The following is a 144,179-nucleotide window of genomic DNA, read 5'->3' as shown; positions in this document are numbered from 1 at the left end:
GGCTGCTTTGAGGTGTATAGGAGGGGATGGCTCTTGGACTCGAGGAGAGGGGTGTGTGTTGGTAGTCCTATGATAATGGATTGTTGTTTGGTTGTGGTGATCCTTTTGGGTGGTTTAGATTGGGTCTCTAGTGGAGGTATGCTTCCTATAATGGCAGAGGTGGTAGGGACACTTGTGCTAGGATAGTTTATGAGTCGGGATCTGAGTCTTTGGGTTCTTATGAATCCTAGTAAAGGTGTTTGTTTTGTTTGCTTGACTTTGGGGGGTCCCTACTTGGAGAACAGATAGTGGTGAAGGTCCGTGATCTAAGTCTGGTGTGTCTAAGTGAGCTAAGGACCGGAGTAGTCATTTTAGGTAATTTATTAGTGGTAGATAAGTAATGTGTAGTGGCTCTTTGTGGCTTTTGGATCCCTAAGTGGTCTGTTTGACCGTTAATCAGATGGTGCTGTTGGGAAAACGGTTTGGTGGGAAGCAAGAAGGGTGTGGGACAGGGAATGGGGTGGTGCAGGGGGCATGCTACTCTAGAGAGGCCATTATCATGGATAATAAAGTGGGAGCCTGTGCAGGGTGTATCATGTGGTACAGCACAAAAGGGCACCATCATGAGTAATAACCAACCTGGCATAGTTTAGTTAGGTGAGGAGGGCTGGGTGCTGGCTAACCGTAGGGTAACTGGAAGGTTATAACTGTGGAGAGGGTCTAGGCGAGTAGTAGCGCAGAGGGCTGCTACTGCGTAATTGGGAGAGCTAGAGGTACAGATCTAGGCAGTGACAGGAACGTTTTCTTAAGAAGTTTCCAATGAGCTAAGTGAACTAAGCAGTTATGTACTAGGCTGCAATAACAATGGCAGGGCTTACTCGACGCATTCCTAACATTCTGAATGCAACTATGCACCTGTGTGCTAGAGAAGGTGGCAGTAGCAGGGCTTACTAAACACTTTACAGCAATCTAAATGCAACTATGCACCTATGTGTTAGAAAAGGTGGCAGTAGCAGGGCTTACTAAAGTTTTTACAGCGATCTAAATGCAACTATGCACCTATGTGCTAGAAAAGGTGGCAGTAGCAGGGCTTACTTAACACTTTACAGCAATCTAAATGCAACTGAGCACCTGTGTGCTGGAATAGGTGGCAGTAGCAGGGCTTAGTAAACACTTTACAACGATCTAAATGCAACTATGCACCTATGTGCTAGAAAAGGTGGCCATAGCAGGGCTTACTAAACACTTTACAGCAATCTAAATGCAACTGAGCACCTGTGTGCTAGAAAAGGTGGCAGCAGCAGGGCTTACTAATGCAGTGGCTAATACCAGAATGCAAGTATAAAATGCAGTGGCTAGCAATAGTTCATACTAGGCAGCATGTTATGTTATGTTATGTTATGTTATGTTATTTTGCATTTATAAAGCGCCTTACATATCATTGGTATGATCTGAAGGTGCTGGTAGGTTGAACGCCCTTGGGAACCGAAGTTAGGATCAATAGAGAGAGTAGAGAGAGTCAAATGTGCATTTGAGCAAGGGTATGTGTGCAGCACGTGCGATATCCGTGTAGTAGCTGCTTCTTAGCGGTAGGTGTGGTGGTTGAGAGATCAGGAGAATGTGTTAGGGAACGGATGTGGCTGCGTTAGGCCTGAGGAGAACGCCTGGCTGGGGGGTGTGAGACCAGCAGGGTCAACATGGAATGATGTGGAGTGAGCGGCGGATGTTGGTATGAGAACAGTTATACCGAATGGTGTCATAGTATCTCTGTGTTCTAGTTGAGTGGTGATGTAAAGGAGAGAGTAAGTGTGGTGGTGTGATATGGTGAGTTATATGCTCTTTCAAACATTCTCTGCATTCTAAACCATACTATGAACGTCACGCAATTCTATGCGTTCCAGTCCATACCGTGCACACCTATCCATTCTATGCACCCCAGTCTGGTCCAATACACTCTGGTCCGCCCTGCGCTCTCTAGTCAGCTCCGCACATGCGCTCTTGTCCGCCTCACGACTGTCCATTTGTCCGCCCCACGTATGCCCTCTTGTCTGCCTCGTGCATGCACTCTTGACTGCCCCAGGCATGCACTCTTGATTGCCCCATGCATGTACTCCTGACTGCTTCGTGCTCTACGCATTCAGCAGCTCGTTCATTCTATGTAGTACTCGTCGGCTCTACGTGACGCATGAGTTCACTCTGGGCACTCGATCGCTCCAGGCACTCATTCGCTCCAGGTACTCATCCGCTTTATGATCTCACGCGTGCTATGTGTTCACATGTTTTACGCACTCACCCCCTCTACGCACTCACCCCCTCTATGCACTCACCCCGTATACGCACTCACGCCCTCTACGCACTCACCCCTCTACGCACTCATCCTCTCTATCCATTCATCCTCTCTATGCATTCAACGGCTCCACGCACTCATCCTCTATGCACTCATCCGTTTTAATCACTAGTGATTTCACACATCCAACAGTAATATCTTCTTCTATATATTCATCTCTACTCTTACCTGTCCTATACCTTCATTTACTCTGAATATTCATCCATTTCATATATTCATTCGTTCCATACACCTATCCGCTCCACACACCCATCGGCTTCATACACTCAACCGCTCCATACACCCAACCTCTCCATACACTCAACCTCTCCATACGCCCATCTGCTGCATACACCTAACCACTCCATACACCCATCTGCTCCATACACCCATCCGTTCCATACACCCATCCGCTCCATACATCCATCCGCTGCATACACATAACCGTTCCATACAGCCATCCGCTCCATACAGCCAACCGCTTCATACATTAATCTGCTCCATACACTCATCCGCTCCATACACTCATCCACTCCATGCACTTATCTGCTCCATGCACTCATCCGCTCCATACACTCATCCGCTCCATACACTCATCCGCTCTATATACCCATGCATTCTATACACCCATGTGTTCTATTCCAGCATCCGTTCCAGACACTCGTCTCCTCCACACACTCGTCCGCTCCATACACTTGTCTGCTCCATACACTCGTCCGCTCCCTACTCTTCCACTCTATACACTGATCCATTCCCTACACTCATCTACTCCCTACACTCGTCCACTCCCTACACTCATTCACTCCATACATTCGCCAGGTCTGTACAATCATCCACTCCGGCGATAAACACACTCTCCGCATTTCTGCATTCATCAGCTATCCAGACTTGATGGCTCTACATACTCATCCGCTCCACATACTCATCTGTTCTACACACTCATCCTGTTTTCGCTCATCCGTTCTGCACATTCATCCAGTTTGCGCATTCTTGTGTTCCACTCGCTTCTCTGAAGTTTACGCACTCATCCCCTCTGCGCACTCACCCCCTCTGTTCAATAGATTAGATCACTGAGAAGCCAGTGACATCCAAGCAGGAATTCACTGCTGTTTTAGTGTGTAATGCGCGGTTGGCCGAGCAAAGACGACGTTCTAGTGTCATGGTGTGGAGGGTGCAGTGAGTTTTCATCTGGCTAAATGCTTGTCTGAATACTGCCCTCCTTAGTCAGGAAGACACTTGCGTGGCAGCGAGAACTGTGATGTACTCACTTGTATGGGTCTAAGCCAGTCCATGGCTGGTGGCATTCAGTGGTGAACAGGGACTGAACAGTGCCTTTCTATGGCCTTCGTGTGGCCGCCAGCACTTCCGCCTGCCAGTGAATGTGGGCAGTAAATGTTTCGGCTAGTTGCCGAGCAACGAGGTAGCAGCCTTGCTTTGGCGCCGTGCTGTGCCCGGCCTCATAGGGTCAGGCACTGAAAGTCAGGCAATGCAAGTGTGCATCGCTTGCTGGGGTATGGCCCTAGAAATGCACAACCAGCAGGTTGGGCAGCGTGTAGACCAGGTAGTGGAGTCTTACCGCGCGGAAGACACATCAAGGATAATCTGTTCCACGTGGAGGGCGATACTCGTAGCACGAGTTGCTGATGGATCGCCATGGATCAGTTATGAAGTGTGTGAGGAGGGGCTCCTGCCCTCTCCTCGAGACGGCTGTTGGAGGCGGCTGCTGGCTTGGGTGAATGGGGCTCCAGGGGCTAAACAGGGCCTTTGTATGGCCTTCGTGTGGCGACCGGCGCTTCCGCCTGCTGGCGGATGTGGGCAGTAGATGTTTTGACTAGTTGCTGAGCAACGAGGTAGCATCCACGCTTTGGCACCGCGCTGCGCCCCGCATCATAGGGTCAGGCACTGAAAGTCAGTCAATGCGAGCGTGCATCGCTTGCTGGGGTATGGCCCTAGAAATGCACAATCAGCAGGTTGGGCAGCGTGTGGACCAGGTAGTGGAGCCTTACCGCGTGGAAGGCAGATCAAGGATCATCTGTTCCACGTGGAGGGCGATACTCATAGCACAAGTTGCTGCTGGATCACCACGGATCAGGTATGAAGTGTGTGAGGAAGGGCTCCTGCCCTCTCCTCGAGGCGGCTGCTGGCGTAATATGTAATATGTAATCAGTCATCAGCTTCTATACTCCCTCACACTCAAAATAATATACATGGCACCATTTATGTAACCTCCCAGTTATAGATAACACTTGTACATATTAATATACACAGTGGTTTACACAATAAACCAAAACTAGAAGATAGCAGAATGCTATTTTCTCTTCTAAGTTATATAATCTCCACAATATTACCTCTACATTTATTTAGAACTGTTTTAAAACATCCCAGTAACAATCCATATCCTACTTTACATAAAACACTTATTAGCTTATTTTTCTATTTCAAAATGTTATTTTGAATGTTTATATTCACAAAGAATATTATACATATATTTCAAAACTTTGCTTCTAACAACATTAAGTAAGCATGATGTCCAGATTCAATGGATGCCCCCTCAAGATAAATAATTATTGCACACATTCTAAAAGTGTTCTTACTAACAGAAACTTCACTATTTACAAAATTAATTATTGATGAGTTCATTTTCCTACAATCTACATTGTATCTTTGAACCATGATCAATACATACCTATTAAAAACTAGATTTTGCAGTGTTGATTGTAAATTACAACCAAAGTCACTGCATTGCATGCCATGTAATGCTTTAGTTATAAGATCAGAACATTTTACACTTTTCTAATCGGGCACATGCAGATACACACATCTTTCATAAAGATCTGGAGTAGAATAACCTTTCTTACATATTGGAAACATATGATTCCACTCATAACTAATTCTACATACCTATCTACATTAACAGTTTTTTCATCTCAAAGACATTCATCGATATTTTTTTACTTTCTTCCTGTGTAATTTGAGAATTGTTGATTTCCACTTGCAACAGCTACTACATTTCAGATATTGACATTGCTGAATGTAAACTGTGTGGCATTTCATCTAGAGATATTTTAAGAAATTAAAGCTGAACACATAACTGCTTTTCCGCTGTAGAAGCTATTTCCTGCATCAATGGAGTAATTTGAAACAATATATACAAAACTTCATTACAATAGCATTCTACTCCTGTTTAATTACTAAAGCTGCAATGAGAATATGTTATAGTTGAACGACTCGCCAATTCTGTTAAATTCCGTTGTTTTTTAGTCTTACATGGACTGATTTAATTTGAATGTGCTTTCACTACTCCTTACATTTCCTGGATTAGTCCATCACAGGTACAGGTATAAGGTTCAGGTGAGGAGAATACAGTACAGAGAACCTATTATATTCTTCAATGCAGGAAGTGTCAGCTGTCCTTTTCCTTTCTTCAAAGTTTATTAAAAATAAACCTTCTATATTGTTCTCACGTTACAAAGCTACATATGTATGACCAGTGTCAATATGTGCTGCTTCTAAAGTCAACCCTTGTAATTTATGTATAGTTATTGCATAAGCAGAGCACAATCGAAACTGTGCTATTTCACAAAGGTATCCATAGAAAGCATGAAACGTGCAGATCTCAGAAAAATCAAGTGCATTTCTTCTACACGATCAAACTTAACTTCAACATGTTCCATACCTGTACTGTCAGGAAAAGTGTGAAATGCAATCACTCTTCCCATCGCTCCATTTACTAGGTCAACTTTTATATTCAAGTTCCTCTTTAACATTACTTGTGCATTGATGCACAGTTTTAAAAACTCCATCCAGACTGCTGTTTTAGAAATTGAATTCTCTAGTTGACCTAATCAAGGTTTTGCTCTCTTTCCCAAATCTAAAGGCATAACATGACCATCTAAAAGATCACGTGATTTAATCTGTACAATATTTTGCTTCTCTGACAGTAGCATTGTAGAGTTAAACTTGTTACACTATGCAAGTGTGCACATCAAAGCAACAGCAAAAAATGTTCATTCCTTAAGAGTCAACATAACATCAGACGGACATTTAAGACTGCTTTCACATTTTCCTCAAGAACATCTATACAAATCCTATTAATCATTTCTGCATACTTTAAGCCTCCAGATTGCCTCATATTACTGGTATGTTCCTGGAATTCAAAACAATTCCGAAGGTTGAAATGACCAATAGTTCCTATAATGTTTTAAGCATCCTTAGATTGCAGCATTCTAAAAACTTGTTGACCTCTCATAGGAGTTAATTGTGACAAGTCTCCAAAAACAAGTACATGTTTACCTCCAAAGAAAATGTTGTAGTCAGTCTTCAAAACCTCTTGCATTCACAAGTCAATGAATGCTAGCAACATGTTATACACCATACTTACTTTATCTACAATCAAGGTATTTAATTTTCTAAGAAATGTTCTACTTCTTGTGCTGCACTTGATACAAGTTCCCAATATTCTAGTTTGTTGTCATGCTCCACTGGTAACATCAGGCACTGTAAAGTAACACCTCCTACATTAAATGCTGCTAAACCTGTTGGAGTAGTTACAATACATGACAAAGAGGAATTTGTTACATTTTGGATCATAGCTCTTATTGCATTAATTAAAAACGATGGACCTGTTCCTGCTTGTACACTAACATACAACAATACAGGTTTGTTTTGCACACAAGAGCACTCACACTTCTCATGCAGTAAACCATGTAAGAATGTATCTTTAATTTTATAATAAACTTATTTTGCTCTATATTAAGTTTACAAAAAAATTCATCACAATTCACATCTGCAACTTTCCTTTGTTGCATTGCAATTTCTACTTCCTCAATAGCAAGCTCAACATCAGTTTGAATAATTGGCTAACCAAGAATATTTTGACTTCCTGCTGCAGAATCTTCACTGCCCTCAGAAGTCTCTTTTGCCAATTCAGCTGCCAAACATTCTTCTTGATGTAGTTCTTTCTGCAGTAACTCCAAGCACTGCCCATATTTTCGATAAGTAATTAAGCATTTTTTAGAAAAAATGATTGTTCATATGTTTCAAACCTTCCAAGTAAATCACTCTCTGCATGCCATGGGAAGAACAACAGCAACATACAAAAACTAAATAATTCATTTTTCTCTGCACAGTTTCATGTGCCTAATGAGAATTGCCTTTCAATGTCTCACCAGACAACCACTACATTCATGTACTTTAAACCATCCTCTGTCACTGTTTGCTTCATATAACCAAAGGCCATCCAACCTTTCAGATCATTTTGGATAATATATATCAATCAAGTTGGTCTTCAAAATCTCTGTACTGTCGGGTGTTGCTTCAGCTAACTGCTCAATTTCTGTCAAAGGCTTCAATACCCGATTTCTAGTACTAGCTGGTCCGACACTGAACCAAACTACATTAACGCTACGTTCATACGGAGGCAAACTAGTTAGCCAATCTGCAGCTTTGTACATACCACACTTTCTATGTAAAAGCACCTTCAAGCCAAAGCTTACACTTTTCTGAATGAAACATTTATCTGATGATAAATCTGCCCATACTTCAGCTGAATTGCTCTTTTCTGCTTTTGTCATGATTGCTGTAACATAACAAGCAACAGGTGATGCATTATCAGCAATAAACTGTACATCAGTATTTGCATTTCTTAACTGAGCAATGCCATGATTGTAATCATTAATAAATTGGCATTACTTATTTCTTTTTAAATGATAGGTATTTCTCAGTGACGTACCAGTAACATGGTGCAAAACAGATGACATTGAACTATTCACTCAAGCAACTTGTGTCACAAGCCTTGGAAAGCCAAATCTGCACTGAGTGAAATACTTCTCTTTATGTTTGCATATTGTTTGACAGTCCCTTTCACAATGCTTTTGAAACCTTTCCACCTTGGTTTGTAGACCAACATTCACGTGCTGAGCTGGAATAGAACAAGCAACATATTTTTCAATGAACTCCATCACACAGCCATAACTTTCCTTACCAAACTGAGGAACATCTTTCATCCACAACAGCATATGTATACGTTGAGCCCCATGTGCCTGGAACTCTTTCTTCCAAAATAAATGTTCTACAGGGCCTAGTGGACCATTTTCTTTCTTACATATAAAGTGCAACATGGCCAAAAAAACGGATAAAAAAACACAATACACTTAGAGGGTCTAAAGAATACAATTCTCTTGGTTTCATGTGTTCCATGTCGTCTTTCTCTGCATTATTTTCCCAAATGAACTCTGCAAGATCATCCCAACCATACTTAAAGTCACAAACCAAATTTCTGATCATGCATCTAACCTTGGAATGTCTCCTATACCAATATTCTTTAGTTCCTCTCATTGCAGCAAGAATATTCGTAAATTTGCCTTCTAAAACTTAATTATTTTCTTTCACCTGATGCAGCATCTCACATGCAGAAAGATTTTGAAATCTAGTTCCGGCCTGAAGTGTATGAGCAACAGCATAAAATAATGTTGAAAATTCACTTTCATACAATAAGTGAAAAATATATTCAACATTGGTGCTGAATCGTGAATCTTCTGAATACATTCAAGTACAACGATATTCTGAAGCATAGATTCACACCTTCCGATCATCCAACCTCCCTGCCAACAACAGGCTTCTAATGTCTTTTCCCAGATACTAATTGGTGCTCCTTTCGTTGCTTCCATTTGATACAATTCTTAACTGTGACCCATGACTTCATGTGACTGTAGAGGATGAATTGGGTAATGTTCATACAAACTATTCCCTTCTGCAACAGATAGATTCTGAAACTGACCTTCACTGATTTTGTTTGTTGACTCAAAATCAAGCATAGACACATCTGGTACAGTGAGACCGCCTTTGTACGAAGCATTTTGCTTCAATAGAAACGCCAATGCGTTTTTCACTTTTCCAATGTCGATAAGCTGTTGCCAAATTCTCTTATCTTTAGTGGCAACACCATTTACTAAAACAAACAAAGAATGTACAATGTAACGCTTCACTCCTTGATTATTACATTTTCTTCCGAATTCAAGGGTAAATGCACAAATTTGCCTCTCAGACCTTGCACTAATGACTTCTTAGGCAGATTTGACATCTTTCTTTGCAGTATAACAATAACTTGAAAAGGATGAAGAGATTGCAATACATTCACTTAAAACATGTTCAATATTTGAAGCACAAGAGGGATACCAGGCACTACCATATAATTTAAGACATTTCTTGACAGAATACGTGTTTGATTATAAAATCCAACACAGTAGGGGTCATTACGAGTTTGGAGGTAGCCATGGCGTTATTAGCGCCATGGCTGTCTTCAATCCCGGGTGCGGGTCTGGTCTCACTGAATGGGGACTTTCTGGGACATTCCGACCTATGTGGACCTGGTAAGTCCCCATTCAGTAAACCATTCCCCATTCCCATTTGAGCCCCCATAGGGCTCAATAGGAATGGGGAAGGTGCTAATAACAGGCCCACAATTTGCGGGGCCCGTTATTAGCTCCAAGCTTCCTGCTGGGACCCGCTAAGGTACCTCGGAATAGGGCGGTAAGGGTTTACCGGCACTGGGATCCTTATCGGTGCCGGTAAACCCTTAATGCCCAACTCGTAATGACCCCCAGTGTCTGCAAACATAAAGTGCTTCACTTGCGTTAAATCGTTCTTCTGCAAACAAATACAGATAATGTTCTTTGCAAATCTCTTCTACATTGTGTTTAATTTTGTTCTCAACATACACTAGTTGCACTTGAGAAATATAAAAAGTACATTGACAAGATGCACAAACAATGTCAGGTCTTTCAGTAGAAGACAGTCCAAACATTCCAATAATGAATTTACAATGTTGAAAAATCTGATCCTTTGAAAATATAGGACATCATTTCCATTTCATGTAAGTGTTTCATCTACTTGCACATACTTTTTTAAATGCATCACATTTTTCATTTGCATTGTAGAAACTAAACTTTCTACAGTTCCAGTGAAACGTATTTCAATTAAAACTTCAAGAGACAGTTTAACTAGAAGGTATCTCGTTTTAGTATGATGTGCAGCCTGCATCCATATATGATGAAACTGATTCTTACATCTACTTTTATACAGACAAGCTGGAGAGTGACCCACAAGTCCTGTTTTCTCACGAACTTCACAGTCATCTATTCTTTGTAGCATCTTGATCTGTCTTTGAACATTATCATTTTTGTGCAATACTTGCAAAAATCTATTTAAAACTTGACAAGAAAACTTATCAATATTGCAAAAAAATTGCAAGTCAAAACCTCACAATCCTTCTTTTGTTTCATTTTTGACTGACCTACAGTTTCCATTTCTGTATTATTACACTGTATGATTTCTTCTTTTTTAGAAATCACACCATTTCTGACTTCATAGCTATGTCCACTCTCAACGACTCTCATCAATATCTAGTGGAACATTCTTTCCTTGAATGACACTCCCCTCATTAAAAAATCGTTCAGTATGAGAAGTGGGTTTCCACTCTCCACTAAATATGTCACAAGTTGTCACGTGTAAGCACATGAACTGTTTGTATATTTGTACAGCAAGGTGTAGTCACCTTAAGCAATGTCTTAAGTTTATTTAACATGAAAATGAACAGTTTTCTTTTCATATCAAAAGCTTTCTTAATGATTACTTCTACTTTTTTCTGTTGCATTTTCCCACATATCTAGATTTTGGTTTCACACTTCTCCAAGATTGGTAAAAACTCGGGAGTGGTACATTTTCCTACATATATCCTTATTCCACTATTGCAAATTGATAGGACATTCGTTAACTTTTTTCTAAAAATATTTCTTTTTTTACTAGCTAGTAACACATTTGAAACATCTTTTCTTTTTTTACTTTCAATAAAAACATTATAGGTTCCAGCAAAACTTTGTGTTAGCATGTCTATCCTCAACACTAGAAATGATTGCATTATATAGAGGATTTGTATCTACAGATTTAAAAACACTATACTGTTAAAATGATACTGTTTAAGTTTACTTCCCCGCAAAAAAAGCTGTACCAAAAAGAAATTGAAATGGTTAAGTTCACACATTATGTTTCTTTATATTTTCAATATAAAATATAAATTTCAAGCCCAGGCTAACAGATGGAGATGGAGTTTAACGGCCCGCCAACCGAGGATTTGTAAGGCCAAACGAAATAAGACACTCACTCCAAACTGCAGAACAGAGAAGGCTGTGTCTGCCTGTTAGTGTAGTAGTTATCCCCACTCTGGGAATTTTCCTGGGTGCAGATAATCTTCTTTTTTTTATTCCTGACTAGATATATACTAAAGTATGTACACCTCCCAAGAGAAAAAAATATATACCACCAAGATTTAAATAAAAAAGACACATGTTCCCTTTTCAGATGACAGCAAACAAAATAAACTGTTCCAAATTGGCTACCATAATTTAAAAAGGAACCTTTAAAATAGAATGATTACTACTACTCAACAAAACATATCAGCATGTCCACCCTCCCTCCATTAATCATCCCCACTATCACTACATTTTGAATGGCTAAGACTCCTAGCAGCGCCATAACATGCCTCACAAACCTCTACTAAACAGCTAAACGACAACTCCAAGTACAAAGCATTAAGTATGGTAGTTTTCACATAACTATGCCCTACCACACCCTTGTTTTCTCCCAGCACCCATTTAAATACTAATCCTTAGCCATCCTCAACAAAAAGCATGCACAATTAACTACCTCACCTGTTTCCACCCATTTCAGCATGATAACACAATAGCCTAATGCACTATCCTGCCTTTCCCCTACAAACTAATAACTACTACTGCTAATCAACAAAAAGATATCAGCATGTATGTCCTCCCTTCACTGTCCATCCCCATTCTACTAACGTTTCAATGGCCATATGCCCTAACCAGCCCCAGAAAACATTCTAACAAAGCTCATCAATAATACTGTTTTCCCCAACCCACTATGCACCCCCATTAATTTGACATCTTAAACCACATTACCCATTTCTTACATACCATAATAATTCGACATCCAGAAAAAAATGGTGTGATATGTCGAAACCCAATACATGACATAACAGAGAAAATAGGTTTTTGGAAAAAACAGTATGTAGATAACCTGACACAACAGATGCTGGAAAATCAGTCATTTGGTCCACTTTTTTCCCCGCTGTGGACATAACAAGCCTAACTGCTCCTCAGAGAAGACTCAGAGTACCATACAACCTGGTGGAACCCTCCTGCTGTATCTTGTGAAGCTGTCCCTAATGATTAAAGGCATAATACCATTCATGCAACAGATGGCCCTGCAAGTAAGGAGGAGAACATCATGGCCATACATACCCAGGGTCAGACTGTACCCATAGGGACAGAGTAAAGAATCAGGAGACTCTTATAGCTGCACCAGCCCACCATCATCTACATACTCCAACAAATTGAGAGCAACCTTGAATGCAAAGGAAATATACACACTGCCATGTCACACCATTTGAAGTTGGTAGCTACACACCATTGTTTTAATCAGACTCCTCCCAATACACTGTTGCCATGGTTCATGACCTGATACAGCCAGCATTTCCACACATACTGACAAAGGTGATAATAGCTCTCCTACACCATGCACCATCGCACATGGCTATCCAAAATCCCAGGGTCAACAGATGATATAAAAAGATGATTTTACATCATTGACCAGTTCCCAAACACCAATGGTTCCCTGAACTGCACACATGTGTGATATGCCATGTCTGTTAGCATGGCATATGGAGGAAGCATGTGTTCCACAACTGTAAACAATAGCACACCCTAAATGTACAGATTACATGTGATGCAGACATGACCTGCACACCCTGTTTAACCAGGATCCCTACGTCCACACAGGACGTCATGGTACTGTGAAACAGTACCCTGGATGCATTCATGGCCACACACATGGAAAGCATGGCATGTCTCCTTGGTAACTGAAACATAGAGAGGGAAAAGGGAGTGACCGAAAGGTTCAAGAGTGAGTGCCTGCTTAAGGTAGAAGGCTCAAGTGGGACTGCCTGTAATAGTGGGGGTTATGGGACAAGTCTGATTGGAGGTGGACAGTTATCATATGACCTACTATTATCAAATATATCCCCAAGAACATCCCAAACAATATGATATCTTAAGTCATTTATAACACACCTGTACACAAGTGTTTGTAGGTGTGACAAGACAAGGGAGGGAAGACAAGCCAAACAATGTTACTATACCTTGTGTCATTCAGATCATGCAAGTGCAAGAACAAAAAGTGCAAAGGTAGGAGGAAATGCAAGGGAGAGAGGAGGGTATAACAGGGCACAAATGCTCTGAGTAAGGGCAGCCAACGCAGCGTGGCGGCTCTGGGTAGTGCAAGGAGACTTCTGACTGCTTATCCTCTTTCAACTACAGTGATATTATTCTCAGGAATTATGTCACCTGTTCATGAAGAGAGGTGAAAATAATGTACTCAGTGCTTTATTGAAAGATGTTGGTAATAAAATATCTGCAGAAAATCAATCCGGTAAATACTGATACCATACGTGGCAAAGAGAGTTGTACTGCTGATTAGACCTTTGCTGTCACACACGCAGTAACAGTAATTACTAGATGTAAAAACACAACAAAATTGCATTTGAGAAGACCAGTAATGTATCATTGCTTCCAGTAGTGCATCAGAAGCGGAAACACCACATATGCTGAAGTGAACACCTCAGAGGGCAGCCAGCATAGGAGTTCAATCCATCAACAATAACAGCCAGGGAAAGTTATCAATTTTTCAGGCTGGTCTGCTTAGAGGCCTGTGATTAGCAAGTGTACATTAAACAACAATTCTTTAGGAACACATTTATGGTTAAAGCCTCTATGCCCATCGTACGCACCCATGTTCCACATTAACAAATACAGTATAAAGAGGTTTTTGTTTGTACAACATATTAGTAAAAACTATATGTAGTACAACTTGCTTTAAAATACTCTATTGCATGAAAAACCAAATGCTCTCAGGGTATTGCTTTTGTGAAACTATGCTGCAGATTGCACACATTATACCCCATTTTTCAACACTGTTCTCCTGTGGAGAACCTTCTGACCCCATTGTGGAGGATATACATGATCACGTACTCCATTTACACCCATGCCTTTACAAAGTCATCAGCCATCAATCTTATCAACAATCCTGCAGTACGAAGAAATGTCCTTTCGACACCACACCTTTAACTGCTTAACTAATGTGGAATACAACTGAACAGCTCATATACCATACATAACTTACAAAAAGTAGAATGTCATTAACTGGCCATAACTTTGCCAACTTCTAATATATCTGTGCTTGGCACCATACATTTTTCAACGATAAAACTAAATGAGCATGGCCTAATCTTATACACCACAATACCCATTTCTTACACAACATAACAATTTTTAATAACGCATACACATAATACAAGTAATATATACATAAACCATTCATGACAAAGGTATCAAGAGAAAAAAAGCTGCACAATAATGCACTGGCACTAAGTTAATCAACCCAGCTGAAGTTTTCACACCTCACAACCCTCAGTTTAAGGACTGTATGTCAACTCCAGATAGACAACATTCAGTCTACTGCTACTCACATAACTGTGCTCTGTCACAACCTTCATCCGCATAACACCCATTTAATCAGTCCTTCTTACTCATCTTCATCCAATAACATTTAGAGGCCAATTCATGGAATAACTGTGCGCTGAAATTTGTTGCGCAAGCTGGCGAAAGCATGAAAAAGCTAGCACACACGCACACGTGCGATTCATGAAAGGCCATGAGCGTGTTTTCCCCGGGATATGCGCCAAATCCGCGCACAGCGAAAGCGCACAATGTGTAGCGCACACCCCAAAAAGGGGGCGGAACACACGGAATGGGGAACAATGCGTGAAAATGAGGGTGTAACTGGGGAAGTACTGCTGAGAAATACACGGAACACCCACACGCGCTCGAGCAACACATATTCATGGAATTGAATTGGGGAAACCTGCGCACGCCAAAAGACACGCACAGGCGTAAACACGTCCGCCACACGAAGGCAGGCAGAAGCGTCCCCGCGCAGTATAAAATTGCACGCAAATAACAAACACGTATATACAGCTACGATGAATGTCCCATTTCTCACAGCACTGATCATGGGACACCTCAGGAGGAGAAGAATAGCCAGGCCCCACATTCTTTTGCCCAGGACCAGCCTTTTTGGGATGCCTGATGACCAGGTCTATGGCAGGTATAGGTTTCCACCTCATATCATCCTAGACCTGGTCACTGAGTGGGAGGATGACCTCACATCACCCACCTTGTGCTCCCAAGCACTGAGCCCCTTGGAAAATGTGCTAAATGTCCTGCATTTTTTGCCACAGGGTCATTTCAGCGGACAACTGCCATAGTCAGGGACGTCTCATAGCCCACGCAGTCATGCTGCCTACACCAGGTGTTGGCAATCATGACTGCATGCCCCTCAGTCTGCAGGCACATATACATGCCCAGAACACCCGCAGAAAGCTAGGCCGTGGTCCAGGACTTTTACAGGGTGGCACACTTCCCCAGAGTGCTTGGTGCCATAGATTGCACCCATGTGGCCCTACATCCACCTAGGGCCACTGAGAACATCTACCGCAACCGCAAGCACTGGCATTCCATCAACGAACAGGTTGTATGCGATGCCCATGGAATCATCACCTCTGTCTATGCAAACTATCCTGGGTCTACCCATGTCAGTTTCATATACAGAAGCCAGGACCTGGAAGCTGGGAAGCATGGTGACACATGGCTCATTGGTGAGTACATATGTCTGTGCACATGTATGCATGTCAGACACAGACAAATACACAACCCAACTAATGACAACCATCCTCACCCCCCCAGGGGACAGTGCCTACCCTCTGAGCAACCACATGATGACGCCAATACGGAACTCCACCACACCACCCCAGGTAAGATACAACACAGCCCATACTGCAACCAGGGGCATAGTGGAGCGCTCATTCGGAGTGCTCAAGTCACGTTTCCGCTCCCTTGTCCACTCTGGCGGGCAGCTACTATATGCACCCACAGTAGTGTGCAGGATCATTGTCGCAGCATGTGTCCTGCACAATGTTGCAACATGGAGGTGCGTACCGGTGGACATGGTGGTGCCCCCACATCCCCAGGCACAGGCACTGCTCATGGGAGGGGAAAGGGCACGTGGCGAGGGAGCCCAAACCCAGCTTGTGGCCATATTTTTCACCTAAACTCCCACCCTTGCGGAATGCACACAGGCCTGGCACATAACAGGTGAGAATCGATGATGACAAAGAGACAGCCAACTGTCACAACCTTACCACCCTGAGAATGTTGCCATGGAAGTGCTACATTGTTTGCTTCCCTAGCTACTTAAACATAACCAATCCTGTGTGACCAAAAGGAACACATGCAAGGTGCATATCACACCACCCCCCTGCAAAACAGCCCATGAAAGTCACTGGTATGTCACCCAAACCCTCCCAACCCCCATCACCCTCGTCGTCCACACCATGACATGGCATGCAACAGCAAAAGAGCAAACCAAAAGCACAACACATTACCAATCAGATACAAAGTGACACGTGATAAATGGAAAGAGGCCTGAGGCAATCACACCTGACATGGAATCAGATGAAATGACTGACCAACAACCTCCCACACATACAAAGTCATACACAAATGCATACACATACACACATACAAAGTCATACACAAATGCATGCCACAAGCGGTACCATCAACAAAAGACAGAATGACTGTTGGCATGCACATTGCCCAATCCAAATGCGCAAATACCAAAACCATGTTCTGTGTGAGCAGCCATTGTGTTGGGGATGCACCTTGAGCATCATATAAAAAGGACAAACAACAAAAATAACCCAGTGACACATGTACACAATCACCAAATGGTACGTGATCATGCACTGCAGGGACACAGCATGCCAGAGAAGGCAATCTGTGTTCACGTGTAGGCATGGAAGTGTGGTTGTATGTGTGGTGGTGCATTGTGTAAGTGTGTGTGTCAGTAGGGACATGCACTCAATACATGCATGTGAAATGAAGTGACCCTCAGTGTCCTGTATACATCACATGTGAACATTGTCCATGTGGACATCCCAGTATGTCAAACCACACCAATCCCCTGACACCTGAAAAGTAAACCCAACACAGGAACAGCCATTGACCAGCAGAACACATCATGTACATAGTACCCCACAATGACAATGTCAGAGAGTGCCCAACCACTGTAGCCCAAGCATGCTGTCTGACAACAAACCCCCTCCCTCATTTCCTCATCACCATGACATTCATAATAACTGTATCTGGGGTCCATCGGCTTCTTCCTTCTAGTCTACCTGGCTTCAGGATCCTCCTTCCCCTTAGTTTCCTTGTTCTTCCTTACATGTAAATAGGGTCTAGCCCTCTCAGAAGCCACCTTGACTGGTACAAATAACAAATTGCAGAGAACTTCAAGGAGTAAAAAAAAAGAAACCCGGGAAAAGGCCTCCAGGCACCAAAAAACCCTGGAAGAGTCTCCAGTAGATTACTTGAAGTCACAGAATATGGTCAAGCACATGTCCAAGCAGAATTATAGAATAACTACCAAGGTAGCACAGTTGAACAATGGTTCAATGGGATGGGTAGCAATTTGAGTACATAATAATCAATAAGGATGCCACAACTGATGGGTAGTGTCACAGCTCCGGTCTCCAAGTGCAGGAGTGGCACAAATCAACCACCCCCTCTGCGGTCTGGGAGCCTGCAAGGTAAAACGTACACAGGACTCCGAGACCCCGGCGGGGAAAGAGGGTTAAGGATCCGTTGGTTGGATAGGTATCGGTATTCAGGGTAACCGGAAAGAGGGTCAAGAGAGGGGAGGTGGATAGGCAAGGGAAAGTACAGAAAATACAAACTACAACAATTAACAATTACACATACTCAATTAGAGAAACCATGATCCTCATGCACACTGTACAAACGTGCTCAAAGGCAAGCCAAAGAGACACTTCTCTGGGTTGAGTGCTGCCCTCCTGCCTGCGCACTCTCAGGTCTGGTAACAGGAGCAGTTCAATGCTGCAAAGAGAGCATGAGTTACTATTCTGCGGGTGTCGCCTCACACAGACATAACACCATTCATGCCTCGAACGTAGTGACTGCTCCCCAAACAAGCACTATTGTATGCTGCTTTGTTCATATTGTTTTGCTTGCCCCCGTGATGGTTCATACACAGTTCATGCGGTTAGGTAGCTGCGTGTGGCTCCACGGTAAATGGAAGACCATGTGTTAAGAATCACACATGATAGTGTGGGCCTTGGATGTGCTGCTACCCACATGTGGCGAGGTGTGACTTCACCATGGGCAGGGTTTTGTAGTTCTTGGCCCGGTGTCTGTTGAGAAAGGTAGTCTGGAGGCTCCTTTTCCTGCAGAAAGGGCATAAAAGACTTTTATAAGGCTGGAATATTTTCTGTGCGTGCAGGAAGAGCTGGAACTTGAGTAGAAAATAACCTAGGAGGCTGGCACAACTGGATGGTTGAGCTGGAACACAATCAATCGTTGGTAGCATGAACGAAGAAAGGCAGAGACAGCACAAGTCTGGAAAGGCACAGTGAATGGGAGATAGCCAGAAACAGGGGACAGCAAGTTAAGGACCACAACAGTTGAACAGCATTAGAAAAAGCAAATGTCACCATAAAGGCATGGATGTAATAGGTGAAAGACAGGAAGAGTGACAGAGAGATGCTGTGGAACAGAAGTGTACTGAGGCAAACAGAGGCAGTGTAAGAGTACTTGGAAATAACTGCCTGAGAGACGGGCGGACAGATCTGCAACAAGACAGTAGCAGGAAGAAAAACAGGGACTAAAGGCACGAGAGTGTGAGAAAAAGTAAAAGAGTTGTAGTCCAGTAGGAAAACTGCGCTGTCAGGCAGCAGCAAAGTCTAAGAGGGAAGACAGATACAACGTGCCGTCCAAATGGAATGGAGCAAAATAGTACTATAGGCGGACATCTCAGGTGAGGACTGGACCGTGAGTTGTGCCTCTTGGGTCACATACCTAATGCATCCTCCTTTGCCATAGTCCCCAGGGGCTGAACACAACAACTTGACATTGTCACCACCCGGCCCCCTCCCACCATCACTTTGACTTTCACAGCTAAAGGGTGCAGGCTACCGTCTACAGCATGAAGTGCATCAAGCACGTATACAGGCAAGAAATGAAAATACATCACAGTGAATATCAATAAATGGACAGTTCAAAAATGTACTCACCAAAATTGATTGCAGACATGCCGTGATGAAAACATCCATAATCCCCACCAGGGGTGAAAAAACAAGTAGTACAGCAGCAGACAGGCCACAGATATGATGAAAGTCCAATGCCCTTGTGTAAATTGTTGTTACACTGAACCATCCTTGCAAGCCCATGGAAAGGGGAAGCAGGAGTGGCATATGACTCAGGACCCCAAGCCCGAAGCCACAAACACATACACGAGACAAGCTTGAATTGGCCCAGCTGGAACAGACAGTGGATGCTTTCAAAAGCCACAAAGCACCACACTGTCACATGAATGCACAATAGACAAACAATATTAAACTAATTTAACTAAATACACTAAGAAAATAAGAAATGGCCACATACGACCCAGGGGGGAAGGCACCCAGGAGGGGGGAGGTACAGGGTGCACCTCAACACCCACATGCGATGATGTTGAGATTTAAAAAAACTCCATGGGCTCAACGCCTGCATGGCCCGACCTGTGTGGGAGATAAGTCATCGTCCTGCTCACCCTCTGGATGGAAAGCAGAAGGTGGACGTGGCACAGTACCCTGACCACGCCTATGCACAGCCTTCCCCTCGACGGCAGCAAGCCTGCTGGACTGGTAAGCCTGGTCCTCTGCAGTGATGACACATAGGTCAACATGCAGCACCTCACGTGATACACGTGCTTCCTCTTGCAAGTTAGCATGTGCAACACAGAGTTCTGCCTGCATGGCCTGCATGGCCTCTCATGACATCTGGAGCACCTCCCGGCATTCACGTAGCTCAGCCGAGATGGTATTCTGAAGCTGCTCCAACCTCTCCTCTGACCGCTTCCTCTGGGATATGTTGAGCACACTCAGAGTAGATCTGAGGGATTGATGGTCATCCCTCATGGCCTACATGTGTGCCTCTGCATGAGCAGCAAGTTATTGATGCAGAGACAACATTTCAACCCGGCGTGCACTGTCTGAGGCTGCCATGCCCTGTGAGCGGGCCATGGACTGTGCTGCCCGCTGCTGGAGATCCACCTGCCTAGCAGGGGGAGCACGGATTGGGCCACACATTCCATGCTCTTAGTGATCTTATCAATAGCTACCCCCTGTTGTTCTGAATTGGCATACATGGATTGCTCCCACTCAGTATAACCCGGTGGCGCACGGCCACCGCGTTGCCGGACTTGACACCCGTGGACCCATGGAGGCGTGGTCCTCGCTGGATTGGCACCGCCCGCAGCTGCAGGACTACATCCCTCCATTGACGTGATGCCCCAGGCACATCAGCAACTGTTGTGGAGTGTGACGGTTCATCCCGATCCACCACAGGTGGAGGTTCCAACACCGTCTGGCCCCTCAGTGCAGGTGTCACGGACAGAAGATCATCCACATCAGAATCACTCACCGTCGACGAATGGACATGACACGCATCCAACTCAACATTGTTGTCAGAGTGATCATCCGAGCTATACTGATTGCCAGCCCTGGACACAATGGTCTGGAGCACAAGTGGGTTCTCGTGGCCTACCACCCCATGACCCCGACTTGTGCCAGGTTGCTGATGTAATAACAACCCCGTTTTCAGGAATGACATCATCATCCTCTGGCTCCATCTGTAATGTGGAAAAAACAACCATGAGTACACATGTCAGAAGCACATAACCCACACACACATAGACATCACATCGACAGCCAACACATGAAGCAGACATGTCACACACAAATAAAATTCCCAAAAGCAGAAATGGATGTGTGTAAATAACAAAGCCTACACATGTACTGAATGTAGTATATCACCTCCATCACACACCACCTCTATCAGGCACATGTCACAGGCAGAAATGACAGATGACAACAAAGAGATGGCATCTACCATAAGCATGTCTGAACTGCCAAATGGCCACAGCTGCAAGTGAATACAAACACACCATGACACATAATATGCATGTACACATGCATCACTAAATCATCATCACCAATATAGGTACATCCATCTGCAGCTCGGCCCGTACCGGGCGTCATGGGCCATGTAGACATAGTGAATGTCCTGAGCAAAGCGAGGGTCTGCAACCAGGAATGATGGACCATAACGCCCAGTACGGTCTGAGCTGCTGGCCAAGAAGCCTCCAGAACACCCCTCAGGGCCTGATTGAGCACATTGTGCATTGATTGTGCCCTAAACCATTATTCAGTGTGTCAAATCATCACAGCCAGGCCCCACCAGATTAGCTAAGTGGGCCTTGGCGTACACATACTGCACGAGAGTGCACCTTCAGGATTGTGCCATTTGAACATAAGTGGCACAATGCTGGAAACTCAGCAGCATTTACATTAATCAACTACATAGTAGTCATTCAACAAAAAAGCTACAGAGGACAACTGTGTAAATGAACACTATCACACACACATAAGTGAGTAGCCGCAATGTTGCACTGCACAACGTTGAAGCTGCTTTCATATGTACATGGAAAGTGTTCAAAAACACCCATGTCCATATACACCCGTATGGTGATTATGAACAGCATCCTATACAGCAAAGCAAACAGCTACAATGCTGCTTGCTTTGATGTATGTGAAAGTGTACACTTACACAAGTGCAGTTAGCTCCACAGTCATTACAACCCGATTGGCCCACTATACTCAATCTGCGGCCTATACCATTACCGACTATCTACATCAACAAGTACATTATGATGTCAATCAAGAAACATGAAGGCAGTGTAAAGGCAAGGTCAGGCATCATGTGCTATGTGCATGCAATGGGTTGCACGGCTACAGGCAACCCACAACCCACCTTAGTGAAAATGCAGGGAGGCATTGCATGGCAGTGAAAGGTTGACCAGTGAACTGTGTATTGGCAGACAATGTTGAGTAGTGTCAATTGCATCATCTGAGTCAACTGACAAAACAGCAGATGAGAATGGGACAGTTAGCAGGACACATGATGAACCCCTTGTAGTACTCCCATTTGTGCAGAAGTCACTACACCAGTGGGACAGAGTCAGGGGGCATGAAACCGGGGGAGGCCTGTGCCCCACACAGACCATGACACCCTAAACATGTGCGTGATACAGGACAGAGTGGGCATGGATAGGATGATTAAAAGCCATTAAATGTATGTCATCCTGGACATGTGCTACTATGATCATCCTGCCAAGGACACATAGGGGCATGCATGGAATGCACATGGAGCATGAATGGGCACTCATGACCCTGCGGAGCATCTGCCATCTGCCATCTGCACAGTACGAGTGAGACACCCTGCATCAAGGACAAAGGATGTACCCCACAGTAGGTGTCTGGCAGGTTGGCAGGGGGAAGTGTGCATGTAGACAGGAGCGTTGAACAGGCCATTGCAGTAGCCCAACATGTTAGCCACCAGTGCCATGGTGAAATTGTGGTGCAGGGGGGTGGAGGGGCAAGGGAGCATGCCTACGTGGAGTACCCGCATGCATGCAGAACACACATGCACGTCAGTCATGCAGTGACATAGTCCGAGTGCTGAATGGAAGGACACCCCAGGCTACATGCAGAAGGGCCAGTGAGCTGGAACATGGACCAGAGGGGCAGCCGGGTGTCTAGAATGTGAGTAGGGTGCAAGTGTGGTGATGGGGACAGTCCCTGTCTGCACTACATGTCCAGCATGCTGCACAGCAGGCACGCATTAGTGAAGCATTGCATGACTCGAGCATGAGAACCATGTGCACATAGCATTTATTAGCAGTCAAGCAAAACACATCGCACAAGCAAACCACACATGGCCTGGACAAACACGCAACAACTCTCACTGGACGGGGCATCAAAATCCAGCATCTCTCCCACTCCTTCGACCAATTTTGCTGGGATGAACTCCGCAGCGATCACCTCGTCCAGAGTGAGTTTTTCCTCCTCAGGTGGTGGCCCACTGCCAGTCACCCGAGTCATGGCATAATTGGAGGCACGCTTTAGCTTAGCACAGTGTTGGAGGTCATCCCAACTCTTTTTGCACTCCTGAGCTGTGCGCACCTCATGTCCGAATGCACTAACACCCTCCGCAACATGCTTCCAGTGGTCCCAATGCTGGGCAGGCGTAGTGTGACAATTTGGGCAAACTAGCATACCACGGTCGTGTCCCGACACGTAGCCCACAAGGAAGTCCAGTTCCTGCTTGCCGAAAGGCTTCTTCCTCGACGTACCGGAGGCTGGAGCTGTGTCTGGGGTCCCAGCCTCTTGTGCAGGAGCAATCTTCCTCCTCTTCGGCAGTGATCCGGACCCTGACTGGCAAATGCCGCCCTGATCAGTAGGGGCAGTGGTGCTGGTGGATTGGACCAAGGGAGTGGCAGGTGGAACTAGGACGGAAGCCCTGACTTGCGTCAGTGGCAACTGGTTGCTCTTGGCTGGACCCAGCGCAGCAACAGCCACTGTGCCAAGGTCATTGACCGAGACTGTCCTGGCTGGCAGAATCACAGCCGGGGTGGTGTCGGCTGCATCTGCCCATGCAGTTGCCAACACCCGGCTACCTCGATCAGAGCAGCCCTGCGTGCATTTACCACGTGCCTCCTGACCACCTGGAAATCATCCTGGGACTCTTCAGGTGCCAACACAATATGCCCTGGCTGACCCGGAGCATGGGTGGTGGTAGCCACAGCTGCAGCTACCACTACCCTTGGGCCCGTGGCAGTCGATGAAACGTACTGCCGGTCACATGGGCGCCAGTGTCAGATGCAAGAGCTGCATCTCCCGGAACCACAGGGAGTGGTGGCATGACTGCACCAACACGTGGCAGAACATCCTGCCGAAGTGGCGCACCCCTGCCTCTTCTCCCTCTGCAGCCACCCTGGACACCCTGGAGTCCCCATACTCTGTGGTCACCCCGGCCACGTCCCTGACAACGCCCTCCACGTTGAGGACACGCAGCTGAGGTGCCCATCACCTTTCATGGCCTCCCAACCATGGCACAGATGTAATAGTGCCAATGGCAGGTGTAAATGACAACTGTCCTGGGCAATTGAGGTGAAGGGGGTGGAGTACTAGATGTAAACAGCACCCCTGTGCACCTGCAAGGATGTATGCTACCCCGGTGAGTAAATGATGGGTCACGCAATGCTAAGGCACCCCAAAACTGCAGTAAAACCATGTATGCAACCCCCAGTAGCACACGTGTGTGGAATTAACCTCCCGCAGTATGCAGTGGCACCCAGGGACACGAAAAACATGTACGCGTGGGAAATGCAGGCTACTGTGACCTCAAAAATGGGTAAGCGATACACAGGGGGACCCGCAGTGGGAAAAATAGCATGTGCGACTCACCGTCTGACTAGCGTGCTAATGAAAAACACATGTAGCCAATACCCCCACCAAAAGAAGAGATCCGCTGTGAAGTAGTTATGGCACGTGAAACAACAAGAACTAGCAACACACGCGTCGGTCTCCAAGAAAAGGACGTACAGCAAACTGCTGGCCCCATTCACTTTTGACCTGTCCCGAGGGAAAGGCCTGCACGCTTCACGTCACTTATGCGCTAAGGCCCTTTCCTCGAATTACACGCATTAACACGCAGATGTGCTGTTTTTGCACATGCGGTTTCACTATGCACCAGTGCCGAGGGAAACGACCGCGCGTGTCACGTCACTTACGCGCTCACAAGTTAACGGCCTTTCCTTGAATTACACGCTGACGTGCTGTTTTTTCACATGCCAAATCACTCCGTATCAAGCTGGCCATGCGACAACACACGGAAGACCACGCTCCTGCCCAGTAGGCCATTTTCCTGCCCCCCAGATCCCTGAGTCGCCTCCCACGAGCCATCTGCTGCTGCCTGCCTGCTGGCCACGTGCCCTGCTATTTGGTGCCTGCACGTCAGCCATCTGCAGGGGTCCAGTTGCTGTGACCACCCCTTCTGGAACAGAATACTTCCAACTGCAGTTCCATCGCTCCACAGCCCAGCACCAGGACCCAGTTGCTCATCCACACCTGCGTCGTGGGTTGCTATGTTGGGGAAAAAACCATCTGAGACCACTGGCAACCCCTACCCAGAGTGGCAGAGGGCTGTCAGCTTCACAGCAGGAGAAGTTGGAATCCTGGTGGATTAAGTCCTGGTGCATTATGATGCCCTCTTCGGAAGAACACGCGCCGACAAGGATGGACGGAGGAGGATCTGGATGGACATCGTGGTTGCCATCAATGCGAAGGGGATGGCAACCTGCAATCTACCACACGTCCATAAACGCTGGGAGGACCTCTGGTCCAGGACCCTTAGGAAGGTCTGGCGCCTCTTGGATGCAGCGGATGCAGTGGGGTGCTGGGTCCACCTTACCAACAACCAGATGAGGGTCCTGAAACGCATTTGCCCAGCGCTTCACCTCCAGGTCCTCGTGAGGCAGAGCTGTCCGGAGTCGAGCAGTAAGTGTCCATGCATACTGATTGGACGCAGTGCATGTAGAGGTGTGCAGCTTGGACATATGTCCGGAAAGGCCCATGTATGGATGTGTATGTGCAGGGACATGACCCTGCTGCATGTGAGTCCAGTTATGTGTGATGCATATCAATGGTGTATGTGTTCCAAAGCATGATTCACAACTGCATGTGGAGACGCACACATGTTAGCATTTCTGTGTATGTAATATATCATGGTTGGGGTGTGACACATGGATGCTGGTTCCACCTTCATGTACGTGCCCGGTGAACATGTGCGTGTGTGTGTGTTTGACATGTGTGCGACAGTGATAAGCCATGGATGCATGTGACACAGACATATAGGAACCTGATTGGCAGATGTGACATAGTTGCCGATGGTTGCACTGTGACAGGTGGTAGGGATGTAAATATGCATGTCTGTCTGGTGGCGTGTGTGCATGTGTTCGGCACTCCCCATGTTGCTTGTGACATCATGCCAACCTTTAGATGTTCATGCAGTTGTGTGTGTGTATGGATGCTGCTGCCTGCTGCACCATTCCTCTGTTAATTTGTGCATGTGTGTGGGTTCAAATGATATGAGTGTTGTGGAGTGTGATGCTGTACAGAGGAGCGGGGTTTCACTGACAGGCCCATAGATCAGTGTGCACCCTCTAGTACTTATAACCAAGATAGCTGCACCATGTGAGGACTGGGGGTGCAGGATTCACTTACTCCAACACAACTCAGTAAGTTGGCAAAGGACAGTCCGTTTAATGACAAGTACATCAAACAGGGAAGCAGTTAGGAATCAGCATTGTTGCGAACACCCGTCTCGCTCTGACTTCCTTGAACTTCAGTTGAACAGCAATAGTTATAGGCAAAACTCGTCATCATTGACGTCTAATTCTAAAAAACTTGACATGCAATACAATTGGTTAGGAAAGGTAACTTAAGTATAGGTGCTATATCTGTATATGATAATAGAGCATGCGGATTGGATAATTCTTATCGGGTGGGCGTCTATGCCCATCCCACTACATCACACGTGATTGACATCACCACAAGTACGACGTATTATTGGTTCTACTATCTATAGGACTCCAGATAACTTGGTCCATTGTGATTGGCCAGGTTACACCCCTAGACATATAAAGCCCCATTTCAATTAGCGCCATGCAGAATGGACACCCATGTGCCTGGTGTCCCAAGTTTCACCCTGCCTCCCTTCCATCAATCAGTATCTTAGGGCTGTGTGTCAATGAGTTGGCTGGGTATGGCCTCAAAACTGTAGCTTCTTATCAGGAAAAGTTATGGCATCCTCGGGTCCTGGATGACATCAGGCGGTGGTACTTCTTTGCGCCTGGCTGGTCACGTGTTAGTTCACCATGAATCTGCTTCATTTTCCAGCTTTTACTGCATTTATTTCTGTTTCAGCCTCGCCACCTGCATGGGCCCCCCTTATCTTGACCTTCATGGGGCAGACTGGTATGCTCTGAAGTTTGAGTCTTGTTAGCTGACTCTCTCCTCCCTTTCTCTGGTTGACCTTGAATTTCCTAGGCATGAGCCGCTCTTTGTTGAGTTTCGATTCCGCTCCTTCTCTTGCCTTTGGTTGGGTTACGAAACTTGGTCTGTCAGGCCTCTGGCAGCCTGGGTACATTTCTGCTTTTACAAAATGGAGTCGCATTTGTATAATGTGCCTTATTGAGGTAGATATGCGGTTGGCGCTTGCCGCTCTAATTTTCTACTAAGCATTGCAAGCAGTATTGATATCTTTAGCTTCTTGCGTTCCAAGCCTATTTACACACGTTTAACTGGTTGGTTGCTTCCATCTTGTCTCGTAGCAACATTTCCTCTCGTTTTAACATTGTCTCTTCTCTGTGTTCATTACATTTATTTTCGTAGTTACTCGCACTGGCGTGCTATCTTTGATAGCCACTTTTGTTCATTTGAGAGTCTGTTCAGGCTCTTATGTCATTTCCACTGGCCTTCCATTAAGGCTCTTTGGGTCTCTTCATGGACCGTCTGTAGGTACTCTTTATTCGTCTCAGCGGCTGGTACGGCTGTCTGATAGGGTACCGTGCTGCCCATGGTTGTCTGGTTATGGGCACTTCAACAGGTATGGATCTTCTGATGTATACTGGACAGAGTCCCTGTGCAGCTCTTTCTTGGTTCATTTGCTCCTCATACGTCACATATCTTGGCGAGTATGCTCCTGGTACCTCGAAATGAGGGGATGCGGCGCAGGCCATGTCTGGGACCTCCTCTACACTCCCCCCTCTGATCGGTTCATCAACCACTTCTGCAACCTCTTTTGCATTCATTTCTTTTGATTCTTCGATGTCATGTTCATCGTCTTCAGGGTTTGTACATGATGGTGTGAATGTGTGAGCCTTTTGAGTCCATATTTTTATCACTCCTTTCAAACTCCCTGCTGTTTTCACATGTTCGTCTTTGTTCCATGTCATTAGCTGGCATTGTCCATTTGGTCTGTAGTAGATCCATTTTCCTTCATACCTTCTTCGTTTATTAGGATACGTGAACTTTGTTTCTTCTGACGCAAACTTGCTGGCCTTCACACAGTCTCTTATTTCTTCATCAGTCAGGTCTCTGGGTTTCCACCCTGGCTCGACATCAACCATTATTTTCATCCCTATGGCTTTCTTCGCAGTTTTCTGGCACTGTGTAATGATTATCTTGATAACACAGAATCCTAGTAGTACCATTGCTAGTAAAGCTCCCAGAAACTTGAATATATCTGCCATCCATTGTGGGACCCATGAGAACAAGGCTCCAAACCAGCTGTCATTGTCCACTTCATCACTTTCATCGATCATCTGGTTTTTCAAGTTTGTCAACATATTTGAGGCCTCTGTTAATGTTCTGTTTTCTTCATCATGTGATGGTACAAATGTGCAACATGATTCTCCGATTTTTGCACAAACACCTCCATCCATTGCTCTGATCATGTAAAGCACACATTTGTTTTGGAGGGTCATCAGTCTCATTGCTCTCAGCTCTTTCTTGATCACGTTAAATCCTTTTATAGTGGTATTGATGGTCTGCAATAACTCCCATCTGGTTATCTGCAACCATTTAGCATTCACTCCAATTTGGATGTGCGGCAAGAGCATTGTGGTGAATACTGTTGAGGTGAGGCTGAACAGCATGTGTTCATATGGGATTGCACGGAATGCCTCTTCTGATTTGGTAGAAAAGTAATTTTCTCTCTTCATTCTGGATACCAATTCTACAGATCTCCTTCTTCTTAGATGAGCATCTGCTTTCGGGAAACTGTCCAACTTCAGGTCATTCTTAGGAATCACTAGCACGCAAATGTGGACGTTCACTAGTGTTCATATGCCTCCACAGTTTTTCGGCAGCCTTATGTGTGCCTTGTATCTACATTCCCAATAATGGTCCATAATAACTGTGGTTCCATGTGTCATTCCTGGGGCCTCAAAGATTCGTCCGCAGTTTACATTCTCTCCCATCTTCCTCGTGCCATTACTTGTGAAGCATAGCTTTGGGCTTTCCAATGGTACTATCTGCAGGGGTCCTCCTCTGTCTTCGACCCATGTTAGCAGCTTTAGCAGTTTTGGCCATAGAGGTTTGTATAATCTCTGCAAATTCTCTACTGCTTCTTTGTAGGCTCCAATGACCATCCAGGCCCAGCAGATTACTACTCCTTCTTCCCATCCATTTGGGGAAACCACTGTTCCCCAGATCTGCATTTGGCCTCTCTTCTTCCAGATTTGTGCCTCTTCTGCAGTTTTTCCTTGAATGTTCAGTCTCGGGTTTGTCACCCATCGTGTTCCTGATCCTTTGACGTCAGGATTCTCGTATCGGATGACCTGATTCCTTGTGTGAGCCCTGTTACTTGTCTTAATGTCCTGGACGTAGCCGTCTTTGTCTGGGTAGTTCTTTTCGTTGGCCCATATCAACGAGGCGTCTCTCCCCATAAATTGTCCTCTGGTGTTGCACATTGCTACATGTGACATACAGTGTGCTGTCTGGACATCAATTTTTACAGCCACAAAGATCTTTGATTTTCCCATACTGTACGGTAGGAGTGCACAGACAAAGCATTCTCCTTCTGATAGTCTTCGTCCTACTTCCATCATGTGCTGGTACCATATGTTGTTTCCGAGATGGGCTGTGCTGTCCAGGTAATCATTGAGTTCATTGTTGTCTTCATGTGGGTTTCTCTTAATCTTCAATGTCCTTTTGTAGTTAGCTATATCCACATCTCTAAATGCGTCTTTCTTCTTGGAGGATTCTCGGGCATGCTTGTTAGCGGAGCGGGTTTCATTAGCTGTATCACTGTGGTGGGAGAAGTTTTTCGTTTCCTTTCCATTCCTTTTGTAATGTTTCATCGAGGTTCTCCGTCTGCCATTGGCTCACCAACTCCCCAACGTCTGGCTGTGTCGTAGATCTGGTGCTTGTTAGCAGTGTTCGAGCTGGCATGCTCGTTGTTACAGTCTCTGTAGTCCTATTTTTCAGCTCCTCGTGCAGTTTCTTTGCTCTGACTATGAATGGGGACAAATAATCTATCAGAGCTTGTGTTTTCTCTGTGAGTTCCTTTGTGGCTATTTCTGTTTGTTCGAGGGATTTTGCTATGCCCTCTCTCTTGAGGTTCTCACTTGACTTCTCTTGGTTACTTTCTCTATTTTCTGGAACTGATTGTTCAGCAGGCTGTCTCTCCTTCTCTGCAACCTTCGTTGGAGGCCCTGTAACCATTGACACTTGCCCTTGTCTGTGTGCATCTTGTGTGTGGGTGCGTGCAGTGGTCAGTGCAGCGTTTTCACTCATTCCGTGCTGACCCTGTCTCCAGCTTTTCTCTTCATTTGTTACCCCAAATGTGTCTAACTCACTGCTAATTACATTTAATTTCAGTTCGGTAATTTTACCATCAGGTTTTCTTGGGACTGGAATGACTATATAGGGTCCGGGTGCTTTCGTAGGCCCCACACGTTCATCATCTGGTTGGTGCACTGAGATTGGGACACTTCGTGCACCAATAAAGAAAGCAGTTCTTATTGTTAATGACAGAAAAACAATAATAGTAACTATACATATACACATAATCTTACGGAACGATAATTGGCAACATTTTCTTCCAGGGAAGTGGGGGCGCCCTTCTGTTGGGGGTAAAACCAAGTTATTGTTCTGGACCCCCATTTCAAATTAGTTTATAGTCAGTTATTTATTCCTTCTCTTGCTCTGGTCTTGTAGTTTGAGAGTTCTTTACTATTAAGGTGATGAGTACTTCTCCAAATGTCCCCCCTCATGTGAGTGACAACTGTAGTCTCTGGGTACTCAGTACAGTTCCTGTGCTAAACTATGGAAAAGGGTTAGGCTAGCAACTTTGGTACACCACATTCATTATCTATAGTAGGTAAGGTCCCAGTGTACTCCTCGAATTTGCTTTGGTCCTGAGGACATGCTGGAACCTGCTCAATGCGAAGGAATGAAAAAGATGGAACTGCTAAAAAATCACACACAAAAAAATGTTGTCAAAATAAAAATAAAACAAAACAAAAGTGAACATGAAAAAAATAAAAATAAAAATAAGAATAAGGAAAAGTTGGGGAAAAAGTACAAAGAAAAATAGGATGGTTTAGTTCTTGTCTTTGCTTTCCTCGTTCTGTCCTGTGGCTGAAAATAGAAGAACTGTGTCTCTGTCCTCGGTTTGTCCCACAGTGAAAGTCTTACTGGGATCTCCTGAGGTACTCTCGCTGGAAATTAGGTAGCTTCCCGTGGAGCATTATGCCGTGGAGGAGTGTGCCCATGTGTGGGGCGTTGGCCGGATCCCTAAGGAAGGTAATGACTTAAACATCTGCAGGCCTCCCCACCATTTCCAGATAGTCTGTGACTAGTCCAAGCAGGACGTTGTGCGCCAGCCGGGTGTCTTCGGGTGATAGGGACATTTTTCCTGTGTTTCTTGTTTCTAGATCATAGGCCTGTCTTGTGACGTGAACAGTCTTTACACTTTCCTGCTGCGTGGATTGCGACCACGTAATTTAGCTTCATCCACACTTGGTTCAGGTATTCATTGTTTCTTGGATCTCTGATAAATGTTAGGGTATCCGTCCCTACGAGTCCTGGGCATTTCTCTATGATGCGAAAGAAAAGCGTGTATGTCAGCTCATCAATGATCACTTGTGGTGAAAGCATCTGTGTCCTTATCACCGTACTCGGGCAGTACAATGAAGGCTTCCGCGATAACAGTCAGTAGTTGCCAGATTATTTTCTTGTGGGCAGGATCTTGGACAAAGTCTGTGATACTGGTAACTCTCCCTACAAGCGATTGATATGTCTCTAGCACTAACTGAAAACAGGACAGCACATCTCTTGTAATATTCCTGTTGGGGGATGTCATAAGTTCTGCAAAACAAAGTCTGGGTGTTAGTTGATTCAGGTGACTTTGCGAAGTTCTTAACTTTTGCTCTTAGTTCATCAAAGCCTTGTTTACTACTAATGCTTGGATATGGCTTGATTCAAAAGTTTGTATCATCAGTGTGTTGCGGTTTAGATGTGCGATTCTCTTCTTCACCCTGCAACTAAAATGCACAGAGTGTTCGTTATGTCCGTATCCCCCTGTGCTTGGAGAAACTGTCCAGTTTTATGCCACAACTTACATCCGGGTTCTTTGTCTTGATTTTCCTGCTCATGCGTCCTTCTTCCTCCTCATAGCTCTAGTCTGCACGTGCTGAGGCACTTCTCCCTTGTCTGTGGTTTCTTCGTGGTTAGATGCAGCAAGAGGGCTCTCCCCTATACACGGTTTAGTGCAGTCCTCTACAATGAAAGGGCCATTGAATCGTGGCTCATCCCACCTCTTCCTGGTAAAGTTCTTCACAAGCACGTTGTCACCAGGGAAGACGAGGGGTGCATGTAGACCTTGTGTGGGGTCAGCTTCAGCACTTCCTGATGTGTTTTGCACTGCACTGTCCCCTTTTCGCCATTGCTGCAGCTGGCCTGAAATGATAGAGGCGCTGGATGTCATACAGTTAAGGTACTCCTGCATCTCTGTTCCCAGAACTTCTCTAGTTGGCTGGGCATCACATCTAGCTCTATCCCGGGGGGGGTGAGAGGGGTTTTCATCCTTCTGCCTGTTACTATCTCGTGCGGCGTAAAATGATGGTCAGAGCCTGGTTGGTTCCGAAGTGCATACAATGCCAATGGTAGACAGTGCAGCCATCCCTTTCTTAATGTGAGCTTCAACTTGGCTATCCTCTCCTTTAACAGGCTGTTGAGCCACTCACATATTCCATTTCCTTCCGGGTGATACGCCGCCAAGAATGTGGGCTTTATACCAAGTAATAAACGGATCTGTTTGAAAACTGTGTTTACAAAGTGAGCCCTGTTGTCTGATCTCATTACCTCGCACACCCACCATGTAGGGAACACTTCCCTCACTAGAAATTTGGCAGCACTGGTAGTGTCTGGGTGTGTACAGGGACCTGATTCTATCCATCTAGAGAATTAACACACCACCACAATTAAATACCTGTACCCGTTGCATACTTGAATCATGTCGACATAGTCGATATGCAAGTGTTGGAATGGGCCATTTGGCCGGGGGATAACTCCTCTCATTGCTTTTAATGTGTGTCTAGTGGTGAATTGCTGGCAGATTATGCAGTTCACCATAAAAAATGCAAAATGCTCCACTAAATTCGGCGTGAACCAGTCTTCTGCGAGCGTTGCAGCTAGATTTTCTTTTGACATGTGGATGGGGTAGTGTAGTTGTTCTAATGCTACCTTTAGCAGGGTGACAGGCATCAATGATTTACCAGTGCTGTCTTGCCTCCACAACCCGTCAGTTGTTAAAGAACACCCTTGACGCTTCCACAAATGTTTCTCCTCCTGAGGTGCCTCCCCTTGGAGTTCCATTAGCTGAGTATGCCCCATGTTACTATAGGCATCAGGTGTGGCTCGTGCTACCATCATCCTCTCATGGGTACATGCCACCTCCACGTCCATGATTGTTTCAGTTTTGGATGCCATGCACTTGGATTCCGTGTCCGCTTCATGGTTTCGACGTGACACTAGCACGCTAGACCTGCATGTACTCTGGACGTCACATAGGCGGAGTCAATGTACACAGTTACTTCCTGGTCTGCATGATTCTCAATGGCGAGTATCAGCGCCAATCGTTCTGCAGCTTGCGCAGAATAGTGAGAGGGTATTCGCGCACTGACGAGTACTTGGAATTCTCCATTCGCTAGGTGTTTTACCACGGCCACGCCTGTATATCTTTGTCCGTCTTCTTGATCGATTCTTGAAGAACCGTCAATGCACACAATTTCACCACCCGGCAGGGCGTTTTCGTTTACCCTGGGGATTTCATCATAGAATTCCTCATAATTTGCACAGTCGTGTATAGGTTCTCCTTCTGTGACTGGCTCAGCTATGAATGTAGCAAGGTTTACAGTTTTACATCAAACTATTTTGATCGATGAGTTGGAGATAATCACCTCATAGGCAGATGCTCTCTGTGATGTCAACGTGCGCTTTGGCTTCTCTAGTATGGCGAATAACGAGTGCTCGACATACAATGTCATGGAGCACCCCATCACAATAGATGACGCCTTTTCAATGGTGAACGCGGCAGCAGCTAGATTTTGTTTGTATGGGAAGTGGCCCTTCATGACCGGGTCCAGACTCTTGCTGTAATATGCTAGGGGCCAGTACCCCAGCGATGTTCGCTGCGCGAGCACTGCCGTCATAAAATTGCCATCAGAGTGTGAGAACAGGTAGAATTCCTCTGCATAATTTGGAATCCCGAGAACTGGGGCCTTACAAATCACCCCCTTGAGTTCTGCAAACCCCTTTTCCATTGCCTCAGTCCATTCGATGTTTTCCCCTGTCGCCTGGGCCTTCCATAGGGCCTGAAGCAAGGGCTTGGTATACAAGCTGTAGTCGAAGTTCCATGCTCTGACATAGGGCCTCATTACACGGATGGCGGTAGGGATTTACCGGTACCGGTAAAATACCGGTACCGGTAAATCCCTACCGCCTTACTACAAGGTCCCTTTGCGGGTTGGGGGATTTAACGCCTGCTTTTTGCAGGCGTTAAAATCCAACCCGCTAAGGGACCTCGGAGCTAATTACGGCACCGCAAAATTAGCGCCTTCCCCATTCCCATAGAGCCCTATGGGGCAGAAATGGGAATGGGAAAGGGCAATGGCGGAAGGGGGATTTACCGCCCCTCCAACCTTGGAATGGGGCGGTAAATCCCCTTTCCGCCAAGGCGGTGCTGGTATTTTACCGGCATGAGCCATGGCGCTAATAGCGCCATGGCTCACCGCCTACCGGGTAATGAGGCCCATAGTTGCACAGGCCTAAGAAGCTTTGCATTTGTTTTATCGTGAGCGGTTTAGCCATGTTCATGATAGCTTCAGCCCTTTCTGGGGTTACCTTTTTCCCTTCGTGAGAGATTAGCTGGCCTATGTACAGCACCTCTCGCTGACAGTATTGTAACTTTTCCTTATCAACTTTATATCCTTTCTCAGCCAGGATCGTCAATAGCTGGACAGCGGTGTGCCTGCATTGTTCCTCAGTGATGCTGCAGATCAGAATGTCATCCACATACTGCAAAACAACACTGTCTACTGCAATATTGTTTAGGTCCATCTGCAGGACTCTGTTGGAAATGGATGGAGACTCATAGTACCCCTGTGGCAACCTTGTGCTTTTCAGGTGCATTTTTCTGAAAGTAAATGATGTCAGATCTTGAGAGTCATGGTGCAACCGGATTGAGAAAAACACTTTTTTCAGGTCAATCACCGTGAAATATTTTGCCTTTTTTGGTATGTTGCACAGAATTGTGGATGGATTAGGGACTGAATGAAATGCGGCTTCAACTATATTGTTTAATGCTCGTAAATCTTGGATTAAACGCCAAAACCCTCCCTTTGATTTCTGGACAGGGTAAATCACTGTGTTGCAAGGTGATTCTGACGTCACTAGAATGCCCTGCTCCATCATGGCGGAAACTGTCTTTGCAATTCCTTCATCTGCCTCTCTGGACATAGCATATTGTTGTGCTCTTGGTAAAATTGCTCATTGTTTCAGTTTAATTTTCACTTCACCTGCCCCCTTCAGAAGGCCTATGTCATAGGGCCCTGTAGTCCATACCGCGGCAGGCACTTGGGCCATGCCTTCATCAAAGTATTCTGGACATATCAGCGACAACATCATTCTCTGTGGCACCGCCCGTTTGATCATTTTTACCCAAAATGTGAGACTTACTTCCACTCTCGTCTCTTCCAGGTCAGGTGTTCTTCGAACAGATCGTCATCGGTGATGTCAGTCACTCGATACCCTTCTTCGATGGCGATAATTGCACACCATTGTCTACCTTTGTCATCATATCCTTCGACCAATACCACTTTCCCTCGCACTGCGGCAGATTGTATCATTAAGGGAAATACTTGTCCCCCCTCTTTGTGCATAGGTATTCTGGGCCTGAATAGAAACTCATCAGGTGTCCTCATAGTTCTATCTGCGAGGCCTGTCAATCCCGCCATGAGCACCCGCACCCCATATGCGGAGACTTCTGGCTCTAACGGTATAGCTCTCATGGCTATGCGTCCTGTAAGCGGATTCAATTCAACACTACAGCTAAGTCAATGCCTAGTCTGGGATGCTGAGGGAAACCCTTATTGATATATTTTTATGTCCAGTTTGTTTACTCTGGATGACAACCCTTATATAACACCCCTCTCTTAGAATCCCCCTGACCCCACTGAGCCAAGAAGTAGGTTTGTTTTGCAAATTAAAAGGTTTATTTGAGAATGAAACAATGGCCCTCATTACAACTCAGGCGGTAAGGTGTTTACGGCGCCGTAAACAGCGCCGACCCTTACCGCCTGAGTACGAGGTCCCTTAGCTCCATGGCGGATTTAACACCTGCTTTTAGCAGGTGTTAAAATCCATGGCGCTAAGGGACCATGGAGTTAATTACGCCACCGTAGTTTACGGTGGCGTAATTAACGCCTTCCCCACTCCCATTATGCCCTATGGGGCAAAAATGGGAATGGGGAAGGGTAAATGGGGATTGGGGACTTACCGCCCCGCCAAGGTCGGAATGGGGCGGTAAGTCCGCCAACCACCATGGCGTAAACGTAGTTTACGCCATGGTGGTAAAGTCACGGCCCAGGCGGTAACTTACCGCCTGGGTCGTAATGAGGCCCAATATATATATATATATATATTCAGTGAAAAAACTTTGTTAAAGGGACGTTATGGTAAAGTTGCGCTACTAAAAACCTATGAAATTCAGTCAAAAAACGATGTCAAAGGAATGTTATGGTTCCTTGTAAAACCGAAAAACCCTTGAAATTCGCCAGTTATGGTAAGCTAAGCAACCATAACTCGCGCCACCACCGTGCACTGCTAAGACTAACACCCAGGACATCAAAGATGACATCACAAATGTCAATGATGACATCACTGATGACATCACATGTGTATGTACTTTTCATGAAATATGTGTACAAGGGATTCTTATTATAATGTTGCGAAACAAGTGTCAAGGATCATTGCAATAAATATCATACCCTAATTAGTGCATTGAACGATGAATTGATATAAATAGCATTCTATTATGGGGTTCTATCTAATATACTAAGCTACTGATACAGAAACATAACATGGTGTGCAGTGTACAAGATGAAGGTATAATATTCGTAATGTTAATATGTTGAATAATGAAATGATAATTGTTTTCTTAATAGATTTTTGTGTACTGTGAAATATGTAATACGTAGCTAATAAAACATTACTACAGACAAAACACAAAGACACAAGAACACATACCAATATGGGTATATACAGGGAAAGTGAAGTTAGCAAAAAAGCACAAGTAGTAGCAGAAACAATTCATAACTTAACTGATTATTTTCATGCAAATAAATGATTGCTCTGTTTCAAAGCTGCTATTCACCCTATGTATATGTATCACTTGATGTGATAGGACCCACAGGGAAAGTACAGCCATAAAAAAAAACAACAGAACTATCAGAAAGTGCTCATAAGTCTATTGATTATCTTTATGCACAAAAAGGATTGCTGTCTTTCAAGCTTGTGTCTTCCCGTATGTATATGTTTCATATGATGTGACTGGACTCTAACAGAATTACTGTAAGAACCTACTTGAAGGATACGTCTACAAATAAAATAAAATGTTTAGTTTCTGACTGTTACTGAAGAAAACCATGTGGCCTAGATATGTCAGCAAAAGAAAAAAGCGTGAGCCAGACATGTGATGTCATCAGTGATGTCATCAATGACATTTGTGATGTCATCTTTGATGTCCTGGGTGTTAGTCTTAGCAGTGCACGGTGGTGGCGCGAGTTATAGTTGCTTAGCTTACCATAACTGGCGAATTTCAAGGGTTTTTTGGTTTTACTTGGAACCATAACGTTCCTTTGTCAAAGTTTTTTCACTGAATTTCATAGGTTTTTAGTAGCGCAACTTTACCATAACGTTCCTTTAACAAAGTTTTTTCACTGAATTTCATAGTTTTTTAGTAGCGCAACTTAACCATAACGTCCCTTTAACAAAGTTTTTTCATTGAATTTCATAGTTTTTTAGTAGTGCAACTTAACCATAACGTCCCTGTAACATTTTTTTTAACTAAATTTTAAAGGTTTTTATTAGTACAACGTGACCATAACATCCTTTTCAATAGATGAAGACCACTAACATCTTATGTCCTCAAAGTGGGAATGCCGGGTGGTAAAAAAAACAAAAAGATTTTCCTTCCTACGCCGGGACGCCTGCGGCGTCTCGGTGTAGGAAGGAAAATCTTTTACCTAGATGGCCACCATGGAAAGGGAAGGCGGGGTGTATAAAGAACACAACGGCGCATGAGCGGGGTTGGGGGGGCACAGGGGAGACACATGGGCATGAGAGAGAACATGGTACAAACGGGGCATGAGAAGGGGGTGGGGGGGAAAAGGAAGGAAACACAGGGCATGAGCGGTGGTGGGGGGAACACGAGAGAGACACTGGGCATGAGTAGCGGGTGGGGAGGAACACGAGGGAGACACAGGGCATGAGCTGGGGGGTACAGGGCACATACGGGACATGAGCGGGGGTGGGGAGGAAAGGAGAGAGACAAGGGGCATGAGCAGGGGGTGGGGGGAACACGAGGGAGACACGGAACATGAGCGGGGGGCAGGGGGTAACACGAGGGAAACACGGGGCATGAGCGGGGGGTGGGGGGAACACGAGGGAGACACGGGGCATGAGCGGGGGTAGGGGCAACAGGAGACAGACACGGGGCATGAGCAGGGGGTGGGGTCAACAGGAGAGAGACACGGGGCATGAGCGGGGGGTGGGGAGAACAGGAGACAGACACGGGGCATGAGCGGGGGATGGGGGAACAGGAGACAGATACGGGGCATGAGCGGGGGTGGGGAGAACAGGAGACAGACACGGGGAATGAGCGGGGGTGGGGGGCAACAGGCAACAGACACGGGGCATGAGCGGGGGTGTGGGGGGCAACAGGAAAGAGACACGGGGCATGAGCGTGGAGTGGGGGAATGCAGGAGACAGACACGGGGCATGAGCGGGGGGTGGGGGGAACAGGAGACAGACACGGAGCATGAGCGCGGGGGTGGGGGGAACAGAAGACAGACATGGGGCATGAGCGGGGGAGTCGGGGGCAACAGGAAAGAGACACGGGGCATGAGCGTGGGGTGGGGGGTACAGGAGACAGACACGGGGCATGAGCGGGGGGTGGGGGGCAACAGGAGAGAGACACGGGACATGAGTGGGTGGGGGGAACAGGAGACAGACACGGGGCATGAGTGGGGGGCAACAGGAGAGAGACACAGGGCATGAGCGGGGGTGGGGGGAACAAGAGACAGACACGGGGCATGAGCGGGGGTGGGGGAACAACAGAGACAGACACGGGGCATGAGCGGGGGGTGGGGGCAACAGGAGACAGACACAGGGCATGAGCGGGGGGTGGGGGGCAACAGGAGACAGACACGGGGCATGAGCGGGGGGTGGGGGGCAACAGGAGACAGGCACGGGGCATGAACGGGGGTGGGGGCAACAGGAGACAGACACGGGGCATAAGCGGGGGGTGGGGGGGAACAGGAGACAGACACGGAGCATGAGCGGGGGGTGAGGATAACAGGAGACAGACATGGGGCATGAGCGGGGGGTGGGGGGCAACAAGAGACAGACACAGGGCATGAGCGGGGGTGGGAGGAACAGGAGACAGACACGGGGCATGAGCGGGGGGTGGGGAGAACAGGAGACAGACACAGGGCATGAGCGAGGGGGTGGGGGACAACAGGAAACAGACACGGGGCATGAGCGGGGGTGTGGGGGGCAACAGGAGAGAGATACGGGCATGAGCGCAGAGTGGGGGGTAAAGGAGACAGACACGGGGCATGGGTTGGAGCAAGAGGAGACAGACATGGGGAATGAGCGGGGGATGGGGGAACAGGAGACAGACACGGGGCATGAGCGGGGGGTGGGGGGTACAGAAGACAGACACGGGGCATGAGCGGGGTAGTGGGGGGCAACAGGAGAGAGACATGGAGCATGAGGTGGGGGTGGGGAGAGTACAGGAGACAGACACGGGGCATGAGCAGGGGGTGGGGGGCAACAGAATAGAGACACAGGGCATGAGCGGGGGGGTGGGGGGCAACAGGAGAGAGACACGGGACATGAGCGGGTGGGGGGAACAGGAGACAGACACGGGGCATGAGCAGGGGGGGCAACAGGAGACAGACATGGGGCATGAGCGGGGGGTTGGGGGGGTACAGGAGACAGACACGAGCATGAGCGGGGGGGTACAGGAGACAGACACGGGGCATGAGCAGGGGGTGGGGGGCAACAGGAGAGACACGGGGCATGAGCGGGGGGTGGGGGGAACAGGAGACAGACACAGGGCATGAGCGGGGGGTGGGGGAACAAAAGAGACAGACACGGTGCATGAGCGGGGGGTGGGGGGCAACAGGAGAGAGACACGGGGCATGAGCAGGGGGTGGGTGCGGCAACAGGAGAGAGGCACGGGGCATGAGCAGGGGGTGGGGGGAACAGGAGACAGACACGGAGCATGAGCGGGGGTGGGGAGAACAGGAGACAGACACGGGGCATGAGAGGGGGGTGGGGGGTAACAGGAGACAGACACGGGCATGAGAGGGGGGTGGGGGGCAGCAGGAGACAGACACGGGGCATGAGCGGGGGGTGGGGGGCAACAGGAGAGAGACACGGGACATGAGCGGGTGGGGGGAACCGGAGACAGACACGGGGCATGAGCGGGGGGGCAACAGGAGACAGACACAGGGCATGAGCGGGCGGTGGGGGGTACAGGAGGCAGACACAGGGCATGAGCAGGGGGTGGGGGGAACAACAGAGACAGACACGGGGCAGGAGCGGGGGGTGGACGGCAACAGGAGACAGACACGGGGCAGGAGCGGGGGGTGGGGGAACAACAGACACGGGCATGAGCGGGGGTGGGGAGAACAGACACGGGGCATGAGCGGGGCGGTGGGGGGGCAACAGGAGACAGACACTGGGCATGAGCGGGGGGTGGGAGGAACAGGAAAAAGACACGGGGGGAGAACAGGAGACAAACACGGGGCATGAGCGGGGGGTAGGGGGCAACAAGAGAGAGACACGGGGCATGAGCGGGGGGTGGGGGTTACAGAAGACAGACACGGGGCATGAGTGGGGTAGTGGGGGGCAACAGGAGAGAGACATGGGGCATGAGCGGGGGGTGGGGGGGCACAGGAGACAGACACGGGGCATGAGCAGGGGGTGGGGGGCAACAGAAGAGAGACACAGGGCATGAGCGGGGGGGTGGGGGGGTACAGGAGACAGACACGGGGCATGAGCGTGTGGGGGGCAGCAGGAGACAGACACGGGGCATGAGCGGGGGGTGGGGGGCAACAGGAGAGAGACACGGGACATGAGCGGGTGGGGGGAACCGGAGACAGACACGGGGCATGAGCGGGGGGGCAACAGGAGACAGACACGGGGCAGGAGCGGGGGGTGGACGGCAACAGGAGACAGACACGGGGCAGGAGCGGGGGGTGGGGGAACAACAGACACGGGCATGAGCGGGGGTGGGGAGAACAGACACGGGGCATGAGCGGGGCGGTGGGGGGGCAACAGGAGACAGACACTGGGCATGAGCGGGGGGTGGGAGGAACAGGAAAAAGACACGAGGGGAGAACAGGAGACAAACACGGGGCATGAGCAGGGGGTAGGGGGCAACAAGAGAGAGACACGGGGCATGAGCGGGGGGTGGGGGTTACAGAAGACAGACACGGGGCATGAGTGGGGTAGTGGGGGGCAACAGGAGAGAGACATGGGGCATGAGCGGGGGGTGGGGGGGCACAGGAGACAGACACGGGGCATGAGCAGGGGGTGGGGGGCAACAGAAGAGAGACACAGGGCATGAGCGGGGGGGGGGGGGTACAGGAGACAGACACGGGGCATGAGCGTGTGGGGGGAACAGGAGACAGACACGGAGCATGAGCCGGGGGTGGGGGGCAACAGGACACAGACACAGGGCATGAGCGCGTAGTGGGGGGGTACAGGAGACAGACACGGGGCATGGGTGGGAGCAAGAGGAGACAGACACGGGGCATGAGCGGGGGGTGGGGGCAACAGGAGAGAGACACGGGGCATGAGCAGGGGGTGGGGGAGAAACAGGAGACAGACACGGAGCATGAGCGGGGGTGGGGAGAACAGGAGACAGACACGGGGCATGAGAGGGGGGTGGGGGGTAACAGGAGACAGACACAGGGCATGAGCGGGGGGTGGGGGGAACAGGAAAAAGACACGGGGCATGAGCAGGGGGTGGGGAGAACAGAAGACAAACACGGGGCATGAGCGGGGGGTGGGGGGCAACAAGAGAGAGACACGGGCATGAGCGGGGGGTGGGGGGTACAGAAGACAGACACAGGGCATGAGCGGGGTAGTGGGGGGCAACAGGAGAGAGACATGGGGCATGAGCGGGGGGTGGGGGGAGTACAGGAGACAGACACGGGGCATGAGCGTGTGGGGGGAACAGGAGACAGACACGGAGCATGAGCGGGGGTGGGGGGCAACAGGACAAAGACACAGGGCATGAGCGGGGGTGGGAGGAGCAGGAGACAGACACGGGGCATGAGCGGGGGGTGGGGAGAACAGGAGACAGACACGGGGCATGAGCGAGGGGGTGGGGGGCAACAGGAGACAGACACGGGGCATGAGCGTGGGTGTGGGGGGCAACAGGAGAGAGACACGGGCATGAGCGCGGAGTGGGGGGGTACAGGAGACAGACACGGGGCATGGGTGGGAGCAAGAGGAGACAGACACGGGGCATGAGCAGGGGGTGGGCGGCAACAGGAGAGAGACACGGGGAATGAGCAAGGGGTGGGGGGGAACAGGAGACAGACACGGAGCATGAGCGGGGGTGGGGAGAACAGGAGACAGACACGGGACATGAGAGGGGGTGGGGGGTAACAGGAGACAGACACAGGGCATGAGCGGGGGGTGGGGGGCAACAGGAGAGAGACACTGGACATGAGCAGGTGGGGGGAACCAGAGACAGACACGGGGCATGAGCAGGGGGTGGGGGGCAACAGAAGAGAGACACAGAGCATGAGCGGGGGGGTGAGGGGGTACAGGAGACAGACACTGGGCATGAGCGTGTGGGGGGAACAGGAGACAGACACGGAGCATGAGCGGGGGGTGGGGGGCAACAGGACACAGACACGGAGCATGAGCGGGTCGTGGGGGGCAACAGGAGACAGACACGGGGCATGGGTGGGAGCAAGAGGAGACAGACACGGGGCATGAGCAGGGGGTGGGGGGCAACAGGAGAGAGACACGGGGCATGAGCAGGGGGTGGGGGGGAACAGGAGACAGACACGGAGCATGAGCGGGGGTGGGGAGAACAGGAGACAGACACGGGGCATGAGAGGGGGGTGGGGGTAACAGGAGACAGACACAGGGCATGAGCGGGGGGTGGGGGGAAAAGGAAAAAGACACGGGGCATGAGCAGGGGGTTGGGGGGAACAGGAGACAGACACGGAGCATGAGCACGGGTGGGGAGAACAGGAGACAGACACGGGGCATGAGAGGGGGTGGGGGTAACAGGAGACAGACACAGGGCATGAGCGGGGGGTGGGGGGGCAACAGGAGAGAGACACAGGACATGAGCGGGTGGGGGGAACCAGAGACAGACACGGGGCATGAGCGGGGGGGCAACAGGAGACAGACACAGGGCATGAGCGGGCGGTGGGGGGTACAGGAGACAGACACAGGGCATGAGCGGGGGGTCGGGGGCACAACAGAGACAGACACGGGGCAGGAGCGGGGGGTGGAGGGCAACAGGAGACAGACACGGGGCAGGAGCGGGGGGTGGGGGGCAATAGGAGACAGACACGGGGCATGAGCGGGGGGTGAGGGGCAACAGGAGACAGACACGGGGCATGAGCGGGGGTGGGGGGCAACAGGAGACAGACACTGGGCATGAGCAGGGGGTGGGGGGAACAGGAGACAGACACGGGGCATGAGCGGGGGAGAACAGACACAGGGCATGAGCGGGGCGGTGGGGGGCAACAGGAGACAGGCACGGGGCATGAGCGGGGGGTGGGAGGAACAGGAAAAAGACACGGGGCATGAGCAGGGGGTGGGGAGAACAGGAGACAAACACGGGGCATGAGCGGGGGGTGGGGGGGCAACAAGAGAGAGACACGGGGCATGAGCGTGTGGGGGGAACAGGAGACAGACACGGGGCATGAGCGTGTGGGGGGAACAGGAGACAGACACGGGGCATGAGCGGGTGGGGGAACAGGAGACAGTCACGGGGCATGAGCAGGAGGGGTGGGGGCAACAGGAGATAGACACGGGGCATGAGAGGGGGGTGGGGGGAATAGGACACAGACATGGGGCATGAGCGGGGTGTGGAGAGAACAGGAGACAGGCACGGGGCATGAGCGGGGGGAACAGAAGACAGACACGGGGCATGAGCGGGGGTGGGGGGTGGCTTGGGAGGGAGAAAGACACAAGAGGCAAGAGCAGGGGTGGGCGGGAGGGAGAAAGACACAAGGGGCAAGAGCGGGGGTGGGCGGGAGGGAGAAAGACACAAGGGGCAAGAGCGGGGGTGGGCGGGAGGGAGAAACACACAAGGGGCAAGAGCGGGGGTGGGCGGGAGGGAGACAGACACAAGGGGCAAGAGCGGGGGTGGGCGGGAGGGAGAAAGACACAAGGGGCAAGAGCGGGGTGGGCGGGAGGGAGAAAGAGACACGGGGCAAGAGCGGGGGTGGGCGGGAGGGGGAAGAGGGAAAGAGACACGGGGCAAGAGCGGGGGTGGGCGGGAGGGGGAAAGAGACATGGGGCAAGACCGGGGTTGGGCGGGAGGGGGAAAGAGCGGGGGTGGGAGAAAGGGGGAAAGGCACGGGGAAAGAGCGGGGGTGGCCGGGAGGGGGAAAGACACGGGGCAAGAGCGGGGGTGGGTGGGAGGGGGGAAAGACACGGGGCATGAGCGGGTGGGGGAACAGGAGACAGTCACGGGGCATGAGCAGGAGGGGTGGGGGCAACAGGAGATAGACACGGGGCATGAGAGGGGGGTGGGGGGAATAGGACACAGACATGGGGCATGAGCGGGGTGAACAGAAGACAGACACGGGGCATGAGCGGGGGTGGGGGGTGGCTTGGGAGGGAGAAAGACACAAGAGGCAAGAGCAGGGGTGGGCGGGAGGGAGAAAGACACAAGGGGCAAGAGCGGGGGTGGGCGGGAGGGAGAAAGACACAAGGGGCAAGAGCGGGGGTGGGCGGGAGGGAGAAACACACAAGGGGCAAGAGCGGGGGTGGGAGGAAGGCTTGAAAGACACAAGGGGCAAGAGCGGGGGTGGGCGGGAGGGAGACAGACACAAGGGGCAAGAGCGGGGGTGGGCGGGAGGGAGAAAGACACAAGGGGCAAGAGCGGGGTGGGCGGGAGGGAGAAAGAGACATGGGGCAAGAGCGGGGGTGGGCGGGAGGGGGAAGAGGGAAAGAGACACGGGGCAAGAGCGGGGGTGGGCGGGAGGGGGAAAGAGACATGGGGCAAGACCGGGGTTGGGCGGGAGGGGGAAAGAGCGGGGGTGGGAGAAAGGGGGAAAGGCACGGGGAAAGAGCGGGGGTGGCCGGGAGGGGGAAAGACACGGGGCAAGAGCGGGGGTGGGTGGGAGGGGGGAAAGACACGGGGCAAGAGCGGGGGTGGGTGGGAGGGGGGAAAGACACGGGGCAAGAGCGGGGGTGGGCGGGAGGGGGGAAAGACACGGGGCAAGAGTGGGGGTGGGTGGGAGGGGGGAAAGACACGGGGCAAGAGCGGGGGTGGGCAGGAGGGGGAAAGAGACACGGGGCAAGAGCAGGGGTGGGTGGGACGGGGAAAGAGACACGGGGCAAGAGCGGGAGGGGGAAAGAGCGGGGGTGGGCGGAGGGGGCAAGAGCGGGGGTGGGTGGGAGGGGGCAAGAGCGGGGGTGGGCGGGAGGGTGAAACACACGCGGGGCAAGAGCGGGGGTGGGCGGGAGGGTGAAACACACGCGGGGCAAGAGCGGGGGTGGGCGGGAGTGTGAAACACACGCGGGGCAAGAGCGGGGGTGGGCAGGAGGGGGAGAAAGGGGGAAAGGCACGGGGAAAGAGCGGGGGTGGCCGGGAGGGGGAAAGACACGGGGCAAGAGCGGGGGTGGGTGGGAGGGGGGAAAGACACGGGGCAAGAGCGGGGGTGGGTGGGAGGGGGGAAAGACACGGGGCAAGAGCGGGGGTGGGCGGGAGGGGGGAAAGACACGGGGCAAGAGTGGGGGTGGGCGGGAGGGAGAAAGACACAAGGGGCAAGAGCGGGGGTGGGCGGGAGGGAGAAAGACACAAGGGGCAAGAGCGGGGGTGGGCGGGAGGGAGAAACACACAAGGGGCAAGAGCGGGGGTGGGAGGAAGGCTTGAAAGACACAAGGGGCAAGAGCGGGGGTGGGCGGGAGGGAGACAGACACAAGGGGCAAGAGCGGGGGTGGGCGGGAGGGAGAAAGACACAAGGGGCAAGAGCGGGGGTGGGCGGGAGGGAGAAAGAGACACGGGGCAAGAGCGGGGGTGGGCGGGAGGGTGAAACACACGCGGGGCAAGAGCGGGGGTGGGCGGGAGGGTGAAACACACGCGGGGCAAGAGCGGGGGTGGGCGGGAGGGTGAAACACACGCGGGGCAAGAGCGGGGGTGGGCAGGAGGGGGAAAGAGACATGGGACAAGAGCGGGGGTGAGGGGCAACAGGAGACAGACACGGGGCATGAGCGGGGGTGGGGCGCAACAGGAGACAGACACTGGGCATGAGCGGGGGGTGGGGGGAACAGGAGACAGACACGGGGCATGAGCGGGGGAGAACAGACACAGGGCATGAGCGGGGCGGTGGGGGGCAACAGGAGACAGACACGGGGCATGAGCGGGGGGTGGGAGGAACAGGAAAAAGACACGGGGCATGAGCAGGGGGTGGGGAGAACAGGAGACAAACACGGGGCATGAGCGGGGGGTGGGGGGGCAACAAGAGAGAGACACGGGGCATGAGCGTGTGGGGGGAACAGGAGACAGACATGGGGCATGAGCGTGTGGGGGGAACAGGAGACAGACACGGGGCATGAGCGTGTGGGGGGAACAGGAGACAGACACGGGGCATGAGCGGGTGGGGGAACAGGAGACAGTCACGGGGCATGAGCAGGAGGGGTGGGGGCAACAGGAGATAGACACGGGGCATGAGAGGGGGGTTGGGGGAATAGGACACAGACATGGGGCATGAGCGGGGTGTGGAGAGAACAGGAGACAGGCACGGGGCATGAGCGGGGGGAACAGAAGACAGACACGGGGCATGAGCGGGGGTGGGGGGTGGCTTGGGAGGGAGAAAGACACAAGAGGCAAGAGCAGGGGTGGGCGGGAGGGAGAAAGACACAAGGGGCAAGAGCGGGGGTGGGCGGGAGGGAGAAAGACACAAGGGGCAAGAGCGGGGGTGGGCGGGAGGGAGAAACACACAAGGGGCAAGAGCGGGGGTGGGAGGAAGGCTTGAAAGACACAAGGGGCAAGAGCGGGGGTGGGCGGGAGGGAGACAGACACAAGGGGCAAGAGCGGGGGTGGGCGGGAGGGAGAAAGACACAAGGGGCAAGAGCGGGGGTGGGCGGGAGGGAGAAAGAGACACGGGGCAAGAGCGGGGGTGGGCGGGAGGGGGAAGAGGGAAAGAGACACGGGGCAAGAGCGGGGGTGGGCGGGAGGGGGAAAGAGACATGGGGCAAGACCGGGGTTGGGCGGGAGGGGGAAAGAGCGGGGGGTGGGAGAAAGGGGGAAAGGCACGGGGAAAGAGCGGGGGTGGCCGGGAGGGGGAAAGACACGGGGCAAGAGCGGGGGTGGGTGGGAGGGGGGAAAGACACGGGGCAAGAGCGGGGGTGGGTGGGAGGGGGGAAAGACACGGGGCAAGAGCGGGGGTGGGCGGGAGGGGGGAAAGACACGGGGCAAGAGTGGGGGTGGGTGGGAGGGGGGAAAGACACGGGGCAAGAGCGGGGGTGGGCAGGAGGGGGAAAGAGACACGGGGCAAGAGCAGGGGTGGGTGGGACGGGGAAAGAGACACGGGGCAAGAGCGGGAGGGGGAAAGAGCGGGGGTGGGCGGAGGGGGCAAGAGCGGGGGTGGGTGGGAGGGGGCAAGAGCGGGGGTGGGCGGGAGGGTGAAACACACGCGGGGCAAGAGCGGGGGTGGGCGGGAGGGTGAAACACACGCGGGGCAAGAGCGGGGGTGGGCGGGAGGGTGAAACACACGCGGGGCAAGAGCGGGGGTGGGCAGGAGGGGGAAAGAGACACGGGGCAAGAGCGGGGGTGGGCGGGAGGGGGAAAGAGACATGGGGCAAGAGCGGGAGGGGGAAAGAGCGGGGGTGGGCGGAGGGGGCAAGAGCGGGGGTGGGTGGGAGGGGGCAAGAGCGGGGGTGGACGGGAGGGGGAAAGAGCGGGGGTGGGCGGGAGGGGGAAAGACACGCGGGGCAAGAGCGGGGGTGCAAGCAGGGGTGGGTGGGAGGGGGAAAGAGCGGGGGTGGGCGGGAGGGGGAAAGACACACGGGGCAAGAGCGGGGGTGGGCAAGAGCGGGGGTGGACGGGAGGGGGAAAGACACACGGGGCAAGAGCGGGGGTGGGCGGGAGGGGGAAAGACACACGGGGCATGAGTGGGGGGTGCGGGAAGGGGAGAGACACGCAGGGCATGAGCGAGGGGTGGGCGGGAGGGGCAGAGACAAGCGGGGCATGAGCGGGGGGAGGGAGAGAGACACACGGGGCATGAGTGGGGGGTGGGGGGAAGGAGAGAGAGACACATGGGGCATGAGTGGGGGTTGGGCGGGAGGGGGAGAGACACACGGGGCATGAGCGGGGGTGGGGGGAGGGGGAGAGACACATGGGACATGAGTGGGGGGTGGGCGGCGGGTGGGGAGAGACACACGGACATGAGCGGGGGTGGGCGGCGGGTGGGGAGAGACACACGGACATGAGCGGCGGGTGGTAGAGACACACGGGGTGGGAGAGACACGCGGGGCAAGAGCGGGGGGTGGGCAGTTGGGAGAGATGAGCGGGGCACAAGCGGGGCACAAGCGGGGCATGAGCGGGGGGTGGGCGGGAGGGAGAAAGACACACAGCGTTCGTGTGCAGGCGGCAGATCCCGCTCCTCGGCCCTCCGCTGGCCACCGTGTGCCGATGGCGTGAGCGGGGGGCTGGAGGAATTCGGGAAGACACTTAGCATGAGTGGGGGGGGGTGGGAGGAACAGGAGACAGACACGGGCATGAGCGGGGGTGGGGGACTTACTGTGCAGGCGGGATACCAAGCCTCTCATGCGAGGAACAAAGATGGTGGGCGTCTCTGAAGCCAGACGCACTGCACGCTTCCACGCATCCAATGAGAGAGCACGTCAGATGTCCGCGGACATCACGCAAGCTGCTTGCCCAATCACCGTCCTCTCCGCGGAGCGAACAGGGAAGTGTGTCCGCGAAGCGAACACAGATATCACTAATTTTTTTCACTTACTTTTTTGTCATTTTCTTAAAAACTACTGGACGGATTTACACCAAATAAAGCAAAGCACGCTTTCGGGACCAAGCCGCCGCTCCTGCCGCTAATTTGGTGTAAATCCGTCCAGCGGTTTGGGCTTTAGGCGTGAGCAAAGTTTTTTCCCATTATGTCTATGGGAAAAAAAAAGTTTTGGGACCCCCCCTATAACTTTGCCCCCCCGGACGAATCCTCACCAAACTGTGCAAAGAAATTCAGAGTGACCCAACTACTTTCTTTGCAAATTTTGGTGAGGATCTGTCCAGGGAGAGCGAAGTTATAAGCCACCCAAAAAGTGCTCTTCCTATGGAAACAGCAACTTAACCATAACTACATGGCCACTACCGTGGCCATGTAATATATCACACTTTTATAATAAATTAATGTTTGATAGCACACTTGTGAGGATGATAGTGATCAACAATGGATAATGTTACAGTGGTACACTCTTTTTGATGGCTTAGAAGTGATATAGAGAGGATAAAGTAGCTGAGAATGCTTTTGTGGCTTCAAGGACAATGCAATGATGAATGAAAATGCAGTACAGAAAATGAACTTGATATGACTCCAACAAAAGACAATGTAATCACTTTTCTTTGACAATTCACCCCCCCCCCCTTTATGCAAGGTAAAGAGTTGGAAGGAAAGAGCACACAGTTCTCAGGAATGCAATCAAATATAATTCATTTCCCCCCTAGCAAGCTTAGAGGAAAACAGGTAGGAGTAAACACAGGCAAGATACTTTGATGTGGTTTGCAAAGAAGTGAAAAATATGCGAAAAATGCTTTTAATTCCCTATAGGAGGTTCAGGGTGAGTGAAAGATACTTCAATAAATTCAGGATCACTTTAGCAATGCTCTATGAATGATTGTCAGGTTGCACACGAATTTCAGCAAGGAAAGCAAGGACAAATATTTTTACACGTGGATGAAATTAAGCAAAATGTCAAATCGCGGCAAATTTAGTCGCGTGCGTCGAGCGCAATTACAAAGGCACTATAAGGAGTAGGAAGTTGGTTCTAGGCTCGTTGGAAAGCTTAGAATCTTAGCTTTAAGATGACAGTTAAAACTCGTAGCACAAATGGTTCCGGAGATACGGCCGATTTAGTAAAGGTAGTTTTTCGGATTTGAAATTTTAAAGCTCAGAATGACAGATGACAGTTTTCAGTTTTAAAAATGACAGAATGACACGATTCTAGGAGGCAGTTCTAATAGGCTAAAATAGTTTGGATTAGATTATTTTAAACTAAGAGATTGGTTTTGGCACAGTGCTAGCTGGGTACTCACACTAGATTTTGGACAGGAATGCGACTTCGTCACCGATCGGGTCAGGATTGGCTGGACTTCTGCTAGCGGTTCTTCACAGTGATCTGGTCTCTGTGTCTCCGGTTCTGTTATCGGTTCTGCTAGCGGCACTGCACAGCGGTCTGGTTTCTGGTTCTCTCTGGTTCCGGATACAGCACTGCTTTCTGGATACTGCTACAGGTTCTTGCAAAAGTTCTTGGCAAAGAATTCAAACAGCTCGCTCGGCTGTTGAATAGTATGGTTCGTTTTGAGGCCTGCTGAAGAGGACTCAGCTTGTGGATTCAGGCCTCTCTGCTACAAATTCTGGAGTTAATTTCTGGTCTCTGGAGATTGATGTATTTGAAGTCTGGATCTCTGGATGTGAAGTCTGAAGTCTCCCGGCAAAGCATCCCGCAAGAAAGTGGAAAGTGAATGTGTCTACCTGGGTTTCAATGTTCCTTTTTATGTGTTTTGAAAATGGGTGTGTGCCTGGGCCTAGCTAAGCCTGCCCCTCTCACTTATCATTGGCCAAGCTTTCCTCTCTCCCTTCATTGGGGGAAAGAAATGGAGTGTCAGAGTGATGCTGTAGGTTTATGGTTAGAGGATCCTCCCCTTGTCAAATTGCACACAAATCTATTTCTGATCCAAATACATATTTATCTATGTACCATTTTTCTAATAGTATAGGTCCAGTTACCATATTTTCTGTAGCACCAAACCATCCGATACCTGTCTTTGTACGATGTTGTGTCCACTTATGACAGAATTCTCCCCTTTTCATCCAGATAATGACCTCTAAACCTTTCCAGATTTTACACAAATGTGCCCCAGGAATATGGGTTTCAGATGATAAAGTGTCAGATTTTTAACATGCACACATTTGGAGTAACAACCTTTTTTTCTGCTACTATCCCCAAGAACATACCACAGGGTCCTAACACCTCGTAAAATGTGCACAGAAAAATCACAAGAATGATGTTATTTATATAATTTTGACAAGTCCGCACTATGAATTATCCATCTTTTTAAAATCATGCTCTGGCCCCAAAGGGATGTGGTTTTCCAAAGCACATGGTGGAATTTATGGTTTATCCACTTCCCCAAGCTCAGCTTGTCTCACAGGCACTGCCCCGCCCAGTTTCTCCCAAGAGGAAGCCATTTTACGACCCCCCCAATATAACATTTGCCTGAGTCCAGGACAGGGCTTTGTTCAACTTCCTGCAGTCTGCAGGTACCACTCCCCTAATTCAATCAGAGAGGTGTCACCTCCTTTTGGTGGGGGCAGCAGGATGCAGCCAGGCCTGGGAAGAGTTGTTGAGCCAGTTCAACTCCTGTCGGGGGTAGTTGTCAGGCAGAATTCAGCTAAATGTCACTTTAGTTCCCAGTTTTCTACATTCAAATCCAACTTACAATTTTTGCACATGCAGCTAGAACACTTATTCTAAGTTCAAAACTATGACATTTAAACAATTTCAACCTATGTGACACTCACAAGTAGGTCACTCATTTATTCTAAACATTTCGATTTTAGTGGCTTTAAACCCAGATTCACTTAAGCTGCTGACATCCCCAGCTATTTTTTATATATACATTAAATAATTACTTCCTTCAAGTCATTTCAGAATATAGTTTTACATTGTATCCACCTCTTAGCAAGTCTTTCCTTGGCCTGGTTTGGGTTCATTTGTTCAGTTTTACACAAAGGTCTGGTGGTTTTAAAACGCCGGCTTTCTGATAGTGGTGAGCACCAGTATTGCATCAATTTTTGACATTAAGAAAATGAATTCCCCACAGTTCTGGGTTGCTTTTGGCAATCAGCATTGCCATTCCCAATGGTTTCATGCTACTGTGTGTGTAGCCCAATGGTGGTTTTAGGCAGTGCCCTCCTGTGCTCACAACATAGGCAAAAATGGGTGGCAGCCTATTCTTCATGCTTTCCCTGTGCACTCTCTGGGGAGATCTGCCATCATGATATTTTCAATGCCAGTAATGCACAGTTCTATGGTAGGGTTTGGATGCATGGGTAAAAACATCCCACAAGCCCCCCTTCTTGCGATGGCTATTCTGATCTTTCACTGATGGAACTCGCAAGATCTGGGATGTTCGCCTCATCTTGTTCCAATTCCGTAGATGGTACAGTTCAGCATCTTTTCCTCCATCCAGTTGGATCGATCGGTTCTCCTCGGCTGTCCTGATGGGAATATTGTGCAGTACCCCGGACCCCTCGGATCTTTGCTCCCGGTCTCTGGGTCGTTCTCCTTGGTCAGTCTCCGTGGTTTCATCTCTCCTAGGATGATAAAGCAAAAGCGGCAATACCTATTCATAGACATTTTCCACCACTATTGATATAGTGGGGCGGCATATACATTTTATACATCAGGATACATTTTGCAGTCTTATTTTAAAACAAGATATAACATGAAACATTTTTTTTTCCAAATCATAGTATTTTAGAGACTATATGTGGGATATTTTAGGATGGGAACTGAATTAATCTGGAGCGGCCCCCTCTGGGATTCCAGAGGATTCCTCCAGTTGTTGCAGAGTGTGCCTGGGATGGTAACACTTTAGCTGATTAATATGGACCCACTTGTCTTCCCCTTCCCCTGCTGTTTCTGCCTTGCAGTTTGGGGCCGGGAGACATTCCACCCACTTGGTAAACAAGCATGTGACGGTCAACATGTACTTGTTTCCTCTAGACGAGCGAATTACAGGGCCTACGAAGTCGATTTGCAAATCTGACCATGGCAGTGTCATCCCCCTCTTTTGGAGAGGCGCCCGGCGTGTGAGGGATGTTGGCTGAAATTGTGCACACACCAGACACCCCTTCAAGTATTGGTTGAGATCCTGGCCCATATGTGGCCAGTATGCAATCTCTCGTAAGATTTCAAGTGTTGTATGAAACATCCTATGACCGGCGGTGGCAGCATCATGGGCGTGACTTAACATTAGGTTTCGGAATGAGGTAGGAACCACCCACTGATCATGGCCAGCTTGGGATTTCCTTACCAACAAACCGTCTTGGATACGGAACATCTTTGGACATTTCATCAACACTCTAAGGTCCTCCTCCCAATGTAATCGGTATCCGTCAGGGGAAGGTTCTCAGGGTCCTCAATGTGTTGGTAAAACTTACCAATTATTGGATCCCCCTTTTGAGCCGTAATCAAATCAGCATCAGGGGTCTCCTTACTCCATTGTGCAGTTGAAAGATCATTGTGAGCATTTGTCTGGGACCTAGTGATAGCAGTGACCTGGATTTCCCCCAACAGGGACTCTATTTCTATTAGATCCCCTTGGATGGCCCCAGTTTTGGCCAGCTGATCAGCTAAGTCATTTCCAGTTTTGTCTGGTCCCTCTACTTTGGAATGACCCTTGATCTTTTTCCAGTAGATGGTCATCCCATTCGATCTGACCAGATCATCAATGTTTTGAATTAACTTCCCATCTTTCAAAGGTTTGTTATTAGCACATAGCATGCCTCTGGTTTTCCAATTAACCAGGTGCTCCACGAACCCGTTCCGCACATAATCCGAATCTGTGATTATGACCAGTTTGTGGAGTTGATGTTGGACAGCAGAAAGGATGGCTTAATGCACAGCCATCAATTCTGCCATCTGACTGCTTCGGGGACCAATTTTGTATCCAGCGGAGGGTTCTGGAAACTCCTTCACCCATGCATTCCCTACGCCGGCCACCAGTTCTTTCTCCCCGTTGTTGTCAACATGGTAAGAGCATGCATCCACATAGACAGTGGGCATTCCCTCACACTTGTCTTCTTCAAAAACGTTGTGTGGGGAATTAAGGTATGCCTCCATGTTGTCCTTGATTTTTAGACTTTCATCCTCGAGACTGTTTTCTCTGGCACAATCATGCAAGTCAGCCAGACCTTGCGCGAGGGGTCTCTTCTTGTTTTGGCCATATCTGATCTCCGCAGGAAAGCCTTGCATTGACAGAATCCAGGAAGTAATTCAGGAATTACTCACATTTCCGGCACGGATTCTGTCACTTTGGAGATATTGCAGAGGCTGATGTGGAGTCTCCCCTATGATGTGTTCCCCCTGGATGAACGGGCAGTAATTCTTCAATGCCCACACCGTTGCCAGGAGTGCCTTTCACAATCGTTGAATTTTTCCTCCACAGAGGATAAAGTTTTGCTCGCATAGGAGATTACTTTATTGACCTTGTCATGCTTTTGGTATAATACTGCTGTCACGCACGTATTAGAGAACCCTGTCTCCAGGAAGAACTCCTTGTTGCTGACAGGGTAAGCTAGGAAAGGCACTCGTGAGAGGCTTCTTTTGAGTTCTCTTACTGCCTCGGATTGTTCTGGACCCCATTCCCACTTGACCCCCCCCTTCAAGAGATAAATCAGGGGTGTGGTGATCTCTGCGTAGCCCTCAATAAACTTTCTGCTGTAATTAGTCAGTCCAAGGATGCTCCTTAGATCCCGCAGAGTTGTGGGATCCTTCAGTTTCTGGAGTGCTTCCACTTTCTTTTCTTGGGTACAGAGACCCTGAGGAGTAATCTCATGCCCCAAGAAATTAACACGGGTTCTACACCACTGTGCTTTCTGAAAGGAAAGTTTTGCTCCGGCTGCCCTCATCTGTGTCAGAACATAACGGATCTCCGCTATGTGTTCTTCCACAGATGAACTTTTGATGAGGACATCATCTAGATAAGCCAGGTTACCCCTCGCACCCAGGTCGGGCATGACCTTATGTAGAAAAATGTTGAATTCATTGCCGGAGTTGAGGTATTCGAAGGGAGTCCGGGTCCATGTGTACTGCTGGCCCCCAAAGGTAAAAGCCAGTTTGTATTGGTCCTCCCTACTGACAGGCACGGTCCAGTATCCATTGGTCAGGTCTATTGCTGTGAATACCTGTGACCCCTGGATCTGGGCCAGCCCTTGGTCAATGTAGGGCAGAAGCCATCGGGAAGTATGGACCCGTTTGTTGAGCTCCCTAAGGTCAGCGCAGAGTCTCCACTGGCCGTTTGGCTTCAATATTCCCAGCACCGGATTATTGAAAGTGCTGTGGACTGGACAGATTATTCCCCGGGACTCACAGTTCTTAATTATTTCAGTAAGGGACTCCATGGATGCGAGAGGCAGGCGATATTGCTTCACAAACACGGGAGTCATGCCAGGGTCTGTGGGAATTGTTGTTGTGTGGATGTCGGTGCGACCACAGTCATATGAGTCTACCGCAAAGAGATCTTGGAAATCCAAGAAAACTTGTTTCAACTTCTGCTTCTGTTCCAGAGTCACACAGGCATCAGCTAGGTTGACTCTCTCTTCCACCATCTGCCTGAAGCCTGGAAAGACTTCTGGTTTTGCTATCTCAGCGGCCTCCTCCAGCTGGGTGGAGAAGTCCCTGGTCAGAGTGCTGATTTGGACTGGAGGCTTCAGGTTGGAAAGGCAGCCCTCATGGACCTGGAAAATCACCTCATCCCTCCTGAAGTCACAAGTCACATCTTCCTTATCATAAGGGCAAGAAGTGTACACCAGGAAGTTCCCCTCATGCCGGGTGAAAATCCTGTCTGGTGTTGTATTGTCCTCATTGTCACTGTTAAAACAGTCCTTGGGGATTGGTCCTAACAGTTCATTTCCTAAATCAATGGAGAAATGTCGGTCATCAACCGCCATTCCAATAATGGTGCCTGCAGCTAGAGTAATACTCTTTAAGTCGCTGTTATCCACTTCTATTGGAATGGTGTCATGTTCTATGTTGACTAATGGTGTTGGGTTTACCCCTAACCCTTGCTGTTGGAGAGAAGCATTTAGATGAATATAAGCATCAAGGTTTTTGAATTTTTGTCCTCTTTTAACTTTCACTACCAGGGAGAATTGTCGGGTCCTTTCTGGGATGGTGACTTCCTCTTTAAGCTGAATTTCAACTGCATAAGGTAGCAATTGAGCTGACCTAAATGCTTTTTCTTGATCATCAAAGCCCATGGGATTATCCGCTAATCGGGACCAAGCTTTGAAGTTTATTAGGTCCAAACTAAAGGCGAAGCGATTGAGAATGTCACTGCCTAAGTAAAAGGCGGCAGTGACGTCTCGCACGACCCAACAATTATGGACTATGCTCTTGTTGCCAATGGAGATTTTGAGCATACTCCTGCTTGGCAGGAGATGTTTCGAATTGGGTGTTTCCAGATCCATTTCCCATTTGTCTATCAGTTTCAATGTGGGAATGGCTGGATCTTTTGGGAGTTGGCGGAACATGGCTTTGCTGATGAAGCTCTTACCGTTGTTCACACACACTCGAGCGAGAACAGAGTCCTTCCCATCATTTAACTGAACAGGGATGAACAACTGCTCTCCAATTTGCTGAATATCAGCCAGGCTCTGGGCTGATTTCACCTCTTTCTGGACTATAGGAGTGGGTGTGTCTAATTGTGGATTATTAAAGAATCTCAGAGTATTTCCTTCCAGTGTGGAATACCACCTTAAACTGGAAGGAAGGTTGATTTTCAGAAATAGAGAGGACCCCCCATCACCAGTCTGATGTCCTACTGCTATTATTGTCACGTCTGGAATTTGGTTGTTCTGGAAGTGAAATTCTACTTGGTCAGATTTTTGTTCACCCATGTGGCAGGTGCTGCCCTGCAGTAAGCACAGGTCCCTGGAGGTGCAGGAGCACCCACCACTGCTGGAGCAGTGGAGCAGCAGTCCTGATGTCTTCACCCTGACAGAGGTAGGCACTCTGCCTCACCTCCCACGACCTGAAAGTTTTTTCTGCCGAATTTCGGAGTGTGCTTGATTGCACTCCATAATTACTGAACTGCAAGGACAAATTCCTCCCAGGCTCCAAATCGAGCCCTAAATCCTCTTTGCAGCCACTATCTCGGCCTCCATTGGAACCCACGAGGGGCTCCCTATCCAAAATGGCCGCCGGCACCTTCTCGGTGCCCACCTGACTCCAGCGAGCGATTTCATTGGCCAGCCCTTGGCTATCTAGGCCAATCACACGCCGGCAGGCGAGCCGGCTCCCCCACCTAAGGATCCTCACACAAGGATCCATACCTGCCTGGACCCTGCCCGGAGCACACCGGAGCCCGAGCCACAAACCCTGTGCCTTGCTGGTAAGACTCCCTTGACATGGTAAGCACCTGTTCCTGATAAAGACTACACACTCCCCTTGTGTTATCAGACACAGTGACTCACTTCGATCATATAACATTGTTAGTAGCATAGCTACCTCCTGTAAACTAACTTCTGATTAAGATTGCCTTGACTGTAATGCCCTTTCTGTGCCCACACATATGACACGCAGATACTTGCCACTTATTCTCTGCTCTACCCTCCAGTCACAGCTCACCCAGCACCATTGTACTGCCATTGCTGCCACTACTGTGATAACTATGCATATTTATCTGTCACTTTACCACGTATAGTACTAAACAGCATATGTTGACGCTGCCCTGACAATATTTGGCTTGCCTAAGCATCTTGTACTCTGTGCTTACTCTGACGCTCAACTATAAATCCAATCTTCCCACTATGTGCTGTGATAAGAGCGCCTGTGTACTTACATACTGTGTATTAGTCATTCCCTGCTAAAATCAAATCTGCCTACTGTGCACCACTGGGCTATTGTGTTGTGCCTAATGGTCGCTTAGAGACCACTGTGATTTTGTGCCTTATGGTCGCTTAGAGACCACTATGATATTGTGTTGTGCCTAATGGTCGCTTAGAGACCACTGTGATATTGTGCCTTATGGTCGCTTAGATACCACTGTGATATTGTGCCTTAGGTCGCTCAGAGACCACTGTGATATTGTGCCTTATGGTCGCTTAGAGACCACTATGATATTGTGCCTTATGGTCGCTTAGAGACCACTGTGATATTGTGGTGTGCCTTTTGGTCGCTTAAAGACTACTATGCAATTGTGTTGTGGCCTTATGGTCGCTCAGAGACCACTGTGATATTGTGCCTTATGGTCGCTTAGAGACCGCTGTGCTATTGTGCCTTATGGTCGCTTAGAGACCACTGTGATATTGTGCCTTATGGTCGCTTAGAGACCACTGTGATATTGTGTCGTGCCTTATGGTCGCTCAGAGACCACTGTGATATTGTGCCTTATGGTCGCTTAGAGACCACTATGATATTGTGCCTTATGGTCGCTTAGAGACCACTGTGATATTGTGGTGTGCCTTTTGGTCGCTTAAAGACTACTATGCAATTGTGTTGTGCCTAATGGTCGCTTAGAGACCACTGTGCTATTGTGTCGTGCCTTATGGTCGCTCAGAGACACCCTTGTACTGACACTACCTGACCTCTAGGTAGCCCTCCCACATTACCTAGCTCGTAACAGATTTCTCTGTGAGCTACACCGTCAGGCACCTGCCTCACCTAACCCATTAGCATCCCAGCTCTCGCTGTGCTATCTCAACATGCACACCGCCCACACACTGCACATCCTCATAGGTTTAGTTTACATCTTACTTACTAGTAGTATTGTCTACCTCAAGCCCAAAGGGCAACCAAACAGCCATATCATGGAACTAAGGCACACCACCACACTCACTACTCCCCCCAAAATGCCCGAGATCATACTCAGGCAGCACAGACTCAGAACACGCACACTCCCTTTAGCATTCATCTCCACACCCATGCAGGTAACACTTAGGAACTCACGCCTAGGTTCACGCACTCACGCTAAGACTTGCCGCCCGCCACACACTATTACCTACAAGCGCCAAAAAAGGGCTCTGACGCTCGTTCCTCCCAGAGATCACATGACCAATAAGCCTACTCACAATACCAAAAAGATCATCCCAATTACCGACCTCAAGCCACCTCGAATAAAAAAGCTCCAACACCTCAAATGTGCTCTATTAAATGTTCGCTCACTCAACGCCCACGCTTTAGAAGTCAATGATATCATTACCAGCCAAGACCTAGACATGTTAGCCATAACAGAAACATGGTTGCATTCTGCCTCTGGCCCTACCATTAGCCTAGCTGTACCGTCAGGTTACTCGGTCTTAAGACAGGACAGATTAGCTAAAACGGGAGGTGGGGTCGCACTCATTTTTAAAGACACCCTAGCCTTAAGACAGACTCCCACCACCGGGGAAGACACCACTGGCATCCTCTCAGCCAAACTTACCCTCTCACCTAAAGACACAGTAAACATTCATGTCATATATAGACCTCCAGGCCCTGTCAATAATTTCACAGGCATAGTCAACCATCTCCTTGGAAAAAACATCAAACTAACTTCCAAAACACTGCTTCTAGGAGACCTAAACCTTGGATACAATGACAAATTTGACAAAGCAGCTACCACACTCGCCAGAAACCTCACAGATCTAGGATTCACACAGATAGTTAGTGCCCCGACCCATAATAAAGGCCGTATCTTAGATTGGGTGGCAGATCACAACTGTGGCTCCACCCTCAACTCTAACACAGCCCTTCCATGGTCTGATCACAACTGCCTTCAATTCTGCATCCCCATATCCTTATACTCCAAACCACTAATACCCGCACCGGCCAAGCTAGCCAGAAGTGCCAAAAAACTTACAGCAGACAATATACGTCCCTTTCTCAACAACCCCTGTCTAGCACCTCCCTTCTCCTCTGACCCCAACATTCTAGCAGAGATCTTCAAAGACACCCTCACCCATGCCATCAACGCCGCAGCTCCTCTTGAAAACTAAAAAGAAAAATAATTGTTTCACTCCAACTCATGGTTCACGGAGGACCTATTAAATCTACGCCAATGCAAGCGGCAAGCCTTCAAAATATGGCAGGCCAATCCCTGTGATGCCACCAAAGTAGACTATCTTTGTATTTCTAAAAAATACAAAAGTGCCATATTTAAGGCGAAGTCAGAAACCTACAATAAACGTATCATGGAAGCCAACTCCCAATCAAAAGAGCTTTTTACCATCTTTAAAGAGCTCACCGTCCCCACAATCTGCACAGATGAGATTGTTAAGGATGAAGCCTGGTGCAATAGCATCCAAACAGCGATGTTACATAAAATAGACCTTCTTCAAAACAAGATAGCAGAACACTTCAAGGCTCTGCACCCCCAACAGACCCTCTCCGTCAATACCTCTAAAGACAAGCACACCTCCAAATTTAATTTCTCTCCAATCACCGAATCAGATGCTCTCCACATCCTCAAACAGCTCCAACCATCTCAATGCAAAGGCGATATATGCCATCCCAACATCATTAAAGAGTGTGCGGCACCCCTCACACCTATCATCACAGCATTCATTAACGCCTCATTCAAGACGGGCAAAGTCCCTGACAACCTTAAAGAGGCGTGGGTGCGCCCGCTCTTAAAGAAACCAACCCTGGACCCTGCCCAACCTAACAACTACCGGCCCATTACAACGGTTCCTTTTCTTCTAAAAATCTTAGATAAAGCTGCACACATGCAGATACAGTCCTACCTGGAAAACAACTCTGTCTTAGGTAAAAGGCAGTCCGGATTCCGCAAAGGTCATGGCACTGAAACCGCATTACTAGATCTGAAGAACCAAATTACCCTAATTCTAGATAAAGGCAAGCCGGCCCTTCTGCTGCTCCTAGACCTCTCAGCGGCATTTGATTTAGTCGATCATGACATCCTCACGAACCATCTCACTCAGGCCGCACATTTTTCCGAACAAGCCACAAACTGGATCACCTCCTTCCTCGAAGGAAGAGCAATGAAAGTATTTTCCAATATAGCTAACTCAGAGCCTACCACCATCAGATATGGAGTCCCTCAGGGCTCATGTACGGCTCCTACCCTCTATAATCTCTTTACCAAACCTCTCTTCGATAAACTGGACGCACTTGGGATCACAAACACCAACTAGGCTGACGATACCCAAGTGCTCCTCCCGCTCACAGGACTCTACCATCAAGACGCAGCCACCCTCCAGAATATATACGCCACCATCCAAGCATGGATGGCCACGAACGGCCTATTTCTTAACGGAGATAAGACCGAAATTCTCATCCTTGGTCAAAAATCCACTCTCACGAACCTCGACCCACTCTACACCAACTTCTGCATAGACAATTGTGTCATCCCAGTTCTACCATCTGTTAAAACACTAGGAGTCCACATTGACGCCTCACTCTCCATGGACAAGCAAGTCAACTCCATTGTTTCTGCCTCCGCCCTGAGCACTACGCTCATTAATGCCATCAAACCTTTCCTAACCAAAGATAACTGCCTTTCTATTGCCAGAACCACCATTGGAGCCAAACTAGATTATTGTAATGCGCTATTGGCTGGCACCTCCAACTCCAATCTCAACAAACTCCAAACAATACAGAATAATGCACTAAGAGCAGCTCTCAATATACCAAAAAGGGAACACATCATGCAGGCCAGAAAGGCAGCACACTGGCTACCTGTCAAAGAGTGCATTACATTCAAAATACTTACCACCGCACACAAATGTATCAACCTGTCTGCACCCTCATACCTGTCTGATACACTAGCCAGATCTCACTCCACCAGACCAACAAGGCAATGCCACACCAACCAAGTTAGGGTCCCACGCATCAAACGAGCTAGAGCAGGTGGAATAAGTTTCCCCTACATTGCCCCTAAGCTATGGAACGCACTACCTAGCACGCTCAGAGCAGAAACCTCTCTCACTGCCTTTCGAAAAAAATTGAAAACCACCTTGTTTAACTAATTCCTCTTCCTTTGTGTCGTTTACTCTTTTCTCCTCCTCTCCTGTATCTACTACTCTTCTCTTGCAACTAAGTAATGACTTCACTGTATGTACAACACGTCATTTTCATATCTGTAACAAGCGCCACGATGCCCTCCGGGCTGCCTGTGCGCTCAACAAATGCGAATAAATAAATAAATAAATAAATAAACTAACATGGTTGACACTCTAGTTTAATTTTATTGGTCTGCTAGTCTGGGTCCAGAGGACCTTGTTTACGCAATCTATTAGGGGTGACTACCTTCTCAGGAGGTCATTCCCTAGTAAACAAGGGGTGCCCTCTGGAGTCACTACTATGACCGGGTGTTTCACCTTGTGTCGCCCAATTTTGATGTCCAAATCTGCAGTCCCCTCGACAGGAATTTCCTTCCTGTCAAAGTTCTGCAGTTGTCCAGGAAGAGAGGTGAGAGGAATACGGTAATTCTTCCCCTCCCTGCATTTAGTTCATCAAAGGCCCTTTTGGACAGAAGGGTAGCTTGGGATCCAGTGTCCACCAGTGTCAAAATTGTACCCTGCCCCTGTACTTGTACCGGGGCATAGTATCTTCCCTCCTGCTCCTCAAGGGGGCACAGATAATGCACATTTTTGGACAACTAGTGGGCTAATTTTCTGGTTTTGGACATTGCTACCGAAGAGATTTGGGCAGAATTCTGTGGAGAGCCTGGGGAATCTGAAAGAAAAAGTTGGCAACTGGAAATGGTTTTGAGTTCTGGGCCGCACCCCCTTTTTGGAGGCAGTCATCAGGATGGGTTTGACCCATGGGATTTTGGTATTGTTGGTTCTGGGATAGAATGATGGGCGGCGACAGCTCAATCCCCACATCTACCCAGTCTGTTGATTCGGTTTTAGGTTTCCCTGGTTCCGGTTCTGGGCCTCCCCTGCCTTTTGGGAGGCAGTCACCAGGATGGGTTTGAACCAGGGTTTTTTGGTTTTGTTGGTTCTGGGATAGGATGATGGGCGGCGACAGCTCAATCCCCACATCTACCCAGTCTGGATTGGAATCTCTTGGGACCCATTTTTCCTTGGGAGGAGTTCCCCCATCTCTGAAGGAGAAGATCCTATTCCCAGGATCTTCCGAGGATCCCTTTCCCTCAAATTGGAAGACCTGTACCTCCTCCACAAAGTGGGTCTGTTTGGGTCCTTTTTTTTCTCCTACCCCCCCCCCCTCTGCTCCTTGGGAGGCAGGCTTTCAGGGGCAGGAGATTTTGTTTCCGGTTCCTGGTTTTCCAGGGGCTGTTTACAAGTTGGGAAGGAAGCTTCCTCCAAGGCTTTACACCCCCCTTCCCCTTGTGCCTCCTCCCTGGTAACCGGTGGGTTATCGGGGTGCTGCCCCGTCATTGTTCTGGAGCAAGGCCCAGAGTTTGGGGCATTCTGCGGTGGCATGCTCATCTGAGGGTTCTGTTGAGCCCTCAGTATGTGACCCAGATCCCGTGCCATATTTTGGACTTGGCGCTCAAGTTGTGAAACCCGCTCAGGCTGATGGGGCTTTATTTTCTCCCCTAGGCTGATCCCGGGAAGGGTAGCTATCCCTTCTCTGGTAATACCCCGGATTGGGAAGATTTGGGTACCCCTCCACCCTTGACCTCCCCTCTCTCGGATTAGGTTGTCTGGGCTCAGGGAATTGGGGAAAGAAGGATGGATGGTTTTGGGGTTGGAAATTGGGTGGATACCTGGAGATAAAGTTCTGCCCAGGATTTGGTGAATTTCTGCCCTCCTGGGGGAAGTTAGGAGGGAAGTTCCCCGGGTTAGGCGCTTGGCTGGATTCCCCCCCTTCGACTGGAGGAGTCTACACATAACCCAGGATGGGTCGGTTTCCCTTGTAGCAGGGACTTACATAATCAGGGGAGCGAGGGACCCTATTTGTGGGACTACCTCCTGGACTCCCTGTCTGTGACTGGCCCGAGGGCCTTCTGGGCTGTGAATTATTTGGTGCAGGCAGGTTTTTAGGCCCCCCCATCTCCAAATCTAAAATGGGGGCAACCTTTACCTCTGCCACCTTGGCAGCAGCATGGGTGCTGTTGGTTTTGGGGTTTTTCTGCGCATTACTTTTATTTTCTATGGGCTTCTGCACCTCATAGATCCAGGTGGCTTGCTCAATGACCTAGTCTAAAGATCTTTTCTCATGAAAATCTCTCACGAGCTGGGTCATTATGTACTTGGGAAGTGCATGGAAAAATGTGCTGATGAATTCTCTGCTGTCCGTGTGCACCCTTCTGGTGGTCTGCGCAAAGGCACGCTTCAATTCTTGCACAAATTCTTGTGGGGCCTGATCCTCCCCACATTGCAAATTGTAGGCTGCCTTGCGAGCCTCTTGGGGATTTCTATGTACAGAAAAATGTTTCAAGATGGCCGCCCTATATGTGGACTATCTTGAATGGATTTGGTCCTCCAGCCCCGCAAAGAAACTAGATTATTCAGGGGAGAATGTCCATTTGACGTACTGGATGCAGCTACTGCTGTCCTTCAAATGGAAAGTCTCCATCATTTGCTCATAGAGCTCCAAGTGTTCCCAAACAGAATACTTGGCGTTCTTATGATAAGGCGTGATGACACTCCTGATTGCCTTAATCTGTTTTAAGAGGTCCTTAAGCAAGGCCCTTTTCACCTTATTGGCCTTTTTGGTAAGGGCAACTCTGGTCCATTCATCCTCTGATTCAGAAGCACTGCTCCCAGAGGTGCCCGTCTGATCTTCCAGGTTTTCCCGGATTCTGCGAGCCTGGGAATAGCTGGCAGAATGTGGGGACCTGGTCTCCTGTGCCCTGTGACGCTCAGAGGAGTCTTCCGATCCCTCCTTGCTACCAGGATTTGATGGGTACCCCCCCCAGTGACCTAACTGGGCAGAGGTTTTTAGGATGTCCTTAGGGGGCCTAATTTCCTGGGGTTCCTGACTAAATTGCACTGTACTTAGGTGCCCATACCCGGGTGCCCGCTCATCCATTCCTGGGTGGTACTGGCCTATGAGCCCCGTACTTTTGGCTGGATAGTAATCTGCCATTCCTGTGGCCCTGTGCTCATGCGCGCCAGGGGACATGGGGGTGGCAGAGTCCAGGGACTGAGAGAGATGAAGGCCTCTGGTACTAGGGCTTCTGAGGTTATGCTCAGGTGTTTCCCTTTCCCAGCGAACTTCATCTCTGTCAGCCCCTGCTCCCTGTTGCAATGCAAGAGCCTGCGCTTTCAGTTCCTCAGTTAAGGCCTTACTAGACTCTATCAGTCTCTCCTGCATGGCTACCTGTTGCTGGAGCCTATCATTGTGCTGACAGAGAGCCTCATTCTCTCTCTATGCCTCCAGATTGTTCCTGGAGTACTGGGCCAGTCTCTGCTGCAGGAGGGTTACCTCCTGAGTCCCATCCCTACTGGCCTGCTCCTTTCTTGCCAGAGCCTCCTCCACCCTCCTGGTGTGATCTAGCAAGCCTTGGTGCTCTTTTTGGAGGTCACCCAGCCCCTGGAGGGTCAAGTGATTTTCTTCAATTTTTCTTTTTAAATGGCAGACTTCCTGGCCTAAGGTATCCCTTTCCTGACCAAGACCCTGCATTTGTGACGCCAGGTCGTGCCTCTGCCTTTGAAAGGCACCAGCTTTCTGGCGTTCTTCATCAAACTCTGCCTGGGTATCCAGGTCTTTCAAAATCAATTTACTGCTTTCCTCTTTCTCTCTGTCTAGTTGGATTTGCAGGGTGGCTACCTGCTCTGTGCATGCCCTGTTGAAATTGATCTGTTGCTCCAGCTTTTTCTGGCACTGCAGTAAGGAGTCCAAACTGTCTTGGTATTCCTTCTGAAAAGCCAGGATTCTGATATCCTGGTCAGCCTTTTCCTGTTGCAGGATATCCATATCCTCCTTCATTTTAATGATGTATTGTCTACTCTCGTTTTCTGACTCCTGGCTTCTGTGCAGCCTCTGCTCAGAAGAGACCAGGTCAGATTGGGCCTTTTCTAACGCCATCTGTTGCCTATTTGCCAGATCTTGGCCTTCAGCACATTTGTCCTGCATGGCTCCCATATATAGATACAAATATGCCGCTATCCTGGCAATCTTATTGTGCTCATCTTTGGCTTTAGAAGCCATATATAGTTCACTCAGGGCCACATGTAAGGGACCCTGATCTCTCCACATATCTGACCCAGTTGTAGTGAACTGTTGTGTGATTGCCTGCAACCACGCATCCTGGCCCTGCTCAGTCCAGTCACCTCTCACAAATAGCTTATGTAGTGCTCTCTGGCTATTTTGATGTCTACCAGTGTCGTCATTCTGGAATTTGAGTTCCTTCCTGACTTACAGAAGTTTGTATTTTATTTTGCAAAACAGACCGTTCCTTATAGCGTTCCTTTGAGGAGTGCTTTCACAGTGTAAAACAGCGTGGTGATCTAACCGGATATGTGTATCCGGTCAGTTGGCACACTGTATTAAGCTGCACAAGTGGTAAATCTGACCCAGAATTTCCCGGCTCCGAGCCCCCACTTTGTAAGTGGATTCAATTCAACACTACAGCTAAGTCAATGCCTATTCTGGGATGCTGAGGGAAACCCTTATTGATATATTTTTATGTCCAGTTCGTTTACTCTGGATGACAACCCTTATATAACACCCCTCTCTTAGAATCCCCCTGACCCCACTTAGCCAAGAAGTAGGTTTGTTTTGCAAATTAAATGGTTTATTTGAAAATGAAACAATATATATATCACACTTTTTTAATAAAATTAATGTTTGATAGCACACTTGTGAAGATGATAGTGATCAACAATGGATATTGTTACAGTGGTACACTCTTTTTGATGGCTTAGAAGTGATATAGAGAGGATAAATTAGCTGAGAATGCTTTTATGGCTTCAAGGACAATGCAATGATGAATGAAAATGCAGTACAGAAAATAAACTTGATATGACTTCAACAAAAGACAATGTAATCACTTTTCTTTGACAATTCACTTCTCCCCCCTTTATGCAAGGTAAAGAGATGGAAGGAAAGCACACAATTCTCAGGAATGCAATCAAATATAATTCAGTTCCCCCCTAGCAAGCTTAGAGAAAAACAGGTAGGAGTTTTAAACACAGGCAAGATACTTTGATGTGGTTTGCAAAGAAGTGAAAAATATGTGAAAAATGCTTTTAATTCCCTATAGGAGGTTCAGGGTGAGTGAGAGATACTTAATTCAGGATCACTTTAGCAATGCTCTATGAATGATTGTCAGGTTGCACATGAATTTCAGCAAGGGAAGCAAGGACAAATATTTTTACACGTGGCTGAAATTAAGCAAAATGTCAAATCACTGCAAATTTAGTCGCGTGCGTCGAGCGCAATTACGGAGGCACTATAAGGAGCAGGACGTCGGTTCTAGGCTCGGTGGAAAGCTTAGAATCTTAGCTTCGGTTCCGGAGATACGGCCGATTTAGTAAAGGTAGTTTTTCGGATTTGAAATTTTAAAGCTCAGAATGACAGATGACAGTTTTCAGTTTTAAAGATGACAGAATGACACAATTCTAGGAGGCAGTTCTAATAAGCTAAAATAGTTTGGATTAGATTATTTTAAACTAAGAGATTGCTTTTGGCACAGTGCTAGCTGGGTACTCACACTAGATTTTGGACAGGAATGCGACTTTGTCACTGATCGGGTCAGGATTGGCTGGACTTCTGCTAGCGGTTCTTCACAGCGATCTGGTCTCTGGGTCTCCGGTTCTGTTATCGGTTCTGCTAGCGGAACTGCACAGCGGTCTGGTCTCTGGTTCTCTCTGGTCCCGGATACAGCACTGCTTTCTGGATACTGCTACAGGATCTTGCAAAAGTTCTTGGCAAATAATTCAAACAGCTCGCCCGGCTGTTGAATAGTTTGGTTGGTTTTGAGGCCTGCTGAAGAGGATTCAGCTTGTGAATTCAGGCCTCTCTGCTACAAATTCTGGAGTTAATTTCTGGTCTCTGGAGATTGATGGATTTGAAGACTGGATCTCTGGATGTGAAGTCTGAAGTCTCCCGGCAAAGCGTCCCGCAAGAAAGTGGAAAGTGAATGTCTCTACCTGGGTTTCAATGTTCCTTTTTATGTGTTTTGAAAATGGGTGTGTGCCTGGGCCTACCTAAGCCTGCCCCTCTCACTTATCATTGGCCAAGTTTTCCTCTCTCCCTTGATTGGGGGAAAGAAATGGAGTGTCAGAGTGATGCTGTATGTTTATGGTCAGAGGATCCTCCCCTAGTCAAATTGCACACAAATCTATTTCTGATCCAAATACATATTTATCTATGTACCATTTTTCTAATATTATAGGTCCAGTTAACATATTTTCTGGAGCACCAAACCATCCGATACCTGTCTTTGTACGATGTTGTGTCCACTTATGACAGAATTCTTCCCTTTTCATCCAGATAACGACCTCTAAACTTTTCCAGATTTTACACAAATGTGCCCCAGGGATATGGGTTTCAGATGATAAAGTGTCAGATTTTTTACATGCATACATTTGGAGTAACAACCTTTTTTCCCGCTACTATCCCCAAGAACATACCACAGGGTCCTAACACCTCTTAAAATGTGCACAGAAAAATCACAAGAATGATAATGTTATTTATATAATTTTGACAAGTCCGCACTATGAATTATCCATCTTTTTAAAATCATGCTCTGGCCCCAAAGGGGTGTGGTTTTCCAAAGCACATGGTGGAATGACTGGTTTATCCACTTCCCCCAAGCTCAGCTTGCTCTCAAAGGCACTGCCCCTCCCAGTTTCTCCCAAGAGGAAGCCATTTTACGACCCCCCCCAATATAACATTTGCCTGGGTCCAGGACAGGGCTTTGTTCAACTTCCTGCAGTCTGCAGGTACCACTCCCCTAATTCAATCAGAGAGGTGTCACCTCCTTTTGGTGGGGGCAGCAGGATGCAGCCAGGCCTGGGAAGAGTTGTTGAGCCAGTTCAACTCCTGTCGGGGGTAGTTGTCAGGCAGAATTCAGCTAAATGTCACTTTAGTTCCCAGTTTTCTACATTCAAATCCAACTTACAATTTTTGCACATGCAGCTAGAACACTGATTCTAAGTTCAAAACTATAACATTTAAACAATTGCATCCTATGTGACACTCACAAGTAGGTCACTCTTTTATTCTAAACATTTCGATTTTAGTGGCTTTAAACCCAGATTCACTTAAGCTGCTGACATCCCCAGCTATTTTTTATATATACACTAAATAAATACTTCCTTCAAGTCATTTCAGAATATAGTTTTACATTGTATCCATCTCTTAGCAAGTCTTTCCTTGGCCTGGTGTGGGTTCCTTTGTTCAGTTTTACACAAAAGTCTGGTGGTTTTAAAACGCCGGCTTTCTGATAGTGGTGAGCACCAGTTTTGTATCCATTTTTGACATTAAGAAAATGAATTCCCCACAGTTCTGGGTTACTTTTGGCAATCAGCATTGCCATCCTCAATGGTTTCAGGCTACTGTGTGTGTAGCTCAATGGTGGTTTTAGGCAGTGCCCTCCTGTGCTCACAACATAGGCAAAAATGGGTGGCCGCCTATTCTTCATGTTTTCCCTGTGCACTCTCTGGGGAGTTCTGGCCATCATGATATTTTCAATGCCAGTAATGCACAGTTTTATGGTAGGGCTTGGATGCATGGGTAAAAACATCCCACAGTCCTGAGTATTCTCTGATCATTTCGCACACGTTCGAATAATGCATTCTTGGAGTGGAGCACACTATACCATTCTCGGTAAACTAGATTGTCATATTCAACTTAGCCATTAAGTCCCGACGCAGGATGTTTACTGGGGTCTGACGTGACTATAATAGGGGTACATTCATTTTGCGCTCTCCTACAGAGACTGGAAGTGCGTCTGTAAAGGGAACTCTACTGTGAGCTCCCGTGAAACTCTTAGTATCTATGGCCTCGCCGGACAAGGAAAACTTGCCTTCTCGTATGCACCAGCGCGCCGCACCCATGTCAACTAAGAAGGAATATTTTTTGCCCCCTATGACGATTAGGGTCTGGTATCACTGATAGGATAGAACACATCAGAGTCCCCCGTGAGCTGTCCAATTTCATATATAAGTTTGGTCCACTGTATACTTGTTGATTTCCCCAAGCCCCAGGGTTGACTCCCCTTCCGGCGCTAGTGCCCTGTGACATTTACGGTGGTGCCTACTGGGATTGTCCCTGCAGTACGTTCCCCATGTGTGGGGGTTGAACCACTTTCTGTGTACCTTGCTGCAGGCCTGGCGCCTGCTGCTGCACTGTGTGATTTTGTTCAGTACCCTGCTGCGGGACGGCAGGCTGATTCACTGTGCCTGCCACCATCCCTTGGCTATTTTGCCACATGCCTTGGCTTCTGCACACGTGCGCCACATGTCCTGTTATTCCACACAGCCAACACACTGGCAGTGGTCGGGCCATCTGTCCATCTGGCATAGATGGACCGCCCATCTGCGTGTTCTGAAAGCCACTTTGATTATTCTGAAAGCCTCCCTGGTTACCTCGAAACTCACCCTGATTACTCTGCCATTTTCCGGCTCCAGAGGTCAGCATTGGAAGCTTATTTTTAGGTTCTCTTGGTCCATGTGTGGCCATGGAATATATTGTGGTCTTGCTCCCCCCTTTTCTAGCAACGGGAATTGGAATACACAGTCTTCCTTTTCCTTCCTAATAGCTCCTCTTTCTAAAACTGGGGTGGCATTCCCACCTTGCCATCTTCCTGGCAATGCCCTTAATCTATCTGCATAGGTAGGTGCTGACGCCCCCCTCTGACCGTGGGGTGTTCCTTCATGTCAGCCGGACTGCGCGGCAGACTTCGGTGTCCTACTTGGGGACCCACTAGCGTCTGACCATCGTACCCCTCAATCCCCTTGGAGCCATTTTTCGCACCGTCTCCCTTCCTCGTGTGCCATATCCTCCATTTCCCCACCGGAGTCAACTCTGAATACTACCAGTTTACACAACTCCTTGCATCTTCTTCGTTCTGCCCAATCTCCAGCCTGTCTAGGGACAGTCCCCTGCTCCCACTACTTCAAGTGACATCCTCATATAGCTGAGTGCTCTCCAAGCGCTCATCTTCCCTTCCGCCATCGGATATCTGTTCTAGCCACATCTCATCATATATTTTATCAATCGTTTCCCCGATGCTTCTGGTGTCGAAGTCATCTCCAATATTTGTCCCACTTATACCTTGCACCGAGTCGCTCGCAGGAAAGAATTCTTCTACGTCTTCCAATTCTACAACAGGATTGGGTTTTTTAACTTCCCGCTCCAGATATTCAAGATCCCGTGCCCTCTGTCTGTGCTGCTGTTTTGTTTCCTCCTCTACTTCCTTGCGCTTCCTCGCTTCTTCTCTAGCTTTGTCTACCTCCATCATCATTTTCTTTCTACGTTCCTTTGCCCTTCTAATTTCCTCCTCTTCTCGTCTCTTCGCTCTCTTCTCAAGTACCCTGTGCTCTTCTTCCATCTTTTGCTTAGTCTGTCTGTACCGGTCGTAGGCTACCTCTTGTCTGCAATCGAGCTGTTTCTCTTTCTCTTCGCAATCTAGTTGTTCTCGCCTTAGCCTATCTTTCTTTCTTGTCCTTTCATCCCTTACTTCCATCTCTTTCTCTCTCTCTTCTTTGCGTCTCATCAGACCTCTCCCTTGGCATCATATCATCACTTCCTTTTCCATCCAACTTCAGTTATATCTGACCTCCCATCCATTCGTCTTTCGCGAATGCTGTCTCATCACCTCTACCTTCATTTCCCTTACGTTTATTTCGCTCTTTCTCCTTATCTGGAGGTGCACAACTCTGTGCCCAATCTTTTCCTTCATCTTTGCATCTCTCTTTGTCCTTTGAGACCACAGAGGCAATATTGGTTTTCTGTTCCCATCCCTTATTGTCATCACTACTGTATGTAGGCGACTCATATGCAGGGTTGCTATAACCCGTGGCTGCCTTAAGTTCTCTTAGTGGGTACAGCCCCTCTGCCTTACTCCCTTCAATGATTGGCTCAGGCGGGGCTGGTGGCGCGGTAAGCGTTTCACCCCCCTCCGTACATACATTTAGTATCCAGTCTGTGGGTGGTTCTTCCACCTTTGTTTCTTCAAACATATTCCTCAATTCTAGAACAGCAAGACGTTTCTCTAGCTTCTTGCCTGTATATGTGGCATGTAGGAAGGTCATCGTATGTTGTAAAACAGCCTTAGAAAGGGACCCATTCTGTGGCCAAGGCATGAACATTTTGTGGGCGGTACCCTTAACCCACTCTGTGCTATACCTCTTGAGTTTTGGTGCATGCTTGGGTAGATGCATGCACAAATGTGCAAGTGGAGTAACTTCCTCCATTTTGATTTCATCACCAACAATGTTTATACAGTATTTTATCCTTCCAATAGTATGAGCAAGCACCAAATACGCAAGCTCCAATCCAATCTTTTCCCGCCAAAATTGTACTATCAATTAACTCAAAAACTATCAATTCGTTGGCGATTCCCTCTTAGTTACAGAATCGCTTACAGCCAAATTACATTTCACACAATCAATAATACAATTATTTTACATTCGACGGACACCAAAACACATATGACCGACACTTGACGGACTAGACGGACACCACCTGGTCATACAGATACCTGCCTTCTAATCAATACCCCGTCATGGAGTTTAAACAAACTCCTTTGATACGTCTTTAAACGTCACCGTAGTCTAATTGTCCCTTATTATATGGGCTATGAGTTCATGTTTCTTCTGACCGCTTTATTAAAGCGCAGGAATAAGGCGAATCCTTACGTTTTTATCTCAGGTGCCCCCTGGTAATCCTTCGTTTTTATCTCAGGTGTCCCCCTGGTACCCCTTGTTTTTCTCTTGGGTGTCCCCCCGGTAATCCTTCGTTTTTATCTCAGGTGTCCCCCTGGTGCCCCTTGTTTTTCTCTTAGGTGTCCCCCCGGTATCCACTCGTTATCTCTTATGCTCGAGTCATTACCCCCTATATATATATATATATATATATATATATATATATATACAGTCTTCTCTACTTCTGACTATTTTAATTTTTTCTCCGCCACCCACTGTTACCTTTCCCTTACTTGCTCTAATGCCTACAAGACATTTGCCAAAGTAGCGAGTTTGTTGTTTCACTCACCGATCGCATCTTTTCCTCTCTGGAACTTTAGGACCACCGCCCCTTCCTCTTCCAGCCTTTTAAGGGTTTTCGTCCGATTGGCTGCCTGTGGGAATGAGAAGGGTTATGGTTCGAAGGCAGATTCCTTCAGACCCACTGCAGATTTTGAAGTTTTACTCTATCATTGTCCATGGGAAGCTTCTCAGTCTACTCAGCTGGAATGGCAAAAGGTCTTGTGATATTGCCGAAGTCCCGGAGTTACTTCGTGCCGTCGGTCTAAGGTGTCTTAGTATTATATAATCAATAATTGATGGCCGAAAGCATCCTCACGCTACCAAGTGTACAGAGGAGCGGGGTTTCACTGACAGGTCCATAGATCAGTGCGCACCCTCTAGATCTTATAACTAAGATAGCTGCACCATGTGAGGACTGGGGGTGCAGGATTCACTTACTCCAACACAACTCAATAATGAGGACTCAGTAAATTGGCAAAGGGAAGTCTGTTTAATGACAAGTACATCAAACAGGGAAGCAGTTAGGAATCAGCATAGTTGCGAACACCGTCTCACTCTGACTTCCTCGAACTTCAGTTGAACAGCAATAGTTATAGGCAAAACTCGTCATCATTGACGTCTGGTTCTAAAAAACTCGACATGCAATACAATTGGTTATGAAAGGTAACTTAAGTATAGGTGCTATCTCTGTGTATGATAATAGAGCATGCGGATTGGATATTTCTTATCGGGTGGGCGTCTACGCCCATCACACTACATCACACGTGATTGATGTCACCACAAGTACAATGTCTTATTGGTTTTACTATCTATAAGACTCCAGATAACTTGGTCCATTGTGATTGGGCAGGTTACACACCTAGACATAAATCCCCATTTTAATTAGCAGCATGCAGAATGGACGCCCATGTGCCTGGTGTCCCAAGTTTCACCCTGCCTCCCTTCCATCAATCAGTATCTTAGGGCTATGTGTCAATTAGTTGGCTGGGTATGGCCTCGAAACTGTAGCTTCTTATCAGGAAAAGTTATGGCATCCTCGGGTCCTGGATGACATCAGGCGGTGGTACTTCTTCGCGCCTGGCTGGTCACGTGTCAGTTCACCATGAATCTGCTTCAGTTTCCAGCTTTTAGTGCATTTAATTCTGTTTCAGCCTCACCACCTGCATGGGCCCCCCTTATCTTGACTTTCATGGGGCAGGCTGGTATGCTCTGAAGTTTGAGTATTGTTAACTGACGCTCTCCTCCCTTTCTCTGGTTGACCTCGATTTCCTAGGCATGATCCACTCTTTGTTGAGTTTCGGATCCGCTCCTTCTATTGCCTTTGGCTGGGTTACGAAACTTGGCCTGTCAGGCCTCTGGTAGCCTGGGTACATTTCTGCTTTTACAAAATTGAGTCGCATTTGTATAATGTGCCTTATTGAGGTAGATATGCTGTTGGCGCATGCCGCTCTAATCTTCTACTAAGCATTGCAAGCAGTATTGATATCTTTAGCTTCTTGCGTTCCAAGCCTATTTACACACGTTTAACTGGTCGGTTGCTTCCATCTTGTCTCGTAGCAACGTTTCCTCTCGTTTTAACATTGTCTCTTTTCTGTGTTCATTACATTTATTTTCGTAGTTACTCGCACTGGCTTGCTATCTTTGATAGCCACTTTTGTTCATTCGCGAGTCTGTTCAGGCTCTTATGTCATTTCCACTGGCCTTCCCTTAAGGCTCATTGGGTCTCTTCATGGACCGTCTGTAGGTACTCTTCATTTTGTCTCAGCGGCTGGTACGACTGTCTGATAGGGTACCGTGCTGCCCAGGGTTGTCTGGTTATGGGCGCTTTAACAGGTATGGATCGTCTGATGTATACTGGGCAGAGTCCCAGTGCAGCTCTTTCTTGGTTCATTTGCTCCTCATGCATCACATACCTTGGCGAGTATGCTCCTGGTACCTCGAAAGGAGGGGATGGGGTGCAGACCATGTCTGGGACCTCCTCTACAATGCCATCTGTGAAGTTTGACACTGCCACTCATGTGCAACTGTCATGTGTGTATCAGACCATTGTACAGTGCCCTGATGCCTGTGTTCTGTCTCTCCCTGTCTGCAGCGTCGACTGATGAAGAGGGCAGAGACGGTGCTGTGGAGCGCAGCGGCAGGGATCCCACCACCAGTTGGAGACGCAAGGCCCAGCCCCTCTCCTGGGTAGTCATCTCTTCCGGGTGTGAGGAGCCTGGTGCGCGCCCATGGCTGCAGCTGCCGAGAGAAGGTCCAAGAAGCGGAGTTTGGAGGTGGACTCCTCGGCAGCAGTAGGGGCAGCTGAGCCCAAACAGGGGCCTACGGAGGAAGATGGCACAGAGTCATCCAGGTTGGTGGGGGTTTGGTTGTGGAGGAGGCTGTGGAAGACTCACGCACGGGGCCTGAATGGAGGGATTCCAATGGTGTTAGCGGTGCAGACCAGGGGCAGGGAAAGGAGGCATCACAGGCCGCCGCGGAGGTGCCTGTGTGTAATCCTGTCCCCTATCCTGTGACTGCATCATCCGGCACCAGCAGGGATGCCTCCGTCCAGACCCGTTTTTAGCCCACCCCAGTCCATGCCCCACAGGCAGCCCATCACCCCTGGGCATGCCCCGCAGGCAGCCCATTACACCAGTCCATGCCCCATAGGCAGACCATCACCCCTGGGCATGCACCACAGGCAGTCGATCACCCCAGTCCGTGCCCCGAAGGCAGCCCATCACCCCTGGGCATGCCCCGCAGGCAGTCCATCACCCCAGACCATGCCCCGCAGTCAGACTATCACCCATGGGCATGCCCCGCAGGCAGCCCATCCACCCTCCCCATGCCCCACAGGCAGCCCATATGCCCTCCCCATGCCCCGCAGGCAGCCCATCCACCCTCCCCATGCCCCACAGGCAGCCCACACCATAGGGGGGACTTTTTCCACGCAATTTTGCTGGCACGAGCGGGGTACGCATATTCCGAGGGGTGCGCGGGGAGTTTTACACATGATTTCACTGGCGCGAGCAGGGTACGCGTATTCCGAGGGGTGTGCAGGGAGTTTTCCACGTGATTTCGCTGGCGCGAGCCGGGTACGCATATTCGAGGGGTGCGCTGGGAGTTTTCCACGTGATTTTGCTGCCGCGAGCGGTGTACGCCTATTCCGAGGGGTGTATGGGGAGTTTTACATGCGATTTTACTGGCGCGAGCGGGGTACGCGTATACCGAGGGGTGCACAGGGAGTTTTACATGCGATTTCACTGGCGTGAGTGGCTTACACATATTCCAAGGGGTGCGCAGGGAGTTTTACATGCAATTTCGCTGGCGCGAGCGGGATACCCGTATTCTGAGGGGTGCAAAGGGAGTTTTACACGCAATTTCGCTGGCGCGTGAGGGCTGTGTGGCATTTTTAGCACATTTTCGTGGTTCGGGGCTGTATGCTGGTCCACTGGCCTTTGCGCCATGTAGGGGATTTGCAATGTTTTTGGCGCACGGGGCAGGATTGGGGAGTGCTGCCCAGGGTTGTCTGGTTATGAGCGCTTCAACAGGTATGGATCTTCTGATGTATACTGGGCAGAGTCCCAGTGCAGCTCTTTCTTGGTTCATTTGCTCCTCATACGTCACATACCTTGGCGAGTACGCTCCTGGTACCTCGAAATGAGGGGATGGGGTGCAGGCCATGTCTGGGACCTCCTCCACAATGCCATTTGTGAAGTTTAACACTGCCACTCATGTGCAACTGTCTTGTGTGTATCAGACCATTGTACAGTGCCCTGATGCCTGTGTTCTGTCTCTCCCTGTTTGCAGCGTCAACTGATGAAGAGGGCAGAGACGGTGCTGTGGAGCACAGTGGCAGGGATCCCACCACCAGCCGGAGATGCAAGGCCCAGCTCCCCTCCTGGGTAGTCATCTCTTCCGGGAGTGAGGAGTCTGGTGCCGTGTCCATGGCTGCAGCTGCCGAGGGAAGGTCCAAGAGGCGGAGTTTGGAGGTGGACTCCTCAGCAGCATTAGGTGCAGCTGAGCCCACACAGGGGCCTACGGAGGAAGATGGCACGGAGTCATCCAGGTTGGTGGGGGCTTGGTTGTGGAGGAGGCTGTGGAAGACTCACGCACGGGGCCTGGATGGGGGGATTCCACTGGTGTTATCGGTGTAGTCCAGGGGCAGGGACAGGAGGCAGCACAGGCCACCGTGGAGATGCCTGTGTGTAATCCTGTCCCCGATCCTTTGACTGCATCATCCGGCACCAGCAGGGATGCATCCATCCAGACCCGTTTTCAGCCCACCCCGGTCCATGCCCCGCAGGCAGCCCATCACCCCTGGGCATGCCCCGCAGCCAGCCCATCACACCAGTCCATGCCCCACAGGCAGACCATCACCCCTGGGCATGCACCGCAGGCAGCCAATCACCCCAGTCCGTGCCCCGCAGGCAGCCCATCACCCCTGGGCATGACCCGCAGGCAGTCCATCACCCCAGACCATGCCCCGCAGGCAGACCATCACCCCTGGGCATGGCCCACAGGCAGCCCATCCACCCTCCCCATGCCTCACAGGCAGCCCATATGCTCTCCCCATGCCCCACAGGCAGCCCATCCACCCTCCCCATGCCCCACAGGCAGCCCACAACATAGGGGGGACTTTTTCCACGCGATGTTGCTGGCACGAGCGGGATACGCATATTCCGAGGGGTGCGTGGGGAGTTTTACACATGATTTCACTGGCGCGAGCGGGGTACATGTATTCCGAGGGGTGCGCAGGGAGTTTTACACGCGATTTCGCTGTTGTGAGCAGGGTACGCATATACCGAGGGGTGCGTGGGAGTTTTCCACGCAATTTCGCTGGCGCGAGCGGGGTACGCATATTCCGAGGGTTGCGCTGGGAGTTTTCCACGTGATTTTGCTGCCGCGAGCGGTGCACGCCTATTCCGAGGGGTGCATGGGGAGTTTTACATGCGATTTTGCTGGCGCGAAAGGGGTACGCATATACCGAGGGGTGCGCAGGGAGTTTTACACGCGATTTCCTGGCGCGAGCGTGGTATCCATATTCTGAGCGGTGCACGGGGAGTTTTACATGCAATTTCGCGCACGCGTGAGGTGTGTGTGGCATTTTTAGCACGTTTTCATGGTTCGAGGCTGTATGCTGGTCCACTGGCCTTTGCGCCATGTAGGGGATTTGCAATGTTTTTGGCGCACGGGGCAGGATTGGGACGTAACTGGACTGCTGCAGCGTTGCTGCGCCACTCTGCGCCACAGCTGGTTATGGATGTAAGAATCCATGAATACGCTGTGGGTTTTGGCACACGCAGCTAGCGCACGCTGGCACACGCTCCCTCTCTGCGCTGCCTGTGTGCGCTGCTTCTGCGCTAAAATCTATGAATTACCCCTTAAAGTCAAACGCCTCACCTGTTCATAAATATTCAACTATCCTCGTGCCAATAGCCAAACCCACTAGCCTACATTTCACCTACAAACTAATTTCACTACTACTACTAATCAACAAAACATATCAATATTTATGTCCTCCCTTCACTGACCATCCAAGCTACACTAAACGCGCAATGGCCATATGACCTAAGCAGACTCAGAAAACCATGTTAGCAAACCTCATCCATACGACTGTTGCCCCCAACCCACTATACACCCCCATTCATTTTACATCTATGTCAGTTCATTGCATAACAACATATTGCATTACATACCATGGAACCCAAAGAGAAACCTGTACTTCCAAAACACATTGTTTGCAAGCAAATTGGAAAAATGCCAAATAGGATTGTTCATTAGTATTTCTAAATTACCAAGAACAATTACATGACAGTGGAAATACTGCAGTATAAAAAAAGATCCCATATACTATGAATCCCTAACTTCACCTTCTTCACTTTGTAATTTCACCCTTTCACAATTCTAACACAGTAGAAAATCATCAATCTAGGATCACAAATAACAGCTTAATATCCAACTACAAAGCACACAAACAGCCAAAATATTTGTCAAGGGTAGAGTTATAATGCTTGGTGCACACTAGGGTTTCTTATGCACCCTCATTCATATGACATCTTCTAATGTCACTGAGAAACAACCTTTATTTGCAAATATATTTTCTGGCAAACATAAGCATAGCATACCATGTCATACTGCCTCATCACTCTTCTATAAACACTGATGTAAAATATAGAAAATCCTTCTTTGCAAACAATACAGATACACTTGACCAAATGAGACACCTAAACATACTTCTGTTATCTTACGAATACAATCATTCAAACTGTACATTACTGGGCCTGAGGTAGCGGGCCAGTAGTTGGGGTAAATTGCTCATTTTATAGGGAGAACACTTTTTGGGTGGCTTATAACTTTGCTCCCTCTGGACAAATCCTCACCAAACTTTGCAAAGTTATGTGAGGTTAAGTCAAGGGGGACAAAGTTATAGGGGGGGTCCCAAAATTTCTTTTTTTCCCATAGACTGAATGGAGAAAAACTTTGCTCACTTCTACAGCTGAAACTGCTGGGCAGATTTTCACTGAATTTGCAGCAGGAGCGGTGGCTTGGTCTCAAGAGCGTGCTTTTGTAAATTTGGGGTCCGATCTGCGGACTCACTTCCCTATTTGGTCGACAGACAGGACTCCGATTGGTTTAGAAGGCAACGTGGTGTCCGCAGACATTGGACGTACCCACTGATTGGATGGAGAAAAGCATTAAGTGCATCTGCTTTTTGGAAACGCCCTCCATTTTGGATTCGCACACTGCTGCCGGTGTCCGCGGACATCGCAGTAAAAACGTATTAAAAAACACGACATTGCACTTGTCAAACTTATCAAATAATCTCTGGGGAGGTGAGGGGTGATGAGGATGGGATGGGATATGGCTGCAAGAAGCAAAGAAAAGGGTGTTTTTCTCTGTAAAGATTGGCGAACAGTCTGCATGTTCGCAAAGAGTCCTGTGAAGTTCGCAGACACCTCTGCATTACAGGGTTGGTGAAAAGCAGTTCTTGAATGGCTTATAACTTTGGCGCCACTTAATGAAACTGCAATTATATTCCTCACCTGATTCCAAATGAGTTTGCAAAGTTTGGTGGGATTCTGTCAAGAGGGGACACAATTAGAGGGGGGTGCCAAAATAATGTAAAGGCTTATAAATGAGGTGCCATTTGATGAATGTACTCTTAATTTGGTGAACTTATCATAAATCTAGATATACATGTTTTTGCGAAGTTTGTAGGGATTTTGTCAAGAGGGGGCAAAATTATAGGACGGGGTCCCAAAATAATGCAAAGGCTTATAAATGAGGTGCCATTTGACGAATGTACACTTAATTTTGCAAACTGATAATAGATCTAGATATGAATGTTTGCGAAGTTTGGTGGGATTTTGTCAAGAGGGGGCAAAATTAGAGCGGGGGGCCCAAAATATTGCAAAGGCTTATAAATATGGTGCCATTGGACAAATCTACACAAAGGTTTGCAAAAAGATTATAGATCTAGATATAAATGTTTTCATAAAGTCTGAATAGATTTTGTCAAGTGGGGGCTAGGTTATATGACTATTTAATGTGCATACATTTGACACTTTTGAAAAAATAAAACATGGGTGGATTTCCAGCAAACTTGTGTAAGGAGAATTGGCAAGGACCTGAAAGCATGGGTTTGCAAATGTGCCTGTGTTTTATTTTTTGACAAGTGTCATAATGTAGGTACAAAAAATAGTTATATACCTTTGGTGACTGAGGTGTAGCCTGTGGTCATGGACAGTGGCCAGATTATCCAGGTCATGGAATAAATTCATGATCCAGACAATCTGGCGACTGGCCATGACCACGAGGGACAACACATGGGGTTAAAGTGGCCATGTCCACTTGGGACTGGCTTTCTGGTAAAGTTATTCGAAATTGGGATGAAGTAGGTCATGATAGGTCTCCCAATCACCCCTGACATCTTGTTACCAACAATATAAAAACAATTCCTCCTAGAGACTTTTCATCAAAATGTCTATCACATGTGATGTCATCTGTGATGTCATCAATGACATTTGTGATGTCATCTTTAATGACATCTGCACTGCCTCCCTGGCAACCCCTGCACTGCGGGACTGTCTCTGTATCCCTACAGCCCCTCCTCCCTGCACTTACCTTGCACTTGCCACCAGCTGGCCCTTATTTCTTTATCTTGTATTCTACTAACCCTGTACTGCACTTTCCTCTCTCCCTTTCCCCTTGCACTTTTCCCTTCCCCTCTACCCTTGCACTTGCGTGATCTGAATGACACCTGGCCTAGTAGGATCGTTGTCTTTCTCTCCTTGCCCCCCCCGCCTCGTCAAATGCCATATCATATCATATCATGTCCTGGGTGTTAATCTTAGCAGTACACGGTGGTGGCACGAGTTATGGTTGTTTAGCTTACCATAACTGTCAAATTTCTGGGTTTTTTTGGTTTTACTTGTAAACATAACATCCCTTTAACAAAGTTTTTTCATTGAATGAAATATAGAAACACACTATCACTCACATTCAGCTGCTCCAAATAATGAATAGATCTTCACCAGAGCCAAACACAGAACATGTGCACACTCTGAGTTCTCCAATCATACTGTCAAAGGTTCACAAAAATGTCACGTTCATAGCTTTCACAATTCAATTGCACAAAAAGAGGATTGTAGAAAGTAAACAAGTAAAATGACAAACACATTTCTATTACAAGCTATAATTCAATAAACCCCAACACAATCCTTCAAAGAATACTTTATACAATATTTACACACTACATTAAAAAAAAACTTATTTTTTTCCAAATGTTTCTCAATAACATAACTGTGGCTTTGGTTTTATAGTACGCCATGAAGTTATGGTAATGCCCAGTGAGGCCCAAAAAAATATCACCTGGGTTTGAGTAGTGGGCATCTCCCAGTCATGTACATCCTGTACCTTACTGGGGAGAGGTTGGATTCAAACCCCTCCTACCTCATGACCAAGGTAAGTAACTTTCCCGTGAGCTATCGGGCACTTTGTGGCCTTGATAGTGAGGTTATCCCTTTTCAAGGCCTGCAACACCTTATTCAATTGAGTCAAATGCTCTTCCCAGGTGGAACTGTAGACAACAATGTCGTCTAAGTAGGTGAGACAAAAGGCCTCCAGCCCACTCAGTGCATGGTTGACTAATCTTTGGAAGTTGGCAGGTGCTTTCTTCAAACCAAAAGGCTTGATTTTAACCTGGTAGATTCCCTCAGGTGTTCAGAACGCAGTCTTTTCTTTGGCATGGTCCATCAGAGCTATTTGCCAATTGCCTCAGGTAAGGTTAAAGGTGTTCACAAATTTGGCAGCACCTATGGTGTCCACAAGCTCATCAGCCCTGGACAATGGGTGTGCGTCAGTTTTGGGGACAGCATTGACCCCTCACTAGTACAAACAGAACCACCAATCCTTGGTACCTGCCTGGGAACTTGCCTTGGGGACAAGGACCACTGGACTGGACCAGGGACTGGTTGAGGGTTCAATAACACCCAGATCCAACATCTTGGTTACCTCATACTGGATGTGGTACTTAACCGTGTCTGACATTCGGTAGCACCTGCTTTTGACAAGCACACTGTCACCAGTGTCAATTTCATGCCTGCATCACAGGGCGAGGACTGGTGTCTGTAACGCTCACCTGACTCCCACGGAGGCGCTGGCCTGGTTCGCGCTGCTGTGACCTCTTCCAAGGTGATGCGCAGGGTTCGGAAGACGGACTGGACGAGGTTCCCAAATATGGCTTGTCTGGCTCGCAGAAGTATCCTTCTGTAGGCGAAAATAGGGGATTAACTGTATGCGGGGTAATGCAATCAGCCTCCCACTTTCCCCTCTCACCCTCCTCGAAACCCTTCTGTGATTCCTCGTAGCGTCTCACCTTAGGGTCTGGAAGGACGAGCTCTCCATCCTGCTTCTGATGCAGGGGCGCATTGGTATCCAGTTACTTCATTGGATTTTCGGATTGGTGAGAACCAAACTTGCTTGGCTTCCAGGTAAGTGTTTTGATAAGAGGTTCCCCTTGTGTCCATGCATTAATGTACTAATGCAAGTGTCTTTTTCCCCATAGGGGCCGGGGTACGGAATGCCGGGGAACAGGCACCGACCCGAGATGAGAGGTGAAATCCTTGTAGAAATCAGGTAAGTCTTTAATGAGCGTTTTTTGGTAATGTCTTTTCATTCGCTCATTAACGCTGATGTCTCTTTTTCCCCTTAGCGGCCGGGGTCCGGAAATGCCAGGAGGCGGCGCGGACCCGAAATGAAGAGGGAATGAATCAACAGGTAAGTCTTAACATGGAGATTTAACTTTCCTTATTCCCTTCTCTCTCTCACCTTTTGTTCTGGTCTTTTTCTCCCTAGGCGCTGGGGCATGACTGCGAATCTGGATGATCGCTGCTGAACATGGAGGCGCTCAGTAAAGGTGAGTGGAATGCGGCGCTGCAGCGATCGACGCGATGAGCTTTTAAATAAAAGTCTTCCTTTTCAGGATTGTCGGCGAGATGTCTCCGGGATGCGGATTTAGCAGGTAAGGACTTTTCCTTCTTCTGTTCTCTTCTTCTCTTCCTTTGCAGGTGATCCAGGATGCTGGCAGGCTTGGCAGAAGTCAGGATGCAGGAGCAGACACGGTGAGCGTCCAGCTGCTAGATGCAGAACAACGCAAAGCACGTGTGGCTGTTCGGGTGGGGATTAAATAGCCTTGGAAGAAGTTCCAGGTATGTATCCTTCCTCCAATCAGGTATGTATCCTTCCCTGACCATGCCCGGATGGTAAATTAGTCCCACAGGTAAAGTAGTTCCTTTCAGGCCTCAAGGAGGCCAGGATCCTGCAGCATGGTCTGCATCAGGTAAGTGCACCCAAGCACTTCCATAATGAGCCTGGCGCCAGGACACTGTCCAAAGGGCCCCTATATGGGGTTGCTGGGTCCTTCCTTGGGGACTGGATGTCCGCTTTCGGGGACGCAGGGCTTGAACCGGCTCCCCGGGAGTGGGCATCATGACAGTGTCAGTGAGAACAAAGGGGCATACTGCCAGAGCAAAGCCCTGCAGGCCCTCTGCTACTCTATTGTCAGATCTGGAGAGAAATGCGCTCCCGCCACTGAGCCATCCTGAGGGTTGCTATACAGCAAATCAGGAAGGGGCTCACTCTCAGCTTCCTCTTGCTCAGAAGCTAGCAGAAGACATGATACTACTTCTTGCCTGTGAAAAGGCTTGACCCTGTTGACATGGAATACCTGTGGGGCTACCCCAGGAGCTCCCATGTCAACCAGATAGTTGACTTCACCCATCTTGGAGATTATCCTGAAGGGTCCAGCCCACTTGTGATTCTTTAATGTCATGCAAGAATTTGTTCAGTTCCTGGCTTCCCTTAAGATTTTCTGTCGTCTGGTCCATCATCTGTGCCATCCTCCGTCTGAGGCCTAACACATAGTCCCCCACTTGGTTGGCAGGACCTGGACGGGTGGCTACCAAACCTTCTCTGATTACGCCAAGGGGCCCCATCACAGGATGTCCAAAACGAAGCTCTAAGGGGCTGAAGCCAACACCCTCTTGAGGCACTTCTCTGTAGGCAAATAGCAGGCAGATCCCATCTCCTCCATAGGGGCTCTTCCAAAGCACCCTGCATGCCCTTGAGAGTTTTATTAAATCTCTCAACCAGACCATTGGGGATGGTAGGAGGTGGAGAACTTATCACCTACTTCGCATTTCTTCCACATTGCTTGCATGTAGCTCGACATGAAGTTGGATCCTATGGCAGAGACCACCTCACCTCTTTAGGGAATCCAATTCTGGTATAAATGCCCAGGAGAGCCCTGGCAACCACCTTGGCAGTAATGGTCCAAAGGGGTATAGACTCAGGGTACCTGGTGGCATGATCAACCAGGACCAGGATGAACCGATGTCCACCTGAAATGGGAGGGTCAAGGGGACCAACAATGTCGATGCCAACCCTGTCAAATGGTGTGCCAACCACTGGCAAAGGCTGCAGTGGGGCAATGACATTGCCTCCAGTCTTACCAGACAACTGACAAGTCGGGCAGGTCTGGCAGTTGGACTCCACTTCTGCTCCTATCCTGGGCCAGTAAAAATGGGCAGAGAGCCTTTGCTTCGTCTGCTTGGTTCCAAGATGACCAGCTAAGGGCACCTCATGTGCCAACCCCAACAGGAAGGGCCTGTAAACCTGGGGTACTACCAACCTTTTGAGGGCACCAGGTTCAGGCTTAGTGGTTGTGGGATGTTTTGACCCATGCATCCAAGCCCTACAATAAAACTGTGCAGTACTGGCATGGAAAACATCATGATGGCCAGAACTCCCCAGGGAGTGCACAGGGAAAACATGAAGAATAGGCTGCCACCCATTTTTGCCTATGTTGTGAGCACAGGAGGGCACTTCCTAAAACCACCATTGGGCTACACACACAGTAGCCTGAAACTATTGGGAATGGCAATTCTGATTGCCAAAAGCAACCCAGAACTGTGGGGAATTCATTTTCTTATTCCCAAAAATGGTTGCATTACCAGTACTCACCACTATCAGAAAGCCGGCGTTTTAAAACCACCAGACTTTTGTGTAAAACTGAACAAATGAAACAAAACCAGACCAAGGAAAGACTTGCTAAGAGGTGGATACAATGTAAAACTATATTCTGAAATGACTTGAAGGGAGTAATTATTTAATGTATAGGTAAAAATTGTCAGTTTGATTTGAATGTAGAAAACAGGGAACAAAAGTGACATTTAGCTGAAACCTGGCTGAGTGAAACTGGATTCTGCCTGACAACTACCCCCGACAGGAGAAACCTGTTCAGCCACTCTTCCCAGGCCTAGCTGCATCCTTCTGCCCCTTGCCAAAAGGAGTTGTCACCTCTCTGATTAGATTAGGGGTGGAGCACCTGGGAACTGGAAGGAACAGAACAATGCAACTCCCTTGACTCGGGCAAATGTTATATTGGGGGCGTCGTAAAGTGGCTTCCTCTTAGGGGAAACTGGGAGGGGCAGTGCCTCTGCTAGCAGCTGAGCTTGGGGGAAGTGGATAAACCGGTTATTCCACCCTGTGATGTGGGAAGCCACACACCTTTTTGACCAGGGCATAATTTTAAAAAGATAGATGACTCATAGTGCGGACTTGTCAGAATTATATAAGTAATATCATTATTTTTGTGATTTTTCTGTGAACATTTTGAGAGGCGTTAGGACCCTGTGGTATATTCTGGGGGGTTGCTAGCGGAAAATAGGGTCTCACTCCAAATGTCTGCATGTTAAAAATCTGACACTTCATCAATTAATGTCCATACTCCTTGCGCACATGTGTGTAATTTTGGGTAAATGTCCGATATTGCAAAACCAGTTAAAAAGCGCAAAATGTTGTCATTTTTGAATGCAAGCCCCCAGGAAGATCAGAGGCGGACAAGCATGGACCATAAGGAATATATAATGTGCACATGTAATTTCAACAAATTGTATATCTGGGAAAGATGTATTTGAATCAAATATAGATTTGTGGGCAAACTGACCAGGAGAGGATCCTCTGACCCATAAACAGACCTCATCATGATGACAATCCATTTCCTTCCCCCAATCATGGGAGAGGGGAGAATTGGGCCAATGACAAGTAGAAAGGGGCAGGCTTAGCTAGGCCGAGGCACACACCCATTTTCAAAACACATAAAAAGAGACTGCTGGGACAGGTAGAGACATTCAATTCCATTTGCTGCGGAGCATGCTGACCGACGATTTCACATCCAGAGATCCAACACTTAGACTTCCAAGCTAAACAGAGACTACAGAACTTTGAACCAAGAAGGCCCACTGCAAGCAAAAGTATTTGTCAGCAGGCCTCAAAATCATTTGCGAACTATTCCACAGCCGGGCGAGCTGTCTGAATTCTTTTGCCAAGAACTCTTGCCAGTACCCAGAAAGCAGTGTTACATCCAGAATCCACTTGATCCAGACCGAAAAGCAGAGCAGTATCCAGAACCAGAGGCTGCTGAATCCAGAGAGGCTAGACCAGCACAGCAGAGCTGACCCAGACCGCTGTGAGCAGAACCAGAGAGCTGACCCAGATCACTGTGAAGTGCCGAGACCAGAACCGGAGTTCCAGTCCAAAACCTGACCAGATCCGTGGCGAGGCCTATTTCAAATTTATATTGTGAGTACCTAGCAGAACTGTGCAGAACCAATCTCGTAGTTAAAATAATCTAATCCAAACTATTTTAACCTAAGTAGAACAGCCTCCTAGAAATCGTGTCATCTGTCATTTTTAAAGCTGCACAACTGTCACCTGTCAATTCTGCAGCTGCAAGCTGTCACCTGTCATTTTGAGTTTACTTTAAATCCGAAAATCTACCTTTATTAAATCGTCCGTATCTCTGGAAGCTTTCCAACAAGCCTAGAACCGACTTCCTAGTCCTTATACTTTTACCGCAGTCGCGAGACACGCACTCGCGAAATTTACTGCGATTTGCGATTTTGGCTCAATTTCTCCACTTGTCAAAATAGCAGCTCCATTCTTTCTTTTGTTAAAATCTGTTTGCAACCTGGTAATAACTCATAGAGCATTGCTAAAGTGAGCCTGAACTAATACCAACACGCATCTCCCACTCACCCTGAATCTCTAGAGGGAATTAAAATCAGTTGGCACATTTTCCCATCCATTGCCATCACATTTAAAAAGCATTTTGGGCCTGTGTTTCAAACTTCTACCTGTTTCCGCTAAGCTAGCTGGGGGGGATCTGAATTTCGTATTGTATTTGATTGCATTCCTGAGAACTGTGTGCTCCTCTTTCCATCTCCTTCCATTTCTTACATTGCATAGGGGAAGGGGGTGAATTGCCAGAGAAAAAGTGATTATCTTATCTTTTGCTAAAATCATATCAAGTATTTCTGTACTGCATTTTATTCCTCATTGCCTTGAAATCATAAAAGTGTTTTTGCTACTTATCCATCCTATACTAACTCCTCATTGATTGTAAAAAAGTGTGCTAGTGCCAGATTACCCATTGTTGATCAACATCATATGTCTAAGTGTACTATCAGATATTAATTTATTATAAAGTGTGATATATATATATATATATATATATATATATATATATATATATATATATATATTGTTCAAATTCTCAAATAAACCTTTTAATTTGCAAAACAAACCTACTTCTTGGCTCAGTGGGGTCAGGAGGATTCTAAGAGGGGGGTGTTATACAAGGGTGGTCATCCAGAGTACTGAACTAGACATAAAAATACATTAATAAGGGTTTTCCTCAGCATCCCAGACTAGGCATTGACTTGGCTGTAGTGTTGATTGAATATCGCTTACATGGTCTCACTACAAAGGAGCTCACTCTGCCAATAAATCTTGAATAACCGAGGCACCTCACCTTGTGCCTGGGCCTGGGTCTGTTTCCTTAGACGCTCGAGAGAGTGGCACTCTCTCTGACCCTTACATAAGTTGTCCCTAGAGGGCCCCCTTTCAACCAGCAGGCATTGAAGGTCAGGGTAATCATCTGGGTTGAGCACCTCTCCCGCAGGAGGGTCTTCTGGCTCTTCTCCCCTTGCATCATTCCCCAACATAATGTTAGCAGGTACATTGTCCTGAACCAGGACAGGAATCTTTGCTGTCTTGTCCGCAATCGTGATGGTGACTAGGGTGACAGGAGATCATTTGGGAGGCCCACCAGCTAACCTGGTAGTTCTCAGAGGAGCACCTACATAGTGCTCTGGCATGATCAGGGTCATATCCACAACTGTCATACTTGCCCCAGTGTCTCTGAAACCAGTAGAAGGCTGGCCATACAGCAGGACACTTCTCAAAAATCTGCAGGTGTTTTGTGAGATTGTAGCCAGTACTTCTGCGTACTGGTGCCGGGCCCAAAGGGACACTAGGGAAATCTCTGCAGGAGCACCACATGTGATTTCTGTAGGGGAGGGGAGGACAGTGGCCTCCACCTCAGGCATGAAGTAAGGGTAGGTCAGGCTGACAGCCTGGACTTCATGTGCATTACCTTTACACTTGGGGTCACCCTTCTTGTGGTCCAGAGACCCACAGTCCCAACAGTTGCCAGGAATGCGAGGTACGGTACTGAAGACACTGGCAGCTTGCTTTGAAGCAGGTGGACCACTACTCTTACTTCCACCCACATAACACTTTTCCCCACTAGATGTATGGGTTTTAGGAGAGGAAGGTTTAGATTTACTAACCTGTGAGTGCTTTTGAGACTTCTCAGAATTCTGAGAGGCCCCCTTTTCTTTGTTCTTGTCCTTCCCATTGGGTTCCTTAGGGGACACCCGGTGGGAGACCCACTTGTCAGCCAGCCTGGCCATCTTACAGGGATCTAAAATGTTCTGGTCAGCAACATACTGATGCAGCTCTGTTGAACAGGCTTCAGACAAATGCTAAAAAAACACAAGGTGGGACAGTTCAACAAAAGTTTTCACTTTGTATCCATCAATCCACCCCATCATGTTCATATGTGCAGCAGTCACCCAGTCAATCCAAGACACATTCTCTCTTTTCTTATATTCCCTGAACCTTTTAAGGTATTGGGTCAGTGTCTTTCCAAACATGGCAATAAAAGCAGACTTCATGCACTCATACTGACCCCTTTCTTCCACACTCAGCTTCAGAATACAGTCATACCTAGTCTGAGGCACTCTGCTTAACAAACACTTAGCCCAATCTCTTTTATCAACATCATGGATTCCACAAGCCATCTCAAATGCTTCAATCCATTGGAGGGTATGGGAACCCTCCACATACACATCAACCAAATCTTTCATAAACCTGGTGGCTGGGGACCTGACACTCTCAACTGGTTTGGCTGAAGTCTCCACTCTAGCACGCTAGCTTTCTCTAGCTGGATTCTCTGACATTCAGTGTCCTTGTTTTTACGTTCAAGATCCATATCTTTGAATATCTCTTGCTGTGCCAACTCCTCCTTCTTTAGTTCAGCTTCAGTTTCCAACTTTTTATATTCAAACACCAATTTCATCCTGAATAATTCAAGTTCCAAGGCATTCCCTGAAGAAACAGTGCTGCGTTTTTGAATAGAGGCAGTAGAAGTGGTGGCACGCCCAGAGACAGATTCATTAACAACCCCAGGGGCAGGGTCCTCAATGGTTGCATCCCCCCTTCATCAAGAGCATCACCATCAATCTGGTAGCCCACCAGGGCAGCTATCAGCTCAGCCCTAGACTTATCTTCAAAGTCTAACTCCCTTGCCCCACAAGTACTCTGGAGAGCCTCTATGCTCAACCTAGTCAATTTACCATTTGCAATAGTTTCCATTGCTTGTAGTGTAGTTATCCTAGTACACAACTAAACATCAAATTAACAAAGTGTGGATATTTTGTAAGTGGCAAGGTTACACAGTGATTCTTAAAACCAATTAACATCCCACTGCTGCCACCAGTGTAAAGACTGGAGGGGGGTTTCTGTACTCCTGCCCTCTATATGGCAGAGTAGAAGCACAGAGCACACTAACCAAGATTCTCTATTTGGTAGCAGCGGACGAGCAATCAAGGCTCAGGAGGTGATGCAGGCTGGTTCTAAAGTACAGTGTAGTCCCCAAGTCCCCACAGAGGAATGTCCACACACTATTTTAGGTGGCAACACAGTTCTTTATATAAATAAGGTTCAAAATATATATACACAATCAATAACACACTTTGTGATGTGGCAGTACTTATATGGTAAATATGTGCAATGTCTATGTGGTACCACAGTTAATTCTTGACTCCTTGAAAATGCACCAACTGCTGACAGTTTCAATGGCATACAAATCAAATAGTAAAGGGAATAAACAATATGATATGACATGTTATGATATGATATGGAATCAACAATACACATAGGAATGAAGAAAAGTTTGGTTAAACAAATGGCAGAATACTTTGTCCCTACCCCACACACAGTTCTGTGTGAGGACCCCTCCACCTAGGCAACCTGTAAAGAAAGTGTATTTGTATTAACAAGCCCAGTCCATATATGTTGTAAATAGTCTTATTCCCTTCTAAAATGTTCTACTACCCCAATGTACCTGAGTTTAGCAGAGTTCTTTGATGATTTGCCGATGGATCCCTCTTGAGTGGACTCCCTTTAAGGCAGGAACCACGGGTCATTGAGAGTCCTCGAAGAAAAGGTGAACAATGTAGTGGAGGCTGCAGCTTCGGCCTTTGCAGTGATTGTCGATTATCGGTCGTGGACGTCCTGCAAAGGTGAGCTATGCATTGCACCTCGCTGATGAGAGTCCGATGCCGCAAAGAGTACTTGTTGAAGAACGTGGGCCTGGCATCGGGTGTCTTTGTCGGCGTGGGTGTCGACGATCGGGACTCCTCGACCACGGCTCGCTTTGAGATCTTTGTTGAGTCTTTGTGGACTTTGGGTGGTGGGAACCCCACCAGTGGATGCTCTTCAGTCCGTGGGTGACCCAGACTTTCTCCGGCAGGACAAATTGGTCGGTGGTGATGGCAAGGGAGTCCTTGATTTCAAAGTGTCTTAGACAATGGAGCATTACGGCTGCAGTTGATGAGGTTACAACGGTCCTCTGAACTTCGGTCAACGGTGACAGTCGTCGACGGCCTCAGTGTGTGATGCTTATTTCAATCTTTTTTTGGCTGACCCAGTCTCTGGTTGACAGCTCTTTGGGACTGACTACCAGAGTGCCTTGATGAAGATGAGCTGGTGCATGATGTTCCCTCGTAGCTCGGGGAGAGGTATCCCAACCAGGTCCTCTCTTGGATCAGTTATTGGAGACACGAGAGCTTTCGGATTGCGTCGAAGGAAAGCAGCAGCAAAGCCTTCTTCTTCCAGCTGGGCTTCAAGGTTAAGCATCAAGTTTCGACTTCAGCTGCTTAACAATTAGAGTATGTGAGAGCCCCCTATATATACTGTTCTGTCTCTTATTCACACTGCTGAGCCAGGCTCAGTCAGCCAATCATTCAGAAGGGAATTCAGCAGGCAGGCAGCCAATCGGGCTCACAGTGCATTCAGGCCATACTACGCTCCAGACACTCACAACAAGGAATGTGGATTGGGGAAAGCACCCAGCCTTTCAGCACAGTATCCTGCATTCATACCAGTTTCGGGCAGGGCTGTCTCATTAATTGTGTCATACAACAGAAACCAGACACCCATAACATGAAATGTATATTGGTCACAGACTCCATTCACCCAGGTTCCACCCGAAGGGTGTACCCACAACATACAGTCATTGGGAAGGCTCCATAATCACACACTTTGTAGTACGTGGTACAGGGAAGAATAAATGATAGTCCAAAACTAAGGTTGAAGCCTTAGGTGTGGATAGTGCAATATGAACTGAGCAAAGAATGTGTGGGTCAGCTTGATCATGTTCCTCCCGCTGTGCCAGTCCCAGAGTTTCCCAGGTGCATGCCATAATGCTAGAGCAGCATTATCATGCAATAGTAACTCTGTAATAGCAACTTACGAGGAGCATGACCTTCAGTCCCTAAAGAGATGAGCCCAGTTGACCCCACGTAATAGAACATGGACCGACGTGGCTGGCACCAATCGCAGCCTGGCATCCCTATGGAACAGGCCCATGTATAGGGTCTCACCAACCAGCCATGTGGGTTACTACTGTAATGTGATGATGATGTGTTTCCTTATAAGCCTCTGTGTGTACTAATTTTCAGCAGAGCATTCTCAAGCAGCAGAGTTCTTTGCTTCCACCCTTATTTTTGTGTGATTAAACCTTGTTTTCCTTGCAAGAAATCTCTTGGCCTTTTTTCCCTAGTGGGTTGTATTTTTTCTGGCATGTGCGTAGAGGAGACACATTTACCACATTTGGCTATTAACTGTGGCTAATGGTCAAACATGGTCATGCCACAAGATTTTTCTCTTGTCCTTTGGCCATCTTGTCTTTTAGCCTTCTTCCTGGCATGTGATGCCAGGAAAATCGTTATATAAAATTCCAGTGGCTGGGAAAGCAGAGCCTTTTGGTGGGTTACTGGAGCGCTATGTGTGTTTGCTGACAGGAAGTGGGCTGGGACTGTCTGGCACCAATCCACAAACTGGTGTCAATTTGTCTGAGTGGTATGCATGAGTTTTGCCCCCAGTAGTCCTGATTGGACAACTGCTGTGGTGTGTGTGTGGGGCAGATCTGTCATTGGCTAGTGGAAGCTGCTGCTCTTACCTGGCTTTTAGAATAAAAAGAGGGCCCCTGCACCCACTCTAGGGAGATCCTGGAAAAATCTGCAAGACTTGCAAGGAGACCATGGACCATCGGCAGAAGTCTTGGTGACCAACTTCTTCTGCTGCCCTAGTAGAGCCCTGTCCTGTGGAAGATCTCCAGCAGTCCTGTAAAGGAGTTGTGACCCGTGGAGTGGAGGGAACATCCATTCTCGAAGTCAGCTCAGAGTCCTATGCAGAAGATCCTTCGGAAGTGCCCCAGGACTGCCCTGTGGCTGACCAGCTCTGAATTTTGGGTACCGTGCTGCAGATATGGCTGCTCTGAGTTGAGGCCTGGCACTTGGGGGATCCTTAGGTTGTCCAAATAGACTTACTTCTGTGAAATGTAATGTTCTGAGCATCAAGGGGACCCGAGATAGGAGGGAAAGTCTGAATACATTTGCATCACTGTGGGGCCCCTACATCGGTTCCTGCTGCATTCTTCAACTGGGAGACCAGCATTAGACAATGAGGGGAAAGCTGCTAAAACCTGCAACTCCTGGGAATCAAGAGCTGAGGCTGACAGTGGGAAAAGCAACCTTGGACATTCTTCAATCGACCTGCCAAGTCCTGTGAAGAATTGGAATATGGGGGGGCGAGTTATGGCGGGTGGGTTATAGTGATACTTACCTGCACCCCTCTCTTCCATTTAAAAGTATGCATAACTTTTAGAAATGTTTAGATTACTTTGGCTTTGACATTGCTTGTTTACACAAGCACTCCAAAAGTTTGGAACACGTTTGTTAGCTAGTTTAACTCATCCCCTAACACTTGGAACCATTCACTGGACCCCAGACACCTTTCCAGCTTCACAAAACTGTATGGAACTTTGCTGAACATTTGGTCTCAAGTCCCCATACATTTTACGGATGGACTTGTGAAGTTAGATTTAAATCTCTGTGGACTAGCAGTGCAAATACTTATCTGTGCCTTCCTTTTCAGAGGTTCGATATGTATTTTACCCTACTACAGTAATTGTATATATGTATCTAATTGTTAGTATTGAGTGATAATACCTGTTACTAGTCATTTTCCACAGTGTTTTTTGGCCATAAGTAAAGAAGTATTTTATACCTCTTTGTCTAAGTGTGTTCCTTGACTGATTCATGGTGTGTGCACATTGTGGACCCTATACAAGCTGACCATCTCTTGAGACTTAGCCTAGACCACTCGTCTTGCTACCTTGAACTGGTTTGACTACAGCACCCATGGCTGTCCATGTCACAATATAGGTTGGCCTTCTGTACATCTGTCCATCAGGCCAGAGTATAGAACATCTGTCTTAAATGTGCCTATGTGGATTAACTAATCTAGAGTCTGGATTCCAATGGGGCATAATCAGACTTGCAAGCACTCTTTAAAATACTCTGTGATGCTGAGGTGGATATCCCTCCCCCATTAATAATGTTAATACCAGGGGAATCATTCATATGTTCCACTTTAAGGATATTATCTGTAATTACATCATGTTTTCCACCAACAGCACTGCTCAACAGTGAGAATCTACGGATGTCACCATGCAAAATATTTGCAGAGAAAAAATTGATGTTTTTTGCAGAAATATTATTACATGCAACATGCGGGGGACACCACCGCACCCCCAAAACCTTTTCTTTCCAAGGGGAGGGGGACACCCCCGCAACCCCACTCCCCCTGTCCCTGTATATATGGTCACCTATATAATGTTGTCCCAAACTTTTCCCGGTGGCATTATGTGCGGTGACCATATATATAGGGACATTATTACCTGATACCGAATCTACTTGATTGCTCATGATACCAAGGAACATTCTGATTTCTAATCCGTTTTTCTAAAAGTGCCCTTCTGGTATCCAGTTTCGTACCCCATCAACCTAGCTATTTTTCACCAAATTACTTAAAGTAACCCCATTAGTCACATTAGATAGAGATTGGGCAGGTCATTCACTCTCCCGTTAGGCATGCGTATGTCCCAGTTTGAATACTGATGGATTGTTTCACGGGGGAACCACCAAGAATGGTTGAACCGGAGACACTTTCTAACTGATTACAACAAGACTGGTCTCTCCCCTGCCTCCCACCTGATTTATCAACCAATATGTCTAAGAATCTCACAGAATTTCCCTGCAAGATACAATTGTTAGTAGGTAGCCTTACTGGAGACAATAACTTTTCAGTTTATACACTGACCGAAGACCTCTGGATGTGCACCCCCACTGCAATATTAGTGCCAAGAGCAGTACTAGAGTCAAATTACACCTCACTCATCGCAGGTGTAGATATCAATGGAAGAGCAAAATGATCAGCTTTTAATTGTTTAGCATCCGAGGCCCGATCGACTTCCATTTCTTTGCTCGGATTTTCAATGGGTTCATGACCAGAATTAGATCGAAGGACATTATCCTGCGCTGTTTGAACATTAACCCGTCTCCGAAGAGTCTCCTGAATAGTCACAATTCACAAAATATTTCTTGATGATCATCTGTAGCCTTGATCTTTTTAAACATTTTTGATTTTTTGGCCTGTTTTCCCCCACTGCAGTGCTCCCTATATTGACCAAGACCACCATATGTTCCATCAAGGAGGTCCTTGTCCAAAGATCTATTTCCCTGTTGCCCTATAGGGAAAATTCACACGAGGGTATTTTAGATTCAGCCATCTCTTCATTGGTGACAATGATAACAGAATCATTCAGGTTTTCCGATCCCCTAGAGGACCCTTTCTCCTATAATTGTAGCTCAATTACATGGTCCAAAAACAATGTATCAGGATTTACGTATTGAGTGGCACTCACAGTATATTGCTTGTTTCTCCTTTCTTGAATGGGTATAATGCCATTCTCCAAAAGTGGATTTACCACTGATTCAACCTGAAGATAAAGGTGTGGGCCCTAACCTCATCGCAGATATTATCATTGAAGTCCACAAAAGAGCTCAATACTGTATGTAGTGCTGATATGGTAGGTGATATGGTAGGTGATGTTATTCGTATTCTCTCATCCACTTCCCTTAGTGTATTATGAAGTGGGGTGTTTTTTCATGGTTAAATAGCATCCCCCTCTCTGCGTTTAATGACAATAATTATCGTAAAGTGGTGGCTGAGCCAAAACATGAGCTGCCCTGAATCAGAGAGATAGGCACATACATTAAATCATCAAAGCCCCTCCTCTGACTTTCCATATCATTACTATGCACTCAGTCAGGCATATTCTCCACTACCTCAACCAAACTCTGATCGATAATATGGGTAAGATCAGAAACGTCAAAGGCACAGGTTGGGTTAATTGATTGTACATCTAAACTAGTCCCAAAATGCAGGAAAGGATCTGTGATTTTATGACCAGCTATAAGGGTCAAAAGCAAGGAAGCCGTTGAAACGTATGGTGACTTGTTACTTGTACCGGTTCCCAAAGCATCCATCGATGGAACAGGTTTCATAGAAATATAATTTCTGAACCTCTGTGGGTCACCCAGATTCAAACATAGTTCAGTAACTAGAACGTCTTCAGATATGCCCTCAGTCATACAACTTCCCCAATTGCTCAGGTGTGAGAGACAGCCATTTCTTCCTTTAACACCAAAACACCAGATAGCTCAATAATGTCCACGCCAGCAGTGATAGTATGACTGCAGAGAGCATAATTAGAGTGGCCAGTCGTTTTGAACGTGGGTAGTGCATTCTATATCAGTGCAGGGGGCCAGTTAAGTGATGAGGAATTTCTCATGTGTTCGGGTGTGGGATTATCTCTTCTGCAGGTGTATTCAGGTCCTCAGTCTCTCACTGCTGAACTGCCAAACTGCAAGTATGCACTTGTCTGCCCTTCCTTCATGTGCGCTTCACGCTACAAATGGTCTTTAAGGCAGGACCACAGGTTCAAGTGTGCAAGGCCGAGCACTGAGATCCCAGGCATAAGTAATCCCAGTGTCGATATGTAGATGTGGCATACAAGTAAAAGTTCAATTGGATTTCACCACTAGTGCCAAAGACCATACACTGCCTTACACTGCCCTATTCTGCAAAACTACAAGGATGCACCTGCTCACACTTCATTTGTGCACGCTTCATGCAGGAAAAGGATTTTTGAGGCAGAAACCAAGGTTCAAGTGTGCAGTGCTGAGCACCAAGCTCCCAGGCGTTAGTAAGCCAATGGAGCTATGGAGATGCTGCACACCCGCACAGAAGTAAAAGTTCATTCAGCGCTAGTGCCAAAGACCATATGCTGCCATACACTGCAGTGTTCTACCAAACTACAAGTATGTACTTGCCTGCACTTCCTTCACACGCGCTACATGCAGCAAAGAGTTTTTAAGGCGGTAACACAGGTTCAAGTGTGCAGGGCCAAACACCAAGCTCCCAGGCGTAAGTAATCCAATGGAGACCTGTGTTGTGTGTGCCTGACTACAGAAAAATCTTTATTGTTCAGACTGATGCCTGTGACACCGGAATTGGAGCTGTCTTGTCCCAGTTAGATGACAAAGGGAGGGAACATCCTATCATATTCATTAGTAGGCAACTCAAAGGTAGAGAGCTTAGGTGGGCTACTGTTGATAAGGAATGTTTCAGTATAAATTGAAGCCTTAGCCATTTTAGGCCCTACCTTATGGAGTCTACTTTAAGGTCCAAACAGACCATAAGCCCTTAAAATGGCTTATGCAGATGAAGGGTGAAATCCTGAAACTGCTCAGGTGGTCTATTAGCCTGCAAGGGCTTGACTTCACTATTGAGCATAGACCAGGGAAGAGTCATGATAATGCTGGTGGCCTTTCCAGAAGCAATGTTGACTGTCTGGATGAGGGTGTCAATCCCGTGGGAGATTAGACAACCCTAACCTCAGTCTTGTGGGCAACTGTGATGCTGGAAATGCATTATAGGGACAGGGCCTTCATGTCCTTGTCCTGTACTCCTTTTATAATGTGTACTTTGTGTTGTTTTCTGCACAAGAGTCCATGTGGGACTCCTGGCAGTGCAGCTCTTCCTCTTTTTGGTTGTAGTGAACAGACGCTTGGGATACCCTTATGGCACCCATGGGTGGGGGTACAACCCTATACACCTAGTGTATGTTTTTGGTAACCTGTGTGTGTCCTACAGAGCAGGGTATGTGCTGGTGGCAGCTCCTTGCTGACTTGACTTTGACAGGTGCTCTGAGTATCCTCCATTTTGGGATACCCAAGCCCTGCCATAGGAATCAGTGATTCCTGATAGGAGACACAATGTCCCTTGTGGCTTCTTGCTTTCTATTGCCTGTTACCTTGTTTTCAAAAAGTCCCTTCCCCTGACTGGCTGCTGGTGGAAGTTCCTTATATGGTATTGTGAGGAAGTCCAGGCCATACTGGCTGGAGCCTTCCCAATGACTGTATGTTGTGGGTACAGCCTTGGGGCGGGACCTGGGTGAATGATTTGTGTGACCAATATACATTTCATGTTATGGGTGTCTGGTATCTGGTGTGTGACACAATGCATGAGACATCCCTGCCTGAAACTGGTATGAATGCAGTGTGGTGTGCTGAAAGGCTAGGTGCTTGCCCCAATCTACATTCCTTGTTGTGAGTGTCTGGAGGGACGGGGATGGCCTGAATGCATTGTGAGCCTGATTGGCTGCCTGTCTGCTAAATGCCCTTCTGAATGATTGGTTGCCTGAGCCTGGATCAGCAGTGTGAATGAGAGACAGAACAGTATATCTGGGGACCTTTCACTTATTGGAATTTTTTAGAAGCTGAAATCAAAACTTGATGCTTAACCTTGAAGCCTAGCTGGAAGAAGAAGGCTTTGCTGCTGCTTTCCTTCAATGCTATCCCATAGGTGTTGTTTCTCCAAGAACTGATCCAAGAGAGGATCTAGCTAAGAGACCTCTCCCCGAGCTAAGAGGGAACATCGTGCACCAGCTCATCTTAATCAAGGCACCCTGGTAGTCAGTCCCAAACAGCTGTCGACTGGAGACGGAGTCCACCGAGAAACATAGAAGCACCAGAACGTCAAGGCCATCGATGGCCGTCACTGTCGACCGAGGTTAGGAGGACCGATGTAACCTCGTCAACCTGGAGCTGCAATGCTACATTGCCTAAGACACTTTGAAATCAAGGACTCCCTTGCCACCACCCTCGATCGCTTTGTCCCACTGAAGAAAGTTGAGTTTGGCCATGGACTGAGGAGAATCCACTGGTGGACCCACCACCTGAAGTCCACAAAGACATCAACGAAGATCCGAAAGCCAGCCGTGGTCGAGTCTCGATCACTGACGCCCACACTGACACCCGACACCCGCTGCCGGGCCCATGAACTTGATCAAGTACTCTTTGTGGCAACAAACACTCGTCGTCGAGGTGCACCGCACACCTAACCTTCACAGGACATCCACGACTGATCATCAACAAGCACTTCAAAGGCCAAAGCTGTGGCCTCAACAGCATTATTCACCTTTTCTTCGAGGAATCCCGATAACCTGTGGCTCCTTCCTTAAAGGTATCCCACTCAAGAGGGATCTGTCAACGAACCATCGAGGAACTCTGCTAAACTCAGGTACATTGGGGTAGTAGAACATTTTAGAAGGAAGCAAAACTATTCAAAACATGTATGGACTGGGCTTGTTAATGCACTTTGGGCTTAATTTACAGGTTGCCCAGATGGGTGGGGGGTCCTCACACAGACCTGTGTGTGGGGTAGGGACAAAGTATTCTGCCATTTGTTTAACCCAACTTTTCTTCCTTCCGATGTCTATTGTTGGTACCCTTTACTATTTGATTTGTATGCCATTGAAACTGTCAGCAGTTGGTGCATGTTCAAGGAGTCAAGAGGTAACTATGGTACCACATAGACATTGTACATATTTACCATATTAGTACTGCCACAGCACAAAGTGTTTTATCAATTGTGTATATACATTGAACCTTATTTATTTAAAGAACTGTGTTACCACCTAACATAGTGTGTGGACATTCCTTTGTGGGGGACTGGGGACTACACTGTACTTAATAGCCAGCCTGCATCACCTCCTGAGAGCTTAAGCCTTAATTGCTTGTCCATTGCTCCTGCATAGAGAATCTTGGCTGGGATGCTCTGTGCTTCTACTCTGCTATATAGAGGGCAGGAGTACAGAAACACCCCTCCAGTCTTTACCGTACCCCAGCACATTGTATCGAGGTACTAATAACAATTTTTCTTGAGTTATGACACTGTGTTGCAACCGTTTCTCAACTCGAGAAAGAAATGGAAAAAAAATGTCTGCCACGGAACCGGGAGAAGGGACTAATTGTAGTCCCGTCTCCCTTTCCATGACGGTCATTAAAAAAATGTGAAAAAAGTAAATAAAGAAAATGGCCGTCGTGAATCAGGATGAAGGGACTACACGTAGTCCCTTCTCCCTTTCCATGGTGGCCAAACAGAGAAGGGAAAGGAACAGCGAGGGACGTGGCATGCATCCCTCACAAAGGTAATTCTTACCCGGTCATTGAGAGCCAATCAGATTGATTGTAACAATTTGATAGTCCCTCGCTGGGTTCAAATATGATTTCAGTGATGATTATTATACAGTTAAATGGTGCAGAGTGAGCCTTTAATGTCAGATCCCCCGTGCTCTCAGCTCAACCGACAGCCTGCATCATGACACAAACAGGGCATTTAAAAATGGACACTAAAAACCTAGACAACACTTTAGTTCACTAGAACACCCTCACCGACCTAATGGATGGGAACATGAAAAAAGGGGTAGAAACATGAGGAAAGACAAGATCAACAGGATTTCTGTTCTGGCACGTACACTGCCTCAACCTGCCGGTGAGGGATCAGCAAGAGTGCTTCTGACTCCCTCTTGAGAGCACTCTCTAAATACAGGAAACTCCCTTGAGCCAACCCCCCCACCTCCCAAAAGGGCACCACCTAAACCTCCTGTACTTGTGGAATGACATTTCTTTTTAGCTAGCTTTTTTTTAATGAAAGTTTAATATCCTACACGGGCCACTTTTTGCAGTAGTAAAACGGCTGCAAGAGTCTGAGATACAACACAGTTCGCATGACAAAGCATATATTCAAATGACTAATTTACGACCACTCATTTAAAATATGCCAACGAGGAATTAATCTATGCTCAGTTATTCTGGTGAGTGAATACACAAGTTGCACATACAGTCAGACAAAAGCAATGATGTTCAATTACCATAAATTCAAAATTCACACTGTAAATATCCACTTACCAAAGGCCTGGAAAACAGGCATACTTATAATGATGAAATAACAGGTTACAACATTCAAATGAAATATGAAATGTTAACAGAGAAAAAGAAAAGGTAATGGAGTCATTCCACCCAAATGAGGCAAGTCACAATTGTTCCCCTTTGTGACGTCCCATAGTCCAGTGAAGCCAGAGGATTGATTAAAAAAGAGTTAGGCAGACCTGCATAGCTACAAGGTAATTCAATTCACTGTTCAATGCGTTCTACTATAATGTTTCCTTTCTTGTTTTATGTGGATTCTTGTGGTCCACAACCCTTCTACTCCCACCTAACCTGAGAATGGGTGGTCTATCCCCCTTATCTCCTCCCCTGGTTGCCTGTATATCACTTGCTACCAAATTGCTCACCCTCTGCCTCCCCCATTCTTTGCCCCCGGCTACCATGTATTGATCCCTTGCAATCTGTTTCCCTCACCCACTAGTTAGGCAATATGACCCGAGGATGGGGGCCATTACCGGTCGAGGGCATTCCCTGACGGGCAAAATCCCCCCTCTGAGGCTCATATTGCCATTAGTACCCCAACACGTCGTACTGAGGTACTAATTGCAATTTTTCTTAAATTGAGAAACAGCTCTGCAACCATTTGTCGACTTGAGAAAAAAAAAGAAAAAAAGATGGCCACCGGGGATCGGGGGGAAGGGACTACACATAGTCTATTCTCCCTTTCCATGGCGGCCATAAAAATAAATGTAAAAAAGTAAACAGAGCCTCCTCAGGCAGGTGAGGCTGTGCGAGGGCCAATGAACTTGCATTTTACAAGCTCACTGACCCTCACCGGGTACTAATTCCCCTAATGGCTGGTAAAATGATCCATTGTTTCCCAGAGCTATGTCTGCACTCAATGAATACTGTATTAATGATAATAATAATAATACTATATTATTATTATTATTATTATTAAAAATAATAATAATAATAATAATAATAATAATAATAATAATAATAATAATAATTCTCTGTCCTTAAACTACCATCACTGAACTGGCCATGTAATAAACATATTGAAATTCATACATGAAATATGTACTTCGAGATAACACAATGCATTGAATTACAACACACTATATGATTCACATATGCATCTGGAGCATAATAGGGACCCCTGACACAATTCTCTATTCTCCTGATTGTTCTCTCGTGTTTTCCAAGCCAATGATATGTTCAGATCCTCCATTCTATCATGTCCTATCATGCAATATCGACCACTTGACATGTATGTTGAGTTTATTTGATGGTTTCTTACAGTATGGTTGGACTTGCATTGGCACGATAATTGGACATATAGTGCAATATAGCATTGGCATGCCTATCAAATGTGCATTTAAAAGTTACTTATTGTGAATGTGATTTTCATTTAAAGTAAAGCCCTCAACTGCAGACAGTTGCATTTGGGATTCATAGACTCATACGTGTGACCACTCTGCCTTTAGCCGTGCGCTCCATAGACTATGGCTGAGTCCCAAGAATGTTTAGGTCCAGCTGTCAATTATTAGATGACATAACAATCCAACAAACAGCTACAAACTATGGCTGTTTCGGGAGGATAGCTCAGGGGCAACGTGCTCGCCTTGAAAGCAAGACAACACGGAGCAACACAGGTTCGATCCCCGGGCTTAGAAACCTCTAGGTATCATATCATTTCATATCATTACACTATTTACCTCTTCTAATAATTGGTAATTTGCCTACAATTATATTTTCTATATTCACATGTTCTGTCTGTTTTCATTCGTGTTCAGACTATAATCTGCTGAATGGTCATGAAGGCAGTATAACAATATCACATAACAAAATACATAGACAAACACGCACCTCTCCTCATACACACACACACCTATCAACGCCATTCAATAAACATTTCAGGTAGTGGTGGGGCAAGTCCCTTCTAGTGGATGGTGCTACTGTTGTAATACACATGGAGGGCAGAGGAGCCTGGGTAGGCTAAGAGAGTTGGAGAGCTGAAGGCTAGTTGCGCCAGTGTTTCAAGGACCAGCGATGGGCAGATGTGTCCTCCTATGAGGGGACACTCATTGTTGCACCACCACCGGAGGGTGCTGTGGAAGTGCTGTCACTGAAAGCTGACAAGTGAGCATTTGGATTAGTGCGATAAAGCTTTTATATTGTGACTGTATGCATCAGCCCAGACCCTCACTCGGGATATCCGAAGTGAGATTTGACAAGAAACACATGTGCCTGTCGAGCCCTATTTGAAAGAGCAGGCATTGGTGCAGGGGTTTCCTTCTCTACCTTTTCCTTAGACATCTGCTAGGGGACCACCTGTTGCTCTTCCATGTCCTCCTGCACCTCCAGCTGCACCTCTTCTGTCTCTGTGCAGCCCAATCCCTTTGTTGCACTGTCTCACTGCATTACCACCATCACCTCTCCAAATCCAAAGTCGATTGAGAAGTTGTACTGCAACATGTAAAGTGCATCTGAAACAGCTAAAATGTCCCCCTTGTATGTCATGTGGACAATTGCTGCCCAATTACCACCAGACACAATCCACCACCTCTTGCACATCCTTGCATCATTCTTTCCTCGCTCCTTTGCCACCTCCCCATGTGCAGTGACCAACACTCTGTTTGTTTTCAGACCTAACTCCTTCTCCGCCTCCTCCTCCATTAGTTCCAACCAGAGGCATTGCTAGGGGGGGCTTAGGAGGCTACAGCCCTGGGTCTTTTGGTTGTAGCCCCGGATAGAAGCTCAGGGGCAACAACCAAAAGGCTAGCTAGCCCCGAGTGCCGCCAGTCCTGACATTAGCTTAGCCCCTGATCGTTTCCAGACCTAGCAACACCCCTGGTGCCAACCCTTCATTGTCAGACCTACCCTGCTCTCCTGGCCTTGAGACATCCCACAATGAGTCTTCCATATCAGGGCAAATATCTTAGTCCTATAGATGACTGTCACATACCTGCAAGCAGAATAGACACACCATTCTGATAGATGTGGCCTTTAACACCCTTGTCCTCTGAAAAGTGTACTCTGAAAAATAACCTGGCCTTTTTCTCCCTTTCTAGGATTCTCAAACGTAGGTGTTCTCCATGGGTTGTCATAATAGGCACTGTATCAGTATTTAAATAGTTAGCATTGTGAAAAACCTAGCCTTTTTCCCCCTTTCTAGGACTCTCAAACTTAGGTGTTCTCCCAGAGTTGTCATAATAGGCACTGTATCACTATTTAAATAATTTGCATTGTGAAAAGCCTAGCCTTTTTCTCCCTTTTTAGGACTCTCAAACTTAGGTGTTCTCCCTCAGTTGTCATAATAGGCACTGTATCAGTATTTAAATTATTTGCATTGTGAAAAACCTTACCTTTTTCTCCCTTTCTAGGATTCTCAAACTTAGCTGTGCCCTTCTACCTGTTTCATACCGCGTGACCTTCGCTAGTGTCTTCCCATCTCCCTTTCACCCCCTCTCCCACCTACTCTATGGTGCTCTCTGTCTCTCATATCTTTTCTAACTGCTTCTCTATTGACTATCATGCTCTCCTCACTAAATCTGGAAAGAAGAAGTTTAAAAAGGACACTCTGGTCTCCAGCCCAGGCCTCCCTATTGCCGACACCTACACCAGTGCCTCCTCCAAGGAAACTCTCACCGACATCCTCTTTGTTGTACCTTTGCCAGACCTATGGACCCTTCATATGGTCTCTGTGCTCTCCCCTTTCTCCTCTGCTCCCATTAATGGTGGCACCCGCTGGGATGCCCTCCTGGCATCCTTCCTTTCCTCTAAAGTCATCATTAATGTCTACTCCAATGGGACTGTCCTGGTCCAAGACCCTCAGGCCAACCTTCATCTCTTTGATAGACGCTTTCTGTGCCTCATCAACTTCCTGCTGTCCCCTCTCACCTTTCCTTGCCTATCTTGCCTCCTCCTTCTGCCTCCTCCCTGGCTACCTTGCTGTACCCCCCCTCTCTGTCCCCGCCAGGGCTCCCTCTAGACTTCCGCAGGGCGTACCTCTGATCTGTACTCCTCCCAGGAAGTCCTTCAAGGATGGCAACCTTCTCCATATTGCCACTCTAAATTCTTGCTCTGATGTCAAACCCTCCTCTGATATCTGCCGCCTTCTGGAAGAACTTGACCTTGATGGCCTTGGTCTCACCGAGACATGGTTCATGACCAGCTCTGTCACAAGCTTTGATTCGCTCCTACCTGACGGCTACAAGATCCTCTCCGCGCCAAGGGCCAACCGCTCTAGTGGGGGTGTAGCCCTGATCTTCCTCGAGTGGATTCCTGCCTCTGTCATCCCTACGCAGGCCTACTCCTCTTTTGAATGCCTCGCCTGCAGGTTCTCTCTCTCCCCTAGCCATTCACTTACTGTGGCTACTATCTATTGGCCACCGGGTCAGATTTCATCCTTCCTCTCTGAGTGGACTGACCTCTCTTCATCATTCCTGTCCTCCCTCTGGACTCTTTCGTAACCTCTGCAACTCTCTCTCACTCATTATTCTCCCCTCTGGCCCAACTCACTCTGCAGGGCACACTCTTGATGTTCTGATCTCCTCAGACCTCATACTCTCTGTCCCTCTCACCACTCCCCTCTCCTGGAGTGATCACTTTCTCCTCTCCTGACACCTCACCCTCCCTACCCTTCAGGCCAAGCCACCTCCATCACTGCCACCCACCTTTTTGGTCATCCGACCCATGAAGGGCGTGTCACCTAGGGCTTTCGCCGCCACCTTCTCAACCCCCCCTGTCCCTTTGGCTGACTCTCACCCTGACACAGCCCTCTCCGCACTCCACTCTGCTATTTATGATACTCTTGGTATCCTTGCCCCTGTCATGAGAATCCACCTGAAGCCCAAAGCCAAGTGCAACTCCTGGTACGACTCAGACCTCATCGTCCTAAAATGCAAGTGTAGGGTAGCTGAGAGAAAATGGCATGCTTCATGTACATCCTCTGACAAACTGGCCTGCCGCCTGCTGCAAAGGCAATACCGGCTCTCTGTCTTAACCAAAAAGAGAGCGCATATCCAAGCTCGCGTCTCTGCAGCATGTAACAACTCGGCTGAACACTTCAAAATCTGCAAGGAACTTGACCATCCGTCTGCAGTCTCTACCTCTCCTGCCCCTCCCAGGCCCTCTGTACGGCACTGGCATCTCACTTCATCTCTAAAACTCAGGACATTCTGTCCTCTCTCTCCTCCTATCCCCTTCCTCTCCCCACTCCCTGCTCTTCCTCTGGCTTCTCTGCAGCCACTTCTCCTCCCTCCTTCTCTGCCTTTCCCCTGTTCTCCACAGACAAGGTTTCTAGACAAGTCCGATCTATGAAAGTCTCGTCGAAACAGGTTCACCCTGTTCCTCCAAAACCATCAAGGACCACATGGCTCCTGCCCTGGCTGATTTCTGCAATTATTCCTTTGCCACTGGAGTCTTCCCATCCCCCCTGAAGCACTCCCTTGTGCACCCTCTTCTTAAGAAACCCATTGCCGTCCCCTCCTGCCTGGCCAACTATCGCCCAATCTCCATCACTCCTGGAGAAACCAGCTATCTCCCAGCTTAATCTCCACACTGAATCTGTTGGTTGTCTTCATGACCATCAGTCTGCCTTCAGAGCTGCCAGAAGCACGGAAACTGCTCTCCTGAACATCTATGAAGACCTGCTCTCCAACCTTGACTCTAATACCCCTTGCGTCCTCATCCTGCTTGATCTCTCCTCTGCCTTTGACACTGTCAACCATGCCATCCTGCTCAACCGTCTCTGTGATACCTTGGTATCACTGGTCAGGCTCTGGCATGGCTGACTTCTTTCCTCTCCAACCGTCCCTCCCAGGTCCAACTTGGGTCCTTCCTCTCCGCTATCTTTTTCTCTACCTGTGGTGTTCAACCAATACCTGGCACTCCTGACTCACCACATCGCCGCTCTCTGCCCCAACTTTCAGTTTTATGTGGATGACACCCAGCTCATCTTCAGGCTATCCTCAGCCTCCTCCTCTATTTCCCTCGTTTTTGCAGCTCTCTGGCCGGCCTCCCTTGGCCCTGTTCCTGTTCCCACCGGCAAGGATATAAACTTCTGGCTCATCTTTGACTCTACACTCTCCTTCTCACCTCACATCTCTGATGTCTCTAAGAAGTCACACTACCAGCTGCACCTCATCAGAGGTATTCTTCCTTTCCTCTCCTTCCCCCAGAAGCTCACTGTTTCCAGAGCTCTGGTTCTCTCTAGGCTAGACTACCACAAAAGCCTCTTTCTAAATCTGCCTGCTTCTACCCTCCGCCCCCTGCAACTTATCCAGAACAGGACTGCGAGACTTGTCCTTGGCCTGAAGCCCAGCGATCGTATCTCTCAAGGACTGAAATCTTTGCACTAGCTCCCAGTGACTGTGAGGATTAAGTTCAAAACACTACGCATCGTCCACAAGGCCTTTTGGGGCCTGGGGCCTCAATACCTTCAACTCTCTCTTCCTAAATACCTTCCTTCTCGAGCTCTTCGCTCTTCTGCCTCTAACTCTGTCAGGGTCAGTCGCTTCGCCAAGCAACACGTTGGTGGTAGATCTCTTTTTTCGGCTGGGCCCTCTCTCTGGAACAGCCTCCCTGCCCCCCTGAAACTTGAAGAGTATTACCTTCGGTTCCGGAAGCTCCTCAAAACCTTTCTCTTTGCTTCTGCTTTTTCTCCTCCTCTCCCATGCTGACTTCCTAGCTGATATTGAAATTGCACTGCTAACATGACAACCCTCTGATCTTGGGCCCAGGTCCAGCCCCTGCTCCAGTCACACTCCTGCACTGCCTTCCTGGCAACCCCAGCAATTGGAGACTGTTTCTGTATCCCTACAGTCCCACTTCCAGCACTTGACAACTGATGTCTGCACTTACCCTGCACTTGCCACCGGCTGGCCATACTTTCACTTATTGTTATTTATTCTTATCCCGTTTACTTCACTGTCCTCCCCCATGCGGTTCTCCCCCTCCCCTTCCCATGCACTTGCACGATCTGAATGACATCTTGCCTAGTAAGATCATTGTCTGTCATCCCTCTGTCCCCCTCTCTTGCTTCGTCGTGCCTCGAAACACTTGTGTATAGGTGCATTATAAATGCCATATCATATCATATCATATAATCCACTGATGCCTCATCTCTCTTTAAAAGCAAAGACCTGCCACACTTAAAAATGTAATTATTTTCTGAGAAATTAGTAACACTAGTCAAAAACACCAAAAAGAGATGACTAACTTAGGCGAAGAAGTGAATTCATGCAGGTTTTACAAACCCAAAAATGAAAGTGAAGGATTGTCTGATTCATAAACAAATTATATTTTTTTAGTTGGTTAGAGACGATGAGTACTATTGGATCGAGTTGGCAAGTAACACGAAGTTTCAAGCATTTCTAGTCACGATTGGGATCGGTATCTGCAAAGATTCTGATGGTTCAACACAATGGTGAGCTTCTAATTTGACCCGGAAGAAAGATGGACTCTGCTGGTGCGATGCAGCAGCAAAGACATTTGATGGAGCCAAAACACATATTTGAGGATCTACAAGCATGTCAAAGGCAGCAGCACATGTCTTAGATGGTAAGAATGGGTCATAAAAGCCCAAGATGAATCTAGGAAGGAGTGGCATTACCCTTTGTTTTGAAGGCAAAGATCCACAGGAGACTGGTTAAAAGCAAGCCTGGCCTGCAGTAACAGGTCCAATCCCTGTCACTGCGACAAGTGACCTTTGCCTTCTTGCATCATACCCAGAGTGCTTTGTGCTGCAGGAAATGGAGTGAACAGGAAGTCGAGTGTTCTGCAAATAAAGCAAGATGGTGAAACCTCCCCTCAGCTCTTTCTGGCTAATCTCACAATGCCCCCTTCCCACTCCTACATGCAAAAAGCCCTCAAGTATGCAACGCCCTCAGAGTGTCCTTTGTTAAGGGTGTCATTAGGAAAACAAAAGAGGTGATGGCTGGAAGGGTTAGAATTAATCTTAACCTCTGACATCACTGTAGGCAACCATGCAAACCATTGTTCTACGACTGCCGAGCCATTGCAGAAAGGGAAAGGCCATTTGCAAATTAGGATTGGTCCCACTACAAAAGGGGCAGTCTATCCCAAAGTGCTTGGTCACATCCCTTCTGCACAAGACCACAAGCAACCCCAGACATGTTTCTGCCTCACTGGGCACCATCTGTGCGTTGTAGTTGGCACTCCAGGCTCGGCAGGCATGGGTCCCACATCTCGGCATAGCCGTCCCACTTGGAGTGACATCAGCCAAACAAAAGTGGTGGTGGCTGGAAAGTTTAGAATTAATCTTAAATTTCCAGAGATCAGCTTTTGGTGTTGCTTTGTTATGGGTGTGCCTCTTTGAGGCATGGTTCCAATGGGATCTCCTGCTGAGGGATTACTGAGCTGAAGGAGAGGTGATACACACTTCCCAGAGGATCAAAGGAAGCAGGGTTCCTGCGAATTGCGTTGCTTGCTGAAGCCAAGATAGGCAGTCTAGCTATAATTCATATAGACTTTCCATATCTGGCCTGAGCTCAGATGGTTCACATAAGTATGATATCAATTTGATGTGGCTTTAATAATTGTTTGAACTATCTGTAATCATACCAACCAGATATGTTTATTATAGAGATTACAGTGTCTCTAGATGGATATACCTTCAATCATCATGTTTTTGGATCAGAGATGCAGGAGTGAAATGCAGTTATCTCTGCACAGAACTTGTGACACAGCAGCAGTTAAACAGGGCACATGTGCCCTCTGGACCTCCTCTGTGCCACAGAAGGGCAGATGCTGCAGATGAGGAGGCTGATGCGGCAGGGCACTTGTGTCTACTATGCTTTAGGCATGGAACTTCATGAAAGGAGGGTCTGAATAGACCACCCTTACTGAGATAGATTACCCACATAATTTTATTATTTAATATACATGAAAATAGCCAGAGCTTCTACACACCTTAGAAGCCAATCTCTCACAATATCATTTTCCACTGTGCCAAAGTGGGGCGGCATATCAAGCACTATCAACAGGATATTGAGCCACAATCTAACATTTCAGAAAAGTAAACCGAGTCTGTGAACTGTGCAGATTCAGTTTCAAGGTAAGAGTTGGCTTACAGCGGATCCTGTAGCTCGATTGTGGTCTCTTCTTCTTTACCTTGTACACGAAATGTATGTTTGCCACTGGACAAGTATTAGTCAGATGTCCAGTGTCCATGGTGGCCTTTTGTCAGAAGATGGGGTATTTTCAGGCTCTGTGGAATTTTCCTATTTGTAGCAAACTGTTGATGTTGGCAATTGAATGCCAGCCAATGGTCTGTGCCATCTTTGCATGTTTTCATCAGACTTCTGAATAATTATGTTTTTATACAGTACTCTTCCCATTTCATTTACAGAAGGTGATAATACTGCAGTAAGGGGCTGGGTGTTAGTTTAGCATCATGGGTGGTCCGAATCTATACTTGTGAGCATCATCCTTATCAGGAACATTGAGACAAGATATCCTGTTAATGTGATCCCTCTTTCATGTAATCCTTCCGATGGGTGTTCTGCAGGCCAGCTTACTTTTGGTCCTCAACAGGGGGGATTGACAGTGACTGGTTCTGGCCCTTTTTCAGATTGCATCAATTTGTTTCAATTTTATTTATTTATTTGCATGAAAATTGAATCATCATTTTTTTAGCAGAAAGTAAAATCTTACTTCTCCACAGCTTAACATACAAAAGGCTGTTTATGCAGTTTACAATTTAGAAAAGTTTGTGCAAATTTAGAAATTCCCCTCTCCAGAAGGACCTCTGTCAAAATCTTCACCACTGCGATCACGTGGTAAATTTTTTTACCAGTCATTAAACACAACCACCAACTTTTAGCCTCGGCAAGTGCAAAGTCCGAAAAGAGAGATCTGAAATGTTTTGTACGAGACTCTTTCAAAGCCGGGCACAATGTCATCAGATGGAACAGTGATTCCACTTTAGATTTATTGTTACAATACCAGCAGTGTTTTTCCACAAACTGACCCCCAATTGCTTGGATCTCATTAGTAGGGTACAGGTTCAGACGTGCTCTCAGAAAGTGGTCGCTGACCCTTTTGTTAGGAAACCGTTTCAGGTATTTGCAGGGTGTGTTGCGGCTTCGAGCTTCTGTGGGTAGATATACTACTGATTGGTATCTACTAGCCAGCTCCAAAGTTAGAATCCCGTCGCTGTCTTGCAGTATTCTTTTTACCCGTACTGGGCCAGATAGCAATTGTTCTAAGGAGCTGCCGATATCTTCAAGTAGAGAGAGCAAGGTTGAGCGCCATCCTGTCAACGTTGGTTTAGAATCGGATAGCATTTCTTTATGCACCATTTCCAAAATCACTGGACGAGCAGGGTTATAGCATTTCCCGAACAGAGCAAGCCTATACCAAGCAATTGTGAATTTCAGAGAGTTCAAACCCAACTCTCTCCGAATAATGGCAATCCGAGTGGACGGGGGGAAACCCAATACCTTCTTCAAGAACCCACCCTTGAGGTGTTTCCAGAGGGATTCAGGGAGATTGAAGATGGCTTCCACCCCGTACGTCACCACCGGTACCACGTTTGCTTTTTAGTTCTTCACCACTGGTAAAATTAAGAATTGGCCAAACCTTCTGTTCAGTGCACACTCTTGCCTGGTTAGGGTTTTCGTTTTCTCACAAAGGTAAGTTGACATTGGAGCCTCTACAGTCGAGTTACTCAGACAGACCCCAAGATATTTAAACATTTTTTTCTCTGTCAATGTGCCAGGAACGCTGATGTTTCCCCTTCTGTCCAGTACCAAAGGTCATGATTTTAGTTTTCCCCTTATTGATTTCCAGATTATTCTTTTTGATGTGACAGTGTAGGGCATCAAGTTATCTTTGTAAACCGACCGGGGTTTGGTCGATTAACATGACGTCGTCCGCATACAATAGACGAGGTAGCTGCACTCTGCCTACCTTGGGGGGAAAAGACCTGATGTTCAAGATGGCGTCTGGCATGTCCTCCAAGAAGAAATTGAAAAGTGCAGGGGCCATAGGGCACCCCTGCTTGACTCCTCTAAAAGTTCTTATTTCATTCGAAAGGGTCCCAGCTTTGTTTAGTCTGAATCTTAAAGATGTGTCGGAGTGCATCGCTAAGATCAGGTAAAGTATTGGCTTTGGGCAGTTTTTCCTTGCCAGTTTTGACCATAGATGGCCTCTGTTGATTTGGTCAAATGCTTGGACTAAGTCCACGAATACCATATATATCTTTGGTTTGTGGATTCCTGAGTTCCCCTTCAAAAGTCGGAGTAAGAGAATATTTATTGATGTACCCAGGTTTGACAAAGCCAGTTTGGAATTTGTCAAAACAACCAGTCTCTCTACACCACAAATTGAATTGGTCCAGGTCAATTGAGCTGTAAAGTTTGCCAATAACCTTGAGGAGAGCAATAGGGCGCAAGTAATTAGGGTTACCCCAGTCACCCTTCTTGTGGATAGGAACCACTATCGCTCTCCTCCACGAAGTTGGTAGATGATGAAAAGTGGCAATTTGCCCAAACAAGATGGATATAAACGTCGCCCAGTCATCGGGGAACTCTTTTAGCATATAGTTCGACAGCCCATTGGGCCCGGGTGACCTTGAGCCTTTCAACTTTTTTAATTCATTTTGTGATGTCACTCAAAATATTTGACATAACCCAAGGCTCAGGGCATTCACTCAAGAGGGTAAAATCGGTATGTCCATGGACTGGCGCGTCCAATTTTAGAAAAAGAGTAACCCAGGTTGCTTCACTTATGGGGTTTGATTGATCTGCCCTCACCACCAGTTCATCAGCCTTTATTATAGTCCAAAATAACTTCGGGTCTTTGCCCGCCAGAGCTTTTAGCACAGCTTCTGCATGGCACTGGTATCTTAGGTATTGCAATGCACAGAGCCAGTTTTTATAGCTGAATTTAGCAGATCGGGCGACAAGGTGGTCTTCAGGTAGGCCTGTCTTTGTCGCTGTGCATGCTGATTTTCGTGCCTCTTTTCTTCGAGCCACCAATTCTGGATCGAAGGTGTGCTTGTGGTTGCGGCCCAGGCTTGTCATCTTAGGGCGATGCTGAAGTAACTCCAACAAAGGTGAATAGTTAACTGTAGCTCCGGCTCATCCTTGTTCCATTGTCAGCACTTGTATCTTTGTAGATGAAAGTTTGTTTCAAGCTCAATCCCCCATTGCATTAATCAAGTGCAATTGGGAATTGCTGCCGGGCCTGAGCGTCAGTAGCCACCCATTCGAGCAAGAGAAGGTGATGATCGCTGTGCAATGTCTTAATAACTTGGAATTTCTCAACCAAAGGTAGGATGTTTTTGGATACATAGATTAATTACTGATTTTCTGTCCATGTTTTCCCATGTTGGTTGAGGCGGAATATCACCTATGCAGTTGCCGTTAAGTAAATGCATGTCTCTTGAGTCCATGAGTCCACTCCACAAATTCTGTCTCATGTATTGGCGGTCATCCAAGTTCCAGGCTTTATCTTGGATTGCATTGTCCAGGTCCGAGGAATTAAGGTCCCCACATATAATGACGTAGGATGGTTCTGACTGAGTGTAATCATCATCCAATGATTCAGTGACCTGGTCTGTGAAAGCTTCGTTAGTGATCAAAGCGAGGTTCCAATAGACATTGATCAATGTTTGTTTTGAAAGAGCTTTGAAACTCAGCCGAGTCACCTTGATCCCCCATCCAATCATCGACATTTGAATAAGCAAGTTCTTATTTATAGAATTTTGAAATTTAAAGGGGCTGCCCCGCCTGAGCACAGTCACGAGACCCACATTGGGACCTCTACATTCCCTTTGGTGGCTGGATTTGTGGAAGTTTCAAAACCGTCTATAACTGGCGTTTCCCTCAGCCAGGTCTCCTGCAGGCAGATGAAATCATAGACCCCGAGGTTTATATCGCTTAGGGTTGTCAGGTGGGTAAATCCCTTGGTGTTCCATGAGACCAATTTTAAGTTGTTCTGTAAGGGAGGTGAGGTGGCGATAGACAGGCCCCGAAGTTGTCACTCGATGCTGCCATTGAGTTGCTATGGGCTTTTTTGGGCCGATATTGCACTGAAAATCCAAGACCAATCTGCAGGAGCTAAGTTGGACTTCTCAAGGGTAGCTTTAGGCTCCAAACATTTCACGTAGTGATTTGAGGATTCTGTTTGAAAAGTCACGCTTATCTTTAGGTCAGGGCCCGTTGGAGCTCTACCCACTCCCAGCGGGTCCTTATAGTTAAGTGTTGTGGTTGGGCGAACTAATGTTTACCCTATTGGTGTATTTGACGGTTAGCATTGTCTTTTCTGCCCATCGCAGGGGTCAGACGCTCTATTCACCCTTCATCCAGGGAGTTGACCATCATCATTCTGCCCCTTTCCCCCATGTCCTTGTAAATTGATGTTGATGACGGACAAACTGGTAAATCTTCTGTTAAGGGTTGGTATAAATCCCTCTGGACGTTTTCTTTACTCCTTTCTGTGCGATTCACACAATTTTGGCGGATCTCATCTGAAGAGTTTACCACCGTCAGATCAAACCCCAGAATTAGCAAGCTCTCTGATGCTTCCAACAGCATGTTTTTGACAACAGGCAATTTGATGTAGAGGAACACAGCGTCTAAGCGCCTTTCATCACAGAAGTCAATCAGGGCCATGTCAGAGGAGTGCAGCTGTCTCAAGTTCGGAATAGAGTTGAAAAGATCCAAGACTGTTCTCTGGTTAAGGGTGATTAAGTTGTTGCGATTGAGCACTCTTTCCAATTTGATAGTGCGAGTATGGGCAATTTTGGGCCCTAGCCTGTCCGAAAACTGGCCATTATTACTCTGTTTGAGCTTGTGGTCCACAGTCCGCCTGCCTTCTCTGACCTTCTCCAACCGGGTGTTGAACTTTGTGCTGGGAGGCTGGCACTAATCTGTACCTATGGTCCTTAGGAATGTCGAACCATATGTTGGGTTTTGTTCAGCCTCTTTTCTCAGCCATGGTCAAAAATACAGGCGAGGCCGGACTGGTCCCCAGCATCGGTATCAGTCGCTGCAAACTCTGCCACCCTCACCGGTGACTGGCTACTTGTAGACGCATCCAGTGAATAGGTGGAGAGGTCAAGCAGTACTGGCGAGGTAGGACTCAAGTGCTCAGACAAAGAATAAGTTGTGTTGGGGGAAGTTCTAACTTCTTTAGATTAATTGCCTGCACCTATAGGAGCCCGAGATCCAAACTTGAAAGGAAGCTTTCGTGATGCAGGTTTCGGTAATCACAACCAATTGGTCATGTTGGTTTTTTGGATATGGTTTTGAGCATCAGAACAAGGTTTTCTGATGGTTTTACCCCTTAAACAGGTTACAGAGGACCTTGGCTGCGTGAAAATTGAGAAGGCCACACTTCCATGGGCCCCTTCCACTTCTTCTGCTGCTGAGATATTTTGAAGGCTCTCGTTATTATAGGAACACGGGCTGTTCCCTGTGCACTCCTCAGACGAGGCTCCCCTGTAAGAGGGCTTAGAGAATCTTGTTGTGCAGGGTGATCCACTGTCAGGTCCACCGAGAATGGTACAGTGGTAGTCTGGACAGACTTTGAACTGGTGATCCGCTCTTTACTATGTGGCAAGTTTGACAAGCCACTTTGGGGGTTCTGCCCAAGTTCTTTTCAACATTAGGTGTGACAAATCCCTTCAGGTAAATGATTTTTGTGTGGATCATGAACAGTAAGGTGGTATTTTCTTTAGGCGTGTCATTTCATTGTTTGTACAGCTTAGTAAAAGGAACAAGAGCAATGGTAATTGATGACATAATGGAGAAGTCGGTCTTTGAAAGCCAGAGGGGGAATCTGCCCTGTTCCTAGGGATGGAACATTGTTTAGACTCTGGCAGGAAGGAGACAAGACCTGCGCTTGTTAGTTCCTCCGGACAGTGACTTTGTCCTCCGTTAATACTCTGGCCGTTGCCTACTTCCGAGTATGGCAGGTATGTTGCTGCACCCAACTGGGGTGAGTCAGGGGCGGGCCGTATTGCCCCCGAGTTGGCTAGGGCCTTCTGTGCAACCGGGGCTTTGGCACCATTAATCAGTGGCAATGGGTACTCTAACTCGCTCAGTCCCTTCTCGCAGGAGGCCCTGATGAAAGGCAGGGGCAGGGCAGTAAAACACTCGTCCCCCGGAATTGAAGTTGTCGTCTGGTTCGGGGTCGAGGACCAGGCGTCGTTGTTACCCAATGGTAAATTGCGGCTATATCTGTTCAGCATGGGTGGCAGTAATACAGAAGGCAGATGGTTATTTATGACAGCAGATGTGGTGAAATTAAATGGAGTGGCTAAATTCGGGGCCACTGCATAGTCCCCAGCTGGACCCTGTAAGTCTCTAAGAGGCCAACTCCAGGACTCCACACCCTCCAGGAGATCTGCATCAGATAGATCAGCAAAATTCGGGTCAAGAGGGACTGTACTGGGTTTTTTGGTGAACATAGAGGACACCGTAGTGCCCGAGCCCACGCCTCGTTTTAATAGTTTGTGGAAAGCACGGGCTGGCTGAGTCGTTTTCAGGGATGGTTTTGACATTTTATTTGTTTTTGTTTTTGAGCCCTGCGCCCATTTTGGCAGGCTGACCCTTGTGTGTGTTGTCGGCCCTTTTGAGCGGGTCCTGATGCCCAGTTGGTTTGATTTGGGGCCAGGGTTGTTCACCACCGAGGCGCTCCCAGAGTGTGTCTCGTAGCTGGTGGATTCGAAAGAGACAGGCCCCAAGTCAGGCACTTCCTCCTCAGCCTGGCATGACAAGTCCATGCTCTCGTTGATGCGGGTTAGGTTCCTCATTGGCGAGCCAAACTCTATATTTCGATCGGGGTCATTGGATGTCATTCCTTTCCTCGGATGCGGGAAGATCTGCCAGGTGTCACCTATGGGAGACGAGTTGTTATGTACTTGGGCCTCGATCACCAGCAGAGGTGCCAAGGAGCCCGCAGTCTGATTGGCCAGCTCTGGAGCATTGGCGTTCTCGGCAGCTGGAGACAACAGACCCTTAACTGGGATAACTGTAGTAAGAACACTGGCAGGGGAATCGAGGCCAGAAAGGGTAATGTGACCAGCATGATTAGGAGCGTCTAAGTTGGTATATGTATGGGATGCCACGGCTAACTGCCGGTTGATCACCGTTGCGCGCTCCTTAGCGGGCGACTCTTCTGACAATCGTAGCTGCCCGTCTGGAGGAATCCAGCAGTCAACCTTTGAAGAAAACAAATCATGGGCTGTGTCAACAGGCAAAAAGGCTGCCTCCATAGCCTCTAATGTGTTGTATTTCCTGACGCCAGGTAGCATTCCCTCCCTGCCCCTCTTAAACTTGAGACGGACCACCGGAAGTTCCGGAAGCAGCTCAAGACCTTCCTTTTCTCCTCTGTTTTCTCTTCCTCCCTCCCCTGCTAACCTACCTGTCTGCTGTGGCAAATGGTTGCTTGGTTATCCTCAGAGTCTCACTGGGTACCGGGATCCTCTTGTATTGCCCTCACTGCTTCCGGGCCTGTCACGCACTAGGGGCTCTAACTGTAACCTCTACAGTCTCCCACCTCCATGCACTTATCCAAAGCTGCACTGACCTGGCTGCACTAACTCAGAGCAATGCTGTCCTGAATGCACTTTTTCCTTCCCTTTCCTGTGCGCTGAACCTGTTCTCTTCCCCTGCACTTTGCGTTACTGCACTTGCACGATCTGAATGACACAAGGCCTAGTAAGATTGTTTGTCTTGTCCTCCCTCAGTACCCTCCCTTGTCTTGTCACGCCTAGAAACACATGTGTACAGGCATGTTACAAATGACATATCATATCATACAAGCACCTCTTCATTTGGCTGAGGGCAGGCACATTTCCGCTACTCTATCAACAAATACGTATAACGTCTGGCCCATTATTAGTTGGCAGATGAGTCCTTTGGGATTTTATGTGCAGTATGAATATTTTTTTTGTTTTGTTCCTGCTACCTTGCTTGAATATTGGCAAAGTGACCTTGAATTGCAGGGCTGGCTGAAGATGCGCCTCACGTGGAAGTGGCCCATTTCAACTCGATGGTTGGGGGCCCTGTTGTTTAGAGCGAAGAACAATAGTTTGAGGCGCCTGTGGCATGCATCATACATTAAAAGGGAGACAAAGAAATAGAGCCGGGGGTTAACAGCGGACGATAATCCCCAGACGGCCAGTCAGCAGGGAGCTGAAACAATAAACGTCCATTGAAAAGCCATTAACCCTTCTTTGTCAGCAAGGAGCTAGTATAAAGAAACCGAAATAAAAAGGTACCGAAGATGCTCCAGGTTGCTTCAGATTATAAACTCCAGATGCTTCAGCAACTGCAGCTTATAATGTGCACGCTGCAAAGCGCACATTTACTATCCTGAATGAAAGGCTGACTGTCAACATGGAGGCAGTTGCTCTGGGCCACCATGAAATTCAGGGCATCTTTCAACTGAAAAACTTGAAAGGCCCAGACATCGTCTCTGTTGGCTTGCACATAGCATTTATATTTAAATCATTATGTATTTTTTAACAGCGTTTGCAAACTGCTCAGGCTTGTGTGTGGATACTTCAAAGTGTTGAAACTGGGGCGTAGTGAGGTATTGCAGGAAGCATGGATTGTGAAACTGGAAACATCCAGAGAGTAGAATCATCCTCCAAGAGACTTGTGATTGTAACAACAAGTGGAATTTTAAATACCTGGTATTTTTAAAAAGCTGCCAATTACCACACCAGGTACACAGAAAGGACGCCATGGCCATGCAAGCCCAATTATTTGGAATTCTGAAAATAAGAGGTATTAACAAGTTCCACCAATCTTTACTGTTACCGCCATACCTATAATGAGGCCCTTTAAGCGCTGCAGGTGTTGCGTAACAGGTCTATGCGCTGATCTGTTCATAGTTTTAGATGAACGAGTGGTGAAAGAGATTTCCATACGAAGGAGAGCGAGTGAGCAAGGGGTCTGCTGCAAAAAAGGTTGCACATTTGCTGGCGGAAGGCCAGATGCTCTGCAAGAGACAACCCGAGGAAGAAGAGTTACAAGGTCATCTACAGTGTCTGGGCCGGGCGGAAGTGCCTGGAGCAGATGCGCTGTTTCCTGGGACGTCAACGCAGAGGTTTGCTGCCAGCGAGGAATGACCAGTTCATTTTAGGCCAAAGGCAAGTGAGCTACGTGGTTTTTACTTTGCAGACTGCGTAAGGCCTTGGCTAGCAGCCAGGCAGAGAAGACATCACTGTAGTCAAGGTAGAGGAGTTCTCCTAGAATCAGTGTGACATTGTGAGGAGGGGGCGGGAGCGGGGATGACTCAAGCGGGGCCAGGCGCTGGAAGGCATGTCATATATACCAACAATGTTGTGATTGCGCGGTTATTCAATTGTCATAGATTGTAATTTACAAAACGTCAATCGAAAGCAGCCTGTAAACGTTCAGATACATAAAACTATTAGGGGGCAAAACGCAACGCTGCATTCACTGGGCACAAATGCCAGCCCAAAGCATCTCAGTTCTTCAAATATCTGTCAAATGTGCACTAGAATCAGGCGCTGCAGCCTTGTTCGTCGTGACGCCCTGTCTTTGCGTGCCTACACGCAGCGTGCAAGCGCAACAGCGGGAGCTGCCTTCATACGCCTGTTCGCCTTGTCTCGGGGGAAGATAAATGCCTAGTTACGCCCAAAATAGAAAGATAAACAGATACTGTAATTTGCCTCTGTCATAAGCAGACACGTTTTGATGATGTCTACTAGATAATTATTAATGACACAACGCGTATCTCTGCATAAAAACGAGTCATTCGTTTTACACATTTCCAGTTACCTATGAAGACATGGGGTCATGGCTCCCATTTCTAAAAACACATTTGAAATATTCAGATATAACTTTTAAAAAGAGGTTTCCAAATAAAGTACGACAGCATCAAATCACAAACAAGCATTGGCAAAGCCAACAGTTAGGGTTTTTTGGTAGGCATGGAGTGGACATGTGCTTGTTTTTACATTATTTCAGTGCATGAAAGAGGCATCCATGAAGTGGCTGAAAGCACACTTGGTGAAGACATTTGTATTACACCAGTCGTCACGTACAGCTGCAATTAAGCCATTAGCTCCCAGCAGACTACTTAGAAAAACAGTGTCAAGCTGTATATTACTGCTTGATAGAGCGGGCACAAAGACATCTCAGGAGGATGTGTTTAGGGTGGGGCGGTGATGGTAAAGGGTGGTAATGGCCATAGGAATTAGCATGGTCATGAGCCATCAACAGGCTAGTAAATAACCAAACAAAATTCACAAACTGTGTATCCCTCCTCACATCTCACCTCCCTCCTACCTGTTCTCCAATGCAATTGTTTTGGCTTATAGGTGGCGCTTAAACACGTCCTAATAGCCCCAACTAAAAAGGTGTGTACCAACTGCGTCAGCAGTTTGATACATATTTACTATCCAGGAAATACTCATCCTTGGCAGTTAGTATGGGTTGGATTCCATTTAAGTATAAGGACTTTGGAGAAAAAAAAAAGCTGTACAATTGGTTACAGTACATGGCCATTGTGTAAGAGCTACGCCCAAAACTAGTATCAAGTTTTACGAGACACATGTCTTAACATTAGGCGTGTAAGCAATATGCTATAATTATGATATATAGGCCTGTGTGGTATTGTTAGTCTTTGATGGAAGGAACGTCTCCAAAGACTGTGTTCAGTGCCCAGGGATGTCCCCGTCCCTTACCAATCTGAGCAAGCTGTGGTCTCCATTAATAAGCTCCTTTGCATATTGGTGGAGAATATGCTAGAACTATCCGTATCACTCCGACATCCAGTTGCGTGCAGCCTTTCCATGGATTCTCATATTTTGCCATGGAAGGTGAGCCTTGTGGAGCACATTTACAGCATGTAAAGTCTGAAAGGGAGGCCAAACCTCAGCATGCTTTGGTATGGTTAAACTAGATGAAAATATCTCACAGCGCCCCTCTATTTTACACTCACCCTGCCCCACAGCAAAAGCCTACAAGGACTCAGAATACCTGGGAAAAATCTGAGGGGACCATGATACAGAGCCTGAAGGCCTTTACCAACCCCCAGTTTTTCCAACCCTACTTTTACACCTTGTTCTCCTTCTCCTCTGGCTGTTGTCTCAACACCTGGCTCCTGCTGCTTGCCTTACTAACCCCCTTCTGCTCTCCTTCAAGTTGTGCCCTTGACTGCTTTTATACCTCCTGCAGATACACTCCTATACATAAGATACATCTTAGGTCACAGGGTGCCTCTCGGACAGGCATCTGAAGGGAAGGGTGAATGCAGAAAAGGACAACTCTTATTTGGCCATGTTTGGACCTGCAAAGGGATACAAACCCTGCTCCCTGGCCTATAGGGCAACGGGGCAATTCCTGAACCAAAAACGAAAAATGCTAGTGTTGTCCAGTTTTTGGGTCAAAGTGGGACACTTTTTTGGCCAATGTGGGCCAGTTTGATGAGTTACTTGACTATGCGTGTAGTAGTTTTGACCAGTGTTGGTGAATAAATATTCTTTAAATTGCACAGTTTGCATTACATGTTATCAAAAACTCCCCCTTACATACTTTTCAAACAGACTCTCACAAAAGGAATGAATTTCCATTTACAACTGTGGGCCACTTTTTAAATGGTGCCAGAGACAATTTTATGCCAACTGTGTCCTGGATCTACATGAACAAGTGTATCTTGGTCATTAGCCAATTGGCTCATTAGGGCTTCGGGCTTTTCCCTCCCAGTTCAGACATTCAAAGGCCAGATCCAACAGGCTGTGGTTGAGTTCACACTGCTTTGGTGACATGATCACTGCTCTGACCCCTTCCACCTGTCCATTGGCTCTACAGGACTTGAGATATTTCCTCTCTCAGCTAAGGCAACCAAAAGCTTTGATCACAAAATCACTGCTGCTATGCCTTCTCCCACCTCCAGCATTTTTTAAAGACCCAAATAGGCATTCTCATCATTGCCTTCCTCCTCACATAAAAGATTGAGCTTCACAGGAACAGTTCTCCTCCTACCTTAACTAGTTCTCCATCTACCTCTCAGACAGAAACCAGGCTCTCCAGATATGTGCCACCCATCCAGCGATTGAGCCGCGACAACTGGAACCACCACCACCTGAAACTGGACAATGTCAAACTTCTCACGCCAACCATGGATAGCAATACCCACATTGGTGTTTGAATCCAGTCGAGCCGCTCATTAACTTCAAACCATAGCCACAGAATAGGAACATTAATGGTCCCTACTACAATTCTACTGAAGGATTACACGCCCCCACAAGAACCCCGAAGAGGTAATTTATTTATCCTCTATATAAGGTTTGCAGTTCATTTGATGAACCCATAGAGACCTACATTAGCAACACTAGCTTACGGAAAATATCTTTCTTTTAACTTGGACAGGTCGCGGTTATTTGTATATGTCGATCTTCACTCAAGCTGGATGCAGAATAGGAATTTGATGCACATTACTTCCTCCTGATGAAAGTTCTGTATATATGACTGTTTGGAACTGAAAAATGTACAATGACAGAGACAGAATATCGACATTAACTGTGAAATTACTAATTACTGCTAATTACTGCTAATAATGATTTATCATTTCCTGCCTTGTTTCTATGCTCCCTTTTGAAGGTTAGCCACTGAATGGCTATAAGTTACTACAATTGTTCTTGATGACAGATGTTTTGAACTTATGTTTAATGATTTAATATTTGTTTTATGAATGTCTTAAACAATTAAAAAATATATTTTTCGTTATAATATTTATACCTGTGACCTGTCCCTTTAAGTTCTATTTTCCTACTCCCAAAGTAACTTAATGAGCAACAGCTGTTGTATCATCAGCAATAAACTGTACATCAGTATTTGCATTCCATAGCAGAGCAATGACAGGATTGTAATCATTAATGAATTGGCATTCCTTACTTCTTTTTAAATGATATGTATTTCTTGGTGACTTACCTGTAAAATGGTGTTGATTAGATGACATTAAACTGTTCACTCAAGCAACTGGTGCTCCAAATCTGCACTTGTAGTACTTGTCTTTATTTTGTAGTTTCTCTGACAATTCTTTCCAGAGGAGTGCTTTTGAAACCTTTCCATCTTGTTCCCTAGATGAGCATTCACATGCTGAACTGGAATGGGACAAGTAACATATTTTTCAATGAACTCCATCACTTTCCTTAACAAATTGAGAAACATCTTTAATCCACAACAACATATGTATATCTGTAGCCCGACGTGCCTGGTACTCTTTCCTCCAAAAGAAATGTTCCACAGTGCCTAATGGACCATTTGCTTTATTACATATAAAGTATATCATGGCTAAATATATGTGATGAAAGGACGGCCATACAATTCCAGGGTCCATGGAACACAATTCTCTTGGTGTCCTTTGTTCTACATTTTCCTTCTGAGGATTAGTTTCAAGAATCACCTCTTCAAGATCATCCCAAGCATACTCAGTGCAACTTAAAGTCACAAACCAAGTTGGAGAGCCCAGGTTTCTGATCATGCATCTAACCTCGGAGTATCTACTATACCAATATTCTTTCGTTCCTCTCATTGTAGCAAGAACATTTGTAAGTTTACCCTCTAAAACCTCATTTTTTTCTTGGCATGTTGCAGTATCTCGACATGCAGAAAGATTTTGAAATCTAGTTCCGGTGCATGACCAACAGTGTAACATAATGTTGAAAATTCACTTTCATACAATAAGAGAAAAATATATTCCACATTGGTGTGGAATCGAGAATCTTCTGAATTCTTTCTTGTACAACAATATTCTGAAGCAAAGATTTGCACCTTCCGATCATCCAATCCCACTCCTTTACCAATTGGAAAAACAACGGTCTTCTAATGTATTTTCTCAGATACTGATTGGTGCACCTTGCGTTGCTTTCATTTAATACAATTCTAAACTGTTGCATGACTTCAAGTGAGTGTAAAGGATGAATAGTGTAATGTTCATACAAACTATTCCCTCCTGCAACAGATAGAGCTGAAACTGACCTTCACTGCTTTTGTTTTTTGACTCAACATCAAACATAGACAAGTCTGCAACTGTTAGACTGCCTTTGGATAAATCATTGTGCTTCAATAGAAACAGCAATGTGTTTTTCACCTTTCCAATATCCATTGGTTGTTTCCAAATGCTCTTATCTTTAGCGACAACACCATTTACTAAAACAAACAAATAATCTGCAATGTCATGTTTCACTCCTAGAGTGTTCAATTTCTCTTCCAAATTCAGAGGTAAATACACACATTTGCCTCTCACACCTTGCACTAATGATTTCCTAGGCAGATTTGACATTCTAACAATAACTTGGAAAGGATGAACAGTTTGTAATGCAATCACCTCAAACATGTTACATTTTTTAAGCACAACAGGGATATCAGGCACTACCTTGTCATTTAAGACCCTTCTTGGAGGAATACATGTTTGATTATAAAACACGCGAAAGAGTCGGAAGCGGCTGTCATTGCGATTGCGAGCGACAGTGCGGCTTGACTCTGTGGACTCTGTGGTCTCTGCAGGTCCCTTCCTCTAATCCCTCTAATCCCGAGTTCGCAGGAAACGCAGTGCTCTGAGCTCCGAGCTCCGAGGCTCCGCGAAGGCAGAGGTCAGCTGTAAAGCTGTTGTAGGGTGTCCTGACCCACGTTTAAGCTACCCTGCTACAACATTTGGTGCTGTGGGCTTAGGAAATTCAAGATGGCGGAAAACCCACATGTGCGCCGAAATCCAGGAAAGGTGCGCAGTTGTGCGCACACCAAAATGGTTACCTAACTTGCCACCCACCAGGGTAAAGAAAGGTCTTTGTTAACAAAATCCACTTTTACTGATATCAAAAAGTTGCTGAAATCGTGACTCATTGGACCACTTTAAAGATTCAACCCTTTTTGTGGGGTTCCACATAACCATCTTACTGTAAGGAGCCCCATCAAAACAATGTTAAGCAAGGATTTACTACCATGTAAGAACCATTCCTGTTTAGAATGCATTAATCCAAGAAAATCCCAAAAATGGGTGCAGTACCAGTACTCACCACTATCCAAAAGCCGGCGTTTTAAAACCCACTGTGTGTTTTTCTGAAGGCAAGCAAAATGCCTATTTCAAACCTTGCAACATGTGCAAAATATTCACTGAACACCAGCAGACATTTGGCAGAATGGAGTTTTGTGTGCCTACAAAATCTGGGAAATGAAGAGCCCAAAAACAATGCTTATAACAAAAATGCTATGGAGTCAGCAGCTTAAGCCTAACTGCAACTGGATTTAAAACCACCAAAATCGAAAATGTTAAATTAAATGAGTGACCTATGTTTGGTGTCACATGCCTTTGTAACTGTTGAAATGTCATAGTTTTGCACTTAGAATCAGCATTCTAGCTGCATGTGTAAAATTACAAGTTATTTTAAAAGCAACAAAAAGTTAGCTGAAGGTCTGGCTTAAGGAACTTGATTTTGCCTAGCAACGGATCCCATCAGGAGTGAAACTTGAGTCACAACTATGTTCCCAGGCCAATGTTCCTTTTGCTGCCCACACTAAGGATATGCCATCTATCTGATAATTGAATTTCCTGTGCTCTGCCAGAGAGTGAACAAAGCCCTCTCCACTCAGGCAAAGGTTTTTATTACAGACGTCGTAAAAAGTGGCTTCCTCCTGGAGAAGCTGGGAGGGGCACTGCCTGTGAGAAGCAAGCTGGCTTGGCAGAAACTGGAAAGACTGGTTTCTGTACCATGTGACCTGAAAAGACACACCCCTGCAGCAAGGATATGGTTTTATAAAAAGGGGGATAATTCATAGTGCGGACATGTGAAAATTTTATAAATTATACCATAATTCTTGTGATTTTTCTGCCCACAGTTTAAGACGTGGTAGGAACCGGTGGTATGTTCAGGGGGGTTTTAGCGGAAAAGTGGATATTACTCTAAATGTGTGCATGTTAAAAATCTGAAACTTCATCAGTTAATGTCCCTACCCCCTGCACACATGTATGTAAAGTTGGGTCCATGTCGGAAATTGAAAAAGCAGTTAAAAAGTCAATTATGTACACTCTTTGAATGCAAGCTCCGAGAATGAGCAGATTTGGACATAGACATGGCTAAATTCAGCCACACCATGTATATGTAATTTCAAACAACTGTGTAACTCTGAAGTATGGATTTTGATCATATATATATTTGGGTGCACAGATGATAAGGGAGGTTGTTTCAAGAGATCATAAAATGACATCAATCTGACTCACAGTTCAGTTTGCCAATCAAGCGGAGGAATGGAAGCCTGACCAATGACGAATGAGAGGGGCAAGTCTAGTGATGCAACACACACACCCATTCTCAAGAAACAGATAAAAGCAGAGAGTCAGGACACATAGAGACATTCAATTTCATCTGCCGCTGGAAGCCCTGCCGGAAAAATCCATACTTACCTCCATCAAACTCCAGAAAGCCAAACTAGAGACTTCAATCTATCCAGAGCAGAGACCAGACCAGAGAGAAAGCAGTGCTGTGCCTAGCAGAGACCAGACCAGAGAGAAAGCAGTGCTGTGCCTAGCAGAGACCAGACCAGAGAGAAAGCAGTGCTGTGCCTAGCCGAGACCAGACCAGGCGCTGTGAGCAGAATCCGGAAAGACCTGACCAGACTGAAGATCGTGACCAAGTCGCTTTCCTGTTCAAAATCTCTTGTGAGTACTTAGCAAAACTCAGAACACATCTCTTAGTTTAAATTCATCTAATTCAATCTATTTAACCTAAGTAGAACTGCCTCCTATCTGTCACCTGTCATTTCTAGTAAAATTTGTCATTTTGAAAAAGTGTGCGTTTAAAATGTACAAAACCAAAAACGACCTTTACTAAATTACTCATATCTCCGCAACCGTTTGGGCTAGAGACTTGCAATAACTTTCATTTGGAAGCTGAGATCCCAGGCTTTCCTAGGACCCCAAAACGGTAGAGATAGTCCTTGCGGTTCCTTTGTAATAGCGCTCGGCGCATCCGCGAATTTTGCCGCGATTTGCAATTTCTTCACATGTAAAAAAACTGCTGCTGCCTGATTTCATTTGCCAGAAATTCGTTTAACCTGCTAACTATCCCTGCATCATTGCTAGTGTGAGCCTGGACTAATATTAACTAGATACCACTCACCCTGAACCTCTGAAAGGGGAATTAAAAGCAATTTAGCATATTTTTTAATTCATTGCCAGCACATATCAAAGCAATTTGGGCCTGTGTTTTCAAAACTCCTATCTGTGTTTTAAACTTCTGTTGTCTAAGCTTGCTGGGGTGAACTGATTACATTGATTGCATTTTTGAGAACTGCGTGCTTTCCTCCCATTCCCTTGCATTGCATAAAGGGGGGGGGGAGGGGATTGCCAGAGAAAAGTGATTACATTGTTTTGTTGAAATCATATTGAGCATTTCTGTATTGCATTTTCATTCATTGAATATTGCATCCACCTGAGCTACATAAAGCATCCTCTACCACATTATACTTTTGTTCCTATTTACCAGTGTGCTACCTTATCCATTTCATGTCAACTCATTAGTGATTATAAGAGTGTGCGAGTGCCAGATTCTCCGTTGTTGATCTTTATCATATCAGATTAAGTGTGCTATTCAAGTATTAATTTATTATAAAGTGTGAGATATATATATTTTCAATTATCAAATAAACCTTTTAAACTTGCAAAACAGAACTACTTCTTGGCTCAGTGGAGTCAGGGGGATTCCAAGAGAGGGGTGTTATATAGGGGTAGTCATCCAGAACGCATGAACTGGACCTAAAGATATATCAATAAGGGTTTTCATTCAGTATTCTAGACTAGGCGTTAACTTAGCTGTAGTGCTGAATTGAATCCTCTTACAAAGTGGGGGCTCGAGCCGAGACGTTGGGTTAGATTTACCAGTTGTGCAGCTTAATACAGTGTGCTAACTGACGGGATACATACACCCGGTCGGATCACCACGCTGCATTACGCTGTGAAGCATTCCTCAAAAGGGACACTCCAAGAAAAGTTCTGTTCTGCAAAAATAAAATACTAACTTCTGTAAGTCAGGACAGAGACCAATCTCTAGAATGACGACCTTAGTAGACATGAAAATAGCCAGAGAGCACCTCTTGCATAAGCTATTTGTGAGAGGTGAATGGACCGAACAGGGCCAGGATGTGTGGTTGCAGGCCATCACACAACAGGTCACTGAAACAGGGTCAGATATATATAGAGATCAGGGTCCCTTACATGTGGCCCTGAGTGAACTATATATGGCTCCTAAAGCCAAAGAGGAACACAATAAGATCGCCAGGATAGCAGCATACCTGTACCTATATATGGGAGACATGCAGGATAGATGTGCTGAAAGCCAAAATCTGGCAAATAGGCAACAGATGGCATTACAGAAGGTCCAATCTGATCTGGACTCTTCTGAGCAGAGGCTGCAGAGGAGCCAGGAGTCAGAAAATGACAGCAGACTGTACCTTACTAAAATAAAGGAGGATATGGATGTGCTGCAAAAGGAAAAGTCAGAACAGGATACTAGATTTCTGGCCCTGCAGAAGGAGCACCAAGACAGTTTGGACTCCTTACTGCAGAGCCAGAAAAAGCTGGAGCAACAGATCAATTTCAACAGGGCATGCACAGAGCAGGTAGCCACCCTGCAAATCCAACTAGACAGAGAGAAAGAGGAGAGCAATAAACTGATCCTGAAAGACCTGGATACCCAGGCAGAGTTTGATCAGGAGCGCCAGAAAGCTGGTGCCTTCCAAAGGCAAAGGGACGACCTGGCGGCACAAATGCAGGCTCTTAGTCAGGAAAGAGACGCCTTAGGCCAGGAAGTCTGCCATTTAAAAAGGAAAATGGAAGAAAATCACCTGGCCTACCAGGGACTGGGTGACCTCCAAAAAGAAAACCAGAACTTGCTAGAGCACACCAGGAGGGTGGAGGATGCTCTAGCAAGAAAGGAGCAGGCCAATAGGGACACAGCTCAGGAGGTAACCCTCCTGCAGCAAAGACTGGCCCAGTTCTCCAGGACCAACCAGGAAGCACAGAGGGAAAATGAGGCCCTCTGTCAACACAATGATAGGCTCCAGCAGCAGGTAGCGATGCAGGAGAGACTGATAGAGTCGAGTAAGGCCTTAACTGAGGAACTGAAGGCACAAATGCAGGCTCTTGCATTGCAACAGGGAGCAGGGGCGGATAGAGATGAGGTTCGCTGGGAAATGGAAACTCCGGAGCATAACCTCAGGAGCCCTAGTACCAGAGGCCCTCATACCTCTCAGTCCCTGGACTCTGCCACCCCCATGTCCCCTGGCGCACATGAGCACAGGGCCACAGGGATGGCAGATTACTATCCAGCCAGAAGCATGGGGCTCATAGGCCAGTACCATCCAGGAATGGAGGGGTGGGCATCCGGGTATGGGCACCCAAGTACAATACAGTTCAGTGGGGAACCCCAGGAGAGTAGGCCCATTAAGGGCATCCTGAAAACCTCTGCCCAGTTAGGTCAGTGGAGGGGGTACCCATCAAATCCTGACAGCAAGGAGGAATCTGAAGACTCCTCTGAACTGCGCAGGACACAGGAGACCAGGTCCCCACATTCTGCCAGCCATTCCCAGGCTCGCAGAATCCGGGAAAACCGGGAAGAACAGACGGGAACCTCTGGGAGCAGTGCCTCTGAGTCCGACGAAGAATGGACAAGGGTTACCCGAACCAAAAAGGCCAATAAGGCAAAAAGGGCCTTGCTCAAGGACCCCTTAAAGCAGATTAAGGCGATCAGGAGCGTCATCACGCCTTACCATAAGAACGCTAAGTATTCTGTTTGGGAGCACTTAGAGTTGTTTGAACAAATGATGGAGACTTTCCATTTGAAGGACAGCCAAAGCTGCATTCAATATGTAAAGTGGACCTTCTCCCCGGAATACTCCAGTTTCTTTGCGGGGCTGGAGGACCAAAATCATTTAAGATGGTCCACCTATAAGGCGGCCATCCTGAAACATTTTTCTTTTCACAGAAATCCTCAAGAGGCTCGCAAGGCAGCCTACAATTTGCAATGTGGGGAGGATCAGGCCCCACAAGAATTTGTGCAGGAGTTAAAGCGGGCTTTTGCACAGACCACAAGAAGGGTGCGCACGGATAGCCGTGAATTTATAAACACGTTTTTCCATGCCTTGCCCAAATATATCATGACCCAGCTCGTGAGGGATTTTCACGAGAAAAGATCTTTAGACTGGGTCATTGAACAGGCTACCCGCATCTATGAGGTGCAGAAGCCCATAGAAAATAAAAGCAATGCCCAGAAAAACCCCAAAGCCAACAGCACCCCTGCTGCTGCCAAGGTGGCAGAGGTAAAGGTCACCCCCGTTTTGGATTTGGAGATGGGGGGGCCTAAAAACCTACCTGCACCTAATAATGCTAGGCCCAGAAGGTCCTCGGGCCAGTCGCAGACAGGGAGCCAGGGAGGCAGCCCCACAAATGGGGTCCCTCGCTCTCCTGACTATGTAAGTCCTCGCTACAAAGGTAACAGACCCATCCTGGGTTATGTGTGGACTCCTCCAGCCCAAGGGGGGGGATCCAGCCAAGCACCTAACCCAGGGAACTTCCCTCCAAACTTCCCACAGGAGGGCAGAAATTTACCAAACCCTGGGCAGAACTTTTTCCCCAGATATCCACCCGACTTCCAACCCCAAAATCATCCATCCTTCTTTCCTCAATTCCCTGAGCCCAGACCACTGAATCCGGGAGAGGGGAGGCCAAGGGTGGAGGGGTACCAAAATCTTCCCAACCAGGGGTACTACCAGAGGAGGGACAGCTACCCTTCCCGGGATCAGCCCAGGGGAGAAAACAGGGCCCCGTATCAGCCTGAGCGGGTTTCCCAGTTAGAGCGCCAGGTTCAAAACATGGCGCGGGATATGGGTCATATACTGAGGGCACAGCAGAACCCTCAGATCAGCATGCCGGCGCAGAACGCACCCAACTCTGGACCTGGTGCTCCAGAACAATGACGGGGGCAGCACCCCGATAAATCACCGGTTCCCAGGGAGGAGGCACAAAGGGAAGGGGGGTGTAAAGCCTTGGAGGAAGCTTCCTTCCTCACTTGTAAACAGCCCCTGGAAACCCAGGAACTGGAAACAAAATCTCTTGCCCCTGAAAGTCTGCCTCCTAAGGAGCAGAGGGGGGGTAGGAGAAACAAAAGACCCAAACAGACTCAGTTTGAGGAGGAGGTACAGATCTTCCAATTTGAGGGAGAGGGATCCTCAGAGGATCCTGGGAAAAGGATCTTCTCCTTCAGAGAGGGGGGAACTCCTCCCAAAGAAAAATGGGTCCCTAGGGATGCAAATCCAGACTGGGGAGATGTGGAGACTGAGCTACCGCCGCCCACCATCTCATCCCAGAACCAACAGCAAGAAAATCCCCTGGTTCAAACCCATCCTGGCGACTGCCTCCAAAAAGGGGGGGGGCGGCCCAGAAACGGAGCCAGGGGAACCCACAATGGCTCTGATCTCCAGTTGCAAATTTTTTCTTTCAGATTCCCAAGACTCTCCACAGAATTCTGCCCAAATCTCCTCGCTAGCGATGTCCAAAACCAGAAAATTAGCCCACCAGTTGTCCAAAAATGTACATTATCTGTGCCCCCTTGAGGAGAAGGAGGGAAGATATTATGCCCCGGTACAAGTACAGGGGCAGGGTACAATCTCAGCACTGGTGGACACTGGATCTCAAGCTACCCTTCTGTCCAGAAGGGCCTTTGACGAACTGAATGCAGGAAGGGGAGAGAATTACCAAATTCCTCTCACCTCTCTTCCTGGACAACTGCAGAACTTTGACGGGAAGGAAATTCCCGTCGAGGGGACGGCAGACTTGGACATTAAGATCGGGCGACATAAGTTGAAACACCCGGTCATAGTTGTGACCCCAGAGGGCACCCCTTGTTTACTAGGGAATGACCTCCTGAGAAGGTTGTCACCCCTAATAGATTGCGTAAACAAGGTCCTCTGGACTCAGACTAGCTGACCCATAAAATTAAAACAGAGTGTCAACCATGTTAGTTTAAACGGCACATGCCACATGGTTGAACAAAAATCTGACCAAGTAGAATTTCACTTCCAGAACAACCAAATTCCAGACGTGACGGTAATAGCAGTAGGACAACAGACTGGTGATGGGGGGTCCTCTCTATTTCTGAAAATCAACCTTCCTTCCAGTCTAAAGTGGTATTCCACGCTGGAAGGAAACACTCTGAAATTCTATACTAATCCACAATCAGAAACCCCCACTCCTATAGTCCAGAAAGATGTGAAATCAGCTCAAAGCCTGGCTGATATTCAGCAAATTGGAGAGCAGTTGTTCATCCCTGTTCAGTTAAATGATGGGAAGGACTCTGTTCTCGCTCGAGTGTGTGTGAACAACGGTAAGAGCTTCATCAGCGAAGCCATGTTCCGCCAACTCCCAAAAGATCCAGCCATTCCCACCTTCAAACTGATAGACAAATGGAAATGGACCTGGAAGCACCTGACTCCAAACATCTCCTGCCAAGCAGGTGTATGCTCAAAATCTCCATTGGCAACAAGAGCATAGTCCATAATTGTTGGGTCGTGCGAGACGTCACTGCCGCCTTTTACTTAGGCAGTGACATTCTCAATCGCTTTGCCATTAGTTTGGACCTAATAAACTTCAAAGCTTGGTCCCGATTAGCGGATAATCCCATGGGCTTTGATGATCCAGAAAAAGCATTTAGGTCAGCTCAATTGCTACCTTATGCAGTTGAAATTCAGGTTAAAGAGGAAGTCACCATCCCAGAAAGGACCCGACAATTCTCCCTGGAAGTGAAAGTTAAAAGGGGACAAGAGTTGAAAAACCCTGATGCTTACATACATCTAAATGCTTCTCTCCAACAGCAAGGGTTGGGGGTAAACCCGACTCCATTAGTCAACATAGAACATGACCCCATTCTAATAGAGGTGGATAACAGCGACTTAAAGAGTATTACTCTAGCCGCAGGCACCATTATTGGAATGGCGGTTGATGACCGACATTTCTCCATTGATCTTGTAAATGAACTGTTAGGACCCATCCCCAAGGACTGTTTTGACAGTGACAGTGATGACAACGCAACACCAGACAGGATTTTTACCCGGCATGGGGGGAACTTCCTGGTGTACACTTCCTGCCCCTATGGTAAGGAAGATGTGACCTGTGACTTCAGGAGGGATGAGGTGATTTTCCAGGTCCATGAGGGCTGCCTTTCCCACCTGAAGCCTCCGGTCCAAATCAGCTCTCTGACCAGGGACTTCTCCACCCAGCTGGAGGAGGCCGCGGAGATAGCCAAACCAGAAGTCTTTCCAGGCTTCAGGCAGATGGTGGAAGAGAGAGTCAACCTAGCTGATGCCTGTGTGACTCTGGAACAAAAGCAAAAGTTGAAACAAGTTTTCTTGGATTTTCAAGATCTCTTTGCGGTAGACTCATATGACTGTGGTCGCACCGACATCCACACCACAACAATCCCCACGGACCCTGGCATGACTCCAGTGTTTGTGAAGCAATATCGCTTGCCTCTCGCATCAATGGAGTCCCTTACTGAAATAATTAAGAACCTTGAGTCCCGGGGAATAATCCGTCCAGTCCACAGCACCTTCAATAATCCGGTGCTGGGAATATTGAAGCCAAACGGCCAGTGGAGACTCTGCGCTGACCTCAGGGAGCTCAACAAACGGGTCCACACTTCCCGATGGCCTCTTCCCTACATTGACCAAGGGCTGGCCCAGATTCAGGGGTCACAGGTATTCACTGCAATAGACCTGACCAATGGATACTGGACCGTGCCTGTCAGTAGGGAGGACCAATACAAGCTGGCTTTTACCTTTGGGGGCCAGCAGTACACATGGACCCGGACTCCCTTCGGATACCTTAACTCCGGTAATGAGTTCAATATTTTCCTACATAAGGCCATGCCCGACCTGGGTACGAGGGGTAACCTGGCTTATGTAGATGATGTCCTCATCAAAAGTTCATCTGTGGAGGAACACATAGCAGAGATCACCAGACCCCTGATTCATCTCCTGAAGGGGGGGGTCAAGTGGGAATGGGGTCCAGAACAAGCCGAGGCAGTAAAACAACTCAAAAGAAGCCTCTCACAAGCGCCTTGCCTAGCTTACCCTGTCAGAAACAAGGAGTTCTTCCTGGAGACGGGGTTCTCTAATACGTGCTTGACGGCAGTATTATATCAAAAGCATGACAAGGTCAATAAAGTAATCTCCTATGCGAGCAAAACTTTATCCTCTGTGGAGGAAAAATTCAACGATTGTGAGAAGGCACTCCTGGCAACGGTGTGGGCATTGAAGAATTACCGCCCGTTTATCCAGGGGGAACACATCATAGTGGAGACTCCACACCAGCCTCTGCAATATCTCCAAAGTGACAGAATCCGGGCCGGAAATGTGAGTAATTCCCGAATTACTTCCTGGATTCGGTCAATGCAAGGCTTTCCTGTGGAGGTCAGATATGGCCAAAACAAGAAGAGTCCCCTCGCGCAAGGTCTGGCTGACTTGCATGATTGTGCCAGAGAAAACTGTCTCGAGGACGAAAGTCTAAAAATAAAGGACAACATGGAGGCATACCTTAATTCCCCCCACAAAGTCTTTGAAGAAGACAAGTGTGAGGGAATGCCCACTGTGTATGTGGATGGATGCTCTTACCATGTCGACAACAACGGGGAGAAAGAACTGGTGGCCGGCGTAGGGAATGCATGGGTGAATGAGTCCCCAGAACCCTCCGCTGGATACAAAATTGGTCCCCGAAGTAGTCAGGTGGCAGAATTGATGGCTGTGCATCAGGCCATCCTCACTGCTGTCCAGCATCAACTCCACGAACTGGTCATAATCACAGATTCGGATTATGTACGGAACGGGTTCGTGGAGCACCTGGTTAATTGGAAAACCAGAGGCATGGTATGTGCTAACAACAAACCCTTGAAACATGGGAAGTTGATCCAAAACATTGATGATCTGGTCACCTCGAATGGGATGACCATCTATTGGAAGAAGATCAAGGGTCATTCCAAAGTAGAGGGACCAGACAAAACTGGAAATGACTTAGCTGATCAGCTGGCCAAAACCGGGGCCATCCAAGGGGATCTAATTGAGATTGAGTCCCTGTTGGGGGAAATCCAGGTCACTGCCATCACTAGGTCCCAGACAAATGCTCACAACGACCTCTCAATTGCACAATGGAGTAAGGAGACCCCTGATGCTGATTTGATTACTGCTCAGAAGGGGGATCCAATAATTGGTAAATTTTACCAGCACCTTGAGGACCCTGAGAACTTTCCCCTGACGGATACCGATTACATTGGGAAAGAGGACCTAAGAGTGTTGATGAAATGTCCCAAAATGTTCCGGATCCAAGACGGTTTGTTGGTAAGGAAATCCAAAGCTGGCCACGATCAGTGGGTGGTTCCTACCTCATTCCGAAGCCTGATGTTAAGTCACGCCCATGATGCGGCCACTGCCGGTCATAGGGGGTTTCACACAACATTGGAAATCTTAAGAGAGGTTGCATACTGGCCACACATGGGGCAGGACCTCGACCAGTACCTGAAGGGTTGCCTTGTGTGTGCACAATTTCAGCCATCATCCCTCACACACCGGGCGCCTTTACAAAAGAGGGGAATGACACTGCCATGGTCAGATTTACAAATCGACTTTGTAGGCCCTGTGATTCGCTCGGCTAGGGGGAATAAGTACATGTTGACCGTGACATGCTTGTTTACCAAGTGGGTGGAATGTCTCCCAGCCCCAAATTGCAAGGCAGAAACTGCAGCGGCCTTGATGATTAACCACATCTTTTCCCGTTTTGGTCTACCTCAAAGGATTGAGTCAGACAGAGGTAGCCACTTCACCAGTGAAGTAATGACAAAGATGTGGGAGATACTGGGGGTCAAGAGAAAGCTGCATATTGCTTATAGACCAGCTTCTTCTGGGGCAGTAGAGAGATATAACCGGACAATTGTGAGCATATTAAAGAAGTTTGTGGCAGATTCTGGGCCAAGTTGGGATATCCGATTACCTCTGGTCCTAATGGCCATCAGATCTACCCCTTCATCTGCAACCAAAATGTCACCATTTGAGTTGATGACTGGGCGCAAGATGGTGCTTCCGCAGCATTTGCTCTACAGGACCCAAGAGCAGACACTGATAAATGCCTCCACTACTCATGAGTATGTAGAGAATTTAAGGAAACACCTCCAACATGCTTTTGCTTATGCTCAGCGGAATCTAGAAAGATCGACTGATAGCATGAAGACCCATTATGACCTGAAAACTTCCAGGAAGGAATATCAGGTGGGAGACCGGGTCTATCTATACAACTTCCAAAGGAACCAGGCCAAGCAGCGCAAATTTTTGCCTACATGGAAGGGACCCTTTGAGATCGTCGATAAGATCTCCCCTGTGGCCTACAAGATCCGCATCCCCAAAGGTGGTTCGGCAGAGGGGGAAGACAAGTGGGTCCACATAAACCAGTTGAAATGTTGCCATCCCAGGCACACTCTGCAACAACTGGAGGAATCCTCTGGAATCCTAGCGGGTACTGTATCAGACTAATTCAGTTCCAATCATAAAACCTACCACATCTAGTCTCTAAAATATTGTGATTTACATGAAACTGTCTCTAGTGATGCTGTTTTTTTTTTCAAAATAAGAATGTAATATTTCGTTACGATGAAATGCATATGCTGCCCCACTATCTCAACAGTGGTGGAAAAAAAAATCGTCTATGAGTAGATATTGCCGCTCTTCCTTTATCATCCTAGGAGAGATGAAACCATGAAGGATGACCAAGAAGGACGATCCGGAGACCGGGAGCAAAGACACAACGGGCCCGGGGTACCGCCCAATCTTCCCATCAGGACCGGCGAGGAGAACTGATCGATCTGACCGGATGGAGAAGAAGATGCTGAACTGTGCCATCTACAGAAGAGGAAGAAGATTATGCGGACAGACCGGTGCGTGGGTCAAAACCCTTGGGCACGCGACTCCCCATCGACCCAAACTCAAAGTGCAGTCACGTGGGGGGGCTTGTAGGGTGTCCTGACCCACGTTTAAGCTACCCTGCTACAACATTTGGTGCTGTGGGCTTAGGAAATTCAAGATGGCGGAAAACCCACATGTGCGCCGAAATCCAGGAAAGGTGCGCAGTTGTGCGCACACCAAAATGGTTACCTAACTTGCCACCCACCAGGGTAAAGAAAGGTCTTTGTTAACAAAATCCACTTTTACTGATGTCAAAAAGTTGCTGAAATCGTGACTCATTGGACCACTTTAAAGATTCAACCCTTTTTGTGGGGTTCCACATAACCATCTTACTGTAAGGAGCCCCATCAAAACAATGTTAAGCAAGGATTTACTACCATGTAAGAACCATTCCTGTTTAGAATGCATTAATCCAAGAAAATCCCAAAAATGGGTGCAGTACCAGTACTCACCACTATCCAAAAGCCGGCGTTTTAAAACCCACTGTGTGTTTTTCTGAAGGCAAGCAAAATGCCTATTTCAAACCTTGCAACATGTGCAAAATATTCACTGAACACCAGCAGACATTTGGCAGAATGGAGTTTTGTGTGCCTACAAAATCTGGGAAATGAAGAGCCCAAAAACAATGCTTATAACAAAAATGCTATGGAGTCAGCAGCTTAAGCCTAACTGCAACTGGATTTAAAACCACCAAAATCGAAAATGTTAAATTAAATGAGTGACCTATGTTTGGTGTCACATGCCTTTGTAACTGTTGAAATGTCATAGTTTTGCACTTAGAATCAGCATTCTAGCTGCATGTGTAAAATTACAAGTTATTTTAAAAGCAACAAAAAGTTAGCTGAAGGTCTGGCTTAAGGAACTTGATTTTGCCTAGCAACGGATCCCATCAGGAGTGAAACTTGAGTCACAACTATGTTCCCAGGCCAATGTTCCTTTTGCTGCCCACACTAAGGATATGCCATCTATCTGATAATTGAATTTCCTGTGCTCTGCCAGAGAGTGAACAAAGCCCTCTCCACTCAGGCAAAGGTTTTTATTACAGACGTCGTAAAAAGTGGCTTCCTCCTGGAGAAGCTGGGAGGGGCACTGCCTGTGAGAAGCAAGCTGGCTTGGCAGAAACTGGAAAGACTGGTTTCTGTACCATGTGACCTGAAAAGACACACCCCTGCAGCAAGGATATGGTTTTATAAAAAGGGGGATAATTCATAGTGCGGACATGTGAAAATTTTATAAATGATACCATAATTCTTGTGATTTTTCTGCCCACAGTTTAAGACGTGGTAGGAACCGGTGGTATGTTCAGGGGGGTTTTAGCGGAAAAGTGGATATTACTCTAAATGTGTGCATGTTAAAAATCTGAAACTTCATCAGTTAATGTCCCTACCCCCTGCACACATGTATGTAAAGTTGGGTCCATGTCGGAAATTGAAAAAGCAGTTAAAAAGTCAATTATGTACACTCTTTGAATGCAAGCTCCGAGAATGAGCAGATTTGGACATAGACATGGCTAAATTCAGCCACACCATGTATATGTAATTTCAAACAACTGTGTAACTCTGAAGTATGGATTTTGATCATATATATATTTGGGTGCACAGATGATAAGGGAGGTTGTTTCAAGAGATCATAAAATGACATCAATCTGACTCACAGTTCAGTTTGCCAATCAAGCGGAGGAATGGAAGCCTGACCAATGACGAATGAGAGGGGCAAGTCTAGTGATGCAACACACACACCCATTCTCAAGAAACAGATAAAAGCAGAGAGTCAGGACACATAGAGACATTCAATTTCATCTGCCGCTGGAAGCCCTGCCGGAAAAATCCATACTTACCTCCATCAAACTCCAGAAAGCCAAACTAGAGACTTCAATCTATCCAGAGCAGAGACCAGACCAGAGAGAAAGCAGTGCTGTGCCTAGCAGAGACCAGACCAGAGAGAAAGCAGTGCTGTGCCTAGCAGAGACCAGACCAGAGAGAAAGCAGTGCTGTGCCTAGCCGAGACCAGACCAGGCGCTGTGAGCAGAATCCGGAAAGACCTGACCAGACTGAAGATCGTGACCAAGTCGCTTTCCTGTTCAAAATCTCTTGTGAGTACTTAGCAAAACTCAGAACACATCTCTTAGTTTAAATTCATCTAATTCAATCTATTTAACCTAAGTAGAACTGCCTCCTATCTGTCACCTGTCATTTCTAGTAAAATTTGTCATTTTGAAAAAGTGTGCGTTTAAAATGTACAAAACCAAAAACGACCTTTACTAAATTACTCATATCTCCGCAACCGTTTGGGCTAGAGACTTGCAATAACTTTCATTTGGAAGCTGAGATCCCAGGCTTTCCTAGGACCCCAAAACGGTAGAGATAGTCCTTGCGGTTCCTTTGTAATAGCGCTCGGCGCATCCGCGAATTTTGCCGCGATTTGCAATTTCTTCACATGTAAAAAAACTGCTGCTGCCTGATTTCATTTGCCAGAAATTCGTTTAACCTGCTAACTATCCCTGCATTATTGCTAGTGTGAGCCTGGACTAATATTAACTAGATACCACTCACCCTGAACCTCTGAAAGGGGAATTAAAAGCAATTTAGCATATTTTTTAATTCATTGCCAGCACATATCAAAGCAATTTGGGCCTGTGTTTTCAAAACTCCTATCTGTGTTTTAAACTTCTGTTGTCTAAGCTTGCTGGGGTGAACTGATTACATTGATTGCATTTTTGAGAACTGCGTGCTTTCCTCCCATTCCCTTGCATTGCATAAAGGGGGGGGGGAGGGGATTGCCAGAGAAAAGTGATTACATTGTTTTGTTGAAATCATATTGAGCATTTTTGTATTGCATTTTCATTCATTGAATATTGCATCCACCTGAGCTACATAAAGCATCCTCTACCACATTATACTTTTGTTCCTATTTACCAGTGTGCTACCTTATCCATTTCATGTCAACTCATTAGTGATTATAAGAGTGTGCGAGTGCCAGATTCTCCGTTGTTGATCTTTATCATATCAGATTAAGTGTGCTATTCAAGTATTAATTTATTATAAAGTGTGAGATATATATATTTTCAATTATCAAATAAACCTTTTAAACTTGCAAAACAGAACTACTTCTTGGCTCAGTGGAGTCAGGGGGATTCCAAGAGAGGGGTGTTATATAGGGGTAGTCATCCAGAACGCATGAACTGGACCTAAAGATATATCAATAAGGGTTTTCATTCAGTATTCTAGACTAGGCGTTAACTTAGCTGTAGTGCTGAATTGAATCCTCTTACACTGTGAGGCGCGGGAGCCGAGACGCTGAAGCCCAGATTAAGCGGCAAGTCTGTCAAGACTGCTGTGTGCACGGAAGACGCCAAGTAGGTCCCGGGGCTCAGGGTGACTGGAAGCCGTGCCGAGCCGAGTCGATTGGGAGCTGAGAGTGAGAGTGTATGAGTGTGTTGCTCGGCAGCGGTGGGTGTTGAACGCAGGTGCTGAGCTAGGTGCTGGGCTAGTGTTCCGCGTCCTGGTCCAGACCTAGGGCTAGGACCATTGTTGGACTCGTGGTCCCTGCGGCCGGACCGCCGAACTGCCGGACTGCTGTTGAGGTGCTTAGTGGAGGCGTGTTTTGTAGTTTCCTGCCTCTAGCCCCCAGCAGTGCCCCCAACATCCTGCGGTGCCCTAGTGTTTTAGTGCACCGCCCGTTGTGCCAACCACGTACCTCATGAACACCATTTGTCCTGACTATCTGAGTGTCTGTGTCGGAAGCCGCCTCACTGTGTGTGTAGTGGAAAGCGAGGTGCGGCTTGACACAGGGAGGCAAGGAGGAAAGTAGGCTCCCTGCATAGCTGACTTGCAAAACAACGATTAGTGGCCTACTGTATTTGGCCTCAGGTATCCCGCCGGTACCCCATACCCACCCTCTCTGACCTGCCCACTCACCACTGCGCTGTCGTTGCACCTGCCGGGAGGACAACGAGACCAGCGCAGGAGTGACAGCGAGGAGTGGGAGTTTGGAGGTGGGATCAGGTGGGGTTAGTATCCCTGATATCCCTGATAACTGCTCCCCTAGGGTACAGGAAAACAGACAGTAGGGGTGTGTGGGGAATTGGAGGGGTGCAGGGCAGTTGGCACGTGAACTGCACTGACCGTCTGCACACCCGGCATTGGTCCTGGAAGCGACCGCTTCGGGGTGGTGCACCGAGTAGTACTGCTATCATTGAAGTAGGACTCTGACAAAGAAACTTCCTACGGATTGTGTTGTCACTTTGTGGACATGCAGCGGTGGAAAAGAGTTCCCCAGTCGAATTACAACTTGCGGAAAGGCAAGACACAACCATTGAAAGAAGGCAAGGAGAACAATAAGAAAGGCAAAAAATGCAAGAAGAATTCAATTAATCCAGTGCCTGTGGCACAAGGAGCTATCACAGACTTTTTTGGTGTGAATCCACCACCGGAAATAAATTCAACAATTAATGAGGAAACAGCTGTACCAGGCATTAATGGCAGCATCTCACTAAATTCCACGAACTTTGAGGACATTGATAACAACTCATTACTTGACCTTTGTCTGAGTATTCAGAGAGGAATGGCATCGCAGAATCCACAGAGGGCAGCTAACAATTTAACTCATCAAAAAGAAAGCATCAGTACAACATTGGAGGTATTTAATTCCGAGGCCAGTTGTGGTCGCCTATCTGCTTCTCCAAATCTAGCGATGGCCTCCATGGAGGACGGCCCCGAAAACGAGGCCGAAGAGGATAACAGCCCGCACGCCAATATTACGGCAATAACCGAGCTCCAATCGTCAGTAGCCTCTTTACAATTTGCACTTAAAATACTCTTGCAAATGTCAGGGCGTATATTGACAAATACTAACACCATCACGAGGGCATTGGAGCTTAAGGACTTCCCTCGAGATGAGCAGGAAGCGAACCTTTCGGATGCAGTTCATATTGTGGAAGAGATGGAAGAGCCGGAAAAGATTATTGAGGGCGCTGCCGAGCATCCTGTCCCTAAGGACAACGCCCTAGTTGAGGAACTTTCAGTAGCAAATGTAGAAGATCTAGAGATTGCACAAAGTCCTGGGACCTTTCCCACACGGAAACAAAGTAGACTAGCCAAAAGGGCACTCAAAAACAAGAAAGTATCAACGAACGCCCCACTCCCTATCGCGAGACCTCAATCAGCCCAGGAATCTCGCTCTAAAAAAGCCAGAAAAAGAATGGCACGAGCGGCAGCTCGAGCTATAAAAGCAAAGGGGCCTTTGTCAGACTGGCTAGTACCGGGAGAGAAGTCTAGTGTGGTGGATCTAGATGAAGTCTCACGGGTGGACTCTGAGCAAGACCTAGACTACAGTGCTACATTATATCCTGAAGATCCCATAGGGCCGGGTGGAACAGGAGAAACACCTGAGCCTACACGGCCCCTACAAAGAAGCTCAGATGAGGAATGTAATCTGAGTCGCATCTGTTACATTAAGAACTTCTATCCTAGTGGAAAAAATCCCTGGTTGTCGCGATCAGAATTCTTAACTAGACTCCACTATATTCCTCAACTTCGAGTTATGAAATCTGATGACTTCTTGTTTATTGAACCCCTGCAGGTCCCTAACTCCCATGTCTCTGCCATACATTGTACTTTCTTGACTTCTGCACAAATGATTGGAACATTTAAAGAAGAACTGATAGCGGTAGATATTGCCATTGACGTTGATCCACAGGAGAGGGACTCAAATGAGGAAACTGAGACCACTGATATACAAGCCCCCTTGGCCAAAGGACCCAATTTGGTGGAACTGGAAAATTCGGTGATGACTGAAATACAG

Source organism: Ambystoma mexicanum, chromosome 5q, assembly GCF_040938575.1.
Source record: "Ambystoma mexicanum isolate Mex_15411 chromosome 5q, UKY_AmexF1_1, whole genome shotgun sequence".
NCBI lineage: Eukaryota > Metazoa > Chordata > Amphibia > Caudata > Ambystomatidae > Ambystoma > Ambystoma mexicanum.
Note: the sequence above shows the minus strand (reverse complement) of the source record.